This window comes from Hyperolius riggenbachi, chromosome 2 (assembly GCF_040937935.1).
Source record: "Hyperolius riggenbachi isolate aHypRig1 chromosome 2, aHypRig1.pri, whole genome shotgun sequence".
In the NCBI taxonomy this organism is placed as follows: Eukaryota; Metazoa; Chordata; class Amphibia; order Anura; family Hyperoliidae; genus Hyperolius; species Hyperolius riggenbachi.
The window spans coordinates 72,965,854-73,110,032 of NC_090647.1; the positions used below are offsets into that span (position 1 = coordinate 72,965,854).

At 45.1% G+C, this 144,179-nt stretch overlaps 1 protein-coding gene across 1 annotated transcript; it reads right to left on the minus strand.

Annotated features, from left to right (window-relative positions):
• Positions 1 to 9,839: 9,839 nt before the first annotated feature.
• Positions 9,840 to 116,183, minus strand: ZC3H12C (zinc finger CCCH-type containing 12C). The gene is made up of 6 exons (XM_068264979.1): positions 116,140 to 116,183; positions 59,207 to 59,967; positions 30,996 to 31,135; positions 28,044 to 28,278; positions 18,369 to 18,475; positions 9,840 to 11,437 (listed from the first exon to the last, which is right to left on the minus strand). Exons 1-6 carry the CDS (start codon positions 116,161 to 116,163, stop codon positions 10,074 to 10,076), a joined length of 2,631 nt encoding a protein of 876 aa, XP_068121080.1. The 5' UTR covers positions 116,164 to 116,183; the 3' UTR covers positions 9,840 to 10,073.
• Positions 116,184 to 144,179: the final 27,996 nt, after the last annotated feature.

Consider the following 144,179-nt stretch of genomic DNA (forward strand, 5'->3'; position numbering starts at 1 on the left):
TGGAGGATGGTGAGGATTCACAGAGTGCAGAGGGAATAATGAGGCCACACAGAGTGCAGAGAGAATGACATGGCTTCACACAATGCAGGGAGGATGGTGAGGCTACATAGAATGCAGGCAGGATAAAAAGGCTGCATAGAATGCAGAAAGCATGGGGAGGCTACTCTCAATGCAGAAAGGATTATAAGGCTTTAGGGCTTGTTCACAGTATCAGCGTTTGCCAATATTTTTTTTTTTTTTTTGAGCGCTGAAAGCGCTTGTGTAATGATTTCCTATGACAGTGTTCACATTTGAGCGTTGCAATTTTTAAAACATTTTCTGAGCATTTTGGCTCAATGGCAGGTATAGGGAAATCGCAAAGCGCTTTGTACTGCGATTTCCTGAGCGCTTTAATGAATACATTATATTCTTTTCCATGTTAAAAAAATTCACTGACGCCAGGAAGTGAAAAATCAATCGCTCTGCAAAAGTGCTTATAAAAGCGCTTTTCTAAGCTGAAAGCGCTTATAAAAGTGCTTTCAAAATCACCCCATAAATCGCCAGCGCTTGCGATAGCGCTGGCGATTTATAATGTAAACAAGGCCTAACAGAATGCAGAAAAGATGGAGAGGCTATGAAGATTGCAGGGAGGCTGGTAAAGCTACATAGAATGGGGAGACTACACACAATACATCTCGGACCTTCGCTGCGCTGTGCATGGCATTGGAACTTACTCCAGTATGCTTGTTATTAGTGGACTTCCGGTTTACTTCTGCAACTCAGAACGCAGGGGGGAACGTCATTTACTACTCACATGACCAGGGGTGGCGGAGGCGGAGAGCCGACAGGTCTGCCAGGATAGTCAGGTAATTGTTGGTAAAATGCCTATTAGCTCGGTGACTTGGGGGTGCTGGTTGTCCTGAAGATGCTATACATGCTGGCGGTGCAAAACGGCTGTTGACTCTCTCACTGTCTTGTAACCGCCCCTCTCCATAGTGGTGGTGTTGCCTGGTAATATGTTTTTTTTATCATGATTTTCAAATAAAAGGATATTTTATTGATGTTCACTACCTTTCTCTTGAATATTCCACTGAATATGTACGATGAGATAGATATGTTTATGTACACTGCCAAAAACACAAATAATTATGCTGTGTTCCTCTTCTTTCTGTGCCTGAAAGAGTTGAAGAGACACTGAAGTGAAAAAATTTTTTATGATATAATGATTTGTATGTGTAATACAGCTAAGAATTAAAACATTAGTCGCAGAGACATTAGTCTAATATTGTTTCCAGTACAGGAAGAGTTAAGAAACTCCAGTTGTCGATGCAAAAAAAAAAAACATTGAGCTTTATGACTTTCAAAGTCGCAGAGAGCTCTATCTTCTGAAGCTTATTATCTCATATGTCTAGCACTGTATTGTTTTTTTTTTCTCCTGCAGAGAACAGTTCAAAAATTCATTGGCCTGCTCTGTAAAATCATTTAGAATGCTGAGTAGTGTGTAAACTGCAAATATTAAAGAATGATGCAATGTTATAAAAAAAAAAAAACGAACTGAAAACTAAAATATGAGCTTTATTTTTTATTTTTTTGCTACTAATGTTCTAGTAATTATCCATACTACGCAACCAATTCGTTATATCATTAAAAAAAAATTCGCTGCAGTGTCTCTTTAAACATTAGATAAGCAAGTTTCTCTCAAGTCGGGATGTGCACAGTATATGCAACTCAGCTCTGGTAAGCTGCCCTCTATGTATGGAGAATGAGGTTTTGGTCCTGTGCATTGGACTTTCTCACTGAAACAGATGTCGAGCTCATCATGTCACATGTCACATGTCACCTCAGATACCCCTTTCTTTTACATAATTGCTCTCCCCAAATAAAATTCAATCATAAACACTGAGAAATAAGAAAACACAAGCCATTTATTCCTTCTCCTCCTCATGCAGCACAAAGCTGGCCATGAAAAGACAGGTAAACTTTAATGGAAATATAAAATGCAGTTAAAATCTTTTCCCATATCTTCTGAGAATACCTATTACAAACACATTAAAACTGTAACAAACCGAAGACCTGGCTTAGGAAGGCCATAGACGTAGCAATCCAACCCATCGCATGACCAACCGGTCAGACAAATACTGTACGTGCTGAAATGTAGAAGATCGTTCAATAGCAGACAGCCAAAGGACTGATCAAATCCTGAATCTTTCTTTTAAAACAAGAATTGATTGTTAAAAGATTTATGTCAGCGAGGGATTGTTTAACCAATCACGTCCAATCATTCTGCCCCTTCGATTATTGATGAGCATAATTTCGCACAGATGTAATCTCGCTTTGAAATTTGCAATTACAATGCGAAATCGTAGAGCGAAATTTCAGGAAAAATCTTAATTTATTTAGTCTGTAATTGTAATCATTTGTAATTTTCCGTAATTTTTGTGTTATTTCATGCCGACTTTAGCAGGTAATAGCAAATCCCCCATACATGCTATTGCCACCAACATGTTAAGCAGAATAGTGGGTACATGTCAAATTATTTACAAAAAAACCTCGTTTTTGAGAAAATCGATTTTAAAAATGCAAACGAAAAATGGTTTTTAAACTGTAATTTTTCCTTGCATTTTTAAAATGATTACAATGATAGATTAATTTGATTAAGATTTTTTACAAAATTTACGATTTTGCATAGTAATTGCAAAGTTCAATGCAAAATTATGTGTATGCGAATTTTGTGCTCATCACTACCATCGATTGGATTGCTATGTTTGCAGCCACCTTTACATAAACTAGACACGGTTGTGAAGTAAATCCATGATAAAACCGAGTTTGGTATCTGTCTGCATTAATGCAGACTCCAGACATTTTTTGTTTCATTTAATATAAAATAAGGCTAGGTGTGAGTTCTGATTTTCCGTGCTGTCTGTGGGGGTTAATGCAGTAAAGTGCTGTAATATTGCTGTGCAAACAGGCAGCACGGCAATATTAGCGTTATAACCGTTAGTGTGTTCCGCAAGTTACAGTATAGCACAACCCACGGTACTAGAGTAGCTCAAGCATTGCTTCGGTAACACAAGTTACTAACGAGCATTACCGTTAGTAACGCGTGTTACCATACCAATGCTTGCACTGCTCGAGTACTGCAGGTGGTGCTAATGGCGTAACTCCTAGTACCCACTGCCGGTAGGAACGCTAATATTACCACGTGCTGTCTGCGCACAGCAATATTACTGCACTTTACTGCATAAACCCCTACGTCTCCAATAAAGAGAGTTACTCTAACTTCCTGTTAAGGTAATTGGGGCTACAGCACCAAAAGGTGAGGGTAATTTTTTGAAGTGGGAACAAAGTAGATATACTTCATGGAACAGCGCACCTCATTTGCTATAGACCCTTCCTGCACGGTCTAGTCTGTATGGCTTCCAGACTTGAAATCCAAGTCTGGAAGCTGGGCAATAAAGCACAACGGACAGTCGCCGTTACAAGCGGTCTCAAGCTCTTTGTCGAGTGCAGTGGCATCTCGACAAAGAGCGGGAGACCGCTCAAAACGGCGACTGTCCGTTGTGCTTTATTGCCCAGCTGCAGTGTAGACACACTCACTTCCAAGTGTGCCCTACAGCGCTGTGATCATCTGAGAGCTACTTATACTTGAGAGCTATACTTACACCTGATACCTACACCGGGTGAAGGCTGTATATTTACTGTCTTTGTAAATTGAACAGAAATTTGAAAATCTTCATTGCTGATCGATTACTCTATTGAAGTGGGAACAAAGACTGAAGTGAAATAATTTTTCCAATTAGAAACAGAAGGTTGAAATCTTCGGTTGGTTTTTATTGCTGTTGTCCATACTGAGGAGTGATGGTCTAGGACAGGTATGTCCAAAGTCCGGCTCGGAGACCAATTGCGGCCCACCAAGGCTTTTCTGATGGCCCCCAAAGTTCTCTACATCTGTTAAAGCCATGCAGGCCGGTAGGCCGTAGTTGCGGTGTAGCATGCAGTAGCCACCTTGTATAGCTCTGCCTCCCCCTTTGTTTGCCTGTAGGTTATCAGCCACCACTGTAGCAGTAGCAGCCATTGATTAACAGCTGCCACTGTGCCAGCAGCAGTAACCGCCATTAACAGCTGCCACTGTGCACAATATTTGGGTTACTTCCTGTGCAAATGTCTTATTTGTCAAAATGTCACAGGCACATCTCGGTTTAATCATCATAACTATCCCCCTCCCCCCAAAAAAATGTGTGTTTAATTTTGCTGGTTTGGCCCCCTAGAACTTTCAAGGACGACGATACAGCCCTTGTCCTAAAAAGTTTGGGCACCCCTGGTCTAGGAGAATTCATACCGAAGCATGATTTGTTTGATCAGCTGATACATTTGCAAAGCTCTGATTTGCTGTGACCACATCCTGCTTTAGCACATGATTATGACTAGTAAATCAGAGACTTACAAATCTATCACCTGACCAAACTGATGACATGCTTCTCCATGATTTCTCCTAGACATGACCATCACTACTGGCGAGTCCACATTTGTGAAGAGAAAAGAACACAGGGACGCCAGGAGCCCGATCTGGTGTAATACGGTATGGTAATAAGGTACGGGTATATCACAGGTTGGAATATACTCATACGAGTCGGTTGCTGAAGAGGCAACCACTCATAGGGGCATGTGGGGAGGTACCATCCCCACTCGACCTTGTCAGTATGTAGTCCTGCGGTCGCGACCCCCTAAAAAACTTTTATTCTAGGAGTTGACATAGATTGAATATGTCCCCTATCTAGAGTTACTGTGATAAGCCTACAAGGCATGCAGAGACGCCCCAAAAACTTTTCATATGCTTTAATCAATAAAGGTGAAAAGGTCCTACCTTTATAAAGGTGCTCAGGGCTAATTGTGAACTTAGCACAATACTTGACCTGACCAGGCAGCTTATGCTGTGAAAATGTCCTATGTGCTAAATGCAATTAACTTTTTATCATGAGATTTCTCCTAGGTGATATTTAACACCTTAACAATAAAATGCATTAGGTATCATCAAGAGGAGATGATCTCCTAGTAGAAAACACAGGCGAAATGTTAATTGCATATGGGCCGTGAACTTTTTTGAACTTATACACTCGTATCTCCTTCTTGAATGTAAGACCTTTTAACCCTTATTGATTAAAGGGACACTTAAGCCGCATTTAAAAAAAAAATGAAGCAAATACTTACCGAAGGAGATGGAAGGCTCTGGGTCGTATAAAGCCTTCCGACTCCTCTCGGTGCTCTCTATCCTGTGCTGCCCCCCCCATTTCAATCCCCCGCCGAAAGTGTATTTGGAAGTCTTCGGGAGCCGTGTCCTCCCGAAGACGTGCGGCGCATCCCAGGGCCGCCCTTCTTCAGGAGCACTCGGGCTCCCTGAAGACTTCTGAAGCCTCCTACGGCCGGGTAATGCAGTATTTGACTAATTTAGTCAAATACTGCTACCGGGCGAGCCAGCACTGGAACGAGGGGACCAGGAGAGGAGCGGGTAGGCTCTATAGGACCCAGAGCCTTCCCTCTCCTTGGGTAAGTATCTGTCTCATTTTTTTAAATGCGGTTCCCATTCACTTTAAGCCAGGAATAAGAAAATCAGTTTTACTTTCCTGGGGCTTCTACTAGCCACCTCCAGCCGTCCCGTGCCCTCGCAGTCACTGCAGATTCTCTGGTCCCCCGCCGCCAGTTAGCTTTGTTTTTGCTGGCAGGCCTGGCCAAACGTATTCTTCTTTGCATTCCCGTCCGCAACAGCGTCCTGCGCCTGTGCAGGATGCTGTTGAGGACGGGAACATGAAGGATAGGCGTGGCCAGGCCTGCACAGGCGCAGAAAGCCCGCCGACTCCCTGTCGGGGCCAATCAGCGAAAACGAAACTAACTGGCAGCGTGGTACCGTAGGCTCCGCAAGTGACTGCGAGGGCACGGGACGGCTGGAGGGGGCTGGTAGAAGCCCCAGGTAAGTAAAACTGATTTTTTTTTATTCCTGGCTTAAGTGTCCCTTTAAAGCATATAAAAAGTTTTTTGGGTGCCCCCAATTAGGCCTATATGCAACGCACTTTTTCTCCTGAGTTTTCTCCTAGGTGATATTTTCATATCTTGTAATAAAATGCATGAAAAGTAAGTTTAAAGAGAAGATGAATATTATCTCCTATGAGATATCTTAGGAGAACATTGTAATTGCATATGGGCCAAAGTCTTATCACTACTGAGATTTCTTCTTCCTTCCAGCTGGAGTGACTGTCAGGAATCTACTACATGGAAGCACAGACAGCAATAAAAAACACTGAAATGGTCCTCTCTGCACTGTAACCAGTGTTGGCTGCAGACTCGTTTAAAGCCCATTTCACCATTCTGGTCCGTTTTGTCAACTTTGATCAGTGCAAAAAGTTGTTCAAACCTCCTTTGAGCCTTGCAAAAAATTACCTCACATCCTTTCCTGCGGGGAAGTGGGTAAATCTCTTCAAGAGGGACATAGACAGCAGCACATAAAACCCATCTTGTAGCCTGGGAAAGACACAGAATGACTGCCAAAGCTGTTATTGCTATCCCTAACTTCCTGTTATCCAGGACCCCCGGGGAAAATGCTGAATCTTTGGAACAGGAAGTTAGGCAGCAGGTAAAAACTCAGATGTGATTGTAACAACTTATTGAAAGCTAAAATACATTTTTCTTTGAGTTAAAAGTCGATCCTTGAGAAATTTTCTTCAGTAGGGATTCACAAATAGCATAAAAACTAAAAGAAACAAATAACAATAGAATAGTGATTCAGAGTGAATTATTCACATAATGTAACCCAGGTTAGTGACTGAAGTACAAAACAAAACATTATAAATTAAATAGTTAAAAATGAAATACAAATAAAATAAAAAAAGTCAGTGCTGTTTGGTCTTTGTTTTATATAAAAAGTCAAAGAACATAAAAGAATCTACAGTGTTATGATGCTTAATTCAAGTAATAAGCTACATATAGGGGTAAAAACACTACTTAAAAGATCAGTCCCTTTTTTTCTTATTTATAATAAAATGTGGTCCTTCGCGGGGGAGGGGGGTGTCAAAAAACGAAAGCTGACCAGTGGGGAAAAAAGAGAAAAAAAGTACAATAAAAAAATAACTTAAACATAATTTGGTATAACTATTAGAAATACATGTAGAAACCGTTCCTTGCAATCATGACCTGTAGTCTCATATCTCACCTTATGTATCAAATGTGGAATATTACATAACATCCATAATGTAATATGGCCCATTAACAAGTGCCATTTTTAGCAAATGAACTTATTTTCAACAAGATCCTTCAGATCGAAAGAAAAGATCGTATTTAACTCTTTGGCAGCCAATTTAATTAGAGGCTTGCACGTGTTCCAGGCCAATTTATTTCAGCACTTTTTTTAAAAATTTCTTATTTGTTACATTTCCTTGATACTAATTAGTACTGCTGCAATGTGTATTTATGGCCAATTGTCACTAGGGGGCAGTGTGAGACAATAACAGAGGACTTTTGCTTTCAGTTTCTTTCTCCTCTGCCAGCAGAGAGACATCAAAGCATTCCAAGAATTTACAGCACAAGGAGTTGCGCCGGCTGAGGTCAAAAGCAGTGCACTTATCTCAAACGAGATAATTCCTAAGAAGCTGCTAATGGGTTAATGGATCCACAGCATTAAAGAATCCAACATTTGATCATTTATAAACCACTTACAATCTTATCTATAAAAAAAAAAAACTCTGCCCCATCAATTGACTATTTCTTTAGGGAAACGATTGATGTGATCGTTCAGGTTTGATTGGGCCATCAGCTTGTTTTCTTACAATACGATTTGAATGATCTGAATGAAAATAGGAAGGTTGGCTAAAAATGTACCCTTTCTGGGTGTGCTTATGATAGATCAACTGGCCTTCAAAAGGGACTGGCGTTTTAAACGGTCTCATAAGGGACTGATCACAGGGATATTGGGCTGAATTCACAAAGAATAGGCAACATATGAAATGATATATTCTCCTTCCGCTCCACCAGCACGGAATTGCTTAGAATGAATTAAGAACGCTTTCCAGCAGTTCACCTGACAGCCCTCTGATAAATGCTCTGATTGGGCCCCATCCAATTTTACTTTTTTCTCCTACGCTTTCTCCTAGGTGATATTTTCCCTTCTTATCAATAAAATGCCCTTTAAGCCACTTCAGTTGTCCTTTAAGTTTTTTCCTAGGAGATCATTTTTCATCTTCTGATTAAAATGTATAAATAAAACCTTTTAGCACTCTGCAAATGAAAAAAGTAGGTAAAACAATTACTGGCAAAATAATTCTGCATATTATCTTGCTCGTTGGTGACTTAAAAGGTATTTTAGTGATAAGGTGTGAAAATATAACCTAAAAGAAAAATTATCGGCACATTTTGATCCTTTAAGCATCTTGGGGGTGGGGGTTATTAAGTTCTACAGTGCAAAGCATGATGGGAGCTGAGGAAGTGGAGAGCAGTGGGTGGTTCCATATGTGCCAGAGCTCAGCACTTCCATTCAGAATTTGGAAACTGTGATAGTCAAATATGTATAGACACATGGTTGCCCAAGTTACAATGCGTTAAACACCCCCCCTCCCCCCCCCCCTTATGATGTCTTTAGACAGGAGCCTGTCCAGTAATGTAATGTATCAACATTATTGAACTCACATCTCACTAACAATTCAGGTACAGAAACAGTAGGGCTGGTGGCTGCTATTGAGAATGTCTACTACTTACTTTGGTATCCCCTCCAACATTCCCCCTGTAGCCACCATTGCAGAGTTAGCAGAAAGAAGCACTAGCATCAGTCTTATACTTGCCTATCACGGCATGCAGCTGTCCTCTCCTCCGTCTTGCTCCCTCTTATGTCCACACAGCTTTTTACTGCTGTAATGACACAGTAGCACCAGACCAGCCTCTGGACATAGCAGTGTGCAGGTGAGACACAGTAGCACCAGACCAGCCTCTGGACATAGCAGTGTGCAGGTGAGACACAGTAGCACCAGACCCGCCTCTGGACATAGCAGTGCAGGTGAGCAGAGAGACTGTGAGGCAGACAGGATGGGAGGACTGCTGTGTGCTGAGACAGGTAAGTATAGAACTGGTGTTGGCGGGAGGGGGAGGTTAATGGCACTGCTAGTGGGGCATGGGTTTGCTTGGGCGGGGGGGAACAATGCGCAGAAGAGCGTGGCTGGCCAGGCTATCGTGAGCTTTTCCAAATGAACGGATCCGCCAAAGAGGACAGTGAGGTATCCTACGGACCTCATGAGCCCCCGGTAAGTATAAATAATAGCTATGAGTAAGAACCGTTTGGTTCGAAACATGTCAGCTACATGATGTGTGATTTGGTGTGGATACGTCCATAATAAAGGAACTTGATGCAAGGGATATAGTGCGGACACCCTTTCTTTTCTCCTAAGTATAAATAATGCTGTTAAAGCCATCTCAGGTTCACTTTAAGGAGCGAGTCAAGTGCTCTGGCCTGAGCACCCCTTATAAAACATTTATCAAGGGTGTGCGGGAAGCACCAACTTTCTCTACGCTCAGTTTAGTTTGCCCAGATTTGCGATCTTTTAAAGCAATTCCATGGTGGTGTGGAAGGAAAACAGCAAAATAACAACAAATATCCAAATGCTTCTCATACTTTGCGAGCTGACCCCAAAAAGTGCTTCTCTGGAAACCCTTGATGCGCCAAAGATATCAAAATATAAATAAATATCTATGTTTATAAAATTAATCAGCCATTTTTGTAGGACGGCCAAGGGTTGCAGAATTTACCAAAAATTAGTTGCAAAAAAAAACTATTAAAGAAAAATAACTTTTTTTTTTTTTTATACAAATGTGTTCTAACCCTGTGCTTTATCTGAGCCCTCGTTCCTCAATATAAATCTTGAGCACGCTAAAGACTCGAATTGTACCGGTGACCACAGAAGATGTATGGCTCAATAATTAACATAAATCAATTACTATATAACCCCCTGAGAAGGAGATTACAAATGCTATTGTAGCAAACCTCCTTCAGCATTAGCTGAACAAAAGAAATAATCTTCACACCGCAAAAGGTGTATAGTTTTTTTTTTTATAGGTTATCTTCAATATCCACACTGGGATTTTTCCATCAATATAGCGGCCGCCAGCTGTTGGGCGTCGGTGACGTGAGGATTCCGCTTCATCACGATTCGGACAAGTTCTGCTGGAAAGATGTTACACAAGTTCACAAAGATCTTCTCTCTAGTGTTAGAAATTCTCTGAGGTTCTTGAGGAACACCACAGTATGGAACCCTCCAAGATGGGTCCTGGGTCTCCGGTGGACTCTGAAAAGTAAACTGTTCGTAGCACGGCTGTGACGGGTTACCCGACATGGGGTAATTAGGACGATATCCATAAGCGTCCATACTGTAATTGACACGGTCCCCGTTTCTAGGGCTTTCTTGGCTTATGTAGGTTTTGTGCTGCCTTTGAGGGGGACTTTCGTACAACCGAGAATCAGAAATGCTTTCCATTCTTGTAGAAACCAAAGATCTACCCATAATTCCATTCTTTGAAACGTGGTAATCATTTGGGCAACTTGAACGTGCGGCAACAGCATGGTGCAAAGAGGGTAAACACATGTAGGTTGGTGGAGGCTTGTGGTGGTGCTTTGGTTCTGGCTCATGACCATAACTTTGGACTCGCATCAAGGAGTCATGGTAGCCTTGGAATGCTTGAGAACCTGTCCGGTTATGCTGGTGCAAATGCTGACATTTCAGATTTTCCTCCAGTTGGGGGTCAGGGGAACTGACGTAGGAACGGTCATTGTAACCAGAGTAGGAATCACTGCTCCCGCAGCTCAAGCTACCTTCACTGCTGCAATCGGAGGACACAAAGCTAACCCGGTAATCTGTATCTAATGAGAAACGTCGTTCAGGACTCCGGTTTCCAGAGATTCCGAGGTTTGAATAAGCATTCATCATTGAATAATATCCAGTATCCACAGGGGATTCACATTTAGGGTATTGGTCACATGGGAGTGACCCATGATTCTTTGATGACATCAACATTGGAGAGTAAAGTCCAGCTGGCAGTTGGTCCTGAGATGGTAAATGAACAGTGGCAAGAACTCCATTTCTAGATGGAGTGGTACTTTGGGGTTTCATGCTTGACATGCTAACTAAAGACGGCACAGACCTAGTTTCCAACTTGTTTTTGGTAGGGAGCTTCTCCTCTATGTCATAAGCCTGAGTTCGTATACTAGGGTCCGATTGCCTCTTTGGAGTTGAGCGCTTTACATCTGGGGTGGTGTCGATCTTTGTATTTGAAGGAACACTGTTGCTCTTCACCAGCCCAATCTCACCAGCAGTTTTGGCAATGTTGCTCCGGGACATGGCACGAAGTTCATCCGCTACGGATCTTTGTGGTTGATTGCCCCTTTCTGGGTGATAATACTTGCATTTATGCCCATACGTACATTTCTTTCCTGAGTGGGAATACAAAAAAAAATGTGTTTTAGAACTGCATATTGTTCTAGTATTCCAATATCAATTTATATGAAGGAAAACACAAACAACTCACGCAAGACAAAAAAATGCAAGACAAAAATGTAATAATTCATTCTAGGTTCTAGAAGTGAACAGAAAATCGTTTAGAGAAACGATCAAAATCAGATCAGACCTGATGGAGATTATCTATCAAGCCATCTATATGCTGAAAAACACTCATTGTGTATTCCCAGCACCAGGATGAAATAGAGAGCTGGTGGAGGGATGGGGGTTGGATATGTTTACCTGTCATATTGAAGAAACAACCAATACATGACATATGTTGGTAAAAGAAAAAAAAAACGTTTGAAATAAAGAAAACTTGTTAAAAAATTGTTATAACTAGTGGTCTTGGAGCCTAATTTGGCCTCTTCTCCATGGTCTTTAAATCAACAAATTTGACAAGCGTTTCTGAAGTCTAAAAAGTATGTTCCTTCATCTACTGACAGCAAGGGAACACGGTGAGCTTCAGCATCACGCTGCATTTCATTGATTTCAACCTGACACAGCATTTTTCTCTGCCGACCGATCTTAATGCACCCAAAAGGTCAGTCCACCCTTTGATGGGCCCAGCTGGAGTGGATAGGGGGCCCGATGTGCTACCCAATAGTGTACCCAGTCCACTGGTCCATTGGAATGTCTGCATTGTCTGATTAGCAAAAGCATGCCATATATCGGATATGATAATCAGTGGCGTAGCTGAGGAGCTGTGGGCCCCGATGCAAGTTTTACAATGGGGCCCCCCAAGCACTCTATACATAACAATTGATACTGCGCACTAAAACCTGCCAATGGCAACTACAGTGTCAGAGATGCAAGAAGGGAATGGGGAATAGCTTGTTAATAATTACAACTATTCAAAGTATCTATAGAAGTGATTATTATGAGCACAGGACCAATAGAGAGCTAATTCTGCAGTTGAGGGAGGGCCCTTCGGGGCCTGGTGCGGTCGCAACCTCTGCACCCCCTATTGCTACGCCCCTGATGATAATGCATCTGGTGTCTGGTAAAAAATAAGCATTGTCAGGAACCTGTTTCTGGTAAAAAAAGGGCTTTGTGAATGGGCTCAAAGGAAAGATTGGGGAGGGTTAGAGCTATACAGGTTAGGTAAAGGTATAGCAGAATATTGATAAAACTATTGATATTCTGCTACTCGCATTTGACTGTGCTCAACAGAAAAATATTGGTAATTTTCCCTCTATTCTATTAGCGGCTTCATCTGGCCCCTAAAGTAGAGTTAAACTTTGCGCACGCCGTATTCTCACATGTTAATGTAAGCACCATTGCTGATTTCATTGCCAAACTGTATCTTTTGATTGCGTGAAGCGCCATAGCTTTCAATGGCATTCCGCATTTAGCGCGTGAAGCGGAACGCCGTTCGTGCGATAAAACTTAACACGCGAACGGTGGAAACTGTTTGCGTGCATAATTCTTTGCGCGCTTGTTTGCGCGTGCAAATCCTTTACACGTGATAACTGAGTTATCACGCTTTAGTGAATAAAGCCCCTGGAGTCCTGAGTTTAGATCCCACCAAAGACACCATATGCATGGCGTTTGTATGCAGACTATGTTTGCACTGGATGGTCTGGTCTCCTCAATGAAAAAAACAAAACAAAACAGGCTAAGGGCCAGGGCCGGCTTTAGGGGGGGGCAAGAGGGGGCAGAGCCCCCTCAAATAGACTTCTTGCCCCCTCAAATATGCTGCTGCTTCCTGGTCCATGGAACGCAGACACATTTCCTCTATCTCCGCTGTGCTGTGTGTAGAGGGCGGAGATAGAGACACTCAGTAGCCTGGTCGGGTATCACATGGGGCCAGGCAGCCAGTGAGAGAGGAGTGAGACACTCTGCTCTCTCACTGGCTGCCCGCCCCATGTGATCCCGGCCAGCCAGCCACAAGTATTAGAGATGGGAAGTTCGGATCTTTTCAATGATCCGGATGATTCGAATCGGATCATTGAAGAGATCCGGATCTTTGATCCGAATCTCGGATCATTTTACTACAGGAAGCATTCGGGGGTGAAATGAACAGCAGGACAGGTCTGTGGACAAGAGAAGGAGAGGGGGGTGGACACACAGAGAAGGGGAGAAGATGGACAGAGGGCAGGGAGTGGACAGAGAAGGGAGGAGGGACGAGCAGAGAGCAGAAATGTTTGCACGTAATACCCACATGCTGAAGTCATATGCTTTACATATATTTCACCTATATGTTCATCTGTACACTTTGAAAGAAAAGGTCGCACAGTGAAAGAAAGCATTCCCAGAAGATAAGTGCAGCTGTTTAGTGCCGAGTGTAGGAGGATTAATATTGCCTTTCAATCACACTGTCTGCAAAGTTACTGAGCTGTGCTGAGCCAAAAGCTTCCAATGTGTTCACTGTGCAGCACTACGGAACAGACAGCCTATAATGGGCAGCACATTGCAGCCAGTATGTGTGCTCTACACATATCTGGCAGTGGCACCCATGTCCCCTCTCTCTCATCTACCTGTGGCTGCAAGGCTGCCTCCCATCCAACAGAGCGATCCCTGCTTCCAGGACCCCGCTGCCCGCTGAGAGGGGGCGTGTCGCTCCTGGCCCCGCCCCCTTTGCGATCCGAATCGTTCATTTTGATGATTCGGATGATCGACTCATAAAATAGATTCGGATCAAAGATCCGAATCGTTCATGATCCGGACAACACTAACAAGTATCTCTGTATCTGAATGAGAAGGATGGGCGCGCTGGGGAGACATGAGAGGAAAAGGCAAGTGATTTATGTCTCCAGTCCCAGCCGCCCAGCTCTCTGCATACACAGGACACAGCCTGTCAGACTGCCTGTGTGCTGCTGATGGACGGCGCTATGTTGTGTATAATGTACGAGTCCCCTGACCTCCCACACTGACCTGAGGACCCTGTGCCCACATCACTGTGATGATTGGTGGGCAGGGGGATACTCTTTTATTAATAACTGATTCCTATCTGCAGCTCAGGGAGCAGGAACAATCTGCACAGAGGTCAGATATACTCTGTGTAATGGCTCACCCCCCTTCTTTTCACTATTCAGTCTCACTGACTGACCTGCCCTCTGCTCTTCTATCTGCTCTGCTCACTTCAGCCTGCATTTTCTTTTAACCCTTTCACTGCCTGTCCTAGCTTCTTAAGCTTTGTGTATCCTAATTTAATCATTTGTAGCTGCTGCTGGTCTCCTATTAAGAATGTCTTAAAGTGTACCAGAGATGATTGACAGTGTTGTATACATACCTGGGGCTTCCTCCAGCCCCATGCGCACAGATCACTCCCACGACGCCGTCCTTTGCTGCCTGCTGCTGCGGTATTGGGTCCCGTTAGTTCTGCCAGTCTACCCAAGGGAAGTGCGCCCTCTACGTATCTCTTCGGTGGTCGCTGGAGAGATACGTAAAGAGCGCAGTTCCTCTTGCGCAGACTGGCTGAACTAACGGGACCCAATACCGCAGCAGCAGGCAGCAGAGGACGGCGGCGTGGGAGCGATCTGTGTGCATGGGGCTGGAGGAAGACCTGGGTATGTATAAAACAGTATCAATCATCTTTGGTTTCCTTTAAGGGTGCCATACATCAGCAACTTGGCAGTGTATTTTTGGTGAAATGCTGTCAGATCACATATATTTTTGGGGGATGCACTACAGCAGAGCTCAAACTATCCCAGCAGACCTTTAACACCACTGCTAAAGTCATGTATATTTGGCCCCACCCATGACCACACCCACGGTCTGCTGCATGACCACGCCCATTTTTCGGCGCAGGGGTTTTTTATGCCCCCTGCAAATTTCTGGCTGCCCCCTTATATGTGCCTGTCTAGAACCGGCCCTGCTAAGGGCTCAAGGTGCGTACACACATGCGACTATAGTCGTTCCCGATCCTTTCAAACGACGATCGTTTGAAAAAAAGCAGCCAACGACCATGAAGTCTAACGACGGACGAGCTAGATCATTCAAAACGAATGATCTAGCTTGGCGGATTTTTCCCAACGACGATCGTTTGCAAAAGTAGTACATCGTTGGAAACGATCGTTCGTACTAGGCTTGACATGCGCATTTCACTATTTCTCCATGGAATTTTTCATTTTTATGCGCAAGCGCAATCAGGGCCGGATTTGTACTTTTTACCGCCCAAGGCCAACTATATCGTCTGTATGGTTGTTATCTCTGTGTGCCCCAATGATAATTCAACTTACTTTCCATCATTGCTGTCACAGATAATAGCTATTTTAGTAATATGTGTATAGACAGTGGCGTAGCTAATGAGCTGTGGGCCCCGATGCAACTTTTACAATGGGGCCCCCCAAGCACTCTATACGTGACAATTGATACGGCGCACCAAAACCTGCCAATGGCAACCACAGTGTCAGATGTGCAAGAAGGGGATGGGGAACAGTTTGTTAATAATTACCACTATTTAAGGTATCTATAGAAGTGATTATTATGAGCACAGGACCAATAGAGAGCTAATACTGTAGTTGAGGGAGGGCCCTTCGGGGCCCCTCTGGTCCAAGGGCCCCGATGCGGTCGCTACCGCTGCAACCCCTATTACTACGCCCCTGTGTATAGATTATATGTTATGTTTTGAACTTTTATGGTATGCTTGCCATCTCGTTGACGATGGACCCAATGTGTCACCATGAGAGTAAGGCCACATACAGACATCAGACCATAGTCTTTGGAAAATGAAAGATCACAGACCAATCTTACCACCCTTCCTGTAGTATAAGAGCCATACTCTACACAGTCTTTTCTATGGAGCTGCACTCACCATCAGACAGAAATCTTTGCAAGATGCTGCACACACAGATGCTGTACAGACACAAAAGATCAGTATCTGCAGAAGATCTGTTCCTGCCAAAAATCCATTCCTGCAAATTGCAATGATAGTCTATGAGATCTGCAGATCATCATACACACATGATTTAACTGACGCAGATCTGCAGATCTGAAAATCCATCCTGGTGGATCTGATCTGCAGATGAATGTCAGTTAAATCATGTGTGTATGATGATCTGCAGATCTCATAGACTATCATTGCAATTTGCAGGAATGGATTTTTGGCAGGAACAGATCTTTTGCAGATACTGATCTTTTGTGTCTGTACAGCATCTGTGTGTGCAGCATCTTGCAAAGATTTTTTTCTGATGTGGAGTTCAGCTCCATAGAAAAGACTGTGTAGAGTATGGGCTCTCATACTACATGAAAGGTGGTAAGATTGGTCTGTGATCTTTCAGTTTCCAAAGACTATGGTCTGATGTCTGTATGTGGCCTTAGGCTGATGTGTACCTGTAGGATTTAGCTTACATATCTTGCAGGGACAGCACAAGTACAGGACAGAGAGCTTAAAGGTAAAAGCTGTCCTTGTAGATAGGGATGGCTGCATAGAACAGCATTACTGTCACTCACTGAGCCGCCCCTAAACTTCTGGTGCCCTAGGCCATGGCCTATGTGGCCTTGCCAGAAATCCGGCCCTGAGCGCAATAGTTGCTTTTACGTGATGTAATATTCGTTCTAACGATCTGATCGTTACACACCTTTTAAAACTAACTTTACTTAGGTCATTCTTTCATCAATTAAAAGTTCGTTCGTCGTTGACAACGGACGATCGTTGTCGCACGTAGCTTCAGGCTCACTCTTGTGTTGCTATGCAACGCAATGCCATGCATTTTACAATGAATAGGACAGCTTAGTGTTGCACACAGAAGCATGTTGAAGGAAGATACTGCCAATCAGTGCAATAGAGTGCCCATCAGACCATGTGGTCTATGCACTGTCTGATGTCCCTGGATATTGCACACTGATACACTGTACTGAAATAAGCTCGTGACAGTATGTCCAGGCTCTAACTGACATATGACTCAAAAAAATTAGGATATCATGCTAAAGTCCATTTATTTCAGTAATTCAACTTAAAATGTGAAACTTATAAAAGAAATACCCTTTGCAGGTGTTTTGGATTAATTAGCTGATTAGAGTCTGGCACTTTGAGCCGAGAATATGGAACATTTTCACAATATACTGACGGGCTGAGATATTGATATTTATTGTTTTCCATAAGCTGTAAGCCATAATCATCAACATTATAACAAATAAAGGATTGGAATATCTCGCTTTGCACGTAATGAGTCTATTTCATATATTAGTTTCGCCTTTTATGTTGAATTACTGAAATAAATGGACTTTTGCGCAAAACTTTTTGCGTTTCACCTGAGATATATATATATATATATATATATATATATTATGAAACTTATGTCCAGATGTAAATACAAACTACAAAACAAGACTTTTTAACCTCCCTGGCGTTCAAGTTCTGTGGCCATGCGTCCGCCGGAGGGACATTTTTGTTACAAACTTCTTTTATATAGTGTAACCAGCACTAGGCTAGCTACACATGTGCCCCAAGTCCCCCGGCACCGCTCTGATCCCCCCTATCGCCGCAGGCTATATTTACCTAGCTGCGATCCCGCGAGTACCGCAACTTCCCGGAACAGCTTCTGTCATCGCTATGGCAACGACTGGACATGATGTCTGACGTCATGTGCAGTCCCGATCCTCCCCATAGCGACACCTGGAGGCTATTGGAAAGGCTGCGCCATTGCGGGTTCTGGGGGGAGGTATGTATAAGGGCAGCAATAGGGGGGATCAGAAGGTGCCGGCGGCGATCGGGGGACACATGTAGCTAGCCAAGTGCTAGCTACATGATCTAAAACAATTTGTATTAAAAAACAACCCACCGGGGCCATGCGATCCCCTGCGGCGGTATGGACGAGCTGAGCTCATCCATACCGCTCAGGTGGTTAACATTTACACAAGTCTATTCCCATTCACATGTATTCGTATCAGACAGATTCCCCTTCATGCATTGGCGCTTACCATATGGGCACGGCTGCTTCTTGTACTCAGGGACAACTGGCTTTTTCCTTAGAAAATTATCTAAACTGGGTCCATGTCGGCCTAAAGGATCATCAGGTGGCATAAATCTATGGATGAAGACATTATTACAGTCAAAAACCAGATTCGAAACACATCATATTAATTGTACCACATTATGTCAGGCTAAAACACAGCATTAACAAAAGTCTACTTCAAGTGCATCTAAACGGAAAACTGTGAACAGGAGAAAATGTTTTAAAGCAAACCTGTGAGGTTTGGATACTTACCTCTGGAAGGGAAAGCCAGGAAAGACTTTCCCAGTCCTCCTCAGCCAGGCCGATCCAGCAATGGGACCCCAAAAGCCTGGCCACACTGTTCCTCCTTTGGGTATCACATGATCCTACATGACTGACCCACCCACCAGCTAAATCCAGAGATGTCAGGAAACAGGCTGTAATGCACTGTGACAACCGATGGACCCCCAACTGGTGTGTCCCCCTCCCCAAGTGTATGTGTGTCTCCCTGTGCCTGTGTTCAGCATTAAAGGAAACAGCCTGCGCAGTACAGTCCTGATGACGTCGGCTGGACCACGTGACCCGCGCCGTGGAGCGTAGAAGAGGCCGAACTGGCAAGGCCCGGGAGCCTCTGGAGCTGCGGCGAGGGTACAGGATGGCTGCCACGGGCTGGTAAGTGGATCTTTTTTTTTTTTTTTGCTTGGACACTTACTTTAAGGCTCACCTTTCCGCTGCTGTGAAACCTGGCCTGCTCCAATGCCCAGCATCCCTGCAAGCCTGTACCATGTGACACCAACCCATGTCACGACAATACTACATGTGCTGGTGCCATGTGGTACAAGTACTTTCACTGATGGCGGATACCAGAGGAGGCCAGCATTTGTGCCGACTTGTGATAGGTGAGCCTTCAACACTGCCCAAGGGCCCAGGGGAGGGGGGGTCTTAGGGGTAGGGCCACACATATATACTTGTGGAGTAGCAGCAGGAAATCGCTATGCAGTGTATGGACAGGAAATAGATCCATCTATGTTCAGATTCGAAGACAAAGGGATCTCTCTAATGGTCGATCCTGTGGAAAATCGACTATTGGATAGCCACGTTAATAGTCAATCTGTTAATCGCATAAATTAGCTCTCCTTATCTCATGATTTAGTACTCTTAAAAGTGCGTACTCATGATTGATGGAATTGTGCATGTGTACAGGTGTCTCCCAAGCTCGTTCAAAAATTGAGAATGCTGGCTCTTTAAATGAAAGTTACCCCTGAGCGCTTTGTTACCATTCCAGTGGAATCCACTCCGTCATGCGCCATGTTGGTGTCCCTCCTCTGCCCACAGAAATCTGTGTGTTGCTCCTTTACAGTATAGCAGAGTAAAGCATCTGTAAAGTGTTTGGCTCCCGAGCGGTCACCTGAGAGATCGAGTCCCATTCCCTTTTGGTCGACAACCACTATGGGCTTGATTCACAAAGCGGTGCTAACTGTTAGCACGCCTGTGAAAACCACCTTAGCACGTCTTAAAAAGCTTTTCGCGCATAAAACTACGTGCGCAAAACTTTATGCGCGTACTGCACAGAGCGCAGGGCGCTCCGCGCGAAGTGCCCATTAAAGCCTATGGGATTTAGCGTGCGTAAAACTTTGCGCGCGTAAAACTTTGTGCGCGCAAAATTTGCGCGTTATCTGATTGAGAAATCCGGTGCTAACCTACTTAACTCCCGTCCCGGGGGATCCCGACGTCGACCTCCAATCTTCTTCCTCTCCTCCGAGGCTCTGCCTTTCCCTTGTAAGATCGCCGTCTGTCGTCATGACGACAGCCGGTAATCTCACTATTGGGTTATAGCACCACCCGGAGGGCTGAGGGAAAACTGCAGCACTGGATCCCAGGGAGGTGAGTGAGAGCTGGGCTGCTGCAGAACTCCCTAGCAGCATGATTTTTTCCAGGCTTTAATATCTAAAAGCATGCAAAAAAATGGCACCCTAAAATCCGGAAAGAATCATAATCATAATGCCAAGGGTTAAAATAACTTTTAAGCATTTTACAATTGAAAAAGTGCCCAAAAGTTGGTTAAAAAGTAGTATCAGAATTATTCTGAGTATTTTCTTGCTTGCTGGTAGTTTAACCACTTGAGGACCCAGCCTTTACCCCCCCCCCCCCCCCCCTTAAGGACCAGCGCTGTTTTTTATGATCTGTGCTGGGTGGGCTCTGCAGCCCCCAGCACAGATCATGTTACATGCAGAGCGATCAGATCACCCCCTTTTTTCCCCCCTATGGGGATGATGTGCAGGGGGGTCTGATCGCTCCTGCCTGCCTGAGGTTTGCGGGGGCACCTCAAAGCCCCCCTCCGCTGCGAAATTCCCCCCCTCTCTCTCCTACCTGTCCCCCCTGGTGATCGGGGCTGCACCGGACGCTATCCGTCCTGTGCAGCCAGTGACAGGATGTCCTCTGTCACATGGCGGCGATCCCCGGCCGCTGATTGGCCGGGGATCGCCGATCTGCGCTGTTCAATGTAAACAAAGGAGACATACGTCTCCTGCGTTTACATTTAGTCTGCGAGCCGCGATCAGCGGCTCACAGGCTATTCACGGAGACCCGCTCCGTGATCTAACAGGAAACGGCCGCTCGCGCGAGCGGCCTTTCCTGATTAGGGAGGCACCTGGCGACGCAGATGTGCGTCGCTGGTCCTCCAGCTACCACTTTGCCGCCGCACGGTATGAGTGTGCGGTCGGCAAGTGGTTAAAAAGCATTTTATGACAAGGTGTAAAAATATTTCCTAGGAAAAAACTCGGGAGAAAACATGAATTGCATTTGGGCCATTGATAGAGACGCTTAGTATTAAGACACTTTTTATTATTTGATCTGAGGAAGCGGACTGCAATCACCGAAACGCATTATTATTCAAGTATCTGGTTTCTATTAACATTTTTTAACATTTTATTTGGGCTACCCCCTTCTTATTAGAGGTACAGTAAGCCAATTTTTTTATGTTGTATCCACTTGACATTCCCACTGCCACACATTGCATCTTCAGGCACCTCCTCCCTCCCAATGAAACCTCATTATGTGTAATCTTTACAATACAAAGTTGTTTTTCCTCACAGCCTCGCCCGGTCACCCAGTTCCTTCAAGCGCCAGAGAGGTGCCGCTTCTCATACCCAGAGAGACACAATAACCGGAGCTATATTTAGAGAAGAACTCTTGTAGAGAAGGCAGGCAGGGGGACGATGATGACATCCCTCAATGGGTCTGTTCTATTTCCTCCTGTCTGACAAACTCTGCTCCTTATAACTCTCCCAGTGAGTGCTGCCCATAAAAATGTCATTACTGATTCTTAAGTGAAAATGAATATCATTACAGGGCAGCATCGGAGGCCTGGGGTTTCTTAACTTATTAATGCCCAGTAGGAGCAGAACAATCAGTGAAACTGGATTACAGGAAGGTAGTGATTCAGTGGTTGGGTGAGATGAGGCTTCGTGGAGCGTGTTACTGAAAGACGCGACTGAATTGGTTTTCTGCTCAGTTTGCGCTTGTCATCTTGTGTGTTTTGTGAATTAATCATATTCCACATCGGGCTGAAATAACACAGAACGCCGTTGAATGAAAAACTCATTTCAGTGCGTCTCCAGCTGACGCAGGTCTCCACGCTCCCCTGACAACCAGACAGGAAGTGCCGAGCAGCAGTGGTACTGGGAGAAGTGATGTCAGTAAAACTGTGAGAGAAGGGCATTAGGACTTGTGGAGGGGCCTGCTCACTAAATCTCTATGTCATCGCTCCATACTGGCCTGGTTTCCTCTGACAACCCCAAAACAAGCTGAAACGATATTGGCTCACCCAAAAAAATTTGCCTGTGGTAATGGACTATAAAACTGTACTATTAGGCCAGTTTCACACGTGTTAAAAAACATCCCGTTCCCAGATCGGAACAGATACTGTACAAATGGAACAGATGCGAACGGATCCAATGTTAAGGATGGGGCTATGGAATCATTCACATGTGTACGTTTGAATGGACCCGTTCCGGAACGGACCGCAAGTTACCTAGCACCAATTTTTCCAGACCGCTTAGCCCAGCGGACCGGAAACAGATGAAGCCCTGCACTGGGGGCAATGAGAAGCCCTACACTGGGGGCAATTTGTTCAGGGGCAAAATCAACTGGGGGGATAGGGGAATGTGATTGGTCTGCGGCGGATGTGGGGATGCTCCACGGGGGTAAGGGTCTGGGGGGATATGGGGATGCTCCATTGGGGGTGTTGGTCTGAGGGTGTTGGTTTGGGGATGTGGGGACACAAGTGTGAGCAGGTGGGTGAGGGAGGGTTTCTTACCCAGGCTTCCGTCTTCCTGTTGCGTCCCACTTCACGTCAAGTGACTACCATGCTTCCTCCTGGAGGAGAAAGCGTGGTAGTCACATGACGCGACCTGGGATGCAATTGCAGGAAGACAGAAGCCTGGGTAAGTGAATCCTCCCTCACAGCCCACTCATTGGAAGACTGGAGTGGCAACGGAGTGAAAACGGATTAGATCGACCGGTGATCAGATCCATTTGCCAGTGTGAACAAGCCTTATGGATGCGGTTAAGTAGAGACAGGATCCGCTTTACAGGATCCGCTTTACTGGATCCGTTTGGCTTGAAAATGCCAGTGTGAAACGGCCCTTACAGAAGTACAGCAAAGTTGGCTGATGGTGTAATGGTTAAGGGCTCTGCCTCTGACACAGGAGACCAGGGTTCGAATCTCGGCTCTGCCTGTTCAGTAAGCCAGCACTAATTCAGTAGGAGACCTTTGGCAAGTCTCCCTTACACTGCTACTGCCAATAGAGCGCACCCTAGTGGCTGCTGCTCTGCTCTGGCGCTTTGAGTCCGCAAGGAGAAAAGCGCAATATAAATGTTATTTGTCTTGTCTTGTCTTGTTATCTGGAACTCAGGCAACTGGAAGGCTCATCTAACCAGCATGCCTGAGGAATAATGGGGACATTGTTTTCAGCGGGTTTTTGAGGTTTTTAAAATACTTACCAAGCCTCCAGTAATGTCTAGCACCTAGTGGGCTCCTAGCTGCTTCTGTTGTCCATGCATGCAAGTTGGAGTGTCACCTGACCCAATGCGAGTCAGGTGACACACCGGCTTGCGTGCACGGGGGAAACCAGAAAGCCGCTAGGAGCCTGCTAGATGCTGCAGGAAGGCTGCTAGACGTCACTGGAGGCTCGGTAAGTATTTAGAGGGGAGGTTTGTGCTTTTTAGGCTGGTTGCTCAAGCAATCAGCAAGCACGTGTCCGGCATAAGGCGATCCCTGCCGGTGCCGGATACTAGGGGGGACTCTGTATGGCTGTATATAGCATTGACATTTTCCACAGTACTATAGTCATAGGTTCTTTTTGTAGTATAATTGTCCGTACACACGTCCAACAAAAGTTGTGAAAAACAGATGGCCAACGTCGTGAAAATACTTTCACGGCGGCGGTGTTGAAAAGACTTATCATTTCCATACACCGATATTGAAAACGACCAACTCATTTAAATACTGCATACGCAAGCTGAAATTACATTTTGCACAACTTGTCCGCATTTAGAACAATGTCATTCAAACAACATTGTACGCATGTGGCCAACCTCACAATATCTGCCCAATGGTCGTCTGAGTTAATCCACCACATGGATCAGGGAAAATGCCCAATGGCAGTCGTTTGGCTAGATTTTACACACTATTGTCAACCAATACATCAAAATCTGTCTTTTGTTAGATGTTTCAAAGGACTTTAGCTTAGCGTGTGTTCGTGCATGACGGAATTCTCATGCGAATCGCATTTTCGCGAATTCGCATTTGCAAAATGCACGTTATTGGAAATGCATTTGTTGTGCATTTTTTGCATCCAAATTTTCTGCAGAAAAAAAAAAAAACGGCCAACATGTATGCTTTTTTCCACAAACCACATTCATTGCAAGTCAGTGGAAATGAGAATATTTGCATTCCAAATCTAAAAATTTGCCTGCCAATACAAAAATTTACATAAATTAGAAAGTCAGTAGTAGCAACACCTCCAAAAAAAAAATCCAAAAAGCACGGAACAAGCTCCACTGGAAAACATACAGGAAAAAGAGGGGCGGGACAGGAAGTTAAAACTTTAAAAAGAAATTGCACTACAAATCTTTGCCCTCTGGAAAATAGTCTAAATAGCATGCCAAAAATTGCACATGTAGTGTGCAAAAGTCACTACGACAAGTGTGAAGGCACCCTAAGACCACTTTTTGAGGGAAACCATATGTGTAAGTTTTGGAGATGTGGGAGGAAAAACCTGCAACCATGGAGAGAACATACAAACTCCATGCAGATAGTGCTCTCGGTTGCATAATGCATGTGTTATAATGAGTGTGAACTGCAATGGAGACTGGGCATAGGCTTTAATACAAAACCTACATGCAGCAAGTTAGAACCGTTACAATGCAATACTGTGAACAGGCCCATAGAATTGTATGGGCAGTGAGTTACCAAGCAGAATTATTCTGCAAAGTATCTGAACACTGTGAACTAACCCTTAGACTATTGTGAAAATGAAAATTTTCAATATTCTAAATTCAAAGTGTTAGACTCTAATCAGCTAATTACTCCAGAACCAAGAAGGGAACAAGAGCGCACCGCTGGTGCAATAATGTTTTCTATTTTTCAATCAATCACGCTGATACAGGTTACACTTACAGTGTGTAAGAAATCAATGCGCCTGTCAAGCCTGCCGTCTATCCTTTCCTGTGTCCCGAGCTTGGACAGAGCAGCGGGATGCGTTGGAAACAGCGTGGGAGTCGGAGGCGGTGGACAGAGCCAGGACGCGGGGATGCCGTCTGACGTCACAATGTTTCGGCGTAGACCACGCCTTCATCAGGTGACGTCAGCGGCATAGTCGGGGATGTTTTACTCCAGAACACCTGCCAAGAGTTACTTTTTTTATATTTTAGTTTCACCTTTGAAGTTGAATTACTAAAATAAATGGACTTTTGCACAATATTCTTATTTTTCGAGTTTAGCAAATGCCAGAATCCCTAATTTCCTGTGCGCAGGCCGCGGACTTTAGCATTACTGCTATAGCGGTGCCCAACTGAGGCGCTATGCTGCCAGCGCCTTGCACCAAAACCACCTGCTTTGTTGCTACAGGTCCTAGGAGGCAGTTTCAATGACAAATATCTGGATATTCTGACCATCAGAGGATGCAAAGAGTGTAAAAAGACTGTCAATCATAGTGAAAGGAGGGAAGTGTATATGCACTGTTCTTATTCTTATAGTGCAGACAGTGCCCCGCGGGCCACCAGCTGAGTCTTTTTGACAGGCCCCACCAAACGCAAAACATGTAATGCGATGGTCCAGCCTGCGGTGCCTTTAAATGAGGGACGGCCAAACAAAGATGCACAGGCGTCGCTCCAACACTAAACACTAAGGGCAGCCCCTTCCTTCAACATCTTCAAGAAGGCCCTCAAGACTCACCTTTTCACTCTGGCCTACTACCCCTCACAAGTGCTCTAAACCCGCAGCTGAACTCTGGTCCCCTACCTTTCATGTCCTTACCTCTTCCTCTAGATTGTAAGCCTTTGGGCAGGTTCCTCCTCCTCTTGTGTCCTACCAGATCATGCACCTCCATTACTGTGAACCCATGCTATGCATCTGAGTGAACCTAACTTGCCTAATCTCCATGCTCCCATCCAGTGACTGACTAAGCATTACCTTGTACTCATACTGTGCTGCATGATCTGGTCTTTCTTGTATTCCTGTATTGTCATATTGCTGTATGTCACCCCTAAATATTGTCTGTAACCTAAACTAATGTCCAGCGCTGCGTAATATGTTGGCGCTTTATAAATACAATAAATAAATAAAATAATAAACTGAACTGGTGCCACTTCACAATCTCTGCTGGCTTCTGACTGGATCCAGAATGCCAATTGTACTGCAGCATGTCACCTGATTCCCTAGGCAGCCGCATGACAGAGAGAAGCTGCCGCTGTGACTTTTTTTTGGGGGGTGGGGCTAACATGATTATGTGAGAAGGGATAGATATGGAGATATCTGTCGCATTTCATATGCAGGGGGTGATTGATGCATTTCATATGAGGGTTATTGCTGCATATCATATGTAGGGCAAAAAAGCAATGGAGGCTGGCACTTCCACTTCCAAAAATAGAAAAGCTCTTTTATTGAAGCATCAGATAAAATCAGTGGCTATACAGCGACAGCCCGCTGTTTCAGGTTTTAGCCTTTTCTCAAGCTGTTACAACCACCTTGCAAATCGTTTGGATCTAAAGGTGTGATGATCTATTGAGGCTTTGGCACTCCTATCCCTATTGTTTGTGAGTGCTACACTTTTTACTATTGCACTATCATATGTAGGGGTGATGACTGCATTTTACATGTAGGAGTGATTGCTGCCTTTCATATGAGGGTGATTGCCGCATTTCATATGCGGTGTTTGCTGCATTTTATATGTAGGAGTGATTGCTGCATTTCATATGAGGGTGATTGCTGCACTTCATATGTAGGGGTGATTGCTGCATTTCATATGAGGGTGATTGCTGCACTTCATATGTAGGGGTGATTGCTGCATTTCATATGAGGGTGATTGCTGCATTTCATGTGTGGTGGCAATTACTGCTATTTTTTAGTTAGAGTTGTTTTTTTAGTTGTGTTGAAGGTCTTCCAAATTTGCCTTTTATTAGCCCGACTCACAATCTGTTAAGTAGTAAGGAAGGTCCGCAACGATGTCTCCAGTAAATGCTCAATTTTATTTAGGACATATCCTCATGACAGTAAAAAGCACAGCTGACATGTTTCGGGCCAAGCATGCCCTTAATCATAGCTTGGGCTATGATTAAGGGCATGTTTGGCCCGAAACATGTCAGCTGTGCTTTTTACTGTCATGAGGATATGTCCTAAATAAAATTGAGCGTTCACTGGAGACATCGTTGCGGACCTTCCTTACTACTTTGCATATTGACTGGTTTAAGCAACCAAGAGTCCAGCACTGTCTCTGACAGCTTACAGTGTAGCGGTGAACTCCTTCTTTGACACAATCTGTTGTGATTGTGCCCATACCGTATTTTGCTCATTTGCATGTTACACACCAGAGGGGATTTGACAACTGCGCATTTTACATGGTAGATGGTCTAATTTCATGTTGGATCTATGCCTAATCCTAGCCGATCCCTCCCAGCGATGTGTGACCCTAACCAACCTCCCCACCCCTCGAAGTCTAACCCTAACCTACCCTATCCCCACACTGATGTCTAACCCTAACGTTCCCCCTTCCCTCAACCAATGCCTAAACCTAACCACCACCTCTCACCCGCTGCAAAAACGCGCAGTGGAAGTTCAGGCACCCCATGTTAATATCAGCAATGAAAGGAAATTTGGTCCACCCGCTATACAAGCTGCAGCCACAAATATCAGGTGCTTCACTTTTGGGGCGCTTAAACTTCTGTGGTGCCTCCGGACGCCAAATTTCCTGTCTCCCAGAGGACGTGCTACGTTGTTATCTGAATGGTCGTTAGGCAGAAATATTTGTTCTTTGGTAAGCAAGACATTCCACATATTCTGTATTTAATCCGAGCATGTAGCTATCTGCTTGGAGCTTTAAGCTGTTGCCTCCACCGTGATGTGTTTGATGTTTATCTTTGCATAGGGTAATTAACTTACTTGTCGTTGACAAATGAATACATTAGCAGCCTTTCATCGATGAATTTCTTCCATTCAGGCTTCTCATTTGCCAGATCCCTGTAGTTGTCATTAGACACAATGATGCCATCCGATTCGAATGCCAGCTTCACTATGAAGCGATCGTCGTAGCACACCACTCTCCGGCCCTGCACTCGGCGGGATGGCGTAAAGACCAGAATCTTGTCCTTCTCTAACCTGCGCAGGATTTCTTGGTCTGACAAAGGGAAATAAAAAAAAAAATGCAGTCATTGTCTGCAGTCAGCCTGTAATCTACTTATAGATACCATTTTTTTTAAAGGAAACCTTAGGTGAAAATACGCTGATAAGATAAAGAATTGTATGATGACAATGGTCAATTGTAAAAATGACTTCTTTAGAAACAGTTTTATATTCTGTGTGTTGCGAGCAGAACATTCTTCGATCACCAGGCATTGCCATCCCTCTTCAGCCATATCTGTTACTAAAGTGCCACTAGAGGATGTCATACAGAGGCGTATCTAGAGGGGTACAGGCATGGCTTGTGCCATGGGTGCCACAGCACCATGGGCGCCATTCCTACCCCTGTGCTGCACCGCCATGCCTGCCCCTATGCCGTGCCACTATGCCTGCCTCAATGCCTCCCTGTCATTCAGACCTCAGATCAGATTAATGCGGATATCTGGGGAAAATGGATACTTAATTATGTAGGGCGCACTTTGCTTAGTGTTAGAAAAGAGGACAGAAAGTGAATAAGAAGGGCAATTTCCCCCAAAAAACCTCAGCAAAATCCAGAGCCCAAAAAATACAGGCCACCATAACATATGTCTGGAGCGAGAAAGGATGCTGTTTTTAGAAGGGAAGGGGACTCTGACAGAAGGAGGGGGGGGCGCAATTTCAGTGTTTGCCATAGGCTCTATATTACCCAGATACGCCCCTGATGTCATAGAGCTGAGATTGTATGACAGAAAAGGGAATTTCGGCAGCATTGACTGGTGAGTGACTGGTGAACATTGACTGGTGAGTGAAGCATGCTCTGCTATGCATATATCATAGGCACTGACTACCACATCATCCATGGAGTTGAAATCGAAGCATCTTGGACTTGTGTTCCTGCTGGATGCACTCTAGTTGAAGACTATTCAGGCCTCCTAATGCTTACTCTAGTCCAGTGATCTACAAACTTGGCTCTCCAGCTGTTAAGGAACTTAAGTACCACAATGCAGTGCGGGAGTCTGACAGCCACAGTCATGATTCATAAAGGCAAATGCATTGTGGGACTTGTAGTTCCTTAACAGCTGGAGAGCCAAGTTTGCAGTTCACTGCTCTAGTCTGCCAATTATACACTTTTACGGGAGTCTTTTAATGGCTGACATAATGTGCAGAAAACAGATTTTAGACTAAAGCTGTTACCGCATGGAAAAATAAAATGACAGACTAGTGAGGAAAATTACCTCACTAATAGGCCTGAAAGATAAATAAAATTTAAACCGAAATCGCGAACAACAAGTTCACAATTTCGGAATCATCAAACAGGAGAATATCGCGATGACGACATTTCCACAAGGGGGAAGTTTGAAGATACTGCTTCAAACTTCCAAGTCCCAGCGTATGTGGCCCGCAGTGTCAGTCATACTATCCGCATGAGTTCAACGCTGTCCATCCTCTCTTGCCGGCTCATGTGCACTGCATACTTCCTGGTTCCTGTATGTCACATGACATACAGGAAGTATGCCATGCATTAGAGCCTGCAGGATGCGAAGTGGATAGACTGGCATCGCTGGACTTGTGCTGGAAGGTATGTCCACCACTGCCGTAGCTTAGGGGACAGAGCGGGCACAGAGAGAGACAAAAAGGGCACAGAGAAAAAAAAGGACAAGAGAGGCCCAGAGGGGGCACAGAGAGACAAAAGGGGCACAAAGAGAGACACAAAGGTAGCAAGACAGAGGCCCAGAGGGGGCAGAGAGAGAGAGACCCAGAGGGGGCAGAGAGAGAGACAAAGGGGATAAAAAAAGACACACGGGACAAAAAAAAGACACAGATGGGACACAGAAAAAGGGGGACACAAAGACACAGGGTGCACAAAGAGAGACAGGGGACAGAGAGGCACAAAGGGGGAACAAAGCTTAATTTGAAGGAAATCGTGAATCAAATCGAAATCGTGATTTGCAACAGAAATCGCTCAATTCAATTTTTTCCTAAAATCGTTCAGGCCTACTCACTAAATGTAAACTCTCATAGACCACACCAAGTAGAACCTTTGGCAAAACAAGTGATGTTCGGTATATTGTCTCCAGCCTGAAGCTCTCGGTAACTAACAGCAATTCGGTAAAACGGACAGGCTAAGGAGACAGCCAATAGGAGGAACCACCCTGTCCTACTAATCACTCATTTGGCACCGATGTACTGCCAGACGGGACACAAGAAAGTAAAAAGCAAAAGGAGATGCAGGAACAGAGCAAATTCATGGAGGTTTCTCTGTATCCCTTTAGACGTGCACAGGGAAAGACTGATACACAGAGAGAGACCTCCAGTGCCATGCATACCGATCTAAAAGTATTGCTGGGGATGCCTTCCTTTAGTACGCTGTCACAAGCAGCTCTTGCAAAGGAACAGCTCATGTTTTAGGCAGACCACCTGAAGGATAATCACAAAGTTGGCCAGAAGTGAGAGAACATCACCATAGCAAAACACAGCTTTCCACTGGACCTACTTCACTGCTGGTTAGACTTACCAAAAAGGTCTTGGCGAATTGAGCCATTTTACAGGCAGGAAGTGGGCAAAGGTGGACAAGTCGTGAGAGCGCATTCAGCAGGAACAAAATACCAGAAGTGGAGATGTCCTCCACTAAGACGAGAATCCTTTTTAAACCCACACTCCCTAGCATCTCCAAAGCAAAAGTAGAGTAATTTTTCACTCGTAGGTTTGTGAGAGGGTTGGTTATAACATTCTTACCAGTAATGAGGGCATCAGGTCGAGACTGCTCTTTCCTCCATGCTGGCACAAACACAGTGACATTCTTATGTCCTCTGTCCAGGAACCAGGACACAGCTAGCTTGATCCCACGACAAGAAAATACTTCTTTATTCCCATGACTGCAAGAGGGAAAAGATATCATTAGCGCACACAAAATGTTTAAATTATTTCAGACAACTATGGTCCCCTGACCGTGCATTGAGCTTTCCAGGAGGGATACCGATCATTGTGTAGGAGACATAGGGGTATGTTCACTAAACTGCAGTAAGTAGAATATTGTGCGCAAAGTCCTACCAGAACCCTGAGTAGAGCGACCATGCAATGCATTACGCACTAATCATGGTGCATTAAGACTTAACGCACAATATTGTGCTGGCCGTAGTTTAGTAAACATAGTGAATAAATGTGTCTCCTAAGGCCCCGTTCACACTTGCATTTCTCTGCCAAATGGACCGGATGACCTGACCGGATCAGGATCGGAACCGTACGGTTCTGATCTGGATCCAATCCGGATCCGGTCAGGTTGCATCAGGTGTACATCAGGATGCGATCCGGATCCGTTTGGCAAAAGAGAGTAGAAATAAATAAAAATGTTGGGGTCTGAGAGGTCAGCAGAAGGTGCACCTGTGGAATCAGGTCCTCCGCTGTTTAGGCCTCACCTCCGACATACTGCCAACAGCTCCAGCACGTTAAAGTCACTGCTGCTCCACTCCAAAATGCTTGCCCATGTGTCCCCATCCAAAATCGCCGCTAGAATACGCATAGGAAGTGGGGTAGAACGTCAGGTGTTTGTAGCCAGTGTGTTCTGTGCTTCCGTTTCCCATTGGTTTTCTATTTCCGGATGGTGCAGTCAGGCTCCGGTCCGGGTGTGTGGGCCGGATGAGCCGGACCAAAAAATAGCGCATGTTGGAAAAGTGTCCGGAGTCGGATCCGGCTCCGTACTGTACGGAACGGACGCGTGTGAACGTCCGCATAGCTTTTGCATTGCTATGCGGAACGTACGTTCCGTTTGTACAGTATACGGTCCGGATCCGATCAGGCGGATCCGGACAGGGAACGCTAATGTGAACCGGGCCTAAGAGTATAGATGGTATATACAGGTCAATGTTTACAGCACAAATACAAACACAAGGCCAGGCCAAATATTTTTTCATACATCCTCTGGCTAACTGTAGACCCAGAAGATCCTGGTGGTGGGCATGGGCGAATGGATGCAATTAGGTTAGATGGGGGTAGGAATAAACAGTTCTTAGAATGGCCTATTAATCCAGGGAGCCATAGATTCCAAATTGAATGCTGCTGCTTTACGCCACAGGGGTAGCACGGTCTCCTTCACCTCTCTGCCATGGTACAGAGGGCCGTAATGGGTCACTCAGACGTCTCCCTAACCTCTCCAACATTGTACGGCGGGAAGTGATGGATAACTCAACGTCACCTTCACCTCTTCATCATGGTACAGAGGGCAGTGATGAGTCACTCGATGTCACTCTCACCTCTCCACCATGGTACGGAGGGCAGTGATGAGTAACTCAGACGTCTCCCTCACCTCTCCGCCATGGTGCGGCAGGACGTGATGGGTCACTCAGATATCTCCCTCAACTGTCTACCGTGGTACGGGGGTAGTGATCACTGATGGGTCACTCACATGTCTTCCTCACCTGTCTACCGTGGTACGGGGGCAGTGATGAGTCACTCAGATGTCTCCCTCACCTCTCCACCATCATGGTACGGAGGCAGTGATGGGTCACTCAGATGTCTCCCTCACCTGTCTACCGTGGTACGGGGGCAGTGATTAGTCACTCAGATGTCTCCCTCATCTCTACGCCATGGGACAGATGGCAGTGATGGGTCACTCAGATGTCTCCCTCACCTCTCCAGCATGGTACAGAGGGCAGTGATGGGTCACTGGATATCTCCCTCACCTCTCCACCATCATGGTACGGAGGGCAGTGATGGGTCACTCAGATGTCTCCCTCACCTCTCCAGCATGGTACAGAGGGCAGTGATAGGTCACCTGATGTCTCCCTCACCTCTCCACCATGGTACAAAGGGCGGTGATAGTTCACTTTATATCTCCCTCACCTCTCCACCATGGTACAGAGGGCAGTGATGGGTCACTCAGAGACACCTCCCTCACTTCTCCACCATGGTACAGAGGGCAGTGATGGGTCACTCAGAGACACCTCCCTCACTTCTCCACCATGGTACAGAGGGCAGTGATGGGTCACTCAGAGACACCTCCCTCACCTCTCCAGCTTGGTACAGAGGGCAGTGATGGGTCACTCAGATGTCTCCCTCATCTCTCCAGCATGGTACAGAGGGCAGTGATAGGTCACTTTATATCTCCCTCACCTCTCCACCATGGTACAGAGGGCAGTGATGGGTCACTCAGAGACACCTCCCTCACCTCTCCACCATGGTACAGAGGGCAGTGATGGGTCACTCAGAGACACCTCCCTCACCTCTCCACCATGGTACAGAGGGCAGTGATGGGTCACTCAGACATCTCCCTCACTACTCCACCATGGTACAGAGGGCAGTGATGAGTGACTCAGACGTCTCCCTCACCTCTCCGCCATCATGGTACGGAGGGCAGTGACGGTTGACCTGATGTCTCCCTCACCTCTCCACCATAGTACAGAGGGCAGTGACGGGTCACTCAGACGTCTTTCCCACCCTCATTTTTCTCTTTCAGCTGAACTTTCAGGCAGCAGAAATGAGTCTATGTAATTCAATAGATGAAAGGGAAATTACAAGAGCAATTTCTAGTGTAATGATTTCTTGTCTAGAGCGGGATCTGTATGAGAACATAAGCAATTACAGCAATGACTACTTATCACATGCATTTCTATTCACAGCAGCAACGGGAATTGCTGCAAAGGAAAGATAATTAATTGAACACTCTGTGCAAGGTAACTACATTCCCGTGCATATTCCAGGGGAAAAACACGGCGAGAATGTCTAATGCTAACTGGTCTTTGAGGAGGAGGAGAACAATGGCACGTTACCTTGTACTGCAGAACTTAAAGCTCAAAGCAAACCCAAGACCTCCAAACACAAATCTTCCACTGCTTCATGCTGAACTCTCCCAACTTTCTATACAGCTCCCAAAATAGTCAATTCTCCAATAAGGCAGATTGTAAAAGCAAAACACCTACTCATGAGTTTTGTAGCAGAGTCAGGGTCGTAACTGTAAACGAAGGGGTCCCGCAGCACAACTTCGATAGGGCCCCCCCGATTGTTTACACCCTCCTCCAATCTGATGACCTACAGGGCCTGTGGGCCCATCTATCATCATAGCAATAGCTCCCAACTGTCCCTTTTTGGGAGGCACAGTCGCTCTTTGGGCTCCAAATCCTCTTTCAAGACTATGTAAAGATGTTTTGTTTTTACTGAAAAATGTGTTTAATTGACTTTAAACTTTATTCTCGTCTTCTAAACTGATATAGTATAGACCACAGAAATGGGCAAGCACCATCAACCACTCAATAATGCAATAAAGTACTGTGTACTGAGTGTGCAGTAAGGAACTCAAAAATGTAAACAAGAACTGAACAAGAAAAGTAGTTCCCTCAAAGACCGCACCACTCAAAGAGTAAATATTAAATCCATCATCTTTATTCAAAAAAATAAATAAAATCACTTAAAAACAATAGGAGCCATGCAACAATAATAAGGATACATATATATATTGTATTATATTATGCTAATAAAAATATATCACTGTCCATAGAACAAGATGGTAAACGATAAAGCACAGTAATAATGAGGACTACTTGTCGCTAATCAATATAATCATTACCCATTACCATTATAGCATTACCCGGTAGAAGCCACCAGATTTCGGAGAGCGGCGAATCGCGACGGCACGCCCTTGGATGCCATGCTCCATCTGTTCCATTGACTCTTACCTGGTAAGCACTAGCTCACTTTTTCAGCGGGCACGCTGTCCTCACTGCACCTAGCACTGGTTCATGCTCTTTTGCACACACTTTTTCAGCGTAGTTACGCTGACTCTATTATTATTTTTTGCACTTTGCACTTTATATTTATCGTTATTTACTCCATAAGGGGTTCATCTTTGCACATTCATATCTTGTCTATCACGTGTTTGTTCAGGCTGCCTTGCTTATGCATTGATTATATTGATTAGCGACAAGTAGTCCCAGGGCCGGCCCTAGACTTTCTGCCGCCTGAGGCAAATTTTGAAAAAATTGCCGCCCGCAAACACTTCCCCCTCCCTCGCCTGGGTCCCCCGATCTGCGCTCCCCTCCAGCTTTAAATGTAGAGTAAGCAGCCGACAGACAGTAAGAGGCACGGGCGGGGGATCACTCACCTTCCTCATTCCAACGTGCGCTCCACTGACGTCACTTTCTGCAACGTCGGCCACGTACAATACAGTGGGCGGCGTTGCAGGAAGTGACGTCAGTGGAGCGCACACTGGAATGAGGAAGAGGTGAGTGATCCCCCGCCCGTGCCTCTTACTGTCTGTCGGCTGCTTACTCTACATTTAAAGCTGGAGGGGAGCGCAGATTGGGGGACCCAGGCGAGGGAGGGGGGGGGGGGTCCGACCCCCCTCCCCACTGCTAGGCCCAATACCCCCATCCTGCCCGCTACCCCTCCAGCTCAGCGGCCGGCCCCCCCGCACTCACAGATGGGGGGATGCCGCCCCTAGAACTTTGCCGCCTGAGGCAAAAGTTTCACCCCGCCTCATGAGCGGGCCGGCTCTGAGTAGTCCTCATTATTACTGTGCTTTATCGTTTACCATCTTGTTCTATGGACAGTGATATATTTTTATTAGCATAATATAATACAATATATATATGTATCCTTATTATTGTTGCATGGCTCCTATTGTTTTTAAGTGATTTTATTTATTTTTTTGAATAAAGATGATGAATTTAATATTTACTCTTTGAGTGGTGCGGTCTTTGAGGGAACTACTTTTCTTGTTCAGTTCTTCTAAACTGATATAGTTCTTATTTAAAAAAAATGATGACAGAAAATATCAATGTGGTGTTAATTATAAAACCACATCTTATGCTTATACATTGTTTGTGGTAGGCGTGGCTAGGAATGAGGCGGGGGGGGGGGACTAGGGTTGTGGTGGGGGTGTTTCTTAAATGTTCCGCTTTTTTATCTCAAAATGTTGGGAGGTATTATGTAACAAGCATGGCCATTGTGATCTCCTCCCATAACAGTGTGGCTACCATGATACCTAAAATATTAGAGGCAGAGGGCAGCCAGGCGATTTGCATTGTTTAAAAGAAAATAAATATGTGAGCCTCCATATTCCTCTCACTTTAAGTGCGCTTTAAGGTCTGCCTAAAAATGAAATCCCACCTTTGTTGAGAAACAGGCTGTGTCACAACTGAGAGTGGCAGTTTCCTGTCAGTCACAGTTACTCGTGCATGGAGAAGATGTACTGAAAGCTGGTGCAACACAGAGTACAGGTTCCAAACAAGGAAAGTAATGCTCTGTCTAAGCGCTGGGACCCACTATGGGCAGTTTGCGAAGTGCCACCATATCCCAGAGCAATCGCAATTTGGCTACTGTAGCCACTGATGTGATTGCTTCAGGATTGCTACCACACTGCTACAAGCTGCGTTTTGCGATTTCAGTGCTGCTAGTGCTACCCCCCCCCCCCCCCCCCCCATTTTCTCCCCACCAACTGAGCTTTCTGTTGGTGGGGTCTGATCGCTCGATTTTTTTTTTATTTTTACACTCCCCTCGCCAGCCAATCAGCATGATCAGCTGTCATAAGCTTCAGCCTATGACAGCCGATCACTTCCTGCACTACAGAGGGGACAGCCGCGTCACACGGCTATCCCCAGTACAGCGCTGCCTTACATCTCAGCGCTGTACAGCAATAAAAGACAGCGATTTCGCCATCTAACAGTCTCCCATCAGCGATCGCCCCCAAACCACGCCCCAAGGACTTTACGCCGATCGGCGTTAGGCGGTCCTGGGGCTACAGCCACGTCAACGCCCATCAGCGTGACGCGGTCGTCAAGAAGTTAAAAGCACAGAGCAAGTGCAGCAGTGTGTACAGGCCCTTAGTCAGTCTTGTAAATTTATAGCCAGCTACAAACAAAAATGAAATAGTACGTTTTAAATTGCAAGAACACTTGTGCAGCCCTGATACACATTTGCAGCAAATTGTTGCCGGAGTAAAAATTCACTTTAACTAATTTGGCCTCCTGGACGTACTAGCTACGCCCAGGAGGCCATGTGCGCTGCCGCGCGCTCCCGCGGCCGATCGCGTGCGTGCACGTGCACTCCCGGCCCGCGGTTCGCTAGCCAGGCAATCAGTGAATCGGGCTATGGTGCCCGATCACTGATTGCTCTCCCCCCGAGAAAAACCGTCAGCTTTGCAAGGAAGCTGAGGTTTTTCTGTTCCTATTTCCCCCGACGTCACTCTAAGCGTCCGTGTTATGCTTAGAGTGATGTCATTGTAAACAAACTCATGTGGCCAAAAAGCTAACTGCATGAAAATGCAAAAAAAATTAAAAAATAGACCAATATGTACAAAAAAAAAATTGATTTGCATCCCACCCTCCCAAAAATACCCACATCAAATGTTTAATAATAAAAAAAAAAACATTACAATTAATAAAAACAAAACACATAAATATTTACCTAAGGGTCTAAACTTTTTAAATATCTATGTAAACATGAAATATTTCTATTTTTTTTTTTAATTATAAGCTTGTAAAAAGTGATGGATGCAAAACGGAAAAAATGCACTTTTATTTCCAAGTAAAATATTGTCGCCATACATTGTGATAGGGACATAATTTAAACGGTGTAATAACCGGGAGAAATGGGCACATACAATACGTGAGTTTTAATTGTGGAGGCATGTATTATTTTAAAACTATAATGGCCAAAAACTGAGAAATAATGCATTTTTTCCATTTTTTCCTTATTCTTCCTGTTAAAATGCATTCACAGTAAAGTGGCTCTTAGCAAAATGTACCCCCCAAAGAAAGCCTAATTGGTGGCGGAAAAAACGAGACATAGATCAGTTCATTGTGATAAGTAGTGATAAAGTTATAGGCTAATGAATGGGAGGTGAACATTGCTCGGATGCATAAAGTGAAAACGACTGAAGGCTGAAGTGGTTAATACGTAGATAAATCTAATTGCCTGCGGCACACCTCGGCAATTAGAGGCTAATGGCCACAATGAATGCAGGCTACACACGTGGACTCTCCTAGCGGTTATATTTTTAGCATACTGGCGGAACGTAGGCCAGGCAACGCCGCGACGCTTCTAATAATCATCAAATGCCTTCACATTTCTACCTTGGTAAAATCTCATGCTGCTGTGGAAGTGCTCCCGCCCCGGTGTGTATTTCATCCAATTATATCTCCACACGAGGTCATTACTGAATACGGTGCACATTACACAGAGCTGGCTGTTTGAAAACATTAGCGGAGCTCCTGGGAATCCCCTGTATATTGGGGCACCTACTGACTTATGCCAAAGCAAAGTCTGAACTGAGTTAACACCGTGATATGAGGAATAAACTGCATGTCTGTAAGCAGGCCTGGGTCTTGGGCGTCTGCAGTCCAAAGGGGCACTTGAATATGAAAGAGGGGCTGCTACATATGAATGAGGCTGGAAAATGAGAACAACATATGAAAAAGGGAAAATTATGCCCAAGGGAGCTGCACATGAAAGAGAGGGGCTGCTGTATATGGATGATACACACGAAAGAGGGGGCTGCACATGGTATGGGAGGGGGGCTGCTGTACGTGGATGATACACATGAAAGAGGGGGCTGCACTTGTAGTGGGAGGGGGGCTGCTGTACATGGATGCTGCACATGGAAGAGGGGGCTGCACATGGAACGGGAGGGGTGCTGCTGTACGTGGATGATACACATGGAAGAGGGGGCTGCACATGGAACGGGAGGGGTGCTGCTGTACGTGGGTGATACACATGAAAGAGGGGGCTGCACATACAATGGGAGGAGGCTGCTGTACATGGATGATACACATGAAAGAGGGGGCTGCACATAGAATTGGAGGGGTGCTGCTGTACGTGGATGATACACATGGAAGAGGGGGCTGCACATGGAATGGGAGGGGCGCTGCTGTACATGGATGGTACACATGGAAGAGGGGGCTGCACATGGAATGGGAGGGGGCTGCTGTACATGGATGATACACATGAAAGAGGGGGCTGCACATAAAATTGGAGGGGTGCTGCTGTATGTGGATGATACACATGAAAGAGGGGGCTGCACATGGAAAAGAAGGGGCTGCTGTACGTGGATGATACACATGGAAGAGTGGACTGCACATGGAATGGGAGGGAGCTGCTGTACATGGATGATACACATGAAGGAGGGGGCTGCACATGGAATAGGAGGGGACTGCTGTACATGGATGTTACACATGGAAGAGGGGGCTGCACATGGAATGGGAGGGGCTGCTGTACATGGATGTTACACATGGAAGAGGGGGCTGCACATGGAATGGGAGGGGCTGCTGTACATGGATATTACACATGGGAGAGGAGGCTGCACATGGAATGGGAGGGGGCTGCTGTACATGGATGATACACATGGAAGAGGGGGCTGCACATGGAATGGGAGGGGGCTGCTGTACATGGACAATACACATGAAGAAGGGGGCTGCACATGGAAAAGGAGGGGGCTGCTGTACATGGACGATACACATGAAGGAGGGGCTGTACGTGGAATGGTAGGGGGGGCAGCTGCACAAGAAAGGGTAGCCACAACATACTTGGCCAGGGGCACAAAGTATAAATCCGGCATTGTGTGTAAGCCTGTATCCGCACCTGACCCTCACCCATCCTTATACTCCTTTATCATTACTATGACATGTAAAGAACTGTCTGAAGGTGCACACACCTGCAGCATCAGCATCACCCATAATGTCTGTGGCCTGATTGTTAGGGCTGCACTGAGATGAACAAGCGCTTCATGGGCATGTCCCTCAACTGTGGCTGTGCAGTGCTCTTCAATGGGGAGGGGCAGAGATGACAAGCATGCCCACCAGGTGGGGTATGCCAGGTCAGGTCAACTGCGCGATACCAACGGCAGACGTCTAATACACATCTGTGTTCTTTTTGGTAATTGGGCAACCAGGCGGTCATTTGGGCACCCAATGTGGCTAGTAGCCCATCGGCTACTACATAGAATTTAATGGTTGGAAGCGATCATATTGGTCGTTTAGGCATCCAATTTTAGGTTAGTGTAAGGCACTTACACTTAAAGAGAATCTGTATTGTTAAAATCGCACAAAAGTAAACATACCAGTGCGTTAGGGGACATCTCCTATTACCCTCTGTCACAATTTCGCCGCTCCTCGCCGCATTAAAAGTGGTTAAAAACAGTTTTAAAAAGTTTGTTTATAAACAAACAAAATGGCCACCAAAACAGGAAGTAGGTTGATGTACAGTATGTCCACACATAGAAAATACATCCATACACAAGCAGGCTGTATACACCCTTTCTTTTGAATCTCAAGAGATCATTTGTGTGTTTCTTTCCCCCTGCATCTCTCATGCACTGAAGTTTCAGGCTGCTCTTTTCTTCATGCAAACAGCTTTGCCTTTGTCTGTAATTCTTCAGTATGTGAAAGCCCAGCCAGCTCAGAGGACGATTTATCCAGCTTGTAAAAGATAAGAGAGAAGAGAGAAGCTGCTCTAATCCTAAATAACACACAGGCAGTGTGCAGAGAGGGGCCTGGAAGGGGGAGATGCATCACAGAACCACAACACTGAAGAACTTGGCAGCCTTCCAGACACAGGCTGACAAGTCTGACAAGAGAGCGATAAGTTGATTTATTACAGAGATGGTGATAGTAGAACGTGCTGCAGTAAGCCAGAACACATTAGAATAGCTTTTGGAACTTGTAGGATGATAAAAAACAGGATGCAATTTTTGTTACGGAGTCTCTTTAAGGTTAGGCCTTTAAGGTTAGACATAAGGAGGTGGGGTTAGGTTGGGGGGTTGAGATTAGGCACTAAGGGGGCGGGGGGGGGGTTAGAGGGTGTGTATGTGGGGGGAGTTCTTCTTTTTAGGCACTTTAGGTGAAAGAGGGGATTAGGGTTAGGCGATAGGTGTGGGCGTTAAGTTTAGTGTGCTACAGAGGGGGGTTAAGGCTTAAGCAATAAGTGGGGGTTAGGTCCCTACAGAAATGGTAAGGAATAAGATGAAGGGGGTTAAGGTTAGGCACTTAGAGCAGAGGGTGTTGGTTACAATAAGTTCCATGTAGTGCATAGTAAAGTATCAGCATTTTATATTATTGATAGCACCGCCCGGTGCCCAACGAATGTGGCAGCACCGCAATATGTACTTAAGTAAGCCCCACAACAAGACACCTGTCAATGTTGCTTCAATATCATGTTGAAGCGTCATCATGGGACACCTGTAGATATGCTAGATCCTCGGCCTATTGGCAGATGCCTCAAATGGGTGTGATTATTGCACGGGAAAGTGGGCGTGGCCATGACATGTGGGTGGGGTCTGGGTGTGGCCATGACATGAGGGTGGAGCCAACTGCATGTTGCTTACATGTCAATATGGACAAAAACAAAACAAAAAGTATAAACAAAACAAAAAATACTGTAACGATTGGTGTCAGCAACACAGATTTTTCTTATTGGTGATCTGCAGTATCACCAATAATACAGATGCTATACCTGATTATGTGGTGATCTGCAGAATCACCAATAATACTAGTATAGCTAGACACAGGACACCTAATGTGGTATTGTGTTTGGTGCAACAGTAATTGGAGAAGTTATCTCCCGAGGAGCGGGAGATACAGACAATACTGCAGTCAAGGATCCCCTGAGGGGCAGGGGATTCTTGATTGCACTGCAGCCAGTGGACGCCTGAGAAGCAGGGACCACTGACGGTGTTTGAGAGTATGATCACCTGAAGAGCAGGTGATCAAGACTAAGCTATAGCCTAGGATCCCCTGAGGAGCAGGGAATACAGACTGTACTGCAGCCAAGAATTCCCTGAGGAGCAGGGAATTCAGATAGTACTGCAGCCAGTGGACACCTGAGGAGCAGGGACCACTGACTGTGCTGCAAGGGTGGTCACAGGTGGAATGAGTGATTAAGACTGTACTACAGCCAAGGATTCCCTGAGGAGCAGGGAATCGGACTGTACTGCAGCCAGTGGACCCCTGAGGAGCAGGGACCACTGACTGTGCTGCAAGGTGATCTCCTGAGGAGCAGATGATCAACAGACACTGCTTGCAGCTAACAGACACCTGAGGAGCAAGTGTCACAGACAGTACAGCAAGGCTGATCACCTAAGGCTTAGGTGACAGCCTTTAGGAATTCCCTCACTAGTGGCAAGACCCACTAGTGAGGGCAGAAAGGTCAGACAAGCAAGGTCAGTAATGAACGGACAGATAAAGTACAGAGACGGAAGACTGATTTGGTATCAAGGTACAGGCAGTGTCGGCAACAGTAATCAGATAGGCAGAAGTACCGAATCAGTAAGCAAGAGGGTAGCCAGGAAAGCGAGGGATCATAACAGATAAACAATAGTAATATAGCAATCTCCTAGTCTAGGTGTGAAGTCCTTGGTTTCAACACCTGGGCACTAGACTAACAGATGAACAGTTGCAATATAGCAATATCCTAGTCTAGGTGTGAAGTCCTTGGTTTCAACACCTGGGAACTAGACTAAAGAATGGTACACAAGTCTTACAATACAATAGTACTTAAAGCTATCAACGGAATCTGACTAAGTGTGAATTCCCAGCTCCGGCTGGTTCTAACACACTGTAAGATCTGACTAGGGTCTGAGTGCTCACACCTAAGCATTCACAACAGCAGACAACTCACAACTGACAGGCAAGCCCTATAAATACCCAGAGCGCTCCGCAGCGCCGCCCCAGTCACTCAGCCAATCCGGAGCATAGCTGGAGTCAGCTGACCGGCTTGATCAGCTGACTCCCCTTCAGGGGCGGCGCCAGGGGGGTGCAAGGGGGTGCTCGAGCACCCCCTAGAATTGTCCAAGCACCCCCAAAGCACCCCCTGGAGTGAACTGACTTCAGGCGTCTAAAAGACGCCAAGTCAGTTCACACAGCGGCAGCACGGAGCAGCAGGCAGGGCTACGGTAAGATGGCCGCCCGGAGCCCTGTTCTGCAGACTTCGAGTCTGCAGTGCATGGCTTCGGGCGGCCATTTTCCCGTAGCCCTGCTCTCTGCATGCAGGCAGGAAGTCTCGTCGTGACGTCGGGAAGGAAGAGGATCGTGGGCGCGCGGGCGCTGCGCGCCACAATGAGGTCGGGACTCGGGACAGGAGGTCGGGAAAGAAGGTCTTCTGGCTGTAGGTGAGTAAATGGGTTTTTCTTTTTCAGGTGATGCTGATTGTGCATATTGGGGTCATATCTGCTACGGATTGTGCATATTGGGGTCATATCTGCTACGGATTGTGCATATTGGGGTCATATCTGCTACGGATTGTGCATATTGGGGTCATATCTGCTACGGATTGTGCATATTGGGGTCATTTCTGCTACGGATTGTGCATATTGGGGTCATTTCTGCTACCGATTGTGCATATTGGGGTCATTTCTGCTACCGATTGTGCATATTGGGGTCATATCTGCTACGGATTGTGCATATTGGGGTCATATCTGCTACGGATTGTGCATATTGGGGTCATATCTGCTACCGATTGTGCATATTGGGACCATATCTGCCACCGATTGTGCATATTGGGACCATATCTGCCACCGATTGTGCATATTGGGGTCATTGGACGTGTTTTTTGTTAAAATCTGCTCACATTACGTGTATTTTCTTGAGAAAACCTGCACAATTATGTGAATTTTCTGGGAAAAGGGTCACCAGAACTTGGGCCCTCTGTCTTTGCGTTGCACTTTTAAAGGGAACCCGAGGTGAGAATAATATTGAGGCTGCCATATTTATCTCCCTTTAAGCAATACCAGTTGCCTGGCTGCCGTGCTGGTCCCCTGCCTCTTATTCTTTCAACCATAGACCCTGAACAAGCATGCAGCAGGTCAGGGGTTTCTGACAATATTGTCAGAACTGACAAGATTAGCTGCATGGCTTGTTTCTGGTGTAATTCAGTTCACTACTACAGCCAAATAGATCAGCAGGGCTGCCAGGCAACTAGTATTGTTTAAAAGGAAATAAATATGGCAGCCACCATATCACTCTCACCCTGGGTTCACTTTAAATTACAGTTAGCCCCGCCCTCATCCGGTCATGACCACGCCCATTTTTTCGCCGCGGCTGTAGCCACACCCATTTTTTGCCGCGGCGCGCTCCCCCGGAAATTGGTCCAGCACCTGCATAGCACCCCCTAAAAAAATTTCCTGGAGCCGCCACTGCTCCCCTTTTACTTGCATAAAGGTCCTGTCGCGTGGCGCGCGCGCGTAGCTCTTAATCTGCGTGCACTAGAAGGACCAGGCGAACCAGCAGCATGTAGCTGCACGGCAGAAGCCGCCCGGCTGGAACGCAAAGATGGCCGCCATGCCGCTAGCCCATGCGGCGGCATCTCCGCTATCCTTTACAAATACATAATTAAGTAGGACATTAGACTATGGTAGGGATTAGATGGTGAGCTCCTCTGAGGGCAGTCAGTGACATGGCTATGTACTTTGTAAAGTGCTGCACAAGAGGTCGCGGCGGTAGTAATGCACTAGCACAGAACGCTGCGATATGCAGAAGCACACGCGGCCAAGCATGCGCAACAGAGCACACAGCCAGCCCGGTACACCAGCCCTAAGCCTGATCACAGCCAGCAGTGTAGGTGGTAAGTTACGTCAGTGCGGCACGCAGCAAAAAAATGGGCGTGGCCATGATGTCATGTGGGCGGGGCTAACTGTAATGTAACTCATAACAGTGAGGCGGCAGGTCAGAGTTTCCTCCCACAACAGTTAGGAAAAGTGACTCTAAGGCTTCCTGCACATTGCAAATCTGATTTGCAATTCCAATTTTCCATGAATGCTATGACCAGAAAAACGCAGCAAAACCACAGCACGCAGTAACGATTAAAAATCGGAATCACATGTAATAAAACTATTAAAAATCAGAATCTCATGCAGTGTGCAGGGAGCCTAAGGGTAATTAGACATCATTCCACAAACACATAAGGAAGCAGTGTTTCTGCCATGATGTGGTGAGACAGAAGATTTGCATCATGGATGTGCAGATGATAAATCAGCAGAAACTTTATTAGCATACCCATACCTCCCAACATTTTAAATCTAGGAATCGGGACACTTAGGCCACACCCATAACCATGCCCCCCCCCCATTTTTTCTTTAATTAATAATGTTCCTTAATAATTTTATCTCCCCCATATATGATGAGGAGGAGGGTGTCCGTGGGTGGGAGGGTGTCCGTGGGTGGGAGGGTGTCCGTGGGTGGGTGAGGGTGTCCGTGGGTGGGTGGGTGAGGAGGAGGGTGCCAATGCAAGAAAAAAATGATCAAGGCACCAGCCGCGGGTAAATGGGATGCGGGACGCGTGCATCCCATTACTACCTCCCTCCCTCCCTCCCTCCCTCCCTTGGAATCTGCCCCCCCTGTGTCTCCCCCCTGTTTGCAGAGTGCGCAGCTAAGCGGAGCGGGCTGTCAGCTTACCGGTATCCATGGACGCATACCGATGTCCGGCTTCAATCTGCTTCCTGTGACGTCACAGGAAGCAGGAAGCCAGATGGTGGTACGCGTCCATGAATACCGGTAAGCTGACAGCCCGCTCCGCTTAGCTGCGCACTCTGCAAACAGGGGGGAGACACAGGGGGGGCAGATTCCAAGGGAGGGAGGGAGGGAGGTAGTAAAGGGATGCACGCGTCCCGCATCCCATTTACCCGCGGCTGGTGCCTTGATCATTTTTTTTCCACCCTCACTGCCCACTGCTGCCCGGGACTTGGGGGGCTCATACCGTGATCGCGGGAGAGCCCCCCAAAATCGTGACAGTCCCGACGAAAACGGGACGGTTGGGCCCTATGGCATACCATTTAGTAATCATGAGACGACAACAGAATGTCAAATGCTGCAACAATGAGCAACCAAAGCAGCAAATGTCGCCAACTATGACCATCAAGTAATAAATGCAGCAACCGTTACCTCTGAATCTGACACAAACTGCAACAACCGTTACTTCCGACACATCAAATGCAAAAACCATTACCTCTGACACATGATATGCAACAACCCCTACTTCCGACACATGATATGCAATAACTATTACCTCCAATACATGAAATGCAAGAACCATTACCTCTGAAACATAATATGCAACAACCCCTACTTTTCACACATGATATGCAAAAACCCTACTTCTCACACATGATATGCAACAACCCCTACTTCCGGCTATATGCAACAACCCCTACTTCTGACACATGATATGCAAAAGAACTATTACCTCCAATACATGAAATGTAAGAACCATTACCTCTGAAACATGATATGTAACAACCCCAACTTCTGACAAATGAATGCAGCAAATGATTTCCCTAACACATGGAATACGGCAAACGTTACTTTTGACATATGAAATGCAGCAAATCGGAAATTAAGCAAATATTACCTCCCACACATGTTAAAATTCAGTAAGCATTATCCCCCACACATGAAAAATACACATATAAAAATGCAGCAAATGTTACCTTAGACATAATTTAATTAAATGTTCCGGCCCACTGGGTGCTGGCGGGATGGAGCTGCTGAGTAGGGTGGGAGAGTGACACTGGATGCGGCTGAGAGGGTGACATAGGGTGGAAGGAGGGTGACATTGCCTGGAATGGGAGGAGGATGACACTAGGTGGGGAGGAGAATAACACTGGGTGGGGAGAGGGTGACACTGACTGGGTTGGGAGGTGGGTGATACTAATGGGATGTGGAGGAGGGTGACAGACACTAAGCGGGGAGGAGGGTAATAGGTAGGGGCCCCCGTAGGTAACTAGGCGTAGATAGGTGCCCCCGTAGGTAACTAGGCGTAGGTAGGTGTCCCCGTAGGTAGCTAGGCGTAGGTAGGTGCCCCCATAGGTAGCTAGGTGCCCCCATAGGTAGCTAGGCATACATAGGTGTCCCAGTATAGGCAGCTAGGTATAGCATAGGTAGGTGCCCCCGTAGCTAGCTAGGCGTAGGTAGTTGCCCCCATAGGTAGCTGGGCAATGGGCATAGTAGCCAGGCGGTCAGGGAGCTGGGGTAAAAGTAGCCAGGCCGGCAGGGGGGGGGGGGGTAAAAGGCGCAGACAGGCGGGCAAGGAGAGTGGTAGCTTTGCCGGAAGTCATGCGCCATTCTTACTTACGGTTCCTGCAGTCCATGTGGAACGCAGAACCGGAAGTATGCGGCGGTTTATACCCGGCATCAGGGAGGGCGGGCAGAGCAGGTGGCGGAGGCGGAACTAAAGCGGCCAAGCGGCCGCTCTATTGGTAGGTGGAAAGGGACAGAGCCTTCCTCTCGCCGGCGTCTGCCCGCCCCCTGAGCCCCTGAGTCCCAAAAGCAGACGCTGCGGCCAGTGCGGACAGGGACCGTGTGACGTCACAACGACGTCACGGAGCCTCCGAGGCCCCTAAAAACATGAGGCCCCAGGCAGTCGCTTGGCTTGCTTGGTGCCTGGCGGTGCCCCTGCAGTGCCAACGAAGCGAGGCAGCATATTTCAAATCATCTGTCAAAGCTAGCAAGTAATACAGTACCTTGCTGCAGACTGAAATTAAAAAAAGTTTTTAAGCACCTAGCAACTGAAATAGTACATAAAAGTAGGCGAGAAGTATTATCAAATGCCTCTCCTATTATATAAGGCAAGTTTTATGGGGAACCAATTCACGTATCAGTAGGGATGGCAAATGAGGTGCAAAACACATTTCAAGTTGATGCAGGATTATGCAAATTTTGTATGCAAATTTATGCAGCTTGAAAATGGATCAATCACATTTTACCTCAGCAGGATTTGATTGGTTAATTGACCAGCTGCATAAATTTGCAAACAAAATTTGCATAACGCTGCATCAAAATTATTTGCATTTCACTGGCCACCCCTACTTATCACTATGCTTTTGGAATGTGGGTGGAACCAGAGTGCCCAGAGAAAACCCACTCAACCATGGGGAGAACATACAGACTCCAATGGCATCCTGGTCTTGATTCAGGCCTGGGGCACTAGAGTTGCAAGGCAAATGTGTCGCTAATCAGTCATCGTGGTACCGGTTTATTACACTTAACAGCTAAGAGTAAGAAAGTGCTGTATGTAGCATTTTTGGAGCAATTACGATTCCATAACAAGCAGGGCCCGGGGTAAAAGTAACCTGGTCCCCCCACTACCAAAGTTATCCTCCAGGGCCCCCGATTTGGCCGCCGAACGTCCACCCAGATCAACTTGCAGCTTGGCATAGGGAATGTGGAGACCACATGCGTCTGCACTACAGCCTCCACAATCCCTTGCATCACCTATTACACATACCAAGTGACAGCTCCTAGCCAATGAGTGGTCACCTGGTACGAGCAGTAGGTGATGAGAAGGTATTGTGGGGGCTGTAGGGCAGACAGACGCTTGTGGCCTACGCATCTTCTACACAGCACTGAAATGCTGTGCAGCCAGCCTCATATTGCAGGGGCCCGGGAGAAGTCCAGGGGGTGACCACCTGGAGTTCCGGCAGCGCAGGGGGGCCTGGTAGCTGTCAGGTGCACTGGGGCAATTGCCCCATTTGCCTTAATGGCTGCGCCAGCCCTGGTAACAAGTATATAAAAGCAGAATTGCTACTATAAAATCACTTGAAAATCAATAGCGTGAAGAAGCCGGGCTATGGCCCACTAGAGTGACTTAAAGGAGTACTATCGATTGAAACGACTTTTTTTTTTAATACTCTATATTAGTGTACACATTACCACTAGTGCTAGGGGCACTTTATTTATTCACCCAGCTCTCTCTCTCCCTATCCCTGCTTAAAAATGTATTTCTCACACAGCTCATAGTAGTTTGGGTCACCCTGAGCTGCTTGGTTACTCTGTCACACAGCTCACAAATATATTTCACTGTGTCACTCACAGCATGCAGCAGACATGAGGAGAAATAGGCTGATCTGAGGTGGTAACAGGTAACTAAATGAGCTGGAATATTGCTGGAATATAACTAGCTATACCATGAGTCTGTGTTTACACTCAGACTGGCTGCCTGCTTGAGGTGATTCACTCCAGGCTGCATCCACTTTACAAGCTGCTGAGAGGGGCAGACCACTGTCTACAATTATCATTATTAGTATCTTTATCAGTCAAGAGAAGCAAAGATAATAAACACACATTGCTAGAATCTTTAACCCCTTACCACCATATCAACAAGATTCTTTCAGCAAGGTGATAATTAAACTATAAACTGAGGAGTTGATAGCATCTCCCCTGTGCAGACATGGTCTAGTCCTCTGGGAGCCCAGTATTAGATACATTTTGTATCCAACACTGATGCCAAAACTGACGGAGGATTTTACAGCTGAGAGGAACAGCTGTGTGAGGAATCAAATTGCTCCTAGTACTTGTCCTAATGTGTGCTACAACATACAGCATTTAAAAATAAATGCATACATCGATAGTATTCCTTTAAGCTGCATTTTGGAATTGCCAACACTTGCTGTCGATTCCAAAAGCTCTATGCTAATGAAAGTCAATGCAGGCAAACCCACAGAAGCGATTGCAATTAGGGAAATTGGGGTCCTGTAGCATTTTTTTAAAGGACAACTGAAGTGAGAGGGATATGGAGACTGCCATATTTATTTCCTTTTAAGCAATACCTATTGCCTGGCTATCTTGCTGATCCTCTGCCTCTAATATGTTTAGCCATAGCCCCTGAACAAGCATATGCAGATCAGGTGTTTCTGACATTATTGTCAGATCTGACAAGATTAGCTACATGTTTGTTTCTGATGTTATTGAAACACTACTACAGCCAAATAGATCAGCAGGGCTGCCAGGTAACTGGTATTGTTTAAAAGGAAATAAATATGGCAGCCTCCATATACCATTTCAGTTGTCCTTCAAGCGATTGCGCTCCAAAGAAAGATATGGATGCTAGAAAATCACTTAAAAATTGCTGTTTTGTTTTTAACTACCTGAACCACTCACACACAAAAAAAAATACCAAATGTAATCGCTAGAAATAAAATCTCTACCAAAAACACAGAAAATCAAATTGGAAATTGCTGTACAAAACGCTAGAAAAAAAATGCAGAGCTGTTATCCTCCATAGATATCTTGTAGCTTGAACATTTATTTTAAAGCCGGATTGTCCGCCCCAAAATCAAATTGCATTTACCCACTGCTCTGTGCTTATTATGTAGTCTACATCTTGATCCTGCATTGCAAGCATTCCAATATAATTATACATGTTTTTGCTGTAATGAATCTTATTTCCATCAGCCTGGCTCCTTTCTGGTGCATTGCCGGGGAGAAGGAAGCTTGTTATCTCCCCTCCCACATTCCTGCTCCTTACTGATTGGCTGAGGGTAGTTTAGTGTGACGCATGGCTGAGAAGGGAAATACACCTCATTCCTCTGCAGAAGCTGCTGTCCTGTCCCTGCTATCCTACTAGCGAATGTGTGCTCACTCCCGAATAAGATAGATGAACTGCTTCTCCTACTAGATAGCAAGCCCTCGATTGGCAGGAACTCCCGGTTCTCTGCTTTACTGAAACCTGGATGAGCGATAGTACCCCGGACAATACTCTTCAGGTGCCAGGTCACGACATCTTTCGAGCAGACAGAGATCAGGCCCTTTCTGGGGAAAAGCACGGAGGAGGCATATGCTTCTACATGAACACCTCCTGGTGCACCACCACCACCACCACCCTCAGCAAGATCTGTTCCCTCGATGTTGAGCTACTGGCCATCAACTGCAAGCCCCCGTACTCACCCAGGGAGTTTACATCCTTTGTTCTCTTTGGAGTCTACATCCCCCCCGATGCGAACACCAAGACTGACCTACAAATTCTTAACGACAGCATCCTGCAGTGGGAAACTGCTCTTCCAAAAGCCCTCTTCACATCATCCTGAGGGATGCCAGGAACTGCCCCAGTACAAGCAGCACATCACCTGCCCCACCAGGAACCACAACACCCTGGACCACTGCTACACAGTGCAAAAGAACGCGTACAAGGCCACTCAGAGAGCTGCCCTGGGGGACTCAGATCACTTCCTAATTCATCTGATCCCCACCTACCGAAGGCTCCTGGAATCCACTAAGCCTGTCATCAGGACTGTCAAAAAGTGGACAGATTATGTAAAGCTGGAGCTGCAGGCATGCTTAGATTGCACAGACTGGTCGGCCCTGGAGGCACCCACCTTGGCTGCATGAACAGACAACGTCACCTCCTATATAAGCTTCTGTGAGGAGTCGTGTATCCCAACTAAGACCTTCAAGGTCTTCCCTAACAACAAGCCCAGGTTCACCAGTAAGCTGTGTCGACTTTCGGAAACTCAAGGAGGAGGCGCACAAGTCCGGCACCCCAGCTGAGTTCAGGGAGGCCAGAAATACCGTGAAGCAGGAACTAAAAGCTGCTAAGAGGGCCTACTCGGATAAGCTGAGGCTCAGTCTCCAGTCAAACAACTCCCGGGAGGCCTGGAAAAGTCTCAGGGCAGTTACCAACAAACCCGCCCACCATCAGACGATCCCTAGTATTCAACTAGCTGAGGAACTCAAAGCGTTTTATTGTAGCAGGTTTGAGCACCTCTCCACACAAAAGGACATTCCTCCCCCTCTACCCTCCTCATGGGGGAATGATGCGTCGGCGTCAATCAAAGTCCAGGAGGAGGATGTACTGTGTCAACTCCACAAACTCAACCACAGGAAGGCTGCAGGCCCAGATGGCGTGTCATCAATGTGTCTGAAAACCTGTGCAGTCCAGCTAGCTCTCATCCTTACCTCCATTTACAATAGATCCCTAGCAGAAGGCAGGGTTCCCCCCCTGCTTCAAAAGGTCCACAATTATCCCAGTCCCCAAAAAACCAGGAAACACTGATCACAACAACTTCAGATCCGTAGCCCTCACTCCCATCATCATGAAGGTCCTTGAGCGACTAGTCCTTGATGTCCTAAAGAGCTCCACCAATGCCCTCCTCGATCCCCATAAGTTTGCGTATAGGGCGAACAGGTCAGTTGAGGATGCAATCAATGTCAGCCTGGCGTATATCACGGAGCACCTGGACAGACCTGGCTCCTATGCCAGAATCCTGCTCTTGGACTTTAGCTCGGCCTTCAACACCATTCGCCCAGACATCCTGCTCAACAACCTTGTGTAACCCCTCAGCAGGTGGGTCGGGGACTTCCTCACGAACAGAACACAGCAAGTCAAGCTTGGTAACTGCTCCTCCAGTGTGAGAACCACCAACATAGGGGCACCGCAGGGGTGCGTACTGTCCCCACTTCTGTTTTCCCTCTACACTAACAATTGCACCTCAACTGCTGACTCTGTCAAGATCATGAAATTTGCGGATGACACAACTATCATCTGTCTCATCAGCAGCAACGAAGAGCAAGCTTATCACAGCGAGATTGAGAGGATCTGTGACTGGTGCAAGCAAAATAATCTCGTTCTCAATGCATCCAAGACTGTCAAACTAATTGTAGACTTCAGAAAACACCCTCCTGCCCTTCCACCAGTCCTCATTGGAGAGACTGAAGTCTCCAGGGCACCAAGTGTTTGGTTCCTAAGCACCACCATAACCAGTGACCTTAGATGGGGGCAAAATACCACCAGAATCCAGAAGAATGCTCAGATGAGGCTATTTTTTCTGCGCCAGCTGAAGAAATTCGGCACCCCGCGTGATCTGCTCACCAGCTTCTACTCCGCAACAGTTGAGTCCATCCTCTGCTCCTCCATCATTGTCTGGTATACGGGAGCCAACGCTAGCGACAAGTATAAACTTCAGAGAGTAATTAGCGCTGCAGAGAAGATCATTGGCACACCTCTACCCCCTCTCGACCTCCTCCACTCAGCCAGAATGATGAAAAGAGCCAGCAGGATCTCCCAGGACCCCTCCCACCCAGGAAGCCACTTCTTTGAGCCCCTCCAATCGGGTCGACGCTTCAGATTAGTCCGCTCCAGAACCACGAGGCGTAGAAACACCTTTTTCCCCAGGCAGTCCTCCTACTGAACACTCCTCCCACCTGGGCCTCTACAGTTTAGTCCATGTTCAACTCAGTTCTCCAGTCGCCATCATTGACCTTTGACCTCGCCGCCTTGCATGTAACAATGCACTCTGCACCAATGCTATGCTTATTCAACTGTAATGTATGTATGTATGTATGTCTTATGTCTTTTGCTCTCTGCCATTGCCATGTGTACCACAACCAATTCCGGGGCGCCAACAGCGTACTTGGTGAATAAAAGTGATTCTGATTCTGAAATACGATCTATGCTGTGCTAACATGTGTTTACAAAGCAAGCTAAATATGATAATACAGTTTCTAGGAGAAAAAAAACAGTAAGGGATGAAAAAATATCAGGATTGGCTTCAAGGAACTCCGAGCACCTCTCATGGGCATGCCTTTAAGACTCCGACCAGTACTGCCAAGTACTTTAAGATGCATACCTTTCTGTAGCTTGTGCTCTCCTCTTTCATTTGATGCCTGAATCGCTGTTCTACACCAAATAGTTTTAGTTCGATTTCAATTTAAAAATTGCGGCTGCCTTCTTGACTATGTTATAACTTCCAGGTCACCCCTGTCTTCTCAGTTAGAGAAGTGCATCACTGAATGAAGCAGGAGAAGGAAGTGACACGCATGGCCATTGCAAGAGGCTTCTCCAGAGGGGTCATAGCACGACTTTGTTGGAAGTAGTCTGTCTTAAAGCCATGCCCATGAGAGGGGCTCGGAGATCCTCTCAGTAAGAGGCAGTAAAGATGGAAAATGCCTGAAACTGTTTTTTTTCTATTTACTATGTAAAATTCACTGAAATCAAAATGTGGACAGTACAATATATGTGTTATGTAAGTAGAACAAGTATTTATCTACTTATATATGTGTTTTTTTATTTCCTGGGATAGTATGGCTGTCCCTGCTGCAGCTGTATGGCAAGTCAGTGGGTTATATTCGCACGTACCGCCTTCCACGATGTAAATCCGCTCCTGGATACAGGCCCAAGCCAATGTATCACATCGCTTTACTTCACGACAAAGTGCACATCACAAAACAAAAGGGAGACGTGTGTAAATGGCATTTCACGCTGTGCATTAATTACTTAGCCGTGCGTTTTATATCAGGTTTAACTCATCCCGCTTGTTTGGGTAAACTGCATCAATTTAATCAGAGTTTAATAAACATCTCATTAGCTGTTCCTCTTTTCATCTTCTCTCACACAGCCCCAAACTCATTAGCACATCAATGACTTTCGCTTTGATGGCGCTCTGGAAGCTCCAGAAATCATGAAAGTGGAGGGTGAAGGGGCAGATCGTGAAAAATTATGATTTCTTCAGAAAATACAACATCAAAGCCACGAACTGAACAAAACAGAAATGTGACCCTTTTGGCCACTATTGGAGATGCCAGTCTCCCATTCCAGTTAAACGTATCTCCTTGTCTTTGTTGTGGAGATGTATGCCACATGCTGCCTCGTGCGATGCGTCTCTCCACAAGCAGAAACCGCTGTCGGCAGATCATTGGAATGCAACATGCGGAATATTATCCAGGAGGAGATGTGCTAGTGGCACTGCTATACCGGGAGCACAGCGCTCAGTGGCGACGCTACACTCAGGCACTGGCTCCTCCCCAGGAATCACTGTGCGCCTCTGAGTGCCGCCCCCCCTCCCGCTCCCGCTCAGTAACACACAGTTACACTGAAAACGATAGGGCCTGTAAAAAATTCTCCATGCCAGCCTGAGTCTATGCAGGCGTTAAGGGCCGGTTCACACTTGTTTTAAAAACGTATCTGTGGGATACGTAAAGCTCTGCAGGAACGCTGGAAGCAGATCCTTTGTTAAAGATAGGACACGCTTCCACTCATGCAGAAACACGGATCACACACGGATCCGTGTTGTACGGACTAAAACGTTGCGGAGGGTCCGGATTTGGCACATTTTCCTGGACTGGATGGGAAAACGTGTCCATTGCAAGCCTATGAGTACGGACACTGTCTGCTCTCACTAGGATTGTCGCCGCATCCGCATCGCCATCGTGACGTCATACTCGCGCATCCCGCCGTCCATCACCGCCGCTCGGTCCATTCTATGGAGCCCGGAAGCCTAGAGAAGCATGGGGATTCTCCATTGGGCTGCAGTATAGACCAGTGGGAATCCTCAGCAACAGAGAGAATTCCCATTGGTTCATGTTGAACCAATGAAAATTCTTCCTGTTGCTTGGCAGAATTGGGCTGTTGCAGCCTATTGAGAGCCACGCTTCTGCTGGCCTCTAGGCTGTGGAAGGACCAAGCGGCGAGAGGAGGGACAAGCAGCGGGATGAGCGTTGGCGGTGAGAGGTGAGCAGCGATGTGACGCGATCGACGTGCGCGCGGCCCGGAACGTGCCCTACCATCCAGATCAGATCCGTGTCAAACGGATCAGTTTTTCAGAATACTGGATCCGTTTGACATGGATCCGATCTGGAACCTGACAAGTGCCCCTTAGTAAACCAAGGGGTTGATTCACTAAACTCTGTTATTTTTTTTTACGGACGTAACTTTTCCGCACGTCTAGTGTGTTGCGCTACACGCACGCAGAAAAGTTACGTCCGTAAAAAAACAATGCAAGGCGCGCGCAATAGGAGCATTATGCTATACCGCACAAATGTTACTTAGCGTGGAGTAATATGGCGTAACTGATGGTTATAGCCCATGATTGCGTGCGTAATGCGTTATGCGCCGTGTGTAATTAAATTTGACGGTCTTCCAGGGTGAGTACATATATTCGTCAGCACTTGGAGGGACAAATAAATAAAATAATACATAACTAAAATATATTAATGAATGCCAACTAACACAATTACGCGTGTAAAAAGTTACGCGCACACACTTGCGTCCGTAAAGTCAATACCGTGCGCTACCGACCACATGCCAGCATTAGCACGTGTAACAACCGCGCACATACTTAGCGCGCGTAAAGTGAATAGCGTGTGTGTTGTGTATAGCGCTCACACGCTACGCACTAACGCAGTTTAGTGAATCAACCCCAAGTGTCTTATCTACATGCCATAAATACTTCACAATCCTTGCAAGATCCCTTGTAATAAATGTATCTGGATGACCCTAATATTTGCAAAATAATCTCTCTACCTCCTTCTGATTGTATGTTCTCACATTGTCCGTTAACAGGAATACCGTCTACTGAAGTCTTATGAGCTGAAAGCTTACTGGGTTGTGTTTTGTTTTTGTTTTAAATAAGCCAATAAATGGTATTACCCGGATTCAAAACTTCCTGTCTGTAAAGTTCAAGCTCTAGTCCCCAGCAATGCTTAGCTACTAAGATAAGGAATTATCCGCGGTCAGGGTGTGCGCGGCTCAACCTCCAAGTCGGTGACCGGCCAGCATTGCGGGGTCGCTGCTGCTGGCCGAAGGAGCTGGAAGAAGCCCCAGGTAAGTTAAAATCATTTTTTTTACGTTTAAGTATTACTTTAAAGCAGCAGGGACAGCTATACATTCCCATGAAAAATACATATATAAGTAGATAAATACTTGTTATATTTACATAACCTACAGTATGTATTGCAATGTCCACGCTTTGATTTCAGTGAATTTTATATAGTAAATAAAGAGAAAACTGTTCCAGGCATTTTCCACCTTTATTGCCTCTGACTAAAGCCAATCCTGATGTCATTTCCTCCCTTAGTCTTTTTTCTCCTAGAAACTGCAGTGTCATATCTAGCCTGCTTTGTAAACACATGTGAGCACAGCATAGATTGTATTTCAACAGCTGTTGCAAAGGGTTGAGGTGTATTTCCCTTCTCAGCCTCATCCTGTCACACTGGACTTCCCACAGCCAATAAGTGAGGAGCCGGAATATGGGAGGGGAGATAACAAGCTTCCTTCTCCTCTGCAATATACCAAAATGGATCCAGGCTGACAGAGATAAGATTCATTGCAGCAGAAACATTAATAATTACTGTATATTGGAATGCTTACAATGCTGGCTCAGGATGCAGACTACATAATAAACACAGAACAGTGGGTAAATGGAATTTAATTTTGTGGCTGACAATCCCGCTTTAAAGAAACTCTGTAACAACATTTTGAGCCTTATTTCTTCTATCCTATAAGTTCCTATACCTGTTCTAATGTGCTCTGTCTTACTGCAGCCTTTCCTAGTTGCACAGTGGCTGTATTATCTCTGTTATATGATCTAATATTATCTCCTCTATCGACTCTGTTGGGCTGAGGCACCCAGGCTGGAATGTGCAGGGCTGCTTGTGATTGGATAGAAGCTATACACAACCTCTCCAGGCCCCCTGCACACTCTGTATGACTCACACACTGAGCTACTCTCAGCCTATCACTTGCTATGTCTTTTTTTTGTAAACACTGCATAAAAATGGCAATTACAAGCCAGGATTGCAGCAGAGAGTGGCAGAAACAGCACAGAGGGACCCAGGAGAAAATAATGAATAGAATGGTATGCTTTTTATTGTAAGAATTTTAGAGTACAGATTCTCTTTAAGAGCAGTACCTAGTCTACATTTTGTTAATTGTGGTGCTGGATAGCAACAAAAACCTCACCAAGGCTGAAAGAAAGAACTGTTCAGAAAAACTTTGCCAGAATAAATATGGCTGGCATTAACACAGCACAAGAGTCTAGTAGAGAGAGCTCCCCAGCATGTGCTGGCTAATGATTATTATGCATTTATACAGCACTGACATCTTTTGTAACGCATTACAGACCACACCACCTAATGGCTGCAAGTGGTAAATACCACCGATTTCTCTCAAATAATACATTTTTCATATTCCAATAGTTGAATCAACAAAGAGAATTTCACATAATTTCGCATCATAATTTGCAAATTGTAAATAATTTTGTATGTAAACGCAATCAGGGACCGTTCTTTCAAAATTTCATGTAATTTTGTGCTGAATTTAATGGTTAATAGCAAAGGCCCAATACATGATGTCGTTGTTGCTAGGTATGTTAAGGGGAATAGTGGGGAAAAGGCAACAAGAAAAAAAAGAATTGTTCAAAAAGACCTTGTAGTTTTTAAGAAACTTGATATTAAAAATGCTAATAAGGAAAAATGTTTTTTTTTTTAAACTGTCATTTTTCCGGGTTTACATTTCAGATTTATATTAGATTTTCTCAAAAACTATGAGGTCTTTTTGAAAAATTATTGTTTTGCCTTCCTACTATTTCCCTTAAAGCGGGATTGTCACCATAAAAATCAAATTTCAACAGCAACTAGTCTGAATGTATTAAGTGATAAAGATGCTAATCCTGCATTCAAAACTTTCAAAACTTTTTCTGCTGTTATGGTTTGGAGTTATCACATGCCTTAGGAGCACTGGCCCTTTAATTGCCATTGCCATTGGCTGGCAAAACAGTTGCATGCTGGGGGTCTTTTTTATCTATAATGTATTCCTCCTCATGATCATCCCCTTAATTCCATCTCCTTCTAATGACATAAGACAGTGCACTTCCTAGTAAAGACCTCAGTGGGAGTGTCTGAAGACTCTGGAAGGAGGGCGGGTAACGAATCCACAATTAGCAAGAGGAGGAAAAAAGAGTGAGGGAGGAAATGATGTCAGGATTAGCTTCATTTAAAGGTAACCAAGATGGAAACTGTCTAGAATAGGATTCTCTTCTTTTCCTTTATAAAATTCACAGGAATCATAACGTGTACAATGCGATACATCTGTTATGGAAGTAGAACTAGTATTTATCTACTTATATATATGTTTTTTATTTCTAGGTTAGCATGGGTGTCACTTGTTCTTTAACATATGTACATGTATGGGGGCTTTGCTATTAACAGCTAAAGTCTGCACAAAATTACGCAAAAATTGCACAACATTATGAATGGATTACATGATATCAATTGAATGTCCAAATCGTAATTATGTAGGGCCGTAATAGCAAAAATGTATGCAAAATTTTGCGTAATCGTAATTAGCAGATTAAGATTAACGCTAAAGAGAATTCAAATTTAAAAAAAAACACAATACATTTTCTTTCCAACACAGATGGCATAAGGTTGGGTGAGTGGGGAGCCCATAGCCGCCCACCATCTAGCCTTCATAGGACAACTTACCTCATGGCAACATTACTACCATCAATCACAATAGGTTTCAGGTTGTCACTGTCATCTACCACCTCCTGGTGAAAAGGGGATTCCGACCTCTGAGATTCAAAGGAGGAAGGTTCCCGTGTGATTGTGCAACTTCCTCCTCCGCCGTTCTGTTCACTGTCACTTTTGCTGCCCAGTTTCACCAGCTCCCCCAAAATGTCATTAATTAAAGCGTTAGTACCTAACTTGTTGAGGACAAGTAGGACTTGTTCTTCCGAGTATCCCAGTTTAAGTGCAAAGTCAAGTTTAGTTTGGTATTCCTTGGCCACGTCAGGAGGTTTCTTGATTTCCTTAGCTTCCGCCGGATCATCCTCGTTTTTAAGGTCCTGAAGTATCTCGTTCCGCTTTAGAATGTATGGCTCAATACAAGGAGAGCGACAGAGCTGTCTGTGTGTCTTGGTGACATGGCAAGTTTCGGCCACCAGCCGCCCTGATAAATCCAACTCGTTGTCAGAATTTGTGCTTTCTTCTGATTCACCGCTGGTGCTGCCGGTCTCCTCCGAGGTATCTTTGTCTGAGTCACCCTTTCTGGCATTGACTTTATCCATGGTGGGCTTCCGTAGGATGGTCCACGGTACAATTGCACTTAAGTTGGTATTAGCGCTGTCTGCGTACAGGTGTCCGAAGCGGTGTCCGAAGTCATCCTTCAAGCCCATGAAGCCAGGACATGTGTCTGGCTCCACTTTGCTGCTGTTCCTAAAGCCTTGATAATAAGACCTGAACTCCTGCAAAACAGAAGGAAATCAATTACTCAAATAGGAGGAAGACAGCAGCAAAACCATTAAATGAGAAGGTTACTCCATTATGATTGGAGGTTATCACTATTATGATTTCTGTTAAATTACAAAGGGCCAAGACAAGTTCTAAATTGCTTCTCTCACCACCGCATCTCATTTTGTGAACATCACAGGAAGTCCGTCCTCTGTTGATAAGATAGTAACTACATGACATCACCCTCCAGTAATCAACCTAAGCTAAAAGTACTGTGCAGTTCTATAGAACATGATTGGCTCAGAGTGCAGCCCTGCCTTCTACAGACTGCGATGGGAAGCTGTACATGCTTGAGCTACTATTAAGAAAAAAATCAGGCTGTACAATATATAAAATAAATTCAAACAAAATTTATTGAGCACACTGCTGAACAGGCCCGGATTTACATCACAGAAGCCTATAGGCACAGATTATTATTATTATTATTTAGTATTTATATAGCGCCGACACATTATGCAGCGCTGTACAGTGTATATATATATATATCTTGTCACTATCTGTCCCTCAAAGGAGCTCACAATCTAATCCCTACCATTGCCATATGTCTATATTATGTAGTGTAAGTACTGTAGTCTAGGGCCAATTTTTTTTTTTTTTAGGGGGAGCCAATTAACTTATCCGTATGTTTTTGGAATGTGGGAGGAAACCGGAGTGCCCGGAGGAAACCCACACAGACACGGAGAGAACATACAAACTCTTTGCAGATAGTGCCCTGGCTGGAATTCAAACCAGGGACCCAGCGCTGCAAGGCGAGAGAGCTAACCACTACGCCACCGTGCTGCAGATGTCCTGGCACCCTAAACGTCGCCCTCCATGAACCTACTAACCCCCGATGAACCACACCACAAGTCTGCTGGCTGTCCCAGCTGTCACTTCTCCCTTACCTGTCATAGGGAGCTACAAGTGTCCCTTAGGATTGGGTAGCCAGAAGTACCCTCAGTATTAAGTAGCTAGTGGTGCCCTGACAGAAGGGGGATCTTGTTAGTGGAATGCCAAGAGCCTTGGGACTAAACTCTCATTTACCCTCCACTCAGGACTCTGCATAGGGAAGGAGGGAGGCATTAGGGGAGTGGAGTGAGCTGCCTCTCCATCATCAGGCGCCTGTAGGCACGTGCCTATAGTGCCTTATGGTAAATCCGGCCCTGCTGCTGAATCAAATAGGGCTGTGGAGTCGGTACAAAAAATACTTTGATTCCGACTCCTCAATTTATAATTCCACTGACTCCTCCTCTTGTTGATTGAAAGTATGTAACATAAAAGGTATTTCATCACTGCCAACGCTTAGGAATTTTAAATCTATATTAAAGGGAACCTTAACTGAGAGGGATATGGAGGTTTCTATTTAAACAATACCAGTTGCCTGGCAGTCCTGCTGAGCTGTTTGGCTGTAGTGGTGTTTGAATCACACACCTGAAACAAGCATGTAGATAATCCAGTCTGACTTCAGTCAGAGGAGCACCTGATCTGCATGCTTGGCTGTGGCTAAAAGTATTAGAGACACAGGATCAGCAGGAGAGTCAGGCAACTGGTATTATTTTAAGAGGAAAAAGCCTTATCCTTCTAAGTTTAGGTTTCCTTTAAGATGACATCTGCTTTTGGGAGCAAAAAGCTCCTTGGCCCATATGCAATCTGTTTTTGTTTTTCTCCTGAGTTTTCTCCTAGGTGATATTTTTAAACTTGTAAATAAAATGCCTTTTAAACCCCCAGCGAGCAAGAAAATACTCAAAATAGTTTTGATAGTTCTCTGTTACCTAATTTTTGGTACTTTTTCAATTGCAGAGTGCTGGAAAGTTAATTTAATAGAAAATGAAAAATTATCGTCTAGGCCTAAACTCAGGTGAAAAAGTGAATTGCGTCTGGGCCCTGGTCTGGAAACGGACACTCTATTCTGTCAGCCACCCCAGCCTGTGTGCGAAGAACAGAGTTCAAAGCACGCAAACAGTGTTGTTACAGGAAAGAGCATTGGCTTCTTGTTGAAGCCATGATCCTTCCCTTACAGGTGCTTTGATTGGCTCAGGGAACACTTGTTCCCCTCCACCAGTCATAGATGTGTCCATTCTCGCGGGTACTCAGGTGATTGCCCCAGCAAGTCGTCCGTATAGTAAGATTGACTGGAGCCCCATATCATCCGGGTACTTAAAATAGATTTGATAGTACTTTTCCACCTACTTTTTGGTACTTTTTCAATTGTAGGCCGATATACAATTAACGTTTTCTCCTGAGTTATCTCCTAGGAGATAATTTGCATCTTAGTTCTCTGTAAAATGACTTTTCAGCATGTGACAATTACAAAAGTACCCAAAGGTTGCTGAAAAGTACTATCAATATTATTTTGAGTATTTTCATATTTGCTGGTGTTTTAAAATGCATTTCATGACAAGGTGTCAAAATATCACTTATGTGAAAATCCAGGAGAAGAAGTGCATTGCATATGTGTCGTAAAGTGTTGAAAATGTATTCTAAATAGAAGATTTAAAAAATGAGCAATTGTGCTGATTATGTTATATTAAGGAAAGTTGATCATTAAAATGCATTGTCACATGGTTTATTATTCTACATTTCTGTTTGCTAAACCTTTTATACCTTTCTATACAGGTGAAAATCGGAAAATTTAAATATCGCGCAAAAGTCTATTTATTTCTGTAATTCAACTTAAAAGGTGAAACATATCCATGAAATAGACTGATTACATTCAAAGCAAAATATTTCACGCCTTTATTTGTTATAATGTTGATGATTATAGCTTATGAAAACCTCAAAATCAAAATCTCAGACCATTAGAATATTGTGTTCAATATTCTAGGCTCAAAGGGCCATATGCAATTCAATTTTTCACCTAAGTTTTCTCCTAGGAGATAATTTTTCAACAACTGTTTAAAATAGATTTTCAGCATTTTGTAATGGAAAAAGTACCAAAACTTAGGTGAAAAGTATTATTAAATTTATTTTGAGTATTTTTTTTGCTTGCTGCTGGCTTATTATTATTATTTATTGAATTTATAAAGCGCCAACATATTACGCAGCGCTGGACAATAAATATATACAGTGATACAAGGTTGACAGAAATAACAAGGTTATACAACATAGAACAAAGTTATACATGCAAATTGTACAAAATACATGATCATGCGATATGGGCTGGTTAGGTAGGCCCAGTAATACAAGTACAGGCTGCCATAGGACAGGAGCACATGATCCTGTAGAATGGAATGGAATGGAGGACCCTGCCAGAGGCTTACAATCTAAAGGGTGGAGTGGAAACATTAGGTGGGGCTGTTAAATATTCCTTAGAGAGTTACTGTGTGGTAGGAGGTGGGTAGGCCATCATAAAGAGGTGGGTTTTGAGGGCTTGCTTGAATGAGTTGAAAGAGGGAGCAAGTCTAATGGGTGGTGGAAGGGCGTTCCAGAGGGTGGGGGCAGCTCTTGAGAAATCCTGCAGGCGGGCATGGGAGTGTGAAATGGCTTAAAAGGAATTTTATTGACAAGTTTAAAAATATCACCTAGGAGAAAACTCAGGAGAAAAAGTTAATTGCATATGGGCCAAGGTGTCAGACTTTGATCAGCTAAAACACCTGCAAAGGGTTCCGATTGCATATATCAGTTTCACCTTAAGTTGAATAATTGAAATAAATAAATTTATTCACATTGTTCTAATTTTTTAAGTTTCACCCGTATATTCATATTTGCAAAGCTTTTTATTATTAGAATTGTGCTAGATTACGGTAAGCATTTCCCTGCAGAGTAACAGGAAAAGTTAGCGACCCATTGGATATTTCTGCAGGATAGACAGTGATTGCATATTTTGTATTATTCTAAGATGGCAAAACAAAAAGTATCCTTTCCATATCAGAGAGCGTTGTACGGGCCCACCCACACTGGGGCGATGACTGGCCGATGACCGCTAATCGCCGAATCACCGACAATCGCAAAAGCACTAATGTGATGTCAAGTATATAGCAGAGATCTCACTGCCGCGATCACTTGCGATTCGCAGTAAACGCAAATGAGGTGTATGCAGCACCCTTTTCGCAAATTCTGAGCAATTGGTATTGCAATGTAAAAAAAAACGCTAATCGTGATCGCTCAAAAATCGGGAAAGTGCACAGCAAAAAATACATGCAAATCATGAAAAATTGCTGCTCCAAATTGCTAGCGCTAATCGCTAGCGTTTTGCGATCCCCAGTATGAATGGGCCCATAAGAGGAAGGGAGAAATGAAGGCTAAGCATGCTATGTCCTATATCCTTGGACTAGGATGAAATTCCATCTCCTTTAAAATAGATTCTCTTTGATACGGTGCTCTAGAAGGTTGAATTCTTGTGAATCCATGTGCAAAAAGTCCATTGTCAATTGATCAGCCATAGTTGGTTTCACTCTGGGAGTGAACTCCAGAGACCAGCCATGATAGGCAGTATAAATGAATGCGTAGGAGGAAGGAGATCTGTGCATCGTGTTGCACGTAAGGCCAGAATCCGAGCTCTACATTAGTAAGTCAGGTTCTTTTGCTCCTGATAATCTCCAATCCACGGTTCACAGCCTATTGTCTATAGAGTGTCAAGAGCAGATGTCTGTTCCTGCCCCCATTTCAGAGGTCATTGAGGAATAGGTCCCTTCACCCAACCCCCATCCAAGCACTCCACACAGGGACAGCAGTGAGCGCTTTCTCCGACACATCCCCCAACTTCATCTATACAAAGAACTTACACACAATAATCGCCCGCCATGGACACCACGGCAAATATGTACAACAAAGCCCAACAGGAGGACTAGAAACACAAACGTAGAAGATACTCACATTCTTGCATCAAATTTGAGAGTTTAGTGTGCAGAAGAACAGAGAAAGTGTCCGGTTGGCGTTACCTTATTTTCACTGGATAAGGAACCAAAGTGTTAAGGTGGCCACTAACGATCCAATTTCTAGCCAAAAATCGATGAGTCTGATCGAAAGTGAAAGTTTGTAAATAAATTGTTCACTACACTATCAAGGAACCAACCTTTGCTTCCTATCTATCATACCCGACAAGAAAATCCAAATTTTGGTTAGACGAAAATCCAATCGGACGACTGTTTTTATAATTGTTCTTAATCGATTGTGCCCATCAACTGAGATTATTTACAACCAATCCCATCACATATGATCAGAATTATCTGATCGCTCAAGCGATTATTCGCTAGAAATTGGACAGTTAGTGGCCACCTTTAGTTAGCCAGACTGGCAGGGCAACCATATGCACAAGACGTGCAATACACTAAATACAGTACACTAAGGGACATACTGTATTTGCATAAATATTTTTTTTTCCCTCTAGGCGATGCTTTCCCACTACAGTTCATGACCACTTCAGAACTACTATAATGCAAGTCAACATCCAAAACACAATTTACAAACATTGTATTGTGACCAACAGTTGTGAGCCCCTTTCCAATTGTTTCCCTCAACTGTAGGTCCAAGAAACAAAGACCTCACAGCTTCTCTTTTAAAGGACATCCAGGGTGAAAATAAACTGATGAGAAAAACAATTGTATCTATCCTCCTTCTCCTAAAATACTTTTTTTTTTCAGATATTCCCCAGTTTTATTATATATTTAAATCTAGTTTTTACTGTTTTATTGTCTCTGTTCAATGACACGTTCATTGAAATATGCCAGAGCTAAAATCTATGAATTATTGACCCTTTTTATCTCTTTCCTGCTCTCAGAAGCCATTTACTGACAGGAAAGTGTTTTATGGCTGCAATTACTTGTCAGTGATGGTTATGCTATAGTCTGACCCAGTCCGACCCGGGCCTGACCTGGACAGAAACTCTCACTTGCATACCTGATGTTTAACTCTTTCAGGCAGAGGAAAAAAAGGAACACAACATAGTTATTTGTGTGCTTGGCACTGTACATACACATGTCTATCTCATCAAGTCACGTCACCTCAGTTGTCCTTTAAGAAGAAGACTAAAAGCTTGTCGGAGCTGCATAGTACATTTTTAGCACTATATGGCACAGCAGGGCAGCACATCCATCGATACTGATGCGGTACAACTCCGGCATAGAGTGAACCTTCTACATAAACCTTCTTTTGTAAAGTTAAGCCTGGCACGTAAGGTCAATTATGATTGGCCAGTCAGTAACCAATGTATTGCATCTGACAACATGGTTCTCTAATTGTTCACACACTGTTTTCACAGTTGGTCTGAGCAGCTGCCATTTAGTAAGTGCTTTTGTAAATAAAAACACACCTGAGAATCCCCCATGAACAAATGAACTAGTCCAAAACCTGTCAAATCTGTTTGATTTTCACTACCCAGTAAGTGAAGTGACAGCAACATAGTAAATATTGCAATTTGCTTTAATAAAAAAAATGTTAATAAAAAAAACTATATTTTACTGTATATGTATTGTACAATTTTACAATTTTTCACAATTGCTGTGCTTTAACCACTATCCAACCACATGTAGTTTAAAACATCCTGTTTGCCCCAGTTAATAGACAAACGGACATTTTAAAATGTTGTCCGCCGCTGCCATCGCCGTGCAAGCACACTCCGGCCGTTAGTACCCGCCAGAAAGGACACATCTATGACTGGTGAAGGGGAATAAGTGTTCCCTGAGCCAATAAAAGTGCCTGTAAGGGAAGTATCATGGCTTCAACAAGAAGCCAATGCTCTTTCCTGTAACAACACTGTTTGCATGCTTTGAACTCTGTTCTAAGCACACAGAATAGTTTGTGTGGGAACATCTAGTGGTAAAAAAATAGATATTTTACACTTTATACATCAGATAAAAAAAAATCCCTCCTTCCCTGCCCCACATAGTTACCAAAATAAAACACTTATTTAAAAAAAGTGACAGCATTGAAAAAAAATACATAAATCGTTATGTTAGGGACGCTTTTTTACTATGTGTGTCCTGAGGGCATATTACTGTTATTTTTGCAAATAAAGGCTTGTAATTGTTGATCAGGTGCAAAAAGAATCAAAACAGAGAAAATACATCAAACATTGTGCTAGGGACATAATTTAAACATAATAATAATAACCAGGACAAACGGGCAAATAAAATGCGTGGGTTTTATTTACAGCAGCATTGTTTATTGTTAAAACTATAGGTCATGGAATTGGAGAAATAGTGTATTTTTTCATTTTTTCCCCAAGTTTTCCCTTTAAAATGAATAGAAAATAAAGTAATTACTGAAAACAAATATCACCCCAAAAAAAGCCTAACTTGTTGCAAAAAGGTACAGATCATTACAGATCAAGTGCATCAAGATGGCGCTGTAGCAAGACGCCGTGGCACACAGGGCCCCGGCTCTTTTTCCTCTCTTCCCCTTCTCCCTCGTGATCCACCCGCTTTTCTTGGCGGGATGGATTCCTCTCCGCCAGGGGACATAGGCAGGCCGGGCGCTGATCACCGGAGCGCCAGCGGTCACGAGTAGCCGCCCGTTTGTTAGGGCCACCACCCATGTGGCTGCCTGCGGACCCCCATGTATGCCGCCTCCTGCTCCACTCACTATCAGCCGCCGCTGCCAGCAACCCAGCTCACCAGAAGCAGGCCAGCGTTCACGGGAAGCCGCTCGTTCTGGGGACCGGGCCGTCACCCACGTGGCTGGCCGCGGACCCCCGGGCACGCCGCTCCTGCTCCACTCTCCAGCGAGACGCTGCCAGCAGGGACACAGGCGCCAGTCACCGGAGCGCCAGGGGCCGCACGTTCTTAGGGCCGGGCCATCACCCAAGTGGCTGGCCGCAGACCCACAAGCACGCCGCTCCTGCTCCACTCTCCAGCGAGACGCTGCCAGCCGGGACACAGGTGCCAGTCACCGGAGCGCCAGGGGCCGCACGTTTTTGGAATCGGGCCGATGCCCACATGGCCGGCTGCGGACCCCCGCGCACACCGCTTCACCTTCCCTGCTCCACTCACCAGGGAGAACCGCCCGCTTGTGCAGCCAGGGAGGACCAGGATGTCGCTGCTGCGCCTGCCACGGGAGACGCCGTGGCCTTCCAACAATAGGTAACGGGTCTGAGAGCTGCTCCACCGTCGCAGTCATGGAGGCCCAGGCTGCCGCTGTTACTCTGCCGGGTCAGGGGGGCTGGCACGCTGCCGCCGCTGATGGAAGCACAGCAGTGGACAACACCATCATCAGCCCCTCCGGATCTATGCCCCCTGCCAGACCATCTGCTGTGATGGGGCCTGTAGGGGCAAAATTGCAAGTCTGCATTGGGAGTTTGTGGGGCCGGGCCTGTCATGGAGTTGAGGACTGTTTTTCTCAACCATGGGGACGAAGGGACTCTGTGTCTATTTTTCATTGTATGGGAGGGTCTGGAGGGCGGTAGAGCAGTGAGCGCTGCTCAGTGTGGCAGGCAGCTCCGCTCGACTTAGCTCTTGGTCAGATCCCTCTGGCCTTTTTTGTCTTTCTTTCGTCATGTGTTCTATGCAAGTATGTTTTTGGAAATGCGTACTCTGTGGAATGTTAAATGGTTGTCTGCTGTAATTGTTTTAACTTTGTGCGATGTTTAACATATGTTACTGTACCATCACCGACCCTGCTTGCTTGTGCCAAAAATAATTCCGGGTACAACCCACCGTTGTACTTGGCGAAATAAATGATTCTGATTCTGATTCTGATTCTGATCATTTAAAGCGAAAGTGTAGCGAAAATCTTAAAATTTAAAACATACAAATAAGAAGCACATTTCTCCCAGAGTAAAATGAACCATAAATGACCAGCTTCCCCACTTACCGTCCACTTTTTTGGCAGTTGGACGGAGCAACTGCCATTCACTAAGTGCTTTTAAAAATAAAGAAAACCCTGAGAACCCCCCCTATGAGAAGATGGGCTAGTCCAAAATCTGTTGGCAATGGCAATGTCAGATTTCTACTACTTACTGTAAGTGACAGCAACATAGGAGAAAAGTAATTTATGGCTCATTTTACTCTGGGAGAAATGTACTTCTTATTTGTATGTGTTTTAAATTTTAAGATTTTCGCGACAGTTCCTCTTTAAGTGTGATAAGAAGTGATAAAGTTATTGACCAGTAAAAAGGAGCAGCACTTACAGGTAAAAATTGCTCTGGTCCGTTAGGGTAAAAACCCCTTGGTGGTGAAGTAGTTCTATATATTTTCATTATGCTTCCTTTCATAAGTTTGAAATCTAGTAGAGATTGTATATTAATATAGACAATAATGTTTCCAGGATTTAGGCTATAACAAAGACATGGTCTCTCATATGTAAGACCCCCATAATTGCATGTCAGACACAAATGAAGGCCTGTGTGATTGCCAAGCTTGACCCTGTAGTGTCAGCGCCATCTGCAGCTCCCTCCACCCACCCACAGCGGAGGAGGCGATACTCGCAATCTGCTGCAGTTCAGGTCAGGCATTGCTGAGAAAAGCCAGTCACATAATTAGGGTTATAAAATGTTATTTGATGCAATTACACTTCACAGTATCCAGCCTGACCTGATCCAGATTTAATCCCCGAGTGGCCCTTGACATTGCTAAGAAATACAATGACTGAATCGAGGCGCAGGAGTGAAACAATATCCTCAGATATGAACCACAGCAGCATCCCATGTTATCCATGTTGTTATACACATGGATTTCAATTGTATATAATATTGCATTCATCCATCCATTTAATATATTCTATTTATTGGTTCAAGCAAACCTTATAATGAATTGTAAGCGTAGAATGGATAATGAATAGAACATTAGTTGCAAAGAAAAGAGTCTAATATTGTTTCTGGTACAGGAAGGGTTAAGAAACTTCAGTCGTTATCTATGCAAAAGAGCTTCTCTGAGCTCTGTTTTCTGGAGCACTTATACATCAAAGGAACAGTCAGAGACAGATTTAGAATATTTTTGTAAACATTGTCTCCATCAGCTCCTGCCATGTACGGTTCTTGTGTTTTAAAATTGGATGAGTGGTTTTACCCGGCTTCATTCTATCCAGATGTCTTTAATGAACGTGTGTTAACTATACAGATTTGTCTCTATAAGTGGAAGCCTGATGAAGGGTCTACCCCGAAACAAGTCGACGTTGTCGCCTCAATATTTACAACTGCACTAATCTTGATGTTAATCACTGCTGCATGTTTGCCATTCTCAGCTATGGAATATGTTCCTCGAAGGATACCTTTTATGAACATTATTGCACAAGTGTTGTCTTCAATAAGGAATTTATGTATTTTTGCATATACATTTTTCAAGTTTCTTCAATATTTTTGATCTCTATGTCCTTGTACTGGTACAACACTAAAATTCACCCATCCTCTACCTAACACTAACCTACACCTGTCCTTTACCTAACACTAACCTCCCACTCTCCTAACACTATCCTCCCTCTCTATTCCCAACACTATCCCCCTCCACTCCTAACACTAACCTTGCCCTCTCCTGTGCCCAACACTAACCTCCCCCTCTCCTGTGTCCAACACTAACCTCCCCATTTCCTGTGCCCAACACTAACCTCACCTCTCCTCTGCCTAACACTAACCTCCCCTCTCCAACCCCATCACTAATCTCCTGTCTCCACTCTCAAAGCTATCATCCCCCTCTCCTTTGCCCAACACTGACCTCCCTTCTCCTCTGCTTAACACTAACCTCACCCTTTACTCTGCCTAACACTAACCTCCCTCTCTCCTCTGTCCTTTACTAACTTCCATTCTCCTCTGCCTAACACTGACCTCCCTCTCCTCTGCCAAACACTAAACTACCTCTCTTGTGCCTAACACTAGCCTCACCTCTCCTGTACCTAACACTAACCTCCCCTCTCCTCTGCCTTACACTAACCTCCCCTCTCCTCTGTCTAACACCAACCTCCCCTCTCCTCTGCCTTACATTAACCTCCCTCTTCTTTGCCTAAAACTAACCTCTCCTCTGCCTAACACTAACCTCCCCTCTTATCTACTCCTCTACTGGTATAACACTAACATTCACCCATCCTCTACCTAACACTAACCTCCCACTCTCCTCTGCCTAACACTAGCCTTCCTCTCTCCTCTACCTCACTAACCTAACACTAACACTAACCTCCTCCTCTCCTAACACTAACCTCCCTCTCCATTCCCAATCCTAACACCCCTCCACTCCTAACACTAACCTTCCCCTCTCCTCTGCCTAACACTAACCTCCCTTTCTCCTCTGCCTAACACTAACCTCCACTCTCCTCTGCCTAACACTAACTTCCACTCTCCTCAGCCTAACACTAACCTCCACTCTCCTCAGCCTAACACTAACCTCCACTCTCCTCAGCCTAACACTAACCTCTTCTCTCCTCTGCCCTAACCCTAACATCACCTCTCCTCTGCCTAAAACTAACCTCCCTCTCTCCTCTGCCTTACACTAACCTTCTCCTCTCCTCTGCCTAACACTAACCTCCACCCATCATCTACCTTAACCTAACCTCCCCCTCTCTCTGGGACACAGATTCAGATAGATCAGAAAAAGTGCTATGACACCAGTATTATTAGTATCTCATTAGCAATCCCAAGTTTGGAAACATTTATGTACTATTACAGTCCTGGTGGGCCAACAGATATACAGTATAAGTGTAGAGAGGTCCTGGAGATAAGGGTACCCTGAGCAGGGGGTAATGGGTAAACATCGGCCTCCAGAAGTGAGCATGTACTGTAATAATACTGAGAAGCACCGCTCTACACTATATATTGTAAAGCAACATCCATCACTCTGTCATTAGTTCTGCAGCAGCGACAGGCGGAGAATATAAAACACATATCACAGTAACCTTAACAGCTGTGGAAGGGAAAACTTTCAAAGGAACTGAAGGTAGTGCTGCAATGTGTAGCAATTCTCTAAGGGTTGTATGTATTGCACTGTTACCTATATAAGTATTCCCTTACGGGGTTACTTCGCCTTAGCACAAAAATCTATAGAACATATATCATCACTGTACAAGTCATTTTTGTAATAATCTCAGCGCAGATCTTCAATTTGCCACAATAAAACATTTATTCCAAAGCACAAAACAATTCAAAAACACGTGCACTAAAGGTGGCCACTAACAGTCCAATTTCTAGCAAAAAATCGTTCGAGCGATCAGAAATTCTGATGGGAAGAAAAATCACTCACTACACCATCAACAAACCAATCTTTGCTTCCTATCTGTCAGAACCAACAAGAAAATCCAAATTTTGGTTTGAAAAAAATCCAATCAGACGACTATTTTTATAATCTTTCATAATCGACTGTGCCCATCAACTGAGATTATTTACAACCAATCCAATCAGAATTTCTGATCGCTCAAACAAATTTTCACTAGAAATTGGACTGTTAGTGGCCACCTTTACATTTGTGGGTCCTTGCATACAAAACCCCAGTTCTTCAAATGCATATATAATATAAAGCACACAAATAGCAATTGTCACATATGTAAACTTCCCAAAAACCCGACCAGTTTCGGCCTTACACAGTCATCAGGGGTGTTTGTGACGGCAGTGTAAGGCAAAACTGGTGGGGTTTTGGAGAGGTGAGTAATTTGAGTGTGTATGGACGACAGCAAGTATTAAGCAATGGTGGGAAAGGCAGCAGCATGTATCCAGCAGTTACGGAACAGGAAGCAGCAAGTATACAGCAGTTGTGGAACAGGAAGCAGTAAGTATACAGCAGTGGAGGAACAGGATGGGATGGGAGATAGCATGTATCCAGCAGTGGAGGAACAGGATGGGACAGGAGGCAGCAAGTATCCAGCAGTGGAGGAACAGAAAGCAGCAAGTATCCAGCAGTTGTGGAACAGGAAGCAGCAAGTATACAGCAGTGGAGGAACAGGATGGGACAGGAGGCAGCAAGTATCCAGCAGTGGAGGAACAGGATGGGACAATAAGCAGCAAGTATCCAGCAGTAATGGAACAGGAAGCAGCAAGTATCCAGCAGTGGATGAACAGAATGGGACAGGAAGTAGCAAGTATCCAAAAGTAGTGGAACAGGAAGCAGCAAGAATCCAGCAGTGGCGGAACAGAAAGCAGCAAGTATCCAACAGTGATGGAACAGGAAGCAGAAAGTATCCAGCAGTGGAGGCGCAGAACATAGCAAGTATTAAGCAGTGGTGGAACAGGAAGCAGAAAGTATCTAGCAGTGATGGAACAGAAAGCAGCGAATATATAGCAGTGGAGGAACAGGAAACAGCAAGTATCCATTAGTGGTGGAAAAGGAAGCAGCAAGTATACAGCAGTGGAGGAACACGAAGCAGCAAGTATCCAGCAGAGGTGGAACAGAAAGCAGCCATCAGAAGTAAAGTAGGATGCAGCAAGTATGCAGCAGTGGTGGAACAGGAAGCAGAAAGTATCCAACAGTGATGGAACAGGAAGCAGCAAGTATCCAACAGTGATGGAACAGGAAGCAGTAGGTATCCAGCAGTGATGGATCAAGAATCACTGAGTATTCAGCAATGGAGGAACAGGAAGCAGAAAGTATCCAGCAGTAGTGGATCAAGAAGCACTGAGTATCCAGCAAGGGTGGAACAGGAAACAGCAAGTATCCAACAGTGATGGAACAGGAAGCAGTTAGTATCCAGCATTGGAGGAACAGGAAGCACTGAGTATTTAGCAGTGGTGGAACAGGAAACAGCAAGTATCCAACAGTGATGGAATAGGAAGCAGTAAGTATCCAGCATTGGAGGAACAGGAAGCACTGAGTATCCAGCAGTGGTGGAATGGGAAGCACTGAGTATCCAGCATTGGAGGAACAGGAAGCAGCAAGTATCCAGCAGTGGTGGAACAGAATGGGACAGGAGAGCAGGAAGCAGCAGGTATCCAGCAGATACTGGGAAGCGGGATACGGCAGGAGCCAGCAGGAGGCCAATAGTAGGATGATCTTGCCTAATGCTCCATTTGGCTTTACTGCACCTCAAACCTCTGTCAGTTAATTCTGAGAAATGCCTGGGTTCACCTGGTGAGCCAGTTATCTCCAGCAAATCTCACACAACCTGTTTATCTTTATTTACCGGACCTGAAAAGTGGTTGCTAATCAGTACCATGCTTTCTACCACAACATGCCATGGTACATGCCTGTACCATGCTTTCTACCACAACACACATGTAAAATAGCCATTTTCTACAATTTCTGCTGTTAAAGGGATGATAAATGGGATTAGAAAGCTCAAATCTGTTTTTTTAACAGCTTTCCTTATCAGTCACTTTTCTCTTCTCTTTGATGGAGGAAGCAATCTGCACGACTGAGGCATTCTTTCCCCTGGGGGAAGCTTGTAGCCTGCAGGCGTTGCCTGTCTGTGCACATACGTTATGTCAATATCTGTCCGGGCTGAAAGTTTCCATAGCATAGCACCAGCAACGGCTGTGATAATAAATAATGCATAGGTGAGCATGCACAGGCAATTAAATGATGTGTAATCAGTGGAACTCGCATGCAATCGTGACATGAAGCACGGCAACAAAGGCACTGCTGGAAGTCGGGCTCTCAGCCGCTGACTTGTTAATAGGCGCGTAAAGCACCTCGTACAATCAAAACAGCACTGAATACACTTTGATGGAGACCTCATATATATAATACATTATGTTCATAGTGTAAAAATAAAGCAACCTGTACAAATGATGTAAGATGAGAAGATTGCTGGTACAACCACATGACCATCTTACTGTAGGCTTGTGGGAAAAAAAGTCTAAATTCCCCAAGGAACTGGCTGAATCTCCCCAAGAATGGTTCTATGCTACATGTGATTCCACAGACATTCTCCTCAAGGAGAATTCATGGAAGAGCATGTGATTGATTTGATCTGGTGATGGACTTGTTTACCATTTTTATCTCATCATGGGGTTGATTTACTATTTACAACGCGCTGCAACAGTGCAAGTTATAGCCCCCTCCACGTTCAAATACAGTAGTGCGACTTAATGACACAGCTGGGCACGATACGCGCGTTAGTGGGAGAGTAGCATGCGTACCTAATCAACGGTCGATGCTTTCATTAGCCGCACGGTAGTGATGGACCGCTACCATGATACTCCAATAGCGCAGCCGCTACTACATTAATGAACGCAGTAGCGGACAGGAAGTACGTCACTGGGATTCCCCGTCATATTCGGCTGGGTTCACATATGACATAGCATGAAAGGCTGCGTTTTATGTCATGGTTTATGTTAATTTTGTGGGCTTTTATTTACCATTTTACTGCTTTTTTTGGTGCGTTTGCGATGCGTTTTTCATGCATTTTGCGTGCGTTTTAATGCGTTTGCGGTTTGCATATACAAAACGCATGTGCGTTTTGTAGGCGTTTTCCATGCGTTTTTATATTTTTATTTATGCAAATCACTTTGGAAAAAACAGGAAGCGAAAATACGATAAAAAAAAAAACATTTTCTGGAAAACCGCATATAAAAACGCTTTGAAAATGCATGAAAAACGCATACCATTGCGTTCCCATTGACTTTCATTATGTGCGTTTTGGCAGCATTCCTGCATATTATGCAACAAAACCAGCGGTTTTAAAAACGCAGCTTTAAAAACGCATAGAAAATGCATGTGCGTTTTATATGCGTTTTTTGTTTTTTTACTGCTGCCCATATACTTTCATTGGAGGCAAAAATGCAGCGTTTTCTGCAATGCCAACGTTTCTGCTATGTGTGCACCCAGCCTGTCTGTTGTTCCATGCTGTTATTTCATTCCCCGCCAACATATTTATAGTTTCTGCATTGCTCCATTGTCTTACACTACTTAGCCGTGGAAGTCCGATGTTAATGCACTGTTGACTTTATGACCGCTCAGTGGCTGATCAGGCACTTCCGGCGCGATGTGACGCAAAATGGTAAGTGTGCTAGGCCCCATTGCCTTGCATTGCCATTGCACTACCCTGCGGTAAAACAGAGTAATGCAACAATAATAGGGGCTTTAGTGTTTTTACATATAAAACAATTCACCCATTTTATTGGTTGTTATGGTTACTAGACATCACCATAGCTTGTCACTAATAGGAAAAGTACATTGCTTAACATTGGTCATTTTGCTTACGCTATAAAGTGAACAGATACGCTCACATGGTGGAAGCTTTTGTGAACTGTCACATGTTGGCAATACCCTGATCTGTCAGTAAAGCCTGTCCTTCAAATTACACCCCCTTCAACCCCTCTCTGTAGCTAAACTAAAGGATACCCGAGGTGACATGTGACATGATGAGATAGACATGTGTATGTACAGTGCCTAGCACACAAATAACTGTGCTGTGTTCCTTTTTTTCTCTCTTCCTGAAAGAGATAAATATCAGGTATGTAAGTGGCTGACTCAGTCCTGACTAAGGCCCAGTGCACACCACAAACCTCTAGCAGATCTGCAAAACGCTAGAGGTTTTTGAAGCAGATTTTCAGAGCGATTCTAGGCATGTTTAGAGACGTTTTCTAAACATGCCTAGTGTTTTTTGGAGCGTTTTTGTGTAGCAGATTTCAAATATTGTTACAGTACAGCTGTTACTGAACAGCTTCTGTAAAAAAAACGCCTGGAAAACAGCTCTGATCTAGTGTTTTCCACTTTTCTATACTTTAGCATTGAGGCAGAAACGCCTCAGAAATTTAAAAACTGCAGCAGCCCCAAGTTTGCGTTTGTGGAAAAAATGACCCGCTCTGGTGTGAACCATCCCATTCACTTCCATTAGCTCAGCAGTTTTCCCCCTGCAAGCGTTTTGAAAAACGCTTCAGAACCGCGCTGGTGTGCACCAGCCCTCAGACAGGAAGTGACTACAGTGTGACCCTCACTGATAAGAAATTCCAACTATAAAACAGAAAATGGGTTCTGAGAGCAGGAAAGAGATAAAAAGGCTCAATAGGTCATAGTTTTTAGCTCTGGCATGCTTCAATGAATGTGTCATTGAGCGAAAAAAAAAAAAACCAGTTAAAACTTAAAAAGTAGATTGAAACATAAAATAAAACTGTGGAATATCTTAAAAAGTCATTTTTAGGAGATGGAAGATAGATACAATTGTTTATATAGTTTATTTTCGCCTCGGGTGTCCTTTAAAACAGTAAAGAAAACAAATGAACGTTTTAATCCAGGCTGGCCGCTGGACTCATCCATTGGACCTCTCAGCAGCTTCCACGGCTTCTAAAAATGCGCAGCACTCCTACCACAAAAATTAGGAAAACTAAGAACTATGTTGCTAGGCAACCTGCTTGCAGTTGCTAGGAGGCAGCTCTTTTAACAAGCCATCATGAATGCTATCACAGAAAAAAAGATTAATTTAGTATGAAGAAAAGCCTATGAAAGAAGCTGGGACATAAGTGCGTCTGGTTTACGCTGCTGGAACAATGGGCCTGCCAAGCCAATCTGGAAGCAGTCACATCACTGCTCTGTAAGGCGGCCAGTGCGCCTTGCCTTCAGGAAGTACACTTAACAAGGGGACATTTTTTTTTTAAACTTAATCTGCTCTAAAAAAGTTAAGAACAACTTTTTCTTTTAGCCATGCTGCACAACTCTGTGATAAAAGATCAGCGGGGGAGATATTCTGCAGAGTAATCCACGTTTAAGCGTGAAAATGGGTAACCCCGCTCCAAATCTTATCAAAAAAAGGGGTGTCTGGAAGATGCAGCCCGGGAGAATATTAATTAAAATGTCCAGGAGCCCACGTGCAGCATTGCTTATTAATACAGTACAATGTGACTGCTATACGGTTACAGTTCATTAAATCTTACTCTGAAAGCTGATGGCCCTGATGCTTAGGAGAAGGAGACATTGTTCATAAGTCCCTACTTATAAAGCAGTAAAGGACTGGTCACTTTAAGGCAGCAGGGACAGCCATATTATTACAAGAAACACATATATAAGTAGAGAAATACTTGCACTATTTACATAACACATGTATTGCACTGTCCACATTTTCATTTCAGCGAATATCAGCAAAAAGAGAGAACTATTCCAGGCATTTTCCATTTTTACTGCCCTGGCTGACGCCAAGCCTGATGTTATTTCATCCCTTAGGCCCAGGGCCGGTTTAAGCAACAATGGGGCCCTAGGGCAAAATAAACCTGGGGGCCTCCCCAACATATACCCCGGAACAAAAATCGGCATTAGGGGACCTTTTTTGCAGCTGGTATAGTCAGGGTGTGAAGTCCCAATCGGTCGGAGATCCACATTCTGGCTATCCCAGCCTGCATGGGGGACAAGGGGTTAAAAAGTTTCAGGAGGGGGGACCCCACATAATTTAAAAAAAAAAAAAAATTCCCACACTAAACATAAAAAAAAATTGGGAAAATAGGAAAAAATGCCAGGGATCTTCATACAGCCATATTGCGGCTGTATATCGATCCCTGGCCAAAGCGCTGCGGCTGCGTATGGACCCCCTGGAAACCCCGTCAGGAAATTTATTGCGCTTTCGTTTGATGCATGTAAAATTACACTACCGTTAGGTTTGCTGCTAAAAGTGACATTTACCGCATTTAAAAGTATACTTTTTTTCCTTCTAAACTTTAAAATCGATTTTCTCAAAAACTATAAGGTCTTTTTGAAAAAGTGTTTTTTCCTCTTATTCCTAATGATCTCCTTAACATATCCTGCAAATTTAGGGTTTCTAGCATTAAAGGTGGATTTGCTATTAACCATTCAAGTCGGCTGGTTTTTAAATGTGTATATTTTCTTTTTTTTCCTTTGAAACTTTAAAATCGATTTTCTCAAAAACTATAAGGCCGATTTTGAATTTTTTTTTTCCTCTTGTAGCCACTGGGGGCCCCTACAAGCCCTGGGGCCCTGGGGCAGCTGCCTCCTTTGCCTTAATGGTAGCGCCGGCCCTGCTTAGGCCATGGCCTTTCAATCTTTTCACTAATTGTACCACTTTTATCACCTGAAAATGTACAAGTACCACCTGTGTTCCTGCGCAGTAGAGTGCACCCAATCATGCTCGGCTGTTTCCACCAGCATTCAAGCGGAGAGCTGGTACTGCGTATGCGGGTATGCTGACAAGGAGATCTTTGGGTGTCCTATCACTGGATCCCCTCTACTGTGGAGGAATGGGGAAGCCCCTTTAGCCCCCGAGGTCCTCGCTGTGCTGCTCTGCAGAATAGTTCAGACCTCAGATCAGCAGTAACCCGACTGACACTATGCACCATTCGCCTGGCTTTCTCTTCACCACTGATCTGAGGTCTGAAGTATGCCGCAGGGCAGCACAGCGAGGAGCGAGCGTGGGGGAGCTGAACTTTGTGGAGGTAGGATGGAACCAGGACAAGTGGCAGGCAAACCTGAGGTTTACCACCTGGCCAACAGCAAAGTACCACTCGTGGTACACGTACCACAGGTTGAAAAGCCCTGCCTTAGCCTACGTTCACATCAGGAAAAGCGGATGGACGTGCGTTCGGAACGCAATGCATACGAACGGACGCCATCTGCGGTTCTATGCGTTGCGTGGCTGATCCCATTCACATATAGTGTGAACTAAAACCTTAGGAAAACATGGGCATTGCTTTGAAAATCACTTGTCCTTTCAGTTGTAACCAGGGCTGTGGAGTACCGACTACGACTCCTCAGTTTAGGATTCCACCGACTCCTCTAATTTGCATATTACAATCTTGTTGATTGAAAGTATGTAACATGAAATTCATCTCTTAACTGCCAACGCTTAGGAATTTTAAAAGACAAGTGAAGTGAGAAGGATATGGAGACTGCCATATTTATTCCCTTTAGTCATAGACTAAAACTACGGTAGTCCTTGGTAAGAGTACTTGTAAAAGGTACAGACCGGAACAAAGAACATCTATCAGGCCCTAGGCAATGTAACTGTGGGTACATGTAAGAATGATGTGCAGGTACTCTGCAGGGGCATAAGGAGATTCTTCCTCTATTACACATTCTTCATGCACAATCTGAACATGGATCAGGACCTAGGCAATGTAACTGTGGGTACATGTAAGAGTGATGTGCAGGTACTCTGCAGGGGAATAAGGAGATTCTTCCTCTATTACACATTCTTCATGCACAATCTGAACATGGATCAGGACCTAGGCAATGTAACTGTGGGTACATGTAAGAGTGATGTGCAGGTACTCTACAGGAGAATGAGGCGATTCTTCCGCTATTACACATTCTTCATGCACAATCTGAACATGGATCAGGACCTAGGCAATGTAACTGTGGGTACATGTAAGAGTGGTGTGCAGGTACTCTACAGGGGAATAAGGAGATTCTTCCTCTATTACACATTCTTCCTGCACAATCTGAACATGGATCAGGACCTAGGCAATGTAACTGTGGGTACATGTAAGAGTGATGTGCAGGTACTCTGCAGGAGAAAGAGGCAATTCTTCCTCCATTACACATTCTTCATGTACAATCTGAACCAGGTTTATGGGTGATAGACAACACCTATGTGTTCAATGTGCACAACATTCTCAGTGGATTCCCTGCAGCTCTGTGGAGAGTGCATATGTAGAGTATAGTACTATTGTGTAACAAAGTAAACCTGAGACAGATTAAATTAAAGTTTTATACATACCTGGGGCTTCCTCCAGCCCCCTTCAGGCTAATCAGTCCCTCGCTGTCCTCCTCCGCCACCTAGATCGTCTGCTATGAGTCCAGGTACTTGAGCCAGTCGGGCGTAGTGAGCATGCACACACTCCGCCGCTGGGAGCGTACTACACCTGCGCAGCACTATTGCGCAGATGCAGAACGCTTCTGGCTGTAGGAGCAGCATGTGGCCGGACTGCGCTGACGGGCTTAATTACCGGGACTCATAGCAGAAGATCCAGGTGGTGGAGGTGGACAGCGAGGGACTGATTGGCCTGAAGGGTGCTGGAGGAAGCCTCAGGTATGTATGAAACCTTTCTTTTCATCCATCTCAGGTACCTTTTAATTCGTAGTCACCAAACCAAATTTTAACAACATATCAAATTATTTGATTTCATGAGCAAAGAGAGTGCATACATTTGCATAAATCAGCACCAACGCAGAATTATTTCCATCTCATTGACCATCTCTATTAGTGACACAGCTACACATCAGGCTTTATTCTTACAGCATAGATGTTATTTAGTATATATGTTACGGCCAGAACCCGAAGTTTGGCCAGAACTAGAAGTGGCCGGCCACTTCGGGTTCTGGCCGGCCAATGTGCGAACTGGCCGCTGCGCTGCGGCCAATGTGAGAAATGCAACAATTCCTGTAAGGTTAATGTGATGTTGTGGCCGCAGCGCAGCGGGCAAATGTATCACACATCTTACTTTATTCAATGACATTAAGCCGCCCGGCTTTTTCTCTGCCTCTCTCCTCCCCCCCGCCTCTCTCTCCTCCCCCCGCCTCTCTCTCTTCTTCTCTTATGGGCAGCCGGGCGGGGACACGCGTGTCCCTCCGGAGTCGTTCGTCGCGGCAGGGGAATCCTGCCGTTCTTGCAGAGCGGGTGCTGGCAGAAGCGATGTCTGCAGCCTCCCCGCTCTGCTCTCCTGCCGCGACGAACGACTCTCCTGGACACGCGTGTCCCCGCCCGGCTGCCCATAAGAGAAGGAAGAGAGAGAGGCGAGGGGAGGAGAGAGAGGCGAGAGGAAGAGAGAAAGCGGGGAAAAAGCCGGTCGGCTTAATGTCATTGAATAAAGTAAGATGTGTGATACATTTGCCCGCTGCGCTGCGGCCACAACATCCCATTAACTTTACAGGAATTGTTGCATTTCTCACATTGGCCGCAGCGCAGCGGCCAGTTCGCACATTGGCCGGCCAGAACCCGAAGTGGCCGGCCACTTCTAGTTCTGGCCAAACTTCGGGTTCTGGCCGTAACATATATAAGAGATTCCTGTGTACACATCATATATACAGTCACAATCAGATATGTATATCTGACTTTAAAAATACGGGGACTGCTTTATTGAAGCAGCACAAGTAACTAATTTTGATTGGTTTATTTCATTTTTGTGGACTGAGCACAGCTATTACTGTATGTATAAACTATTTATGATGACTATTATCTGAGAAATAGAACATTTTATCATATTTTCTATTTTAATTACAGTTTAAATTCATTAGGAGTCGGAGCCAGTGCATTTTTTCCCGACTCCGACTCCATAGCCCTGGTTATAACTAAGAGCAACTGTTAAAAGGATCCTAAAGGTGGCCACACACCATACAATTTTTTATTATTTTGATTTGATTTGAGAATTCTGATTTAATTTTCCAATTAAATGGAAATTTAGATCAGAATCTTTGAGGTACCACATACATATTTTCGAGATTGCCGCAATTTCGGTATAAAAGATCGTAAACTCTGAAAAAATTGGTTGGCTAGAAAAATGTACTGAATAGTTACATGCGATTTTTTTCCGGTTGAATACAATTTCACAATCCATCACACACACCATACAATTCTTGATAAAACTGGTCTGAATTTCCCAACATGTCGAATCTCAAAAATTAAAGAAAAAAAACTGGAAATTTTATTGGCTTTCTCAATCAAAAACGGAAAAAAAGCTTTTGAATTTTTGGGACAAACGATCATATTTATCGAATTGGTGTAAAATGGGATCTCTTAACTGTATGGTGTGTGGCCAACTTAAAGGACCTCTGTTGCGAAAATCTTGAAGTTTAAAATATATGTAAAATCCAATTAAGTATGTTTCTCCCAGAGTAAAATGAGCCATACATTACTTTTCTCCTATGTTGCTGTCACTTACAGCAGATAGTAGAAATCTTACAGAAGCGACAGGTTTTGGACTAGCCCATCTCCTCATGGGGGGTTCACAGGGATTTATTTATTTTCAAAATGCACTTAGTGAAATGGAAATTGCTCCGTCCAACTGCCAAAAAGTGTACGGTTAGCAGAGAGGCTGGCCAGCATCTTTGTATAAATCTTTTTCAGGGAGTGTCTTTATAAAGAATAAAGGCCATGCTGAGAATCCCCTGTGGAGAGATGGACCAGCCCAACACCTGTCGGTTCTGTCAGATTTCTACTACTTACAGTAAGTGACAGCAACATAGGAGAGAAGTCATTTATGGCTCATTTTACTCTGGGAGAAATGTGCTTCTTATTTATGTGTGTTTTAAAGAGAACCCGAGGCGGGGTTCTTCCATCGCAATCCCCATACAGAGGCTGGGTCTGCCTATAGAGCCCAGCCTCTGTTGCTATTTAGTTTCCTCCAAAGCCCCCTCTGCGCGCTGTCAGACCCCATAAAACACAGACACGCGACACGCAGCGTGTCGCACCCGGCTGTGTTTATCTCACTAACGTCAGTCTCCGCTCTCCCCCGCCTCCTGAATTGCTCCGGTCCCCGCCCACATCCCTTCCATCTCCGCTGATTGGAGGGAAGGGACGTGGGCGGGGACCAGAGCGATTCAGGAGGCGAGGGAGCAGCCGAGACTGACGTTAGTGAGGTAAACACTGCTGCATAGCGCGGCTGTGTTTTATGGGGTCTGGCTGAGCGCAGGGGGGTCTTTGGAGGAAACTAACTAGCAACAGAGGCTGGGCTCTATAGACAGACCCAGCCTCTGTATGGGGATTGCGATGGAAGAACCCCACCTCGGGTTCTCTTTAAATGTTAAGATTTTCACGACAGTTCCTCTTTAAGTGTTAAAGGAGCCTGAAAGTCTAGTAACTCTGTACATCATCAATCGGTACATAGCGATTGACGGCAGCGTTTCAATCAATTTTTTCAAACAGAGTTGTGTAAAAACTCTGGCAATCAATGAAGTGATGCAAGGTAAAAACTGATCTCAGGGAGATATGGACTGCACGATGGAGTAGAAATCTCATGGTGTATGCCCAGCTTTCCGTACAGCGTGGGGCGAGCAGCTGCAGTAATCAGATTGCATTGTAGCATCATGGCAGCTTGCTGACTACAGCTCCAGCACACGCCTGCCTATTGGAGGTCAGGAAATTTCAATATGAAAGGTGCTGTAATCTGAAACCTTATCATTAAGTCTGGGACAAACGCTTTTCAGATCCCAGGCTTGTGGTCCTCATGTAAATGTGATGGGCTTGAATATATTAACTCGCATCTGGGTCCTCCTGTTTATTCCCGCCGGGAATTGAGGGCAGAAGACTTATCGGCAGCTGTCTTGTGTGTTGACTCTTCTGTAGAGAGTGTGCAAACGCACAGAGCCTAGCAGGGGAACTCTGCCATAGCTGAAAGCAAAGACATTGGGCTTGTCATATGGTCGTTCTACAGGGCAGGAAGTTATTGGGGATAATGAGCTATCCTGCTATATATTTATTCGCAATGGTCTGCTGTGAGATGGAAAAAGAGAGCAAAGATCAACGGGGACATTCAGATCATAGGTAGGGCTTATAAGAGGAAGGTTTGATTGCAGTCTCCTGCAGTGAGTATTTTATAAAAGTCCTGCGTTATTAAAAAAATAAGCTTTTTGAGCGCTAGAGATTTGAAAAGCTCTTGCTAATGCAATGCTATGGGGGACTTTTACAAAATCACATCGCTCTGGGATCACACACATAGGATAACATTAGCAAGAGCTTTTAAAATCACAAAACGCTCAGAAAAGCTCTTCTGGTGTGCACCAGCCCTAAAGGCTCATTCACACTAAGGGCATTTTTGCCCTTTTTTCAAGCGCAGGCAATTTTCAAAATCGCCCACAAAATACTTGTGCAATGATTCCCTATGCGAGAGTTCACATCTGAGCGGTTCCTTTCTGGTCCGCTCAGCAAAGCGCTGCCTGTACCTTTTTTGAGGCGATTCCACCTCAAAGGAAGGTATAGGAAAAACGCAAAGCGCTCACAAAATCGATTTGTGCAGTGATTGCGTTCGCGTTTTTAAGAATAAATACATTGTATTTATTATTTTCCGGGTCAAAGAGTTCACTTCCTGACTTGCATCAGGGAGTGAATTAAAAATCCTCTCTGGAAAAGTGCTTAGAAAAGCGGTTTTAACAAAAATGCACCGCCCACTCAAGCACCATGAATCGCAAAAAAAAAAATTGCGGCAAAAAATGCCCAACGCCAACGCGATTGGAACGCAATGTGAACAAGGCCTAAAGGCTCTGAAATTCTGCAGGGGGGCCTGATGGGGCCTAGTTATGCCCCTGCCACTTGTCATGTATACCACAGAGAATTCAGAATCAAAAGATGTAGTTTTATCATTCAAACCACACTGGTCCTTTCTATCATCATTCGTTTTCCTTCATTTAACATTTAAGAATAAGAAATATATAATATTTAATTGATGGGAATAAAGTTTAGAGTCAGTTAAACATATTCTTCAGTAGAAAAATATATATTAACACAGATCTGTACATAAGTCTTGAAAGACAAATGAGGAGGAAAGAGGGACAGGGAGATTGGGTTCCCAAAGAGGGACAGTTGGGAGCTACGATAAAGGTATAAAAAAAATCATGACGTTTTAAAAACTATTCTATATGAATGACAATTGTCCCCAAAAATGTAATAAATTACCTTTACTAATGTTTCTTTATTGCTATAAATGAATTAGGGTGCCAAAAACCCTTTTCAATTTTTCCTGCTCAATCTGCAAAGAATCGATTCCCCCAAAATATCCAATCCATCAGCTTTTAGTCAACCAAAAATCGATCAAAAGTATGGATGGGACAGGATGGAGGATCTAGAGGGCAGGAGGGGCCATAGATCGATGACCTATAGCGTTGCACTGCATCAAACAGTGCACCATTGCAGCTCAATCGATTTTCATTAAATTCCCTGCTGGGATCTATTGAAAATAGATGGTCAGTGTGTGGTTGGAATCGATTCCTTCCTGAACCAATCCCTTTCAGAGAACAATCCCTCGGCTTTCTAATATGACTTTAAAAACTGTACTTAAGGCCACACATGACACTACTAGTTTTATTACTACAGCTATGACTGTTTATTTTTGATATACATTATATTGAGTTGTTTGACCCTCAAGTCTGATATATTATACTATATGTATTCAATGCGCCAAATTTGAGTATAGAGGGTTTTTATGGGGTGAGATTAGACTATTGGGTTTTAATGCAAAATATTTGTCAGGAGAAAACACCTTCACTTCCTGTAAGTCAATAAGATAAATAGGATAGGATAAAATATCGCCCCACCCCCCTGAAGCCTGAAACAGCTGTATGCAAATCAGGAGAAGAGGCTTTAGAACAAAAGGCTATATCTGTGCAATATCTGTGCATTTGGGTCCGTTTTGGACAACTAACTAGCAGCTTGGTGGCCGATTAACCATCTGATTCGATAATTATTATCGAATGGGACAAAATAGGTGCTACCAAAAGAATACCCAATAGAAGATGCGACTCATTTTGAGCCGAAATTGGTTGCATGTATCTATTGGACGAGCGACAAATGCGACAAAACCCCGTTATGCACGCGCCACATGCTATACGCCGGCGACATGTATACCGCTAATGGAAGACCAGGGATTCTGAAGAGGGATGGGCAACACAGGACTGGTAATGTATAAATGCCCACATGGGGGGAGCAAGGGCGGACGCGGCGGTCTTGGTCGATTTGTTCTGAGGTCTCATTGCCCCCCCTCCTGCGTACCTGGGCATAACCACAAACAGCCAATCAGATTTCACCCATTCACCTCAATGGGAAAAAATGGAGGGTTTAAAAAAAATTGATTAAAAAAAATTAAAAGGAAAAATGGGGGGGGGGGGGGGGGGGGGGGGTTTGATGTGGCTCACATGGGGCAGTGAAGTCATGGGGGGACAGAGATGACACAGAGGGGGGCACTGGAGGGCACAGAGGGGCACACTGGAGGCATAGGAGGGCACAGAGGTAACACAGAGGGGGACACTGGAGGTACTGGAGGACACAGAGGTGACACAGAGGGGGGCACTGGAGGGCACAGAGGGGGGCACTGGAGGCATAGGAGGGCACAGAGGTAACACAGAGGGGGACACTGGAGGTACTGGAGGACACAGAGGTGACACAGAGGGGGACACTAGAGGCCCAGAGGGGGTACAGGGGAAAGAGATAGCACAGAATAGATTCAGGTTCAGAATGAACCTACAGTCCTAATCTCATTTGTCAACCGGGGACTACCTGTAGATAACATTTTTGTCAGGATCATGAGATTCTGGTATACCCCCCCCCCAAGTTAGCTGGCCATGGCACTGGCCCACAAGAGCTACCAGTAAGTACCGTCCGCATAATAAGCACTTCTAATCATCCTAATCCTGAAAAGAATGATCCTTGTCAAGTTTTGCCTTTATTGGGCAGAGAAGAGAACAATGCAACATCTGCCTGTCAGCTGACACATGTCCCAGCTGCACACAGGTTGTCTGAGGACAGGCAGATGTCTTTCTGACCAGCCGCTTCATTACTTGGCTACCTGTCCTCCCCCTTTCCAGCAATCCAGTCTTATGCTGGGAATACACGGTTCGTTTTTGCCTTCGTTTAAACCTTCGATTCGTTCGGTAAACGAATCGAGTGTTGAAAACGTATGTGAAAATAGTCATAATCTCATTATAGTTTCGATTAATAGACCCCAAAAACGAACGACTAGTGATCGAACATGTTTGATATTATCTCTCTTTATCCATCTAATCGAGTCATTGGTAGGCTTGATGGCTGTTCAGATCGATTATATATTCGTTTATGCTAGTCCGTCCCTGTAAAAAGGGATTTTCGTTTCGTTTCTTTGCAGCCTTCGATCATTGGAAAAACGAAACCATCAGAATCGAAAAAAAAAAACGAAACCGTGGGTGGTGATATTAACCGTATGACCGATTATTTCGGGATCGAAAAGGACAAAAGGCACAATCGAAACGAAGGTTTAAACGAAGGCAAAAACGAACCGTGTATTCCCAGCATTACAAAGCTGAGGTAGTCAAATAAAAATCCAACCTCAACTCTTGCACAGGACAGAAGGAGAACAGAGAGAAATGCACCCTGTATGTATTTAGAGAGTTTAGCCTGTGTGATTCCAACTCATCTGAGACTAACCACAAGTTATAATTTGATCTCTCAGCTGTGTCCGCTGGCTGCCACGGCAGAGCAGCTAATTTGTAAACACAGGATGTTAACCCTATTGCTGCTTTCATGAAAGCAGAGAGTAGGCACACTGCAGACATATTGTAGGATTTGTATTAGCTGTAACAAAGAATTGATTATCTTTAAAGGTTATTATGCTGTTGCTGATCGTTTAGAGCAGAGAGAAAGTTCTGAGTTCAGGTCCGCTGAACTGTTAGGGCTCATTCACACCTAAGGGCTTTTCTGAGCGTTTTGTGATTGATTCGCGGGTTTTTAAAATCGCTCCTATTCACTTTCATTGAAATCGTGGTAAAATTTTAATGAATGTGAATGGGACCGATTTTAAAAAACGCTAATCAATTGCAAAGCGCACAAAAAAGCGCTTCAGGTGTGATTGGGAATTCTGTTTCTCCTGGAAGGCGATTGCTGAATGGCAATGCCATCAATCCCGGAATACTGCTGGCAGCACTTTTACAAAAGCAACAGAGATACTGAACTAGTGTGTTGCCGGCAATCAGGCAATCGCAGAGCAATCGCCATGGAAACGCCCGCAGTGTGAAACAGCCCTGAGCACAAAAAATGAATGCAAACACAATGATCCGCTGATTGCTGGGGATGCGCATTTGGATTCCGCAAAATTGAAATTTACGCATTTCTGATCGGATATTGGCATCGCAGATCAGAATTCGGAAATCAGAAACCGGAAAATGTAATTCCACACAGAGCCGGGACAAGGTCCTCCAGCACCCACGGCTGAGACACCAAAGTGCGCCCCTCCATCCCTGCCACCCCAGCAGTCACACAATGATTGCTATTAGACTAAGAGGGCCACAGGGCCCAGAACCTCCCCAACACCTTAATCTCTAGTTATCTGGCTGCAGTCACTGCCATGTATCCCCTTTTATTATTTATTTCTGCTTCAAACACAATTAGGAATGACAGCTGAATGAATTCTGCGCCCCCTCTTACACTGCGCCCTGAGGCTGGAGCCTCTCCAGCCTATGCCTCGGCCCGGCCCTGATTCCACATAAATCACTGCAACTCTGTAATTTTAGCTCAATCATAGAACGCAGAAGCATTGGACCAATCAGAGAATGCCGACTTTCTGCAAAAATCGTATCACGGCGGTAATTTTAGATCAATCACAAGACTCATTTTCCATTTTTCCCATTTCTGTTTTTTCCGATTTCCATTTTTCTGATTTCCGATTTTTTCCCCCCATTTTTTGCATTTCATGATGCAAAACATGATTAATAAAATACTCCATAGGAGGGGGCTGGAGGAAGCCCCAAGGCATTTATACATTTTCTCTCCCTCGCCATCTCATGTTCTCTTTAAATAAGAGCAACTTTAAAGAGAGTCCGAGGTGGGCTCATATAATGAAAAAAAACCTAGGCTACCTGAGGCGGGGGGCTGAGCGGATCAGGTAGTCACCATACACACCGCTCTCCGCCACTCCTGAGGCCTGCTAGGGCGAACTTTCACTTTGTGACCTCTGGGTCACAACGCTGGAAGGCGATCGAGATGCTCTATCAGCATGCAGTGAGGCGGGGTAGCAGAAGGGGGTGTGGTCAGGGAGAGAGAGTTGCCCAGTGGCAGCTCTGGAAAGCCTGCAGGAACACCCCTCTTCTCCCCTCTGAGATAGAAACAAAGATTGTCGCTAATTTCGGGGGAGGGACCTATAGCGCGGCAGTGGGGGAGGGGCACAGAGGCATGTCATGAGGCAGAGAACATGCCTCTGTGTCCCATCACCCCTCCCCCCCCCCCGCCTCGGGCTCACTTTAAGTTAAATCAGTTCTGGCAAATAATGTTCAAAGTGTAACTTCTGGTTAGAAACCACCAATTCTATTGTCTCTTGTGCTGTTTCAGTTGTCTTCAGAGCTGTCAATCAAGAAATAGACAGTAAACTTGTCTATTTCCTGAGGATCTAGTTGAAGTGCAGGCTAAACAAACAGCTCAGGAAACAATGTTACTATTTTGGCAAACGACTATAGAAATATAATGTTCAAAATGTATACATTGTTCTAATTTAGCACCTGAAGCAATCCAACATCTTCAAATTCACTGTTCTGGGAACACCTGTCACAGAGCCATGTGAAAATCCAGGCCAAGCATTACCAAATTCTGTACTATCACTGCAGTTCCTTCACTGCGTCTTACAGTCCATCCCCAGGAATATTTATGTCTAACTTAAAGAGGAACTCCAGTGAAAATAATTTAATATAAAAAGGTGCTTAATTTTTACAATAATTATGTATACATGATTTAGTCAGAGTTTGCTCATTGTAAAATCTTTCCTCTCCCAGATTCACATTCTGACATGTATTACATGGTGACATTGTTACTGTGGGCAGATTATGTAGCTGTTCTGGCTTTAACAGACAGCTATAAACAGCCATTTCCTGTGTGTGTCATTGTTACATTGTGGCAGTTTGCCCAGAGTACCGTACGGTACCAGAGCCTCTTGTGGGAGGGGTTTCAGCACAAAATCAGTCATACAGCGCCCCCTGATGGTCTGTTTGTGAAAATCATTATATTTTTCATGTAAAAGTGGGTATCAGCTACTGATTGGGATAAAGTTCAATTCTTGGTCGGAGTTTCTCTTTAAGGTGGCCATACATGGTACAATTTTTCAATTAGATAATTTAGTTTGATTATTCCATTAGATCGAATATAAAGATTTTTCCAGCATGTCCGATCATTTTTCCAGAAAAAACAGGATAATCGTTCGAATTTCTTGATCGAAAAAAAAAATATTTTCAACTTTCATTCAATTCAATCATTTAGATCGAATAAACGGGAAAATCGAACGTTTTTATTGTACCGTGTATGGCCACCATAAGGCTCAACACACACCATACAATCTTGGTTGTTCAATCTTACCACTTTCATGTAGTATAAGAGCTTATCCAATCACTCATTCAGGTTATTTTCAATCTGTTGGCCCTTATACTACATAGATTTGGTAAATCTGTACAACCAAGATTGTATGGTGTGTGTTGAGCTTAAGACCCCAACAAACCCAATGCTGCAACCCCAGCATTCAGAATCATCCTAAAGGGACCCCGAGATGAGAGGTATATAGAGGCTGTCATATTTATTTCCTTTTAAACAATACCAGTTGCCTTGCAGCCCTCCTGGTCTTGTGTCTCTAATACATTTAGCCATAGACATTGAACAAGCATGTAGCAGATCAGGTACTCTGACTCAAAAGACTCAGGTTTTACTGTATCAGCCATATGCTTGTTCCAGGGTTCTAACTCAGACACTACGTGTGCCAGAAGATCAACAGGACTTCTGTTGATGGGAAGGAGACAGGCGGCATCTTTTTACTGTCTTACTGGTTGTGGAGCAGCATACAAGCGCACATTTTTTCTCGGAGTTCCCATTGCTTGGGCCACTTATGTAAGTTTTATTGAATTTTACTTCTCCTTTTATGGCTATATGCTATGTTTTACCAATAAACGGGTTATGCTTAGATCTGCCGTTTATTTGCATGTGTTGTCGATCTTGGTCTTCCGGATGGTATGCCTGAACTAAAACTAAAAACTAAAACTAAAAGGATTGTTGCAAGTTTGGATCCTGGTTGTTTCTTGCCCCCCCCCCCCCCCTCCTTACCACTGAATGCGAGACATACAACCTTATAACGTGGGTTGTCAGCAGCTGGTAAGCTCCTTCTAATCGAGTTGGGGGAACAGCACATATTTACAGTCAGCCTACCCTAATCTCCAGTCTTATACAGTTAGCGCATCTTCAGCAGGGGATATTATGGAAAGGCAACATAAAAGGATTCATAGCAGTTACAATGGCAGCTATGACTGTTACTAAGCCCTTCCTTCCATAGGACCTGTCAGTCATCTGTTGACTTCTGCAAGCCAATCAATAAACTCACAATTCATTTCAGACAGTGTATCGATCAGAACTGTGATTGGGCGTTCCGGTAAGTTCCGTCAATCTCAGAGGTCACAGTACTGCATCAATCAGTGTAAAAAGAGCAAAAGCAGAGATTCAAACTGTTATTAGGTAGATATCTGCTGAAATCTGCTGAAGACTGTATGGTATAAGCTGCAAAATAATCCCTACTTGCAGGTGAATGTCAGCCGACTATAAGGGCTGGAACCCACAAGAGCGTTTTTTTGAGCATTTTGGCAGCACTGCGATACGCTAGCGTTTTGCCAAAACGCTCAGCTGATGTTAATGGATGGGGCAACTTCCACAGGAGCGTTTGCGTTTCCCAGAAACGCAAACGCAGGACCTGCAGCATTTTGGGAGCGTTAGCGCTTCAATGTAAAGTATTGAAACGCTAGCAGAAACGCTCAGCAAAACCTAAACTGAGCGGTTTTGCTAGCGTTTTGCGGTTCAGCACACTGTAACAAATGTAAAAATAATTCACAGGACCAATCAGGATAAAAACGCGAAACGCAAAACGCTACACAACCGCTGAGGAAAAAAATACACTGTTGCAAAACGCGACCGAAAACGCGCATGAATCCGCTTGCAAACCGCTCAGACAAAACGCTAGCGGTTGCGTTTTGCGTTTGCGGATTTCAGTGGGTTCCAGGCCTAAGGGTGTGTACACACATCCAATTTTAATTGACCAGCGATTGGCCAATTTTGCCACTACAACTGCGCAGGTGCAGACGCTCCCGGCGGGGGAGCGTGCGCATGGCAGGACTGCACCGACTGGCCCCGACTAGAGGATTATCCGGGGCCAGCTGTCGATGAACCAGGCGGCAGAGGAGGACGATGAGGGAGCGATAAACCTGCAGGGGGCTGGAGGAAGCCCCAGGTATGTATATTTTTTTTTATCACCATCTCAGGTGCACTTTCAAACACCCACCCCTGACAACTAAAGCTAAGGACCCCACCCCCCAGCAGAGCCTAACCCTAAAGACCCCTTGCCTAATCCTACAATATTTTTGGCGCTGCCTTAGGCGGCAATGTTAATAGCCACAATTAGTCACTATTATGGTAATTTGGGTGCCTGAGCCGCCTGACACAATAGTGGGAGTGAGGTGCTGTGCGCTATGCAAACCATGGCTACAAATAGCGGGTACATTGTAGCCACAGGTTGCATAGCTTATGGCGGTCTTTGGTGCTAATCGCGGTCTATGGCGCCCTTTTGACCTGTTCGCCTATCCCTCAAAGAGAGCCTGAAGCGTTTTAAAATACCTGTTTTTATGGAGCAAGCCGCTTCAGCATTATAATCCAAACTGATTCGCCGTAGAACAATGTCTTTATATCCCCCAAATCCCAGGGCAAAATTCCACGACTTTCCAGGTCGTAGATTTTGCTGCTCGGGGAGGCAGAGCTTTGTGCTGTAGCTCTGCCTCCAGTCCAATCAATCTCCGCCTTTCTCCTCCTCTGCCCGCCCCTCTCAGTGAAAGAAGGGGCGGGAGGAGGAGGAGACCGGGGGAGATTGACGCGAGCAGAGGCAGAGCTACTGCACAAAGATCTGCCTCTACCCGAGCCCTGAATTTTGCCCCACAGGGATTTTGGGGGGATTAAGACCTCCTTCTGCCGCGGGATTATAATGCTGAAGCGGCCTGCACCATAAAAACAGGTATTTTAAAAAACTTCTGACTCTCTTTAACTCCAGCTTAACCTAAAGACTTTATAACTGGAAAACCAAACCAGTGACCCCTGAAGTCTGAAACGTTTATTAGTAAATAAGGGTCTCCTTCTATCCCTGAGCGGACACAGCTGTATGGCTACATAATATAGTAACTCAGAGTTAGTCTACAGAGTTCAAGCATGCTATAGAATGATCCCTTCCTGGCTCTGCACACAGCTCAGCACCTGCTGGTGTCAGAAACGTGCCGCTTCTCTGAACAAACAAGAGGCAGATGTGTTAGAAACAGGACATGGGCTGGAATGCATTTCCCACTAGTTAATTATCAACAGAAACTTTGTCAGAACTCTGTAGTCAGAGGTGCCTCAAATTTGCCCAATGTCCCCTAGTTCCATTCACAATCCCAGGCTCTAAACATTTGTCCCTCTGAATTCTGGTCCCCCCAAATTTGTGCATTTTTATTTTAGTTTTTGGCACCTGTAAGTCTATACGTGACAGTGGCCTGCAAATAAAGACACTAATAAATAATAAAAAAAAAACTAATAAATAAAATAATCTGTGCAATAGGCAACACAGGATTTAGTAATTGCAAGGTGTTTATAATGTTTCCAGCATTAACAGTAGCGCTGCCACCGCTGAAATACAGGGCAAAACACCACAGAGCTGTGTATAATAAACTCTGTGTGCAATTGAACATTGTAATACAGTATTGCCCATTTGCCTGTATTTTTCGAATAAATGCCAGGACAAATTTCTTTTAATGTGAAACTGTGTCCAACTGTTTATGGAGTGAGATGCGTCATAAATTGTGCCCACCCCTTTAGAGTAGAGCAGTGCTCACAAATCCTCTCCCCAATATCACATGACTAGTGATGGTGACAGTTCACCAATGGGAGCAGTTTAGTGAAAAAAGAAGCGGTGGGTACCATTTATGACCCAGGACTTGAGGCTTGTACACACATAAGAGGAATGTCACCCAGTAGGAGTTAGTATCCAATCCCTGGGGTGACATTTTACGGTCGCTAGCCTGTGATCGGCGAATCAATCCGCATGGCTGATCGCTTGCTGTGGCATCGGGGATGCTGTTCACTCGCTAGATCTCTGCAGAAGCGGTCATCATCGGACACATCAGCTGAGTTTCATCAAGTGCATGTACGAAGCTTTAGTCCCACTTCATAAACAACTGAACACAAGCCCACAAGCTTACATTATCTATAAAACCAGTTCTAAATCGGATTTTGTGACTGTCACGTCACTTCATGTACCCTTTAACCACTTCAGGACCACAGTGCTAAACCCCCCTAAAGACAAGGCCATTTTTTACTAAAAGGTCCACTGCAGCTTTAAGGGGTCGATGCAGGGCAGCACAACACAACACACTAGTGATTCCCCCCCCCCCCCCTCCTTTTTCTCCCCACCAACAGAGATTTCTGTTGGTGGGGTCTAAATTGCCCCCCCCCCCCCCCCCCGGATGTTTATTTGTTTTATTTTATAAATATTTATTGTATTTATTTTTTATTATTTAAACGTATTTATTTTTATTTTTAACATACACCCTCCCTCCCTCCACCGGCCAGCCTATCACAGCAATTGGCTGTGATAGGTTTCAACCTATCACTGCCGATCGCTCCTGTGTCCCACAGGGGGACAGCTGTGTCACACGGCTGTCCCCAGTACAGCGCTGCTGTAGATCACAGCGCTGTATTATGTTTATAGATGGTGGTTTTAACGTCTAACAGTCTCTGCTGGGATATTGAAGGCGGAGCAGAGCTCCGCCTTCCAAGCAGGAAATGCGATCTCCTGCACAAGCCAGCTCCAGGATCTGACGCCAATTGGCGTTAGGCAGTCCTGGGGCTGCCGCTGCAGTCACGCCCATTGGCGTGAGGTGGTCTTAGAGTAGTTATAGCAGTGCCGTCCAAATTCATGGTGAGGGTGTGTGTCTAGCACCGGGTTTTTTGGCTGGAGGCGGCAGAGCATCAATGTCCTGGCTTTGGGGGGTGGAGCCAAGCACAAACAAAAGGCCGGCCTGCCAGAGGAGGGGGGTGACGCACAAAATTGTCCAGGGTAGCCATGTGCAACCCGGGGGCCACATTCAGTTGGACAACCCTGCTTTAAAAAAGAATGGGAACAACGTAATGGACTGAGGACTCGGTGGTATCCAGAGCTTTCCCTCAACTTAGAGAAGTATCTAATCTGTCTACCAGGAGTAACATCTGTACAGTATGCATGTTAAAGGCGCATACACATGCCATACTTAAGCAAACGACGGGTCCATTAGACCTTCCCGCTAGGCAGACATTCTGTCGACAGTAGCCAACATCCGCCCAGCGGGAGGGTTTGACGGATCCGTAGTTTACACAGGCATCTGCATGTATGTCATGCTATTGTGCTGTCGTGCTGTCCCAATAACAATATGGCTGAACATGCCCCCACCCCCCCCCCCCAAAAAAAACATGATTTTTATGTTGCAGGTCTCATTGGAGGCTATTTTTGGATGTTGAGTTTAGAGATGAGCGTAATGACCTAATTACGATTTCGCGAAATTTCGCGTAATTAGTGTAATTACTATTATGGCCGTAAGTACATAATCGTAATGAAGAAGGATTTCGCGAAATTTCGCGTAAGCGTAATTTTCGCATTACAATGGTTATTTGTTCATGCCGTAATTTCGCATTAAACGCTACCGTAATTTCGCGTTAAACCGTAACGCTCCGTATAATATATAAAAGCCGCCGACTTTAAGGGTTAATAGCAAAGCCCCCTTAAATGCTAAGAGCCTCAAATTTGGAGAATATATTAAGGAGATCAGGAGGAATAAGAGGAAAAAATTTTTTTCAAAAAGACCTTATAGTTTTTGAGAAAATCGATGTTAAAGTTTCAAAGTAAAAATGTATACATTTAAAAACCCGCCGACTTTAACGGTTAATAGCAAAGCCTGCTTAAAGTTTAGGAACACCTTTAAAAAGGGGTCCCCCAGATGCCCACCCCCCCTCCCAGGAGAAATGAGTATAGAGGTACTTGTACCCCTTACCCATTTCCTTTAAGAGTTAAAAGTAAATAAACACACAAACACATAGAAAAAATATTTTAATTGAACAAAAAACATAACCACGAAAAAAGTCCTTTAATATTCTTAATTAACCATTAATACTTACCTGTCCCTTTAAATAAATGATCCCACGCAATATCCTCGGACATGTTCTATCAGTTACAATGTAACAAAGTTATTACAATGTAACAACTTTGTTACATTGTAACTACGCCGTACCCGACGTCACTCGCCGCTCACCCGCCGCATACACTTACGCGTCCTTGCAGGACGCTAAGTCCCCGCAGCTCCCGCTGTCCACCCCGCCCACATCTGTCACCCACATGTCACCCACATGTGGGTGACATGTGGGTGACATGTGGGAGAGGCGGGGAGGGCAGCGGAGCCGGCGGGGACTTAGCGTCCTGCACGGACCCGACAGAGCTCTGAGCTATATAGCTCAGAGCTCTGAGAAGCATCTTTGTATTTGGGCTCCAAGGAGCCCCATTGGTCCTTAGCAGACCAATGGGGTTCCTTCAAATCAGAAGGAACCCCATTGGTCTGCTAAGGACCAATGGGGCTCCTTGGAGCCCAAATACAAAGATGCTTTCGAGAGCTCTGAGCTATAGCTCAGAGCTCTGTCGGGTCCTGCAGCACAGACGCGGCGGCGGCGGTGAGTGACGTCGGGTGCGGCGTAGTTACAATGTAACAAAGTTGTTACATTGTAATAACTTTGTTACATTGTAACTGATAGAACATTTCCGAAGATATTGCGTGGGATCATTTATTTAAAGGGACAGGTAAGTATTAATGGTTAATTAAGAATATTAAAGGACTTTTTTCGTGGTTATGTTTTTTGTTCAATTAAAATACTTTTTCTATGTGTTTGTGTGTTTATTTACTTTTAACTCTTAAAGGAAATGGGTAAGGGGTACAAGTATCTCTATACTCATTTCTGGGGGACCCCTTTTTTAAAGGGGACTCCCAGATTCCACCATGAACCCCCCACCCAGGAAATCGCGGCCTCCACCTCCACCGCCCATCGGAGGTGGAGAAGAGCCCCTTGTCCTTGGATTGGACAAGGGCTCGGAGGGGGAGGGGAAGCTTGGCTGCCCCTCCCCTTCCGAGACCCCCCAATCCATGGACCATGCGGGCTGGTATAGTCAGGGTGCGGAGCCCCACGGCGGGCCGGTGCTCCGCATTCTGGCTATCCCAGCCTGCATGGGGGACAAGGGGTTAAAGAGGTCTGGGAGGGGGGGACCCCACGTCGTTTTTTTTTATATTTCCCACACTCAGAACGAAGTAAGTAAAACTCTTCCCACTTGGGGGAATCTATGAAAATAATACACTATTGTACCTGTGCAAAAAAAACTGACATTTTCCGCATTTAAAAGACATTTTTGCCCTTGAAACTTAAAAATCGATTTTCTCAAAAACTATAAGGTCTTTTTGAAAAAAAATTTTTTCCTCTTATTCCCACTGATCCCCTTAATATACCCTAGGGAATTTGGTGTTTCCTAAACTTTAAGCAGGCTTTGCTATTAACCGTTTAAAGTCGGCGGGTTTTTAAATGTATACATTTTTACTTTGAAACTTTAACATCGATTTTCTCAAAAGCTATAAGGTCTTTTTGAAAAAAAAATTTTCCTCTTATTCCTCCTGATCTCCTTAATATATTCTCCAAATTTGAGGCTCTTAGCATTTAAGGGGGCTTTTGCTATTAACCCTTAAAGTCGGCGGCTTTTTTATATTATACGGAGCGTTACGGTTTAACGCGAAATTACGGTAGCGTTTAATGCGAAATTACGCAATGAACGAAACGCGAAATTTCGCGTTGAAAATTACGCTTACGGTATTTTCAATTACGATTTTAATGGCAATTTCGCTACGCTAATTTCGCATCGTAATCGCAAATTTCGCATGCGTAATTATAGTAATGCGAAATTACGAAAATTTCAGCTCAACTCTAGTTGAGTTTCATTTAGCAGAGTTTTTTTCTTTTTTTGGGGGGGGGGGGGGGTTTGTTTTAACCACTTGAGGACCCACCCTTTACCCCCCCCTTAAGGACCAGCGCTGTTTTAGCTGATCTGTGCTGGGTGGGCTCTGCAGCCCCCAGCACAGATCAGCGTGCAGGCAGAGAGATCAGATTGCCCCCCTTTTTTCCCCCCTATGGGGATGATGTGCTGGGGGGGTCTGATCTCTCCTGCCTGCTGTGGGTGGCGGGGGGGGGGGCACCTCAAAGCCCCCCCTCCGTGGCGAAATTCCCCCCCTCCCTCTCCTACCTGCTGCCCCCGGGGAGATCTGGGCTGCACAGGACGCTATCCGTCCTGTGCAGCCTGTGACAGGACGTCCCCTGTCACATGGCGGCGATCCCCGGCCGCTGATTGGCCGGGGATCGCCGATCTGCCTTACGGCGCTGCTGCGCAGCAGCGCCGTACAAATGTAAACAAAGCGGATTATTTCCGCTTGTGTTTACATCTAGCCTGCGAGCCGCCATCGGCGGCCCGCAGGCTATTCACGGAGCCCCCCGCCGTGATTTGACAAGAAGCAGCCGCTCGCGCGAGCGGCTGCTTCTTGATTAATTAAGCTGCAGCTGGCGACGCAGTACTGCGTCGCTGGTCCCTGCAGCTGCCACTTTGCCGACGCACGTTATGAGTGTGCGGTCGGCAAGTGGTTAATATTGATTGAAGGACTTACGAAGCCAACGGAGGAAAAAAAGTTAATTACCTGCATCGACGTTCAAGGCACGGAGGACGCCGTCCGCGCCCTCCGTGACGATCCGCCGGGTCACCCCGCTCATTAGCCACCCGGGCCGGCTCCCGACCCCACGGCCGGGTCGGGCTTTCCTGCCTCTCCAAAAATGGCCGCGGCTTCGCAGTCCGCCCGGCCACGAGTGCGGCTGCGCAGCCCTAGGGCCATCCCCCCCCCCCCCCTCCGATCCACGCTAAGTAGCGTGGATCGGGGGGGTTGGCCCTAGAGCTGCGCAAGCCGCATTTGGGACGCTGCCGGCATCCTCCGTGCCTTAAACGTCGATGCAGGTAATTAACTTTTTTTCCTCCGTTGGCCTCGTAAGTCCTTTAAGTGAACCTGAGTTGAAAATAAACTGACGAGATAAACAATTGTATTTATCCTCCTACTCCTAAAACTGACTTTGATTAGACATCCCATGGTTTTATTTTATATATAAACATTTACAAAGTAGATTGAATGTTGTCTTGTCTCTGCTTTCTGCTATATACCTTTTTAATCTCTCCCCTGCCCCCAGAAGTTGTATTCTGCCAGGAAAACTTTTATGGCTTGTAATTTGCTCATCAGTGATGTTTACTTTATTTCAGACAAGGTACCATCAAGACAGAAGCTGTCGCTTGCATGCCTGAAAATTAACTCGTTCAGACAGCAACATTACAAAAACTACAACAGCCTGGTTATTAATATGTGTCGCACTATACATACACGTTTATCTCATCATGTCACATGTCACCTCGGGTACACTTTAAGACATTACGTTTGTATCATAAATTTAAAGTGGTGTCATCCATAGCTACATTGGTCAAGTCTTGCCCCTTTCAAGCCAAACTGCTTGTGCATATTAGCTCTATGGAGCACTTCTGCCAGCCCTGATGACCTCTGGGTCACCTGTGGCTGCTACGGCAGAAGTCAGTGTAATCAGGCACCAGTTGCCATCAATTTACCAAATCCCTCCCAGCAGGGCTGTTGCTGTTTTGTTCACATCCATCTGGATGTCAGCATCTGAGTCACAAAGTCATTCTTGCATTTTATCTGTGAAGTTTCTATGTTCTCTATAGCACACTATGCAACAGTTTCCTCCCTACAGTCCACTCTGACCCAGACATTAAAGCAAAGCTAAAGTGACAAAAACCAAAATAAAACTGATGAGATAAGGACTTTTTTGGAATCCCATAGTCTTATTTTTTTTTTTTATAACCATGTTTTATTGAGAATATATACATTATAACATAGCTTTTGCAAGTTGTTTAACATGAAACCGAGCATGTAGTGTTAGATTACAGAACACATTTGAGGGTTTAGTGAAGTAAGGTGAGTTTGTATACTATACCCTCGGGAGGCGGCTCTTGGAGCACGTCTACTTGAGTAATTTATGGTTAGTTATAAGTTAGACTGTAAAACTTAAACAACAAAACCCCCTGAACCACCCCCCTCCCATTCCCCATGCTCTTCTCCTGAGGCACCCCCACACGGAGAAGTCAAAATATGATCGTGGACTGTCAGGGACCACATCCAGGATAGAGAGTCTGAGGTGATCTTGGAGCGGAAAATAATTTGTAATGGAAAGGCGGGGTAGCAGTTTCAGGCGTTCAGCTCCAGAGGGCCCAGGGTGCCGGATAATTGTTCTCTGCAATACCATGAGGAGTATTTAAATGGTTCAACTAGGCGGTATATTTCCTCTTGGGTGAAGTTGATTTTGATAAACGTTCTCCACTTTTTGAAGAATTTCTTTGCATATTTCTCCTTGTGTAGCATTGTGTCTGTTTTGTCCATCACAAAAAGTTCTGACATTTCATCCTTGACATCTTGTATTGTAGGAGGTGTGTGGTAAATCCATCTGTTGAGTATAGCTTTCTTTGCGGCTGCTAAGGTAACAAAGAGGATGTCAGGGGTTCTAGGTGAAGAGGTGGCAGAAGGTGATGGTTTTTCATATGAATGAAATAGGAATAGTAGAGGATCACAGGTATGAGAGCCACATCCTAATCTGCGCAGGAGACGAGAGACTTGAGTCCAGAAGTATGTTATTTTAGGGCAATACCACATGCAGTGTATCATATTTGCGTTGGGCATTTTACATTTAGGGCATTCTGATGTATAGTTGGTTGGGGGTTGTCTGTAATGAATGTTGAAGGCATACTTTGCGTTGTGGAGGAAAAGGAGGTGAGATTCTCTCAACGTTTCATTGATAATTATACGTCTGAATGTAGTGAGGCCTTCTAAGATTTTGGAAGAGAGTTGAGGATGGGTGAAATATTTTGCCCATTTTTGCATGTTTGCCAGACCTAGCTTTTTTGCATTAAGGTTTTGGAGGTCTCTGTGGAAGTCTGAAAGCGATCGTCTCTCGGCTCCTGGGCAGAGGAAGCGGTCAAAGGGCGTAAGGCCCATAATAGGTCCAGTATCTACTAGACACTTATGTGTATAAGATGTAATTTGGCCGTATATTAGGAAGTCAGATTTCGGTATATTCCAAAGCCTGGTTAATTCTGAGAATGTCCACCACCTGTGTTCTTTCATATTAAATAGGTGACTGAGTTTGGATATGCCCCTAGTTTCCCAGCGTAAGAATGCGTTGTGCTGCATGCCCGGGTAAAAGTCAGGCGTGCCCCACAATGGCAGGTATTTGGAGATTTTCCAAGGGAGCTGGAAGAGTTTTCTGAGCTCTTTCCATGATACCATGGTGTCTCTGATGAGTACACTATGTTTGAGTCTTAGAGGTAGTTTGGCCCAGGATGAGTGTAGGATACCTGGGAGTGTCCAAGGTTCAGCTAAAGCACTTTCTAGTGCATGGTTTGAGAATTCTGATGTAGAGGATACCCAGTCTCTAACGTGACGGGTCATACAGGCTAGATTATATAGGCGTATATTTGGTAGGTTGAGGCCACCTAGGTCTTTGGGGAGCTGAAGTTTAGTGAGGCTAATGCGGGCTCTCTTACCTTTCCATAGGAATTTAGATATTTCTTTGTTAAGTATGTGGATATCTGAATGCTTAAGTAGGAATGGGAGAGTCTGCATGGGATAGAGAAGTTTGCCGAATGTGATCATTTTAATCAGGGCTGCCCGTCCTGAAACATTGAGTGGTAGATTGTTCCAGGAGCGTATTTGGGAGATGAGTTTGGGGATAAGGGCGGAGATATTGAGGCGATATAAAGATTGGGGGTCCCTATTTAGTGTTATACCTAGATAGGTGATTGGGCCTTTGGTGACATGTACACCTAGGGATTCGGAGGAGGGTATAATTGCTTTTGATGATAAATACATGAGTTCGCTTTTAGTTTTATTTATTTTAAAGCCTGATTCGCGCCCGACTTCCTTAACTAGTTGAAGAATGTTAGGTACTTGAGATTCGGGGTCAGTTAAGAAGAGCAGAACGTCGTCAGCAAATAATGCCTGTGAAATTCTGGCCTCTCCAATCTTAATCCCTGGGATGAGGGTGTCTATTAGTCGTGTGAGTGGTTCGAGGGCAATATTAAAGAGTAGGGGTGACAGGGGGCAGCCCTGTCTGGTACCTCGCTCAAGGGGGAAGGGGGCAGATAGGAAGCCTGGGGTGTATATGCGGGCTTTGGGGCATGAGTACATTAGGTGGAATAAGTTTAGGAAGTCCCCAGAGAACCCCATTCTCTCAAGTGTGAGGTCTAGCCAGTTCCAGCTTACTGCGTCGAACGCTTTTTGGGCGTCAAGAAGTAGAAGTGCCGTTTTTTGATGAGTGATGGGGTAGGCTTTAACTTGTTCCATGGCTACAAGTAGTTTACGAATGTTGGCTATGGCTGAGCGGCCTTTAATAAAGCCAGATTGGTTAGGGTGTATAATTTTGGGCATAAGAATAGCTAGCCTGTTAGCCATGAGCTTAGTTAGAATTTTAAGATCCTGATTTATGAGGGAAATAGGACGGTAGGATTCTGGGAGGGTAGGATCCTTTCCTTTTTTAGGGATTAATTTAATGTAGGTGTCATTGCCCGATGGGAGGAATTTGGTTCCTTGCATGATGGTGTTATATATGATGTTTAGTGTGGGTGAGACTTCTACTTGGAGGATTTTGAAGAATTCTGAGGATAGGCCGTCTGGGCCTGGAGCTTTATTGTTGGCTAGTGATTTAATTGTGGACATTATTTCAGGGTCAGTTATAGGTGCATTGAGATCGGCTAGGTCTTCCTGAGTTAGCTGAGGGAGAGATATTTTATCTAACCATTGTCGACCCTGTTGAGTGACTTTTTTATCAGGTTGGGAGTAAAGCCGGGTGAAGAACTGCTGGAATATGGAGTTGACTTCTTTTGGGTGATGTTTGAGTTCTCCCAGCTCGTTCTGAAGTGCTGAGATAGGGGTGGGGGAGAAACCTCCCTTTGCCATTATTGCCAGGAGTTTTCCAGCCTTGTTTCCATATTTAAAGAACTGTAATTTTTTGTAAGGTTGTGTGAAGATTTCCCTCTGCTTAAGCCAGTGATCTGTTTGGATTTTGGTGGACATCCAGGTTTGTCTGGTTTGGGGTGTGGGTGAAAGTGTGTATGCTAGATAGGCAGTTCTGACTAAATGGACATGATTTGCATATTCTTTATTAGCTCTCTTTCTTTTTGCTGATACATAGCCTAATATTCGCCCTCTAAGAACTGCTTTCCCTGTGTCCCAGATGGTTGGGGATTATCCCTGTGTTGGCGATTGTCATAATAGTATTCTTGCCACCAAGATTTTAAGAGTAGATGAAATTCTTCATCTGCGTATAGTTGCGTGGGAAAGCGCCATAGGATATCGGAGCCTTTAGGTATCTGTTGGATAAAGGTAGATGTTACTGGGGCGTGATCTGAGATGATGATATCTGAGATCGTGGTTAGGGAGAGTTTTTGAATCATAGGGGTACTGGCAAATATGTAGTCTATTCGGGAAAATGAGGAATGTGGGGGGGAATAGAAAGTGTATTCCCTGTCATGGGGATGCAGGTATCTCCAGGTGTCATGTATGGATAAAGATGTGGCAAATTCGGAAAGATGAGTGGGAGCATTGCGTGTTCTTGATGTTGTGGTTGTTGTGAGCTTACGGTCCTCTAATAAATGCATCACTTCATTGAAATCTCCCCCCACTATAAAATTGTCTTGACTGAGCGGGAGCAAGATGGGAGTTAATTTATGGAAAAAATCTTTTCTATTCTCGTTAGGGGCATAAATATTGCTTAGAATAATTGTTTCTCCCGGCAGTGTGAGACGCACGATGATGCATCGCCCAGAATTATCGGTATATATCTGATCAACGGAGCACTGCAGGCGCTTATTGATCAGGACGAGTACTCCTGCTTTTCTGTTTAAAGCAGCAGAGCCTACGCAGTGAGATACCCATTTTTTTTTCATGTATTGCATTTCCCCAGCTCCAAGATGAGTCTCTTGGAGCAGCGCGACATCTACATCTAAGGATTTCAGGTGGCGTAGGATTTGGGCTCTCTTTATTGGGGAGCGAAGTCCCTTAACATTCCAAGAGGTTATGATCATAATTTAGCTATCTTATGTTAAATAAATGGTAGGGCCTCCCACCGTGCGTCTCACACTCCGGAGGGTGGCGGTGCAAGTCAAAAAATACAATTATGGCATATGAGACTCCTTTAGAGGAGGAACCCAGGAGAGAGCATGAGCTAGAGAATCCCCCCAAGAAACAAAAACAAAACCAATACAATGCATAACAGAACATTATCCCCTTCCTCTTAGTTAGTGATAAGGTGGATGGGATTGGGTAAGCATTTTGCCATTCAACCAAGCTTGAGGAGAGGTGGATATAAACATATGAAAAAATTAAACAGTTTAAATCTGAGCGGACTACACTTCTTCCCTGCATCCACTGAACGTCATTGACTCCGAAGCCAAAACAGAAAAGCACCGATCACGGCAGTTTAAGAGACCTTGATGATAGTTAAAGTTCCCGCATCAGTCTGCATTGCTTTGGGGGGATCGAGATTGCGATTGATCTTGAGCCGCAGGTGAGCGGGTTGCAGGCGAGTTTTGAGGAGATTTGTTTTGTGACTGTTTTTCGGGAGAGCGTTTTGAGGAAGAGTAGTTAGCAAGCAAGTATTTGTCGGCTTCCCTGGGGGTTTTGAATAGATGTACTTGATCGTCATTGTCGGTGATTTTAAGGACCGCTGGGTACAGCAACGCGAAGCGTATCTTGTTAAGTGCCAGGAAAGTACAGGCCTTGGCAAATGCCTGTCTTTTCTGAGATACTTCGAGGGAGTAGTCATTGAAAAGCCTGACTCGAGAGTCCATGAATTCTAAAGGAGCGTTCTTGGTTTTGAAGGCCGCAATTAGTTTTGCTTTTGCGCCATAGTCTAAATAGCGCGCCATTACCAGTCTTGGTGTTTTTCTGGTGCTGTTGGCAGATGGCGGGCCCACCCTATGCGCGCGCTCTACTTTGAATTCTCCAGATAGATTTAGGAGTTGGGGTAGAGTTTTTTCACAGAATTCCGCAATGGCGTCTGGGCGGCATGTTTCAGGGAGGCCTACAACGCGGACATTGTTTCGCCTCGACCTGTTTTCTAGGTCTTCGAGTCTAGTGTGGTATCCAGCGTTTTGCTTCGTGAGGACGTCTATCTTGTCGTAGGCTTTATCTAAATCTGACTCGCATTGTGCCATGCGTTGGTCAGTGTCCTCGAGTCTGGCTGTATGTATCTGTAGCTCCTGCTTAATCCCCGAGAGTGTTTTGGATATGGCCGCCTCTATAGAGGCTTGTAGGTCGGGTGCTAGTAGTCTCATGACTTCCTTGGCCATGGATTTATAGTTAATGCGGGGAAGTGCTCTCTTACCGTCCTCAGATGGGGCATCAGATTCGTCTCCCCAGTCTGGTTGCGAGAGTTCATCTTCTGCGTGGTGGTCTCGCTTCTTGCTGCTCGGCGCCATCTTGCCGCTGTGATGTGAGTCGGCTGTTGTCCGGTTCTTGGTGGAGGAACGCATCAGATAACGATCCATGAGGGTCTCTCGGGTGCAGTGATGCTGTGTGCCACCCGGTGTAGTGAATCCGGGTGTTTTGAAAAGGGTGGGCCTGCCGCGGTTTGTGTGGCTTAGCGGAGCTCTGTTTTCTGCCTCCTTACATGCAGGCGCCGGAACCGGAAGTCATAGTCTTATTTTAATTTGAAAAGGGAAAAAAACATCTAAGTTTAAGGGTTTTATTGCCAAGTGAATGAAAATGTTTATTCACCAGGCTAGATCTATGTAGGTTTTTTTGTTTGTTTGACCCGGGAGTCAAACTCATTGCCTCATGCTTCACAGTTAGGGGCAGTACCTCTGAACTTTTAGCCGATTATATCAAAGTAGGTTTAGGACTTGCCAAGGACTTCTTCTTGATTAGATCCTGGTTCCAACCAAGATCTAAACCCTGGTCACCTCCATTAAAGGCGGTACCCTCAGGCAGTACTCTATCCAAACAATCTATGCAACTTGGGTTAAACTAATGCTTCCCATACACAACAGACCAACATCAAGCTGTATACTCAAAGAGATACAGAAGTAATCAAATTGGCGAATGGACAGAAGGGTCTTGATGATAAAAAACTACATACAGTAGAAACTTCCTATCCCACCAGACTTCTGCGGCCAACCCCAGGTGAAGGGCAGAAGTGCTGATCAGCGCTCTTTAGACGTTACACACAGATCCCGACAATCATGCATCTGGTGAGACATAGTTAGACGTCTGCCCAACACTGTGTACGGTTTCCGTAACAGAGGGCTGTAGCTCCCACAATTCTTAGCAAATGGAAAAGATGGGAGGAATACTCAGTGAGTAGTGGAGCTGTGAGAATGGGCAGTGCACTGCAATTGCTTCTGTAGAGATATCTCTGATAACAAAAGAACAAGCCTGTTTAGGGATTCTACAAAATAGCAACTGAGCAAAATGCTATTCCTGGGGACAGGTGAATATTTTGTAGTTTTCCACTCCACTCTGCTGAGAGTAAAAGATAGAGTGCATGTGCAGAAAAGGTGCATGTGCAGAACTCCAGGACAGGGCTGCCCCACTGCTACACAGCAAAGTAATAATTAAAGCAGATCTGAACTCAGAACTTCATCTCTGCTCTAAAAGACAAGCAACAGCATAATAACCTTTTAAAGAAGAAACAAATTTTTTGTTACAGCTTACAGAACTCCTGCAATAAACCTGCGGTGTGTCTACTCCCTGCTTTCATGGTAGCAGACAAAGGGTTAACATCCTGTGTTTACATATTGGCTGTGTCTGCCGAGGACTGCTAAATTTCTGTGCTGAAACAGCTGAAAGATCAAATGACAGCTCCTCTAACTAAAAACCCACACTGTGAATTCCTCTCTGTTTTTCTCATGTCCTGTGCAAAAGTTCAGGTCCACTGTAAAAGGACAACTGTAGTGAGAGGGATATGGAGGTTGCCATATTTATTTCCATTTAAGCAATACCAGTTACCTGGATATCCTGCTGATCCTCTGCCTCTTATACTTTTAGCCACAGACCCTGAACAAGCATGCAGCAGATCAGGTGTTTCTGACATTTTTATCAGATCTGACAAGATTAGCTACATGCTTGTTTCTGGTGTAATTCAGACGCTACTGCAACCAAATAGATCAGCAGGGCTGCCAGGCAACAGGTATTGCTTAAAAGGAAAAAAATATGGCAGCTTCCATAATCCCCTCACTACAGTTGTCCTTTAATAGATCTTAGCAAAGGATTGTGTGCCTTGCTGCATTTTGGTGCAATTTGCCTCCGTGTTTCCATTTAGTGAAATGAACTAGAATCTGAAAAAGCATACGGAATCGCACAGCACAAAATCGCATGTGTTTGAGTTTTCAAAGTGCATTTTCTCAGTGCATTAGGGCAGAAGTCGTGGCAGATGAGATTTTACACCGCACGAGCACAGTGTGGGTGGGGGCAACATACATTTACACTTGAGGGCAGGGCTGGATTTGTATGCTTTACCGCCCAAGGCCACAGTCAGCAGCCGCCCCCTTCAGTATAGGTAGCCAGATGACCCCTCCAGTTTAGGTAGCCTGATAACCCCTTCCAGCTATTCTAAGAAGCCAGATGACCCTCACCCCTTCCGTATAAATAGCCTGATCCCCCCCCCCCCCGTCCTGCAGTATAGGTAGCCAGGGGATCCTTCCCCTCCAATATAGCCTGCTGTCTACCCGCCCTTGATCCTGTGGTGCCCTAGGCCATGGCCTATGTGGCCTTGCCTTACATCCGGCCCTGCTTGAGGGGTAGCCAGGCAGGTGACGGATGCAGCGTCCTAGGCAAATTCCTGATAAGAAAATAGTGTATGGGCAGCCAACAGTTCTCTCTCTGATCAGATTCAATTAGAGAAAGATCTGTCTCTTGGCTCTTCTTCCCATACATTGCTAGATGTATGGACATCTTTAGGGTGCATACATACATCCATTAGTGAGTTGCCAATTACTGGCCAATTTTACCACCTCCATGTAGTATGACTGCCAACAGATTCTGTTTAACAGATTGTGTAATTCAGCTCTCATACTACATGGAACTGGTACAATTGGCAAATCAAAATTGGATGTGTGTAGTCACCCTCACTCCTCCAAAGAGAGCTTCTCTGGAACAGATGCATGAAATACAAACATTGTAACCACACAGTCCCCTCTTCACCTTTACCAACAATGAATAATCGGGGTGGGGGGGGACGACTAGCGATTTATAAAAACTGTGGCTGACACAATAAAAACTCACCCAACATCTCCTACTACTTCCTGTGGAGATGCCTCCTCTCTGCCTCTCAGAAATAGCTGATCAACTAGCGCATACTGTGAGCATGAGGTCCTATCATGTGACCTGGCTATTATGTGCTTACATACATCTTCTCTTGTGGGAACGCCCCCTGCAAACTCAGCAACAGTCAGCCTTTCAGTTTGAATGGTTGAAGAACCAAGAAGCTCCATCGAATGTGGATTAGACCAGAGGCGAGCCAAACTTGTTATGGCTGCACTTATTTACATTAATGTAAATTACAATTTTGTTTAGGGGGCCTTGAGGAACTTATACATAATTCTGGAGTTGTTCTTTAACCCTATCACTACTAGGGTACATCAGGGCCATTCACACTTGCCAGTGCAATCTCCCGCAAGCACAAATCTGCGTTATGTGATTTTCAGGGTATTTTTCTTTTGATATGTCGTATGCAGTTTGGCTTTCTGCAGTTTTGCTATTTTTGTTTGTGTTTCTATGTTGATGCTTTTAGGGAATACCAATTAAGCAATTTACATTAAAATGTATCTTTCTCATTCAAATCGAGCAAAACTTTTGGTGCAAATACGCTATTTCTCTGTGCTGCCACTAACTTGATTCGCACATTACACACAGAAAAAAAAACAGATCTGCTGTATACATTTTAAACATAGAAAAATAAAAAAGCCTAAATCACATTCAAACACATGAAACGTTTTGATGTAATTGAAATACATTAGTGGCGATCATAAAACGCCACAAAAAGAATAACTGTATACTCTGCCTTAAAGGAAGCCTGAGATGAAGAACACCTCAGGTTTTTTACTTACCTGGGGCTTCCTCCAGCCTCCTGTAGCCCGTCTGGTCCCTCGGATTCCATCCGGTCCTCTCTGCAGCGCCGCTGTGTGGCCCGCAATCATGGGCCATGGCTGTACGCACCTTTATATCGCGCTTCCATGGCCAGGAGCGTCCTACACAAGCACAATTAATGTCTTTGTGAGGTGCGCATGTGCAGAATGCTCCTGACTACAGAAGCACGGCCGGTGGGTGTGCGTGGCCGGGATCACGCATGTGGAGTGGCCCATGACTAGGCCACTTGGGGAATTTATCGGGCCTGGAAGAATCCGAGCAACCAGACCGACTACAGGCAGCTGGAGGAAGCCCCAGGTAGGTAGGTATCTCATCACATCTCAGGCATAATTTAACCTCCTTGCCGGTTATCCCGAGCTCAGCTCGGGGTAACCTGCGCAGGAGGATTTCTCAGTCCCCGCTGGGCCGATTTCTATCAAATAAAAAGGAGCACATGCAGCCGGCACTTTGCCAGCCGCGTGTGCTACCTGATCGCCGCCGCAGCGCGGCGATCCGCCGCGTGCAGCGGCGAAAGAGGGTCCCCCCAGCCGCCCGAGCCCAGCGCAGCCGGAACAAACAGTTCCGGCCAGTGCTAAGGGCTGGATCGGAGGCGGCTGACGTCAGGACGTCGGCTGATGTCCATGACGTCACTCCGCTCGTCGCCATGGCGACGAGGAAAGCGAAACAAGGAAGGCCGCTCATTGCGGCCTTCCTTGTTACTTCTGATCGCCGGAGGTGATCAGAAGTGCGCATACGGAGCGCCCTCTAGTGGGCTTTCATGCAGCCAACTTTCAGTTGGCTGCATGAAATATTTTTTTTTTTATTAAAAAAAAACCCTCCTGCAGCCGCCCTGGCGATCTTAATAGAACGCCAGGGAGGTTAAAGAGGAGCTGTCAGCCATACTATCTCGGAAAAAAAACACATATATAAGTAGATAAATACTTGCTCTACTTCCATAACATATGTATTGCACTGTGCGTGTTTTGATCTCAGTGGATTTTCTACAGTAAAAAAAGAGAAAATCCTTCTTAGCATTTTCCATTTTAAGTGTGGCTATTTTGAAGCCAATCCTGATGTTATTTCCTCCCTTACTCTCTTCTGCCTGATTGTGTATACATCGCCTGCCCTTCACTATAGAAAGTGCATTGTCTCAGCATGAGAAATATTGGCCAATCAGAGAGGAACAGAGGTGTGGGAGGGGAAAACAGGAGGGAAAGAGGCTTCAGCCAATCAGGCTGCATTAGTTGAGTCTGAGGGGAAATAGAGAAGCAAAAAAGGACAACCCAGCATGCCCTGCAACTTCCTTTTTGTGTACCAATTTTTGTGTGTACCAAATAGGAGTCAGGTAAACAGGGGAATGATCATTTATCAACAAGAGAAGTAATAATGATTTTAACTTTTGGATTGCCTGGTTAGCATCCTTATTACTTGTTTACCAGATAAAAATAAAGAATTGATTTTTGATTTTATGCCTGACAGTTACACTTTAAACTACCGGGTCTCTTTAAACAGCTCCAATACATACACTGTATGCGGTAATGATATTGGATGCTAATAACGGATCTGAGTCACCTGATGCACCTGAAACTGTCATGTCTCACATTATATACTTGATGAGTGCAGCACAAAAGCCGGTGATTAATTTTATACTTCACCATTCTAAGAATGTTCTGTTACTTTTAAAGCATGTCAGCTCGGGAAAAATCATTGTACTGTTTAATGCAGTGAGTCACTAGAGAAACTTGTTTGCGTATACATGGGGAGAAAGCCTCTTCTATGGTAAGCATGCTAGAAGTCACAGAATAGACTGCTGATTGTATAAAGGAACACTCTGTAAGGATCATGCAAGCATTAGCAAGTGTATGGAGGAATGGTAAACACACATCTAGTTACAGGTACACTTTGGGTTGCTGCAAAGAGCAAGCAAACAGGTTCAAATGGCATTAATGTTAAATTAATGCAGGGCACACAAATTGTCCAGCATGCTGGAAATACCTTGTATTAGTACATCAGTGGCCAGCCTTTATACTGCCGCCCTGCTAAAAGTATTTAAAGGGGACCTGAACTCTGAACTTCCTCTCTGCTCTAAAAGGTAAGCAACACCAGCATAATAACCTTTAACCTCCTGAGCGGTCTGGACGAGCTCAGCTCGTCCATCACCGCCGGAGGCTGCCGCTCAGGCCCTGCTGGGCCGATTTCCACCAAATAAAGTGCAGCACACGCAGCCGGCACTTTGCCAGCCGCGTGTGCTGCCTGATCGCCGCCGCTCTGCGGCGATTCGCCGCGAGCAGCGGCGAAAGAGGGCCCCCCTAGCCGCCTGAGCCCTGCGCAGCCGGAACAAAAAGTTCCGGCCAGCGCTAAGGGCTGGATCGGAGGCGGCTGACGTCAGGACGTCGGCTGACGTCGATGACGTCACTCCGCTCGTCGCTATGGCGACGATATAAGCAAAACAAGGAAGGCCGCTCATTGCGGCCTTCCTTGTTTATTCTGGGCGCCGGAGGCGATCGGAAGATCGCCTCCGGAGCGCCCTCTAGTGGGCTTTCATGCAGCCAACTTTCAGTTGGCTGCATGAAATAGTTTTTTTTTTATTTAAAAAAAACCCTCCCGCAGCCACCCTGGCGATTTAATCAGAACGCCAGGGTGGTTAACCACTTCCTGCCCCATGATGTGAAAATAAGTCTCTGCACTCCCCTCCCTACAAAATCCCAGCTAACACTGTTTATTTATCTCTGAGCTGATAACAATGCTACACAGTTGTAAAGGAATGACAGCAAACCCCTCTCCTCTTCGCAGGAAATTCAAAGTCAGGATTTATGTGTAAACAAGTGTAAAACAAACATTCCCGGAGCAGACAGATGTAACAAGACAGTAGGTTATATACAATGTGTTACTAATACATATTAAAACAAATGAACTGTTTAAATAAACAGGAGAGAGATAGACAAATAAAATGTGTGGGTTTAATGTACAATAGAAGCTATTTACATTAAAGCTATAATGTATGAAAGTGGGTAAATTGTGTATTTTTTCACTTTTTTCCTTATTTTTCTTTTAAAATACATAGAAAATAAGGTTGTTTATGAAAACAAATATCAACAACAAAAAGTCTAATTTGTCCTGAATAAAACAATATATAGATCATTTAGTTGTGTTAATAATTCTTAAAGTTATTGCCAAAGTATTCAGAGCTGAGCTGAACTGTGAAAATGACCAGGGTAGGGAAGTGGTTAAAAAAAACCTTTTCTTTGTTACAGCTGATACAAATCCTGCAATAAATCTGCAGTGTGTCTACTTCCTGCTTTCATGGAAGTAGACATAGCGTTAACATCATGTGTTTACAAATTAGCTGCTCTGCCGTGGCAGGGGAGAATCCTGAGCTGACACGGCTGAGAGATCAAACAGTATTGATTAATCACAGATGAGGGGGAATTAGGTTCACTAGGACAACTATCATGAAGAATTGTCAAATTTAAAATACAAACATAAAATATACATTGCTAGCGCTTTGCGATCGTCAGTGTGAACGGTTCCTAAAACCTCAAAAGAAAAAAACATTGACATTGCTTATACCCGCCCCCAATATCAGGCACTGATATGATACGGCTATGGAACCTTCAGAAGTATTCATACAATAATGAGAATTTATTGTGTTTAGCAGGTTTTCTGCAGATCTTTCCAGAGTACATTGCACAATATATGTCAATAACTGCCCCTCAGAAAGGCCATGGAAGTAACCAGTAAACCTACCAGGGTATTTCCTGCAACTTCTGGATAATCAGTCCAAATCAACCAGAGGAAAGCCATCCAAACTGATGAGACCATACAAACTCTGTAAGGTGTCCTGGTTGGGATGCAAGCTTGGGATGCTTGCCCTGCTAGACAAGGTTGCCGGCCACTTGGCAACCGTGCTGCCCACAGCGTAAAGTAACACAGATTTTACACCCGTTCCTGCAGTTATTCCTCACAGATGCTTTGTGGAAATAACAGCACTAATATCCATAACATGTTGTCCAGAATCCAGAGTCATCAACAAACACAAAACCACCTGCCTGGGATAATGTACTGTAAGTCCCCCTTGTGTCGTCAAAACAGCTCTGACTCATCGAAACATGGACTCCACAAGACCTCTGAGGGTGTCCTATGTCAGCAAGACTTTAGCAGTTGATCTTTCCTGTAAACTATGAAGTGGTGCCTCCATGAATCAGACATTCCTGCATATCCCAATGTTGCTCCATTAGGCTGAGATCTGGGAAATTTGGAGTCCAAAGAAAATCATCTGACCAGGCCACCTCCTGTCATTGCTCCACCACACTCCAGTTCTGGTGTTCCTCTGCCCATTATAGGTGCATTTGGTGGTGTACAAGAGTCAGTATGGTCATCCTGAATGGTCTGCTGCTGTGCACCCCCATATGCAGGAAACAGTGATGTACTGTGTGCTCTGACATCTTCTCTCATGGCCATGAGCTCCTGAAGTTCTTCTGTAGGACCAGATCAGGCGGGCTAGACTTCACTCTACACAAGTTGAACATCCATTGTCCTGTCTCTGTTTGACCTCCCTTAGAACACTTTTAATAGGTTCTACCAGCAACACCCCAGAAGTCCCACCATTGAGGAGTTGCAAAAACTCAACCATCCGGCCACTGCAATTTGGCCCTTCTCAAAGTCCCTTAGATATCCTTCAACAATGATTGTTCACCTGATGCCAAATAGGACCTAGGCCACTCTTTGACAGGTGCGTTGTAATCACATCATCGTTACTCACTTGACCCGTAAGTGTTATTAATGTTGTGGCGCATTAACACAAATGCATAATAAATGCTGCAATAGCCCTGCTCCAATAAATCACAGTAAAATGGTTTCAAACAAATTTACTAAAAAATAAAATAAATCCCACTATAGTGCGCTTATTTTCTTTGTGAATACATTTTTGAATAAAGCCTCACTGCTTTTTTTTCCCTCTATTAAATGCATTTATTCCATGTTAAGAGACAATGCAGGGAAAAATAATGAATATGTAATAAAAAGCTCCGGGCCCGTTCTCTGTGTATTTAATTACCATTGTGCTCCATCCAGTGCTGTTGTCTGCTCACCTCCCTCTTACAAAGGAAAGATGTCCCATTGAACAGATTGGTTAATACTCGGGGGCAACAGATGTCTACTGGAGCTCCAGGAGGCCGGCAACTGGTGGCCTGCCCATCTACTGAAAAACTTTCAATAGCCTAATGCATATGTTCAAATAATGGGGCATGTGGCAAGGATGATGCCTGGGCTTTAACCCTTCCCACACCTGCCCCCCCTCCACACAGTTCTACAAAAGACCCTTAAGAGTGTGGCATGCTTCCTGTGGCAAGCCTGAACACAGAATAGAGAGCAGGTCTTACAATAGATATCACACACATACACATAGAAATCGCCCCCCACACCACTACCCCACCCCCAAATGCCTCCTACTCATACAAGCCCCCCTCACTATAAATTGTATACATGACTACCTACAGATTTATCTACACACAGCTGGAAACAGCCCTCAAGCCAGATAACTGTAGTCTCCTGTACTTTACTGTTTAATACAATTATTATTAGACCTCCAATCAGTGATTACTTTGCAAAAACATTTTGTGTGTGTATAAAGGTACACCGAAAAAAACAAAACAAACTAAAAGCAATTCATTATAATAGAAAAGGGCCTAACACAAAATAAGTAAAAACTAAAAAATACAGATTTTAAACAATAGTCAACCATGAGGGTGATTTGTGATTAATACAAAAAAATTTTTTTTTTTCATAAAGTAAACACATCTTCTTTTCTGTTTCTTGGACAGCGTTAAATTTGAATCAAAGTAGTTGCTACGGAAACAGCATCACTTTCTCACTTTGGCTCCAGATTGCTGTTTGCACCAGTCAGGTCAGGTGCCTCGTCTTAAACAGAGCAGAATGTACAGTGATAAGTATTTGCCTGAAGAGCTGACAGTCTATGCTCCGACGTGCGGGATTCCCTTCCATCGCCCGCAGGGTAGCCATAGGGAACCTGCAACAACATCTGGAGCATCCCTGTTCTCCTGCAGCACAATATGGTCCAGCTGCCTCTACACAGTGTCATCACTAATACCGCTACAACATCATAATCAGGCCAATGCTACCCCAGCTGTTCTGTAACACTCTCACTTGCTACTGAGCTGCTGCTCCAACCGCTGTACAGTCAGCAACCATTACTGCACCTGTTGTAGCATGCAGGTAGCCTACACAAACACTGCAAGGTGTAACGCAGGACTTTGCAGGATAACCAACACCGACAAGTCAAGAGGAAAGCAAACAGCAAATGCACCAGCCATAACTACACTTCTGTCCGCCCCAGTCGCTGACAAAGCAATGCAAATCATTCATTACAGTCACATCACCATAGAGGAAGCTCAGAGCACTTACTTTCGCAGGTGAACACACAGACATTGGCTTCTTTGGAGCAGTTTTAGCAGCACAGCCCTAAAAACCCAGTGATAGCTGCAGACTGCCAGCCAGGCAGGGTGAACAATGAGGAGGAATGGGACAGATGGGAGAGCAGTGTCTGTGTAGAGTCTATTACCCAGCAAGACAGGCAGCCAATAGCAGAGCAGCAGGCTTACAATGGCTGGGGCCAGGCAGATGCAAGGCAAGCCTCCCCAAGCAACTGAGTGTCAGGGATAGAGGCTCCTCCAGTTGATTCTATTCCCAGGCTCTGCCCCTAGGCAGCATGTGCATTAACAAGGGGCGTGCTTCAACAATGGCCCATACAAAGGAGGCAGCAAGGCAGCTGCTCTGTGAGAGCCCGAGTCATTAGCAAGCAAGCTGCCAACAAAAAGCACCTGGCCCTGGACAGGCCTCACGTTCTGCTATTGTTTCTCCATCCAGCAAGACAAAGGGCCGAGATGATTTGGTGGCAAAAGTTTTATTGCAGGCTGATGATGGGGATGGGTTTGCAGCGCGCGCAGAGCTGCCAATATTTAAGAAAAATGATTTAGAGGGAGGGCTGGCTGCTTGGGGCCGCTGTGTCACTCCTCAGTGATTCTTGATGCAAGAGGTATTTCAGAAGTAAAGGATAATATTGGAATAGTGCGTCTGAGGATGGCGGAGGACTTCGCGCCGCTTAGCCGGAAATATCTTTCAAGTGAAATAAAAATGTGGAAATCTGAACGACCAAAATGTCCTCCCCCTCCCCTCCCCCTTCTTCATGCTTCCTACGATGTATAGAAAAATTTACATTCCCCCGACGTTCTCTTAGCTACAAGCCGGGCTCCCATCCCCATCTAGCAGAAGAAGATGTATCGCACTTGCGGCGGCAGGCTTGGTTCACACTCCAATAAAGGCGCCTGGGAATTTGGGCGCCTGGTAATGCCAATAGTAAAATAAGAGTATTAAATACCAATATTTTACCATGGCCAAACCTAACCCTACTATCACACAGAACCCTCTCCCTGATGCCTAACCCTTACACCCCCAACCGCACACACTATCTCTCTAGTGCCTAAACCTACCCGCCAACCTCACACACTATCTCCCGAGTGCCTAAACCTACCCGCCAACCTCACTCACTATCTCCCGAGTGCCTAAACCTACCCTCCAACCTCACACACTATCTCCCGAGTGCCTAAACCTACCCGCCAACCTCACACACTATCTCCCGAGTGCCTAAACCTACCGCCAACCTCACACACTATCTCCCGAGTGCCTAAACTTAATCCCCCCCCGCACACACACACGCACATACACACTACCTCCCTAATGCCTATACCTACCCCCCCACACACACATTACCTCCCTAGTGCATAAACCTATCCCCCAACCGTGCACACTACCCCCAATGTCTAAGCCTACCCCCCCACCGCACACACTACCTACCTAATGCCTAAACCTACCCCCCAACCGCACACACTTCCTCCTTAATGCCTAAACCTATCCCCCCAAACACACTACCTACCTAATGCCTAAACCTACCCCCCAACCACACACACTGCCTCCCTAATGCCTAAACCTACCCCCCACTGCACACACTACCTCCCTAATGCCTAAGCCTACCCGCCAACCTCACACACTATCTCCCGAGTGCCTAAACCTACCCGCCAACCTCACACACTATCTCCCTAGTGCCTAAACTTACCCCCCACCCCCCGCACACAAACACACACACACACACACACACACACACACACTACCTCCCTAATGCGTAAACCTACCCCCTGCAGACACACACTACCTACCAAATACCTAAACCTAACCCCCCCACACACACATTACCTCCCTAGTGCATAAACCTATCCCCCAACCGTGCACACTACCCCCAATGCCTAAACCTACCCCTCACTGCACACACTACCTCCCTAATGCCTAAACCTACCCCCCACCGCATACACTACCTCCCTAATGCCTAAACCTACCCCCCACCGGCCACCGCACACACTACCTCCCGAATGCCTTATACCCCCCCCCCCCGCACATACTACCTCCCTAATGCCTAAAACTCCCCCCCCCCACACACACTACCTCCCTAATGCCTAAACCTACCTCCCACCGCACACACTACCTCCCGAATGCCTTATACCCCCCCCTCCCCCCCCGAACACACTACCTCCCTAATGCCTAAACCTACCCCCCACCACACACACTATCTCCCTAACGCCTAAACCTGCCCCCAACCGCACACACTACCTCCCTAATGCCTAAACCTGCCCCCCACCCCATGCACACTACCTCTCTAATGCCTAATCCTACCCCCACCTCACACACTACCTCCTTAATGCCTAAATCTATTCCCCCGCACACACTACCCCCTAATGTCTAAACCTACCCCCCAACTGCACACACTACCTCCCTAATGCCTAAACCTGCCCACCCCCATTACCCCATTACCCCATTATTGCCTAAACCTACCCCCCCAACTGCACACACTACCTCCCTAATGCCTAATACCCCCCCCCCCCCACACACACACACTACCTCCCTAATGCCTAAACCTACCCCCCACCGCACACACTACCTCCCTAATGCCTAAACCTACCCCCCACCGCACACACTACCTCCCGAATGCCTAATACCCCCCCACACACACACTACCTTCCTAATGCCTAAACCTACCCCCCACCGCACACACTTCCTCCCGAATGCCTTATACCCCCCCCCCCCCCCCGCACACACTACCTAATGCCTTATACCCCCCCCCCCCCCGCACACACTACCTCCCTAATGCCTAAACCTGCTCCCCACCACACACACTACCTCCCTAATGCCTAAACCTGCCCCCGCCCCACGCACACTACCCCCCTAATGCCTAAACCTACCCCCCTGCTCAAACTACCCCCTTAATGCCTAAACCACCCCTCCCCCCAAAAACTACCTACCAAGCCCATTTCCACTAGCTGCGGTGCAATGATCGCATCAAATCCATAGCAACCCCCCCCCCCCCCCCGCCCCATGAAAGTTTTGCTAGGGGGCCCCATGACTTGTAATTACGTCTCTGGCACTGTATTATACTTATGTGAGATTTTGCTTATGGGCAGCAGCAAGGTGGTGTGATGGAGAGCACTCTTGCCTTGCATTGCCGGGTTGTGTCCCAGCCAGGGCACCATCTACATGGAGTTTGTAGGTTTTCCCCATGACTGTGTAGGTTTTCTCCGGGCTCTCAGGTTTCCCCCTCCCCCACATCCCAAAACATACAGATAAGTTAATTGGCTTCCCCCTAATATTATCCCTAGACTACAAAGGAAACATGGGACTATGGTAGGGACAGAGCTGGGACAAGGTCCTACAGCACCAAAGGCTGAGACCCCAAAGTGCACCACTCCATCCCTCCCACCCCAGCCATCACACACTGATTGCTATTAGACTAAGAGGTGTCGCCCCCCCCCCCCCCCCCCACACACACACACACACCTTCATCTCTAGTTATCTGGCTTGCATTCACTGCTATGTATCTCCTTTTATTTCTCTCTGCTTCAAACACAATAGGGGAATGATAGCTGAGCGAGCTGTGCGCCCCCTCCTACACTGCGCCCGGAGGCTGGAGCCTCTTCTGCCTCGGCCTGGCCCTGGGTAGGGATTATATTGTGAGCTCCTCTGAGGGACAGTTAGGGTTTGTTCACACCTAGGGCATTTTTTTAAGCGCCAGCTTGTGCAATGATTCCCTATGAGAGTGTTCACATCTGCGCGTTTCAATTGCTTTCCATTGACCAAACCGCTGCCTGTACCATTTTCTGAGCGTTTTTGCTCAATGGAAGGTATAGGGAAATTGCATGAAAAAGTGCTTTGTATACAGATTTCCCTATCGCTTTTAAGAATAAATACATTGTATTTATTATTTTCCGGGTCAAAGAGTTCACTTCCTGATTGATGTCAGGAAGTGAAAAAACGAATTGCTCTGCAAAAGCGCTTAGAAAAGAAAAGTGCTTAACAAAAAATTGCTAACGCACATGTAAGCGCCAGGTGGCGCTAAAAAAATATCACGCACAAAAACGCAAAACGCGAGCGCTGGCAGTTTATGATGTGAACAAGGCCTTCGTAACAAGACAATATACTCTGTACAGCGCTGCGGAAGATGTCAGTATTGTATAAATTCTGCTTTTAAATGTTGAACAGTAGGTCTCCTTTTTTCATGTGTGATTTGTGTTTCAATGCAAGTGCAGAATAATTGCACAAAACTTCACATTCTGCATGGAAATTTGCATTGGATTTTGAAGTTGACTACATGGATTTTCATGCACGTTAACATGCATTTATAAAAATCGTACAAAAAAATGTACAAGAAAATTGATTAAAAAAATGACATAAATCATAAAAGAAGAATTGCGTAATTGCGCATGCGCAGTATGGATACTTTTGTTTCATATAGAAAGCTGTTATTATATTTTCTATTACAAAATCTTGCACATATAAATACAAGTCTGATTTACTGCTTTCTGTCCCCCTATAGTTACTAAATTTAAAACGCTAGTACAAAAAAAAGTCAAAGTGTAGTAATTTAAAAGAGAATACATACCTTGTTTTGTTAGGGACTTAGCTTTTTATATATGTATGCCATGAGGGTATATTATTGTTATTTTACAAGTTGGGGATTGTAATTATTAATAGAGTACAATGAGAAGACCAAAAACACAAAATGGAAAAAAATGCACCTTTAATTCCAAATAAAATATTGTTGCCATACATTGTACTAGGGACATGATTTTTAATGTTGTAGTAACTTAACCCTTTCTGGACCAGCACCCTCTGCCCCCTTAAAGAGATTCTGTATTGTTAAAATCGCACAAAAGTAAACATACCAGTGCGTTAGGGGACATCTCCTATTACCCTCTGTCACAATTTCGCCACTCCCCGCCGCATTAAAAGTGGTTTTAAAAAGTTTGTTTATAAACAGACAAAATGGCCACCAAAACAGGAAGTAGGTTGATGTACAGTATGTCCACACATAGAAAAATACATCCATACACAAGCAGGCTGTATACACCCTTCCTTTTGAATCTCAAGAGATCATGTGTGTGTTTCTTTCCCCCTGCATCTCTCATGCACTGAAGTTTCAGGCTGTTTGTTTCTTCCTGCAAACAGCTTTGCCCTTGTCTGAATTTCCTCAGTATGTGAAAGCCCAGCCAGCTCAGAGGACGATTTATCCAGCTTGTAAAAGATAAGAGAGAAGAGAGAAGCTGCCCTAATCTAAATAATACACAGGCAGTGTGCATAGAGGGGCCTGGAAGGGGGAGTTCATAGCAGAACCACAACACTGAAGAACTTGGCAGCCTTCCAGACACAGGCCGACAAGTCTGACAGGGGAAAGATACATTGATTTATTATAGAGACTGTGATAGCAGAAAGTGCTGCAGTAAGCAAGGACACATTAGAATAGCTTTTGGAACTTGTAGGATGATAAAAAACAGGATGCAATTTTTGTTACGGAGTCTCTTTAAGGACCAGAGGGTGCTGGTCCAGCAAACCACCGCTTCCCGACAAATCGCCGCAAGTTACCGTCGCTCCCGCCGTACACGCCGCTCTGTCCCCGCCGCAGGCTGCTCTCTCTGCCGTCGCTATGACGGCAGAGCGCTGTGCGCCGGTCAGGAGCCGCTTTCATTGGCTCCTGACCTTGTCACTTCATGTAAGCCAATGGGAACGGCTTACATGAATGACAGGGCCAGGAGCCAATGAAAACGGCTCCTGCCCGGCTCACAGTGCTCTGCCGTCATAGAGGCGGCAGGGCAGGTGATTGCGGCGGGGGCAGAGCGGACCGAGCGACGTGGACGGGCTGGGGAGCGCGGTCAATGGGACGTAGAGTTTACGTCCTGTCAGGACCGCAGCGCCCCCCTGCCCGCCGTAGATTTATACTTGCTCGGTCCGCAGGTGGTTTAACAAATATGCAAGTGTGGGTTTTATTTTGCATGTTTTATTTTAAAACTATAATGGCTGGAACTTGAGAAATAATGCATTTTTTTTCTTATTATTCCCATTAAAATGAATGTAAAATGAAATTCATTCTCAGCAAAATGTACCACTCAAACATGTACCAAACACCAAAGTCATCCTGTAAGCGGAGCCGGGACCGGGACCAGTGAAGGAGCCAGGAGGACGCCAGAGGCCCTTACGGCCTACAGTGGGCTGAAGGAAGCCCCAGGTAAGTGTAAATTCTGTTTTTAAATTGGTATGAAATTTAGAATTTCTTCTTTGCTTTAAAAGATTATTTACAGCACAACATCTACTACCTGAAAAACATTGGTTGAATTCAGACAGTTAAACACAGCAGACAACACTTTCTTCTTAAATGGGAACTTGGATATGAAGTAGGACGCTTATATCCGACTGTTTATATTTCCTTATCAGCCACAGTAAGTAAACATTTCTGTCAGGGTTTCAGCTTGCACGGTTAGACGAAGGTAAGAAAAAATATGTGACACATTCTCAGTGGATACTTTATAATATATAAATACAGCAGCTATGCCATAAAATGCAATGGCAGCTTTCAGAGCAGCTAAACTGTACTTTGGGAACTTGTCATTTTTAAAGAGACTATAATACTTGTGCACAAATGCAAATATGATAAATGTATGGGTATTATAAAGTAGGAAATAGGAATACTTGTTTTTAACATAATATGTAAAATTGCGTATTTGTTTATAATATTCACTTATACATTATTTAGTCAGCATTTGTCTATTGTAAAATCTTTCCTTACCCTGATTTACATTCTGAAATTTATAATGGGTGGTGACATCTTTAGTCCTGTCAGGTGGTCTATGTGGAATGTTTGTTTACTAAGCGTTTTGAAAGCAGTGAAGATAATACCTGGTCTCCCAGAATGCTCTAGGAGGAGAATTCCACATAGCTAAACAGCCTAGGCTAAGCATCACTGGGAGGGCGGGGCTACTTACCAATATACAGCAATATATAGATATAGGAAGTGGTCCTGATGCTGAATCCAGGAAAATTAATAGTGGGTATGATTTACTGCATGATTTACTGCATTCTACTTTATGTCTCTATAGGGCACATTGACACTGACACAATGTTAGTGTAGCCTGGCACCTATATGGCACTGATTTCGTTTTGTTTGTGCAGACCAGCACTTTTTGCAGGTGCTGAATGGCAGTTAGGCTCTTTTTGCACTTGCTGCAATCCGGTTAAAAAAAAGCTGATCACAGCCATTTTTTTCAATCACTACAGCCAGGGCCAGATTTACAATAAGGCACTGTAGGCACGTGCCCACAGGCGCCTGATGATGGGAAGATGGCTCACTCCTCTCCCCTAGTGCCTCCCTCCCTCCTTCCTTATGCAGAGAAGGAGCTCCTGAGCAGAGAGTAAATGAGAGGTTACTTACCCAGCTCTCGGCACTCCTCTGATGAGATCTACCTTCAGTCGGGGGCACCACTAGCCACTTACATTAGCTAGCTAGAGGTACCTCCGTATTAAGGGACACTCATAGTCATAGCTATGATGGACAAGGGAGGAATGACAGCTGGGCCAGCCAGTACACTTGTGGTGCTGTGCGGCTGGGCTTTGTAGGATCATGGCGGACGGAGTCTAGGGTGCCAGGACATCTGTGCCTATAGGCTCCTGTGGTGTAAATCCGGGCCTGACTACAGTCTGATTTAAATGTAAACCCTGATGACTTTCCATTAGCGCGTTTCGGTTTTTAGCAAATCGCAATCGTCAGGCTGCACAACTTTCGGGGCGATTATGCTCCGTTCCTTCCTGAGGGGATTAGTGTTTGGCCTGAGAGGGTTATTTTTAGGCACTTAAAGGGGAAGGGTTCAAGTTAGAATGGGCACGGGGTAGTGCATAGGAAAATATTGGTAGACTAAATTACCAATATTTTGTAGGTAGAAGCATCACCCAGCACCCCAACTTGTGAGGCGCTTCTACAATAGGTACTCTGTGAACAAGTCCGAAGGGGAGCATGGTGATCAGGGAAACCTCTACCTTCATTACACTGAGGAGTTTTCATATAGTACTAACAGGACAGACGCAGGGCTGGGCCGAGGCAGAGGCGAGAGAGGTTCCAGCCTCAGGGCTCAGTGAAGGAAGGAGCGCACAACACACTCAGCTATCATTCCCCTATTGTGTTTGAAGCAGAGAGAAATAAGAAAAGGGGATGCACGGCAGTGACTGCAAGCCAGATAACTAGAGATTAAGGTGTTGGGGGACCTGGGGCGCCTCTTAGTCTAATAGCAATCCGTGTGTGACAGTTGGGGTGGGAGGGATGGAGGGGCGCAATTTGGTGTCTCAGCCTTGGGTGCTGGAAGACCTTGTCCCGGCTCTGCCAGCACAGGATCTGACAAACTTGGTGTATTTATCAGTGAAATTTTCAATAAGTTACGATGACAACAACTGTATAAAGCCAGGAATACATCACATCAGTCCATGTAAAAGTCCTTAGTCCTATAAATTGTACAACAGCTGAAAACAATACAATGAGGCTAAATAGTAGCAGCACTGGTGTTGCATAACCTTAAGCTGGCCACTAACGGTCCAATTTCTAGCAAAAAATCGTTCGAGCGATCAGAAATTCTGATCGGATTGGCTGTAAATAATCTCCATTCGTGGACACAATCGATTACGAACGAGTGAAAAAAATGTCGCCCGAATGAATTTTCGTCGAACGAAAATTTGGATTTTCTTGGTGGTCGTGATAGATAGGAAGCAATGATTGGTAAACTGGCCACTAACGGTCCAATTTCTAGCGAAAAATCGTTCGAGCGATCAGAAATTCTGATCGGACAAAAAATCATTCACTACACCATCAACTAACCAATCATTGCTTCCTATCTATCACGACCACCAAGAAAATCCAAATTTTCGTTCGACGAAAATTCATTCGCGCGACATTTTTTTCACTCGTTCGTAATCGATTGTGTCCACCAATGGAGATTATTTACAGCCAATCCGATCAGAATTTCTGATCGCTCGAACAATTTTTCGCTAGAAATTGGACCGTTAGTGGCCAGTTGATGGTGTAGGTGTAGTGAACGATTTTTCGTCTGATCAGAATTTCTGATCGCTCAAACGATTTTTTGCTAGAAATTGGACCGTTAGTGGCCAGCTTTAGTCACCAGGTGACACATGGACTTTCTAATCTAAGGTTCTGGAACAGTGGTGCTGCTTCTATATGTACTGTGTTTGGCTGTTGTACCATTTCTGGGTCTAAAGACCTTTATATGGACTGATGCCATGTATTCCCAGCTTAATACAATTGTCATCGCAATTTATTGAATATTTCCCTAATAAATACACCAAGTTCTGTCAGATTGTTGGCTCCTAGTGTGCTGATCTGTCCTGTACTATACTGAAGTGTCTGCTAGTGCTCTGGCAGACAGACCGTGCACCTCTTTTGAACCAGCTGTGCAACCGGAATTTGAGCTGTCCACTGAGGATTTTTCAGACACAACAACAACAAAACATTTGTAAAGTGCTTTTCTCCCACAGGACTTAAAGCACACAGGCTTGTCTCAGATCAGTGCATAGCTGTGATGTGTTGCAGGGCAAAAAAGTTATGTGATTATTAATGACTTAACCGATGACTTTTTAGTAACTTTTTGGTGTTGGAGCTGTCTTGGTTGGGTGTGGCAAGGCGTTCCAAAGGGCAGGGACAGCATGACAGAAGACTATGGCTACAAACATGCAGCTATCTATAAAAAGATGGAGAATTCAAACCTGATTTCCAATTTAATAAAGCCAAAGTTTTATAGGAGTGATCTTTGTTAACTAGAATGCTCATCATGTAATTACTCTAGATTAACACATTACTTCCTGCAGTTGGTTAGGAGATTTTTTTGCCCATTAGTGGTCCCAAACTAATCATTTACAAACGTTCATATGAAGAATTGTTCGCAAATTGTATCATTAGTAGCCACCTTTAATGAGGACCTTACTGGTTTCACACCAGGACGTTGCGTTTTAGGGGACGTTATGGTTGCGTAACGTGCCCCTAACGCAACGCCTGGTGCTCCCTGCTTTGGACGTCAGAGTGAGCCGCGCTGTGCAGCTCACTCTGGCGTCTGTGATGCCGTGATGCGTACTCTTGTGCGCATGCGGCATCACGTGGTCCCGCCGGCCAATCGCTGCACAGAGCGGCCGCTCCAGGAAGTAAACACTGCACGTCACTGAGTGCAGGGAATATTAATTAGCCATGTGCCTGGCCGCTCTCCGCTCCTCCCCAACGTTACTGAGCATGTGCAAGCAGTCTAACGTGGCTCTGCCGCTTATGAAGTACTGCATGCAGTACGTTGTCTGGTGGCGCAGCGTTACTATGTAACGCAATGTGGGCACTGTGAACAGCCCATTGATTTTTCATTGCTGTGCGGTGGGCTGCGTTACAAGCTGCTCTAACGTGCGCCTGTAACGTCCCACTGTGAAACCAGCCTTAGGGTGGGCATGCATCATACAAACCAGTTGTACAGCCTAAAGGTAGGATTTACCTAAACAATCTAAGAAGTTATAGTCAATGTGTTGACCCTCACAATACATGGATGCTAGCAAGACTGCATAAATGTTGTGTAACCAGATTATTATACAACATTATTACAATGTATACAGGCAGCATACCACAATAGAAACTTTCTGGCACACCATTGAAAAGAACGGTAAACGTAATTCACCATTTTGAAGTGCAACATTCTGGCGCGCGGCGCACTGCTGGTAATTACCTATCACTGCGCCAGAATATTGCACTTCAAAACGGTAAATTACGTTTACCGTTCTTTTCAATGGTGCGCCAGAACGTTTCTATTGCAGTGAGCGGAGGGTTCAGTGTGACAGGCAGCAGGGGTTATACATTACCTGCTCCTGGATGACCGCTTTTCCTATTCACTTGTTATTTTGAATGAGCCCATCAGCCAGCCAATCACTGTCCATTCAGTCCCCGCATGGTGATTGGTTGGCTGCAGGACTCTTTCAGGCCTCTTTCACAGTGGGACGGTGCGTTTGATGCCACGTTAAAGTCGCACAACGTGCCCCTAACGCAGCGCATGTAGGTTATAAAATTGGACGTTATTTTGCACTGCGTTATGTGTTTCTTGGTGCGTTATTTTCGTCGCATACTGATGGAACGAAAACGGTGCATGCGTTACATTTAAAAAAAAAACCTTACTGAGCATGTGCAACACACAAAACACAGCAAATGTATTGCTAAACGCACAGCATGCAGCACTTTCTAAATATTGCTACACGTTTCACACAACGCAATGTGTGCACTGTGACTGTCGCACAGACTTTGTATTGCTGTGCGTTAGTCTGCGTTGGAACATTTTCTAATGTCGCACTGAGAAAGAGGCCTCAAAGTAAACAGGAAGTGGAGAGGAGACCGGATCGACGGGTCCAGGTAATGTATCACTGATGACGGTAATTACATCTTAGTGCTAAGGTTATTTAACGTTTTAGGACATTTATGAAGCGTTAAGTGACCTTAGTAGCAAGATGCCATTATCAGCATCACCCTGCGCCATTTTGTCCCGGCGCCTCTTTGGTATGTACGTCTCTCTGGGACTTGTAGTTTGCCTAGATGTTCTATAAGATTAAAGAGATCTAGGATACAGAAGCTTTCAATATGTAATATTATATAACCCCATTTCTCTACAACAAAAATTATTTATCTCTTTTATTTATTTCTTTGTCTGGAAACAGAAGGGCAGGCCACAGTCTAGCCATACATTACCTGCTCCTTGTCAGACCTTCTGATGACCACGTATAAGTCTATTTCTGGACAGGAAGGAAGACATCAGCGCTGGCAAGGAGGACGAACACATCAAGAGGATTACCGAACGCTGCTTAAAATAGAAGCAAAGTAAATAATTCAAATCTATTATCAGCTGAATATGTGAAATAATGCCTAACTGGAGGCAGTGAAGAGGGACCACCTTTATGTGTAGTGAGACTTGGCTCTAAACGTTCTCTGGGTTATGTATCCAAAACATGCAATCTTATTTCTCTGTCTAGTCTAAGCTCTACCTCCTAACGCCACTGACTTATGCCTGAAGCTCCTCATATTCTTTTACGGTGCCCATACACTGGCAGATGGTCATCAGATTCGACCATTAGATAGAGTATTATTTTTATTTTATTCTTCCGCAGCGCTGTACAGAGTATATTGTCTTGTCACTTAACTGTCAAAGGGGCTCACAAAATCTGATTCCCTACCTTAACGGGAAAATTAAGAAAAAAATGGAAAAAATAATTATTTCTCAATTTTCGACCATTATAGTTTTAAGATAATACATTCTACCATAATTAAAAACCACACATTGTATTTGCCCATTTGTCCCGGTTATTGCAACATTGAAAAGATTTCCCTAGTACAATGAAGGCTAACCTTGGCACTCCAGCTGTGCCAAAACTACAAATCCCATCATGCCTCTGCCTCCCCGAGTTATGCTTAGAGCTGTCAAAGTATTGTAATGCCTCATGGGACATGTAGTTCCACCACAGCTGGAGTGCCAAGGTTAGCCATCACTGCCCTAGTACAATGAATGGCGCCAATATTTTATTTGGAAATAAAGGTGCATTTTTTCAGTTTTGCATCCATCCCTAATTACAAGCCCGTATTTTCAAAATTACCAGCAATAATCCATCTGGACATGCATATTAAAAAAGTTCAGCTCCTAAGGAAACTATGTATTTTTTTTTTATTGAGATTTTTTTTTTTTACTTTTTAAAAAAGTTTTTTTTGGGGTAACTGGGAGAGTGTGGGAGGTAAGGAGTTAATTTTAATGTAATGTATGTGTATTTTATTTAAAAAAAATGTATGTAGTTTTACTATTTGGCCAAGTGCATTACTTTCCCGTACATACGTTAAATATGCGAATAGTAATGAACAGTAATGCGTGGACGTGTTACTACGGCAGTTACAATGACCGCAGGCATCGTATTGATGCCGGCGATCATTGACACGACGACTTAGATAATTGAATGGAAACCGCCATTTAAAGGGGAACTGAAGTAAGAGGTATACGGAGGCTGCCATATTTATTTCCTTTTACTCAATACCAGTTGCCTGGCAGATCTGCTGGTCTATTTCTCTGCAGTAGTGTCTGAATAACACCAAAAACAAACATGCAGCTAGTCTTGTTAGATCTGACTTTAAAGTCTGAAACACCTGATCTGCTGCATGCTTGTTCAGGGGCTATGGCTAATAGTATTAGAGGCAGAGGATTAGCAGGGCTGCCAGGCAACTGGTATTGCTTAAAAGGAAATAAACATGGCAGCCTCCATATACCTCTGTCTTCAGTTCCCCTTTAAGGGGCGGTGACGAGTACCCGCGTGGGAGCGAGTGGCAGCTGTTTGCAGCAATAGACGCATATCTACGCCCCTGTGCAGGAACTGAAGTCCTGCGGGGCGTAGATATACTGCCACTAACAACATAAGTAGTTAGGGGTTGGGCATCCGGGGGAGTGTTCTGTGTGAGAGTAGAGTTAGGTTTGGCCATTGTAAAATGTAGGTGTTTAATACCAATAGTTTACACTTTTATAGTAAAATATCGGTATTTAATATTAGTATTTTACTATCCCCTTTACTGGACGCCCAATTTTCCAGGTGACTTTATTTGATGTATGCAGATAAAAGTCCTATTCTATCTCACCTTTTAGCCAATGTGAGAGTCTTGGTTTGGTGTTACCACCACCATAACACTCTCCCTCAGCAACACCAGGTAAGCTGCTCTTTACTGCAATGACTTACTATCACCTCTGCTCATCTCCTGAATCTACCTGCATGTTGGGTAAAAACTCAGGAGCTGTACATGGGAAGGGGGGGGGGGGGTGAGTTATTGGGAGGAGGGCTGTCAGTGAACACTGGGAGGGTTCTGTATTAGAAGGTTGAAAGAAGCGAAGAAGATCGCCTAAGAACCCAAGACCTACCAATGGCTGCTCACTTGGTAGGTATGTCACCATGGCAATAACAGTCTGTGGGTGGACAGGAAGTGGTCGGTGTCAGGGCTGTAGTGATTTATGGTACTTGACATCAACCAATCAAGCAGCTTCTATGGACAAAAACAAGCTCTGCTACTGACTACCTAAACAGATCTAGGGCATTAAATGTATTTTGGTATACACGGAACCACCTATAGAAAATAAAGAGAGAAAAACAAAATAAAATATGTATAATAGAATATAATAATTCTGCCAACCAAAAGCACCAGAGATGTTTAAATTGACTGTGCAGGTGAGATTGTGTTTCCTGATTCCCATGTTGTGTTGGATTTAATCGTTCCTAAAAGCCTTTCAGTGGTGATGAGCCCTCAATGGCCAGGAATGGTCTCCGTTTAGCATTGGAAGGCAGGAGTCCGGCGTCTGTCTGTGATCAGAGAGGCTGAAGGCGGACAGTGACAGGCACAGCAGGTGTCTTGATCTGTAGCACTGGATTAGACATCTTTGCACGCAGGAAAATAAAAGGCCACGATCCTAAAAAGCTAATCAGTGCCCGCTGTGACATTCAGCTCAGATTAGTCAGTGGCATCAGATAATGGTAAGCGCATTAGAACATCTGTAAGGGAGATACGGAGCATGGCAGGATTACTCCGCCACATCCAGTCCCATCTTCAGGGTGAAAACGCAAGTGTTAAACTAGACTAGTAAACAGGCTGCTCGGAATCTACCCACTGAGTCTAAAGCTTCAGTGAATGAGCCGCCTTGACTCAGCTGAGTGCTGGCTGAGGGCATTGTTCTTCTACAAACCACACCCCCTTTGTCGTGCGCACTCCTTCCACTGCATAGCAATAGAACACAGTACTAGCCTGCATACTAGCGATGAGTCTGTACAGCCTCGGCCTTGTTGCCCAAGGATCTGAGTCCCAAATTCATGCCAGGCAACAGTACTCGTCAGTGAAGAAGTTCACTGTTGTTTCCTGACACTCTCTTAGACCACAATATGTGGCTATGGGGCGCCATGGTGCTCAAAAGGAACCAGAGGTGAGAAACATATGGAGGCTGCCATTTTTATTTCCTTTTAAACAATATCAGTGCTGCTGATCTTTCTGGTCAGTAGGGTCTTAATCAAACACCTGAAACAAGCATGCAGCTAGTCTTGTCAGATTTGTCATAGTCATCGGATCTGCATGCTTGTTCAGGATCTATGGCTTAAAGTATTAGAGGCAGAGGATCAGCAGGATAGCCAGGGAATCTGCATTATTTAAAAGGAGACAGACATGTCAGCCTCCATATCCTTGTCAGCACGGGCCCCCTTTAATTCCGACACCAGGGATAGTTGATATAAAGAAAACTTGCTGAGGTTTGCAATCCATATTCAGTATTTAGCCATGCCTCCTAACATTTTGAGATATGAAAGAGGGATACTTTAGGACACGCCCCCTTCCAACCTCTAACCACGCCCCCACCACGCCCCTCTCCATGCATATCACAAAGAATTCTGAAGCAAAAGATGTAGTTTTATCGTGCAGACCTCACTGCTCCTTTCTATCATCACTAGTTCTCCTTCATTTTAACATTTAAAAATAAGAAGTACTGGCATATCAATTTAAATTACGGGAATAAAGTTTTGAGTCAAAAACACATTTTTCTCAGTAGAAAAAGACACAGATCTGTACATGAGTCCTGAAAGAGGGACACATGAGATGAAAAAGGGACAGAGGGGTTTCATGGAATTGAGGGAAAGAGGGACTGTCCTTCTGAAAAAGGGATAGTCAGTTATGATTTAGCTACTTACCTCAGAAGATGGGAACCTCTGGGTCCCAGAAGCTCACGGGTGTGCGGCCGCACTGTGCAGTAACATGCGCAGTAGAATGAACCCACTTGGGCTTTAGCAGAAAAAGCTGAGCCCGATTGGGTTTGTGCTATTTCCCAGGTGCAGACGGCCTGCTCCTGTGCAGTAGAATGGACCTGATCGGGCTTGGATTTTTCTGACAAAATCCAAGAAGGGCCATGCTATTGTGCATGCGTGAGACGTCGACATACAGTTTTGTGGAGGTGACAGCACTGGAACGGGCCAGTGGAGAAGTACGGAGGAAGCATCTGGAAGACCCAGTAGCTTCCCTTTCCCGAGATGAGTACCCCTTTGTTGGGGAGAAATCTCTAAAGTTAACGTTTCAATCCTTAAAATAACTACAGAATTCTAAAGTTAAAGACAAGCTGTTAATTAACTGCATGTGAAAATAACTACAGAGGAAGTAACTTAACAACAGAAATGATAAGATAACTCTCTAACTGTGAAAACTTATCTCTACACCTTAATAAGGAAAGCTTCTTTAAGGCACGTACACACGCCATACTTTAGCAAACGACGGGTCTGTCAGACCCTCCTGCTGGGCGGACGTTCTGCCGACAGTAGCACGTGTGTACACGCTGTCAGCAGACTGATAAGATTGTTTCTGACAGATCCGCTCAGCTGATCTGTCAGAAACAGTTTTATTACACATACACACGTGCTACTGTCGGCAGAACGTCCGCCCAGCGGTAGGGTCTGACCGACCCGTCGTTTGCTATGGCGTGTGTACGCACCTTTAGTGAATTAACACTGAAAATACCTATCGATGTGTGGTGGTAAGTTTTCTCTTTCCTTATTACCACCAGCATGATCTTAGTGAATTGAGGCCAATGTTTAGTTTAGTGTTAGGAGTAGAGAAGGGAAGGTGCATGCTACACACCAGGGTACTCACATATAAAATCTTGGTTTATTGCATATTAAAGACAACATCCCAACCCAGGGGTTTCGGCTTCTGAGCCTTCATCTTGAATAGGATAGAAAGGAAGGGCCCTGCCAAAGGATTTCAATTTAAAGGGAGGGGGTGGTGACACAATGGGGGGTTTGCATGGAGAGGTTCTTGGCAGAGAGAGTTACGGCATTGGCTAGGTGGGGTAGGCCTCCTTGAAGAGATGAAGCTTGTTTGAAGGTGTTAAAGGAGGGGGCAGTGGGAGATCGTTCCACAAGATGGGGGGAGGGGGGGAGAGTTCCAATGAGGTCCTGTAGTTGTGCATGGGAGTGCGACATGCATGGGGTGGTTAGGAGGAGGTCGTTGGAGGAGCGAAGTGGGTGTCCAGGTGTGTATCTGCTGACCAGGCCAGAGATGTAGGTCAGGCAGGACTTGTGTACAGATTTGTAGGCCAGACATCAGATCTGGAAGCTGATTCTGAAACGGATCGGGAATCAGTGATGAGATTTGCATAGGGGAGTCTTGGAGGCAGAATGGTCAGAGGAGTAGTCTGACTGCTGCAGTCAGTAGACTAGTCTGTCTGCTGCATTCATGATGGATCGTAGGGCGCGCAATGCAGTTCAGAGAGAGGCCTGACAGAAGGGTGTTGCAGTAGTCCAGGCGGGAGATGATCAGGGCATGGATGAGCAATTTGGCCGTGTCTGGGGTCAGGAAGGGGCGGATCCTGGAGATGTTGCGTAAATGGAAATTGCAGGCCCTAGTAATGCTTTGGATGTAAAGGGTGAAGGAGAGAATATCTACGTGACCCCCTAAACATCAGTTGTGTTGGCCATTTAAACGGTAATAAGGCTATTCAAGCAAGAAGATGCAGAACGGTGATAATGATTTAGGATGCAAGCATTTTATTATTTTCAATAAAAATGTGAACTGACAGTCTGTAGTTTAAATGCCCTATTAAATACAGGCCTCTAAGTACTTAATCACTTCAGATGCACTTCTATAAACTCTCAGCAGTCTGCTAGTGATGGAGTGAGTGTAGGGAAATGGCATTATTATGCTAAGTGCACTGAATACAGCCTATGTGATAGGGACACTTCATACTGTCTGTCTCTTTACTGTACAAGAAGAGAGCTCTGCATTGTCTGCCATACAGAATGGACTCGTTGCTTTATTTCCTAGTACTGAAAGCAGTCATTATTCGAGATGCTAAAAATATACTGCTGCACTGTTTCTATGTCACTTTAGCTGTTTGCACATTGCGACATGTGTAAAGTGAGCCATTTCTTTGTTTTCTAAACAAGGTGTTTTTACCGTATAGCGCCTAAAAATAGCCAGACGGCAGAAATGAGTCTCTTTCCTTGTGACTTGCAGTTTCAGATTGACAGGCAAAATTCTAGAGCTGAAATAACAAGATGAAAATAGCAATGTGGTACCGGAACCTGTAGCAGCCAACCCAATATCATTGGCAGTTATCAACAGTTCATATGAAGAAATACTATTGGTTGATGTTAGCTACTGCTCGTTGCATTTATCTTATTAACCACTTCAGCCCACGGGTTGTTTTCGCCTTAAGGACGGAATCAATTTTCCCTTGTCTGTGCTCCTCCCATTCATTTGCCAATAACTTTACCACTGCTTATCACACCTAATTGTTCTATAGCTGGGTTTATATATATTTGTTTTCAGTAATTACTTTATTTTCTATGCATTTTATAGGGAAATGCAAGGAAAGGAATTAATACAAAAATACACCATTTCTCCAATTCCACCCCCTATAGTTTTAAAATAAACAATGTTGCTAAAGGTAAAAACCAACACATTTAATTGCCCAGTTGTCCTGGCTGTCACAACATTTAAATTATGTTCCTAGTACTATGTATAGCGGCAACATTTGTAAAATAAAGGTGTATTTTTCCTGCTTTGTGATTTTTGTACCCTATCAATAATTACAAGTCCTTATTTGCTAAAATAGCAGTACTATAATGTCACTACATACATATACAGACCCCAAGTTAACTGTGTATTTTGTTTTTGTATCCATCACTTTCATTTACTATGTGTTTTGGTAACTAGGGCGGGGTGGGGGGTTAATCAGGTTTTTATAACTATTACATTTATTTATTCATTTTACATTTTGGCCATTAGATGGCGTTCAGGGGTTATACACTCTCCTGGAAGTTACCAGGAAGTGTTCAACACTGGATGCGCATACACGTCCAGAATGATTTACTGCAGCTCAAACTGGACGTGTATACGCGGCGTCCAGATAGAATTAACTCGTTAAACAGGAATTCTGTGATGATGCCTCTCAGGCCAGAAACCCACTAGGAGCGCTTTTCTGAGTGTTTTGTGATTTGAAAAGCTCTTGCTAATGTAATGCTATAGGTGTGATCCCACTTGAGTGATGTGATTTTATAAAAATCCCCCATAGCATTGCATTAGCAATAACTTTTTCAAATCACTAGCGCTTAGAAAAGGCTGCTAGTGGGTTTCTGGCCTAAGGGCTGTTCAACTTTGGGGGTGGGGAGGATTGATAGAACTCTCCACTCCGCATCATTCCCTATTTAACCATTTTAGATGTTGACTCCTGTCCCTTTGGCCATGACTCCCTCTATAGAATTAAAGCTGTGGGGACTTGAGTCAGACACCACCTCTTCCCACAATGCACTGCATCCCACAACCACCTCTGATGCATCATATGACCCTGCATCCCACTACCATGTCATTCCCAATGCTATAGCAATGTCTCCTCCATTCTAAATAACTGAAAGGAAACACTGTACCGTATCTTCTTACACTCAAGAAGAGAGGAGAATATTAATGCAGAATTATTTTCTTCTTATTCTGGTTCTTGTCTCTTGTCCTTTCAGTTGCTGTGGTTTGGAAACTATCGCTGCAGTACGGTCCTGGAGAAGTTTATTAAAGCACACCATACTTTTTCTTACCTGAATTGTCTCCTTATGGGAAGAGGTGGATCATCCACAAGGCAACCTAGGCAGGTGCCTATGACCTAGTGAGTGTCGGGGCCCATCTGCCCCTTTATCTGTTCAGAGTCTATGGCTAAAAGTATTAGAGGCGGAAGATCAGCAAGACTGCCAGGCAACTAGTGTTGCTTAAAAGGAAATACATATGGCAGCCTCCACAGCCCTCTTGCTTCAGTTGTCCTTCAACCAGTTCAGAACCATAGACTTACATACCCCTAATGACCAGGCTATTTTTTTTACAATTCAGGCCACTGCAGTTTTAAGGGCTCGCTGCAGGGCCGTACAACTCAGCATACAAGTGGTTCCCCCACCTTCCTTTTCTGCCCTGGAACAGAGATTTCTGTTGGTGGGCTCTGATCGCTGCTGCCATGTTAGTTTATTTTTTTATTTATTTATTTGTTTGGTTGTTTTGTTTTTTTAATATATAAATTTGTGTATTTTATTTATTTATTTATTTTTCCCCGCTCCCTGCCTCCCCCCGCCAGCCAATGACAGCGAACGGCTGTCATAAACATCAGCCTATGAGAGCTGATCGCTCCTGAGACTCTCTAGGGGACAGCCGAATGACACGGCTTTCCCCTGTACAGCAATGCCATAGACCACAGCGATGTACAATTTAAATAGACATCGATTTCACCGTCTAACAGTCTCCTAGCGGCGATCGCCGCTGGGAGACTGATGATGGAGCGTAGCTCATTCAAGCGGAGATGCGCAAGCATGATCTCCTGCATCTCCTGCAAGCCCTGCCCCAGGACTTGATGCCTTTCGCCGTTAGGTGTTCCTAGGGCTGCCGCCCTCCCGACGTCTATCGGCGTTAGGCAGTCGGGAGGGGGTTAAGTGAGCAACCCTGGTTTCCCTTGATGCATCACTCCCAAATATACAAATCACCTCTTTATATCCCTGAAAGCAAGGCTGCACTTCCATAACTACGGGTTTTAGGAGGGGTGTGACCCTTAAAGGACATCTGAGGTGAAATTAAAAAAAAGGAGATAAACAATTGCATCTATCCTCCTTCTTCGAAAAATGACTTTTTTTTTTTTTAGTTATCCCATAGATTTATTTTATATTTAAATCTACTTTTTAAGTTTTTACTGTTTCATAACATCTGCTCAATGGCACATTCATTGAAGTATGCCAGAGCTAAACATCTATGAACTATTGACCCTTTTTATTTCTTTCCTGCTCTCAGAAGCCATTTACTGTCAGAAAGGTGTTTTATGGCTGCAATTCCTCATCACTGAGGGTTTGCTATAGTCCGATCCGGTCCTGACCCAGACAGAAACTGTAATTTGCATACCTGATTTTTAACTCTTTCAGGCAGAGAAAGAAAAAAAGGATCACAGCATAGTTATTTGTGTGCTTGGCACTGTACATACACATTATCTATCTCATCATGTCCCATGTCACCTCAGATGTCCTTTAAGTAAAAAAAAAAACAAATAGTTAAACTGGCAAAAGTGTAAGCATAGCATTGTATAATCCGTTACAAGACCGAGGCGAAGAATAAGACACAGCAGAAAATGACATCTCGGCATGTAGAGGGAAGAGGTGCAATTACAGACATTTCATCCCTGAGTGTATTATTTATTATTTATTTATTTGTTGTATTTATAAAGCGCCAACATATTACGCAGCGCTGGACATTAATTTAGGTTACAGACAATATTTAGGGGTGACAAACAGCAATATGACAATACAGGAATACAAGAAAACCAGATCACACAGCACAGTATGAGTACAAGGTAATGCTTAGTCAGTCACTGGATGGGAGCATGGAGTTAGGCAAGTTAGGTTCACTCAAATGCATAGCATGGGTGCACAGTAATAGAGGTGCATGATCAGGTAGGACACAAAAGGAGTGAGGACCCTGCCCAAAGGCTTACAATCTAGAGGGAGAGGTAGGGACACGAGAGGTAGGGGACCAGAGTTCGGCTGGGTTTAGAGCAATTGTGAGGGGTGGTAGGCAAGAGTGAAAAGGTGAGTTTTGAGGGCCTTCTTGAAGGTGTTGAAGGAGGGGGCTGCCCTAATGGGTGGAGGTAGGGAGTTCCATAGTGTCGGAGCGGCTCTTGAGAAGTCTTGGAGGCGTGCATGGGACTGGGTGATGCGGGGGACGGTCAGGCGAAGTTCATTGGAGGAGCGGAGTGAGCGGCTTGGTGTGTATCTCTGAGTAAGATCAGAAATGTAGGTTGGACAGGTTTTGTGGATGGATTTGTAGGTCAGACACAATATCTTGAATCTGATTCTGGACTGGATAGGAAGCCAGTGGAGGGATTCACGGAGGGGAGTCGCCCTGGTGGAGCGATGTGAGGAGTGGATAATTCTGGCAGCCGCATTCATGATGGACTGCAGTGGGGCTATTCGGGTCTTAGGGAGTCCAGACAGAAGGGCATTGCAGTAGTCGAGGCGGGAAATTATGAGGGCATGGATGAGGAGTTTGGTGGTGGCAGGGGTCAGGAAAGGGCGAATCTTACAGATGTTACGAAGGTGGAAGTTGCAGGACTTTGTGAGGTTTTGGATGTGGGGAGTGAAGGAGAGTGCGGAGTCCAGGGTGACACCCAGACAGCGGGCTTGAGAGGTAGGGTGAATAGTAGTGTGGTTAACAGTGACCTGCACATCTGGGAGGTCCAGGGATGACCGGGGTGGGAAGATCATAAATTCCGTTTTGTCTAGATTTAGTTTTAGGAACCTAGCGGACATCCAGGAGGAGATGGCAGATAGGCAGGAGGAGACCTTGTCCATGGTAGTGGTGGATATGTCAGGGGTGTGGAGATAGATTTGGGTGTCATCTGCATACAGATGATAGTTAAAACCCATGGAGGAGATAACCTTGCCAATGGAGGATGTGTATAGGGAGAACAGTAGGGGGCCAAGGACCGAGCCTTGGGGGACTCCCACTGAGAGGTGGTTGGGGGTGGACGAGGACTCATTGAAGGAGGTCGTGAAGGAGCGGTTGGAGAGGTAGGATGAAAGCCAGGTCAGGGCGAGATCGTGAATGCCCATGGACAGGGCCGGATTTGTACTTTTTACCGCCCTAGGCCCACTATCACCAGCTGCCCCATGACATTGGCAGGGTTAGGATAGTGTTATTGGATGGAGGGGGGTTAGGGATACTGATAGATCAGGATATCAGGTCAGGGTTGGGAATTTACAAAAAAAAAAAAAAAAAAGGTGGTTAGGCAATTTGTCAATTTAGGGTGAGGCTAGGCATATAGTGCTGCTGCAGATGTCAGTGCTATACGAATACATAATAATAATAATAATAATAATAATAATATGGTAGGACATTAGACCATGGTAGGATTAGAGTGTGAGCTCCTCTGAGGAAGTCAGTGACAGGACTATGTACTATGTAATGTGCTGCAGAAGATGTCAGTGCTATATAAATACATAATAATAATATGGTAGGACATTAGACTATGACTATGGTAGGATTAGATTGTGATCGCCTCTGAGGACAGTCAGTGACATGACTATGTACTCTGTAATGTGCTGCAGAAGATGTCAGTGCTATATAAATACATAGTAATATGGTAGGACATTAGACTATGACTATGGTAGGATTAGATTGTGAGCTCCTCTGAGGACAGTCAGTGACATGAATATGTACTCTGTAATGTGCTGCAGGAAATGTCAGTGCTATATAAATACATAATAATAATATGGTAGGACATTAGACTATGACTATGGTAGGATTAGATTGTGAGCTCCTCTGAGGACAGTCAGTGACATGAATATGTACTCTGTAATGTGCTGCAGGAGATGTCAGTGCTATATAAATACATAATAATAATATGGTAGGACATTAGGCTATGACTATGGCAGGATTAGATTGTGAGCTCCTCTGAGGACAGTCAGTGACATGAATATGTACTCTGTAATGTGCTGCTGAATATGCCAGTGCTATATAAATACATAATAATAATAATAATAATAGTATGGTAGGACGTTAGACTATGACCATGGTAGGATTAGATTGTGAGCTCCTCTGGGGACAGTCAGTGACATTACTATGTACTCTGTCCAGGCAGCGCTGCAGAAGATGTCACTACTATATAAATACATAATAATATAGCAGGACATACTATGACTATGGTAAGATTGGATTGTGATCTCCTCTTAGGACAGTCAGTGACATGACTAAGTGCTGCAGAAGATGCGAATGCTATATAAATACACAATAATTTAGTATGTAAATAAATAAGTAGGTCATTATACTGTGACTATGGTAGGATTGTGAGCTCCTCTGAGGATAATCATTGACATGACAATTTACTCTGTAATGTGGTATGGAGGACATGAGCACTATATTAAACTTAGAGCTGGTTCACATGGGCAGCGGCGGTGCCATTGTTTATACAAACCCCACGTTTGGAACCAGATTTTTCCCATCATCTGCCCTGCACTTCTGTGGTCCCATAGCAGGGGTTAAAAGCATTACATGCCACAGTGGTGGGATGCTTTTGGAGATGTAAAGAGGGAAAGACAGATAGGATGAGAGAGTATGAAGTTTAAGGACTGGAAGGAGAGGGGGGGGGGGGGGGGGGTAAAGGGGAGAAGCAGTGAGAGTGACAGGAGATGGGAGAGGACAGCATAATGAGTGTTGAGGTGGCATGAAATACAGCATGCTGGGAGTAAAGGAAGGAAGCACTGCAGATTATGGCCAGGCTAGCAGGATTCTGTCAATGAGCAGAGAGATGTAAAATCATTTCTACTGTCAGTCACACAGGTTTCAGTCATTGAAGGATCACCACAGCCTGACTTTGCTCTCATTACTTCCTGTGTGCTCTCCTCTTCACACATAAAGCCAGGCAGCTCTGACTGATTCCTTATCTCGTCATTGATGATAGATGAGGCTGCAGTGATTGCTGGGCTCGCCCCACACAAACACGCAGCAGCCTCACTTTCTACAAGTCACTGGCTTGGAAGGAGCGGGAGAGAGACAGAGAGCTCCCAGCTGGACACTCACTCCATAGTCCGTAGGGGCTGAGTGACTGCATGAGTTAGCAGCAATACATTTACTCTGAGAGACACACTTCACACTTACTATGCACGTTGTTTCCCCTCCCCGCAGGCCTCTCCATGCTGCTTACAGTGCCAGTTTTCTTCCTCTCTTGAATCTCCCGGCTCGGCTATCTGGCTAGGAAGCAGAGTGCTTAGCCCCTCCTCCCATCAGTGTCATCAGAGTGGAGAGTAAGGGAGGGCGCTCTCGTGCTGCGTGTATGCACAGGAGAGACTACAGCGCAGCTGGAGCAGGCAGCTGATTGCCGAACATCGGCTGATCTGCTGCCGGTATGTGACAGCCGCCCCAGCTCTCTTGCTACTTTTCTTCCGCCCTAGGAACGGGCCTATTCGGCCTGTGCGGAAATCCGGCCATGCCCATGGATTGGAGGGACTGGAGGAGTAGGGGATGATCTACTGTATCAAAAGCTGCTGAAAGGTCAAGGAGGAGGAGAATGGTATATTTACCTTCAGCTTTAGCTAAGGCAAGGTCATTGACCACTTTGGTGAGAGCCGTTTCGGTTGAGTGGGCAGGCCGAAATCCAGATTGCAGTGGGTCTAGTAGTGAGTTGGCATTGAGGTACTGGGTCAGGCGTTTGTGAACCAGACGCTCAAGGAGTTTTGAGGCGAAGGGGAGGAGGGAGATCGGGCGGTAGTTGGAGGGTAGCGAGGGGTCGAGGGAGGGTTTCTTGAGCAGAGGCAGTACAGTGGCCTGCTTGAAGTCTGAGGGGAAGGTGCCTGTGGATAGGGAGAGGTTAAACATGGTAGTGAGGACTGGAGCCAGATCCGTGAAGTGAGGCTGAAGTAGATCAGAAGGGATAGGGTCAAGGGGGGAGGTAGTGGTATGGGAAGTCTGCAGTAGGTGGTTGACCTCCTCAGTGGTAGTAGGAGTGAAGGAGGTGAGGGGAGGATAGGGTGGAGAAGGAGTAGGTTGTGAGCAGGTGGGAGGTGAAGATTGAAGATTGGATATTTCCTGACGGATGGAGACTATTTTGTTGGTGAAGTGGGTGGCTAAATCTGTGGCAGAGAGGGAGGAAACAGAAGGTGGGGGGGTGGGTTTAAGCAGGGAGTTGAAGGTGCTAAAAAGACGCCGGGGATTGGAAGCTTGTGCTCCGATGAGCTTGGTAAAGTATTCCTGCTTCGCATGAGCAAGGGCAGTGTGGAACTGCTGCAGGTTAGTCTTGTACTGTAGGCAATCCTGGTTTAGTCGAGTTTTCCGCCATTTTCGTTCAGTGGCGCGTGTTTCCCTCTGGAGGTTGCGAGTATGGGTAGTGCGCCAGGGCTGGGGGTTAGGGGGTCGGTTGCGGCGGAATATTGGTGGAGCAGCTTTCTCTAGGGCTGATGAGAGAATTTGGTGATACTGAGCTGCAGCAAGATTAGGACAGGTTAGGGTGGGGAGAGTGGAGGATAGGCCATGGAGGGAGTCAGCAAGGACGCCAGGGTTGAGCTTGCGTAGGTCTCGCTGCCATCGACCAGGTGGGTGGGCGGGTAGTTTGGAGGTGCCTTCCGTGAGGAGGTTGAAGGCGAGAAGGTAATGGTCTGAGGGTGGAAATGGTGCGATGTCGAGGTCTGCAATGGTGGTGGATTTAGTGAATATAAGGTCGAGAGTGTGACGTGCAGTGTGAGTGGGGGCGTTGGTGTGTTGTACTAGGCCATGTGAGTTGGCTATGGTGAGTAGCCGGGTCGCAACAGAGTTCTTGGGTTCATTGATGGGTATATTAAAATCCCCGAGGATGATGGTGGGGAGGTCAGAGGAGAGGATGTGTGGGAGCCAGGAGGCAAGGTTGTCGAGAAATTGTCGTGTGGAGCCCGGAGGGCGGTATAAGACTGCAACAATGGCTGGGAGGGGATTGTAGAGGCGGATAGTGTGGGCCTCAAATGATGTGAATTGTAGGGAGGAAGGTGGAGTGAGGACACGGAATGTGCAGGATGGGGAGAGGAGCAGACCCACCCCTCCCCCGGTCCTGTTGTCTGGTCTGGGGGTGTGACTGAGGTGAAGCCCCCCGTATGAGAGGGCAGCCTCTGCGGCAGAGTCAGAGGGGGTGAGCCATGTCTCAGTGAGTGCGAGGATGGTGAGGGATTTGGAGAGGAAGAGGTTGTGGACCTCTGTAAGTTTATTGCGGACGGATCTGGCATTCCAGAGACCGCAGGGTAGGGGGAGCATGTGCTTGTGAGTGGGATGGATGGAAATGAGGTTGGGGCGAGGATGGGTGTTGAAGTTATTTGTGGACAGAGAGCTGTGAAGCGGGTCAGCAGGGGATGCTTGTCTGGCAGCAGGCTGTGGGCCAGGGTTAGGCGATATATCACCAGCAGCAAGTAAGAGTAGGAGGGAGAGAGTAAGCAAATGTGAATGGGATTTAAATGTTTGTGAGGTTTTTGAGCTGCTGGAGGGAGAGAGAGATTTCAGGAGAGCTAACAGTTCATGAAAAGCTGAGTAAGGTGAGCAAAGCAGAGCAGATGAAATGAATATGGAGTGAGGTACACTGGGAGGATGCATATTGCAATGCAAATTGTAGATGTTTGCAGACAGGCAGAACATAAGAAAAAGTGCAGTAAACATGGTAAGTGTCAATGATTATCAGCAGGAAATTTCCAACTCCTAAACAGTTTATATGAGTATGCAGTTAGTGCAAGCAAACCTGTGTACATAAAGAGTCTACTTGGTAGTGCAACATATGTCCAGCAGTGGCATTTTGAGCAACAGCATTGGAGGCAGTTGTGGATGCAGAGTAGTAGTTTCCAGCAGAGTCCTTTGGCTGTTGATTCCTGTTTGAATTCCTGGGTGAATTCTTGGTAAATTCTTGGTAAGTTGTTGCAAAGCACTTTGTAATAAATGGCACCAAATGACCAAGGCCACAAGTGACCTTCTTGCAGCGTTTAAATAGGTATGATAGCTGCCATGGCTGAAATGGAAGTGATTCTCAATTAGAAATTGAGAAAACAGTTCAGCTGGGGATGGGAGTGGCTACCAAAAAACAGGCCTGTAATAAATAATTGGTGGTCACTGGGCTGGAACACAAGGATTCACAGGATGTAATATGGGAATTTACAAACACTGCTGAACTACTTAAATTTATATTAAACAATCTTAGTAGCAATGTATGCAGCAAGCATACCAATTAAACGGGAAGATAACGATTGCAGTCCCAAATTGTAAGGCAGACTTTTGCAAGGAATCAGCAAGCATACCAATTAAACGGGAAGATAACGATTGCAGTCCCAAATTGTAAGGCAGACTTTTGCAAGGAATCAGCAAGCATACCAATTAAACGGGAAGATAACGATTGCAGTCCCAAATTGTAAGGCAGACTTTTGCAAGGAATCAGCAAGCATACCAATTAAACGGGAAGATAACGATTGCAGTCCCAAATTGTAAGGCAGAC

Excerpts from the sequence above, each read along its gene's own strand:
- ZC3H12C (XM_068264979.1), bottom strand. The coding sequence starts at position 116,163 with ATGTCTGTGTGTTCACCTGCGAAA. Across the intron at positions 31,136-59,206 it reads GGTAGTAATGTTGCCATGAG|TCATGGGAATAAAGAAGTAT; the intron begins GTAAGTTGTCCT and ends TCCCTCTTGCAG. Across the intron at positions 11,438-18,368 it reads GAAGCAGCCGTGCCCATATG|GAAAGAAATGTACGTATGGG; the intron begins GTAAGCGCCAAT and ends ATTCCCACTCAG.